The sequence below is a fragment of the Haemaphysalis longicornis genome, unplaced genomic scaffold, assembly GCF_048455015.1.
Source record: "Haemaphysalis longicornis isolate Haplotype H1 unplaced genomic scaffold, Haemaphysalis longicornis Haplotype H1 scaffold_7, whole genome shotgun sequence".
Taxonomy (NCBI): Eukaryota; Metazoa; Arthropoda; class Arachnida; order Ixodida; family Ixodidae; genus Haemaphysalis; species Haemaphysalis longicornis.
In genome coordinates, this window is record NW_027526422.1 from 60,220,071 (window position 1) to 60,364,249 (window position 144,179).

General features: G+C 47.7%; 3 protein-coding genes and 3 long non-coding RNA genes across 7 annotated transcripts; 3 read left to right on the plus strand and 3 right to left on the minus strand.

The window, feature by feature from the left end:
- The first annotated feature begins 2,219 nt into the window (after positions 1-2,219).
- LOC144145776 (uncharacterized) lies at positions 2,220-10,813 on the plus strand. Its single transcript, XM_077677503.1, has 2 exons — positions 2,220-2,461; positions 8,019-10,813. The coding sequence occupies exon 2, from the start codon at positions 8,022-8,024 to the stop codon at positions 8,505-8,507; it is 486 nt and encodes a 161-aa protein (XP_077533629.1). The 5' UTR covers positions 2,220-2,461; positions 8,019-8,021; the 3' UTR covers positions 8,508-10,813.
- A 696-nt stretch (positions 10,814-11,509) lies between these two features.
- On the minus strand, positions 11,510-36,578 carry LOC144145775 (contactin-6). Its single transcript, XM_077677502.1, has 6 exons — positions 36,382-36,578; positions 33,940-34,212; positions 31,473-31,681; positions 23,683-23,812; positions 20,123-20,260; positions 11,510-19,195 (listed from the first exon to the last, which is right to left on the minus strand). The coding sequence occupies exons 1-6, from the start codon at positions 36,449-36,451 to the stop codon at positions 19,011-19,013; spliced, it is 1,005 nt and encodes a 334-aa protein (XP_077533628.1). The 5' UTR covers positions 36,452-36,578; the 3' UTR covers positions 11,510-19,010.
- Positions 36,579-36,679: 101 nt separating this feature from the next.
- Positions 36,680-41,664, plus strand: LOC144145773 (REST corepressor 3-like). 2 transcript variants are annotated; one of them, XM_077677501.1, is made up of 2 exons: positions 36,680-36,865; positions 37,044-39,037. In XM_077677501.1, the coding sequence occupies exon 2, from the start codon at positions 37,073-37,075 to the stop codon at positions 38,348-38,350; it is 1,278 nt and encodes a 425-aa protein (XP_077533627.1). In that variant the 5' UTR covers positions 36,680-36,865; positions 37,044-37,072; the 3' UTR covers positions 38,351-39,037. The 2 variants fall into 2 exon arrangements, with proteins under 2 accessions (XP_077533627.1, XP_077533626.1); XM_077677500.1 differs by having other exon boundaries at positions 36,692-36,865; positions 38,983-41,664.
- A 25,359-nt stretch (positions 41,665-67,023) lies between these two features.
- LOC144145779 (uncharacterized) lies at positions 67,024-78,880 on the minus strand. Its single transcript, XR_013317590.1, has 2 exons — positions 78,745-78,880; positions 67,024-67,228 (listed from the first exon to the last, which is right to left on the minus strand). It is a non-coding gene; the product is annotated as an uncharacterized LOC144145779 (long non-coding RNA).
- On the plus strand, positions 74,465-90,589 carry LOC144145777 (uncharacterized). Its single transcript, XR_013317588.1, has 3 exons — positions 74,465-74,708; positions 85,598-85,740; positions 90,233-90,589. It is a non-coding gene; the product is annotated as an uncharacterized LOC144145777 (long non-coding RNA).
- LOC144145778 (uncharacterized) lies at positions 78,899-83,891 on the minus strand. Its single transcript, XR_013317589.1, has 3 exons — positions 83,790-83,891; positions 82,810-82,882; positions 78,899-79,050 (listed from the first exon to the last, which is right to left on the minus strand). It is a non-coding gene; the product is annotated as an uncharacterized LOC144145778 (long non-coding RNA).
- Positions 90,590-144,179: the final 53,590 nt, after the last annotated feature.

A 144,179-nucleotide genomic window follows, 5' to 3' on the forward strand; every position in this document is an offset into this window, starting at 1 on the left:
TGTATGTTTGCGCAATCGCTGCCATGGAAGGCTTCGTCGATGTTACTACGTAGGAGCTTCACGGCACAACGCGCATTGCCGTGAAGCTGCATTAAAAGAAAAACCCCACGTATTATCCGCACCCCTACTTTGCCACTGAAATTTTCGCATTTTTGGAGCGGGTTATACGCGTGAAAATACGGTAAATTCAGGCGGGAGGGGGGGGGGGGGGGGTTAACGCGTAGACTACACCTAGGCTGGGCATGTCGTAGTGAAGTGCTCCGGATTGATTTTCACCACCTGAGGATAGTTAACGTGCCGACATTAATTTATTTGCTCCATGCTGGTGAAGGGGGAAAGCAAGCTTTCTTTTCTCTTTGACGCTTATAACGTTTCATTTTTTAAGTCTGACTTCACCCATGTCTGTCCGCACGCCGCCCGCACGTTGTCGTGCTCTGATGAGCCGGATCTTCTGTCGCTCTGCTCGCAGAACGTGATCCAGTTACCAAAGTTTTCGTTACAACCCGTTAGGCGAAGAAATGTCATGATTTCACGCCTTCATTTGGCTTATAGCCGGACGCATAAATCGAACAAAGCCTGGTGGAAAAATTGCTGAACGGCCCTACGCCCATACGCGCTTCTGGTCAAGAGGTCCAACGAGTAAAAAAATTACAAAAACGCCCTACATGTAGGTATATAGGGCAAAAACCCTGTAGTTGGTTCGAAGTGCGGTGTGGAGAATAGTTTTTGGCCGCAGTTTTTTCTCGGCATGCGGACACAATCGTGGGGGTGGAGGTAAACAGTTCATCTGCAAAAAAATCGCCCATTTATGCTACAGAGTAAGATGAGAAGCAGAGGAAGCGCAACCACTCATCGTGGAAAGAGTGATATTACTTCTGCTGGGGACTGTGGCGCATGCGTGGAGTGTGCGCTAAGAAGATATTCTATGAACCTTAGTATGCACATAATCCGCGCTTTGGTGATACCAGCAACATCTCACCCACCCACAACTTCTCATTTTCGGCTACTTTTCAAGGGGTAAATCAATGACCAGCTTCATGCACAAGGTTTGGCGCGTAATAACCTAAAGGCAGCGATAAGCAGGTTTGTGTGAATTGATGCTGTTTCAAAGGCCAGCCTGGCATGCAGTGCACAACGGTTACCTAGTATTCTGCTGAAAGTCGATGCAGGCCATCTAAAAATACAGCCCATTCATTCCTTCCCAGCTAACGCGTAATAACCTCATTCCAATTCCATTCCTCAAAGCGCTGCCTCCATTACATTCCCATTCCATTCTCGACTCTGGAGTAGCGACAGAACCGAATGAATCCGGAGTCATTCCAACTCCCAAGTGGTCATGCCCCAACCGTGGAGTGAAACGGCACGTCAACTCTCGGAGGCTCCCACGGACCAATCAACAATGCGTGCGCATGGTGCTGCGTATGTGCACGCTGCGTATTGCCGCATGTTCGATTCTAGCCACACTTGCGTCGTGCTGTGCTACAGGCTACACCATGGTGTAGCACAGCACGACGAAGTCGTGCCTGCAGGAGGCAGCCCGCTAGTTTTGCTCCGGAAGAAAAAAAACGTATCAAGTGCTGCCCCTCCAATATGGCGACAAAGTATAGATGTGTCGAGCCCGGCTAGGCTATGCTTTCAGATGAGAGGTTATCCAAACCAAATTTAACTGAAAAATGCTCAAATCGCAGGAGGTGCTTTCGACGCTGGTGCTCTTGAATTGCCACAGACTGACAGACAACAGAGAGAGAGAGAGATAGCTTTGTGCACAGACAAAAGAAAAAAAGTGCGCCGAAGTACGAGTCTCCTCAGGACCGTTTTAGCCTGGAGGTGAGCGACGACACATTTGTTGATACAGCCACACGCTGCGTGAAGCGCTTCCGAGTACGGTGAATCACACGGCGCCGCGACTGAGTGGAACGGGAACTACATAAACCCGAAGTTCCGACGTTAGAGGCATCGCTCTTCCGTTGACCTATATGTAGATTGAAGATGACGAAGACCTGGCCGGCTATGGCCTAACAACGATCCCGTTCTAAGACAAACAGCGTGCAGCTGTACACGGCTTTCTTGCAGCTGCTGTTTTTTTTTTCCTCGGCTCCGCTGGTGGGGGGGCAAATCCGTAGGCGAAGTGTGCGCGCGTGTGGGCCATCTGGTGCCCTGCAACGAACGAGATCGAGCCCGTGCCGCGAGCGCGGACACCACCGCGGGCCCGAGCGCGTTTCCCAAAAGGGATCGCGGAGAGGCTTCTTTTTTTGGAACTGCTCCGAGTCGGTCGGCCACGCTCTCTCATCTGCCGCGGCCAGGCTCCGCTCGCGCCGCCGGCGGCAGCTGCAAGCGCCGAAAGGACCAGCCAGCTCCGACGTCGTCGACTTTGGGGCATGCCGTCACTTCCCGGAGTGCGCCGCCGAGCGCGCTAGGCCTCCCAGCCAACGACGCTTCTCTGACCATCGAACGGCTGCAGGTAAGACCCCGGCCGCCGGACAGTTTCACCCTTCAAAATGCGCAGTTTTTATTTGCTTGGGTGCGATACTAATGCGAGTTCTGCGTACCTCTGCAAAGCCTTCTGGATGGCGTTGGTCATGCGGGTGTCGGTGTACGCCTCGGTCACGCATAGTACTTCAGTATCTGCCAGTTGGGAACAAAAAAGCGACAAACGCCCATTGCTTTACTCTGTTTATTTCCGCGCCAGCTGAAGTTCAACCCCTTGTCGTCGCAGGACTGACTTCCAGACGACTGTTCTGCGTCCCCGAGCGCAAGCAAGGTCGCGTGTCCAGTGCGTTCCACGCCTCTCGAGAACTTTCCCACTATGGACGAAAAATATGGGCATTTACATCCGAGATGACGGCGGGGTTTCGTGCTCGTTTGGCCCCCGTGCTCATCAAGATATATCTGCTTTGATAAGGACACACTAATTCCAGCCTCAAAAGAAAATTCCGATAACGATTTAGGCAAAATTTCTCAAATTATAAGCAGGAAATTTAAAAACCGAAAAACGTGGTTTTGCGGATACTTCTCAGCACTGTAAAGGACGCCAATATGCAGCACACAATTTCCATTCCTAGAATACGTTTTTCCAGCTCAGATAGCTTTGTAATCACGACAAAGAAACTGGGGCGCGGTGGGGCCCTAACGACGCTCCCTTGTATGATATGTGCAGCACGTTAAAGTGGAGCTCTGGCCTTCACTAGGCGCAAATCTGCGAAAACCACAGCGTATACGGCGGCCATATTTGTTTTTCTCCAGGGAGAGAAACCATTTTAAAAGCGAAACTTCGTTTCACTACACGTAGCAAACGTTTAATCAGGGTGCTTTCCCCAAGTTTTCGAAGACGCATCACGAGTATACCACAGGACTCAATTTTGGGTCTTCTACTGTTCCAGTCTGCCATAGCAGCAGCGTACACGCTGACTATCCCGTACAGGGCTGGAGTATGAACTCGCCATCATTTCTGAAGCAACTCGAGGACTTACCTAAGTCGGGCTGCGTATGCTTATAACCGAAGTCACTTGAAACTCGCTGCCATGTGGTTCAGCAAGCAAAGCATGCGTGTACGCAGTCATAAAAATGTTCGTTGATAGGTGTCTCATTCTCGGGGCGACATTCATACCTTCTCCGGACTTCGGACCCCATGTCACAAGTGCCGTGACAAAGTCACGACTAACTTTAGGAGTTCGCAACTGGTATGTCGCTTTTGCCGTCCTAAGGACTTCAGCGTCCTTTGCAGTGCCCTCGTGTTGCCTAGCATGGAATATAGCGTGTCAACCTGGAAAAATTCGGAGTTAACACGGTAGTATACAGCATAGATCAAGCCAGACACTAGCACACGGACGACTGCCTTTACTGCCGCAGGGTTCTACTGCAGCGTCTACGCTGGCAGGTGTTCGAAAACTGCGTTGTCAGAATCCGATTCCTAGCTGGGCCACATTTTGGACAGTTTGACGGTCCGGAACGCAACACACGCATTGGTAAAACGGATGGATGTCTTCGGATACAATGGACCTTTTCCCAGTACCGGTCCTACTGGTAGTCGCCCTGGCGAACTAAACATGGCAGTAAGGCACGCCCCTCATAAAGTCAGGCTTTCGGAGAACTCGTGCACAAAATATCCTGGTACTACAGTATACCTCCCGTTCCCACCCGTCGCCCGTGCCTTTCACATGAATGTCACGGTGTAGGCGCACATTCCCGTGACTAATCTGCAGTGGTCGAAGCTCCCCTTTTTCTTTACTTTTTAACAGCGAAGCTGTTTAGCAAATCGTTATTTTTCGTGTGCGCAGTTAAAAATACCGAGCATACCCACTTGGAGAGAGCACCCCCATGTAGGGGGTATTACATAAGGGGTGGGTTACAGATAAATGTACACAGGTCGTCAAATGGAAATGTGCGTGGTGACCTTCTCTTTAAATGTTGATGAACACGTGATGGCCGGAACGTCACAGGGAAGGCCATTCCAGTCCACTGCTACACGGGGGAAAAAAAGAGGCAGAAAAAGTAGTAGTGCGAGCATGTGGACGGGCAATTTGATACGGGTGGGCAGTGCGGTGAGATATGCGCGTCGGTGCGACGATGTAGGGTGCTTGATTAAGAGGGCTGTAGAAAAACTTTTGTAGCAAACAAAGGCTTGTGATGCGGCGGCGCACTGAAAGATTTGAAAGAGCAGTTTCGCGTTTAAGGGATGATATGCTTGTGTCATATGAATATGAGGAATGAATGAACCTAGTGGCGCGGTTTTGCACCGATTCTAATTCACTGATCAAGTATACCTGGTGCGGACTCCATATGGGAGCCGCATATTCTAGTTTAGTTCGGATTAAAGATTTATAGGCGAGAAGTTTGACGTCCAGTGGAGCATGACGCAAATGGCGCTTTATAAAACCCAGAGATCGGTTCGCTGATGATATGACGTTCGTGATATGCGTGCGCCATGAAAGATCACTGGTTAAGGTAACGCCTATGTATTTATAGGATTGAACTTGTTCAAGAGTCGAGTTAGCTATTACGTAAGAAAAATACGAGGGATTACGCTGGCGTTGAAAAGAAACGAGTTTGAATTTAGTGGGATTAAGCTCCATTAACCACAGGTCGCACCATTGCTGTATACGGTTAAGGTCATTTTGAAGCGCACTTTGATCAGAAGGGCTAGCAATTTTGCGGTATAGAACACAATCGTCGGCAAACATGCGGATGTGAGAAGATACATGCATGGGTAGATCGGCCAAGAATGCCGCTATGACTAAGGGAGATTGACTAAGATTGGCCAAAAAACAAATCTAGCGTTCGCAGTAATCGTGGCAGCACTTTTACGGAACGAGAAAGGCACGTCATAGTGTACGCCCCTCTAAGATGATGTCCAATGATTATCACTTGAAAAAAAAAAAAAATGGAAGGCGCTCACATTTATAGCAACAGTGATGGAGTAAAAGTTGTTGCAGCAGCGAAGAAGCAAATCGGCTGCAATCGTGGACTTATACCGTCTTGATGGTCGTGAAGGTTGCGTACAGCTTCGCAACCTTACTCGTTCGTGTGAGCTTCATTTTTTTCATCATCTTCGTTACTCTCTCACTGGCAGATATATGTGTTCGCAGTGTGATCAGCCTCAAACGTCTTTGCCCCTTTCCAAAGAAAGCCTTTTTTTGTGTGTGCACCACGTTGGTGTGCACGTACAAACTCACCACGAGCTATCGAAAGAGAAAAAATAAAAACGTGCAGGGCTAGACAGCATAGGCGCTCCCCAAGCAGAAAGCTGAGGGGCGCCCTTTTGTTTATTTTGCCGGAGGCTCCCGCCAAGAATGGCGGACCAGCAGCCCGTGCACGTCCAGATCGCTACTGGAAAAAAAGGTCCATTGGACCATCGGACATCGGCGTTCTTATCTTCCCGCAGCCATCGAGCTGTTCACTGTGCCGGACATTCTCTCACCCGCCTATGACATTTCTTCACTCGAATCGTGTGTGCTGCTGCGCATCGTGAGGGGATAATATCGCGAGTACCTGTAGTCTACGATGCGTTAATTGGTAATAACTAATCTAACTCTTGTGTGCTGTTGCGGCGGGAGAGAATATGGGTGAGATCTGTGGCTGCGTGTAGTTCGTTACGGTGATTGCTAATCTCACCTAACCTTTTTTTTTTTTTTTTTGTGAGGATGACGAGAATAGAGGAGGGATGATGCTGTGCTAGTTTGTTACGGTGATTGCTAATCGCACCTAGGCTTTTTTTTTTTTTTTTTGAGGATGACGAGAACAGAGGAGCGATGATGCTGTGCAAGCGGGAAGGGTTCGGGGAGACGGCTCTAAAGGGAAATGGTGAGTCAGAGTGCGATTAAGGTGGGCATAATGAGTGGGAGGAGGAGAGAAAAGAAAATTGGCGGTGGTTACGGGACTGGAAGAGGAACAGGGAGACGGGAAGAGGGATGCAGCCGGACAGCTAGTGGGATGCAGCCGGACAGCTAGTGGGATGCAGAGGGGAGGGTGACGAAAGAAAGGAGGATGATACAAACGTTGGGAGTGCAAGGTGGGGGATATAGAATCGGGGCAGGGTAATGAGAAGTGTGTAATGGGAACGGGAGGGAATTCGGTCTCGAATAAGAACGAAGTGGAGAGAGCGGAGCGTGGTTGAGAAGGGGGATGGCAGAGGGCAGATTGGGGAGATGTGCAAGTGACAAAACGAGCAAGTTGGTAATATAAGGAAGGGAGCTGAAGGTGAAGTGAATGGGTAGTGGTGAAGAGGGTGAGGTGGGGGAGAGAGGGGAGAGGAAGGAGAAAAAAATTGGGCCCATCTCCCCACGAGGGGGGACTCGAGTAAATGCGTCGCGTAAGGGGTGGGTGTATTGCGTTAACGTTAGTGTTTGGGGGGTGGTAGTGAATGTGTTAACTATTATTGCTTATTACTATTAATTATTATTATTATTTCTTTCATATATTAATTATTACTTTCGTGATTTTGCGACTCGAGTCCCCCCCCCGTGAAGAGATGGGCCCAATTTTTCTTTTTTTTGTGACGCAAGAAGTAAAGGCAAGGAGTAGGTTGTTGTAAGTCGTTATTTATTTATTTGTTGCTGTTGTCGTTGTATTGGACGCTGAGAACGACGGCTTCGTGGTCGCTAAAGTGTACTGTTAAGGGGTCTTTAAGCAGTGGTCGTGCGTTGCAGCAACTGGTGAAGACGAGATCGATGCAACTGCTGCCGTGTATCAGCAGCTTCTTGACGTAGTTTGAATGAGTCAAGGATATAGCGCGTTCGTAGCCTTTGATTCTGTGTCGCTTTTGTGGCGCAGTGGGAAGAGCACCATGTACCTCGCGTTCCGCCCACAGGGTCGTGGGATCGAAACCAGGCGCCGATAACTATTATTTTTTTTTATATATAGAGTAGGGGGAGGGGTGCGGACGGACAACGCTGCACCTGTTGTTGAGAGCGAGGAGGGTACGGGGGAGAGACGCGCATGCGCAGTGAGCGTGTGGACGCCGCCGCCGACGGTCGAGGGACATCGTGCGACTAAGAAACGCTCCGCGTTTAAAATAAGAGGGTGAGGCGAATAGAAGGACGAGGAGTGGAGCATTTGCTCGCTTCACTACAAATGTCGACTTCATTTGCAGCAAAGTAAGCAGATGTGCGACCAACTTTTTGGATTTATTTAAATACGCTTAACAACTTGCATCAACTTAAACATGCGCTGGATGCCCAGTTGGTCACCACTGCAGGACACTGTGATTCGTAGTTACTGAGTAACCGTGGGCGAGACAATTAATGCCATAGGAACTTCTATTGACAGAGTGCATGAAACCCAGCACAAACTGTAAATTGTGTTTTACTGACACCATTCATATGATGTACGTGTTATGACAAGAAGGGCTGTGCAACCCTGTGACTGTCCCAGCCATGCTCATTAAACTGACCTCATGCAACCTGGTATAACCGCTCATATATATACGCACCTCTAGAGCACTGCTTATTCTTTCTACACCTAGAGTTCAATCCAAAGATTCCACAAAAGAATAAGCCCCACCCACACTTTCTCTCCCATAGACCATGGCAATCCGGCGCAAGAAGCCAAGTCAGCCGGTCCGCCTCTTGGACAGCTTAGCCCAGCAGTCCTTAAGGATGAACCGCATCTGCAAGAGCTACAATCAAAGCAGTAGCAGCACTTGCACAGCCACCAGCAGGCCTCGCCAACAGGACAAGACTGTGGGCTCAGAAGCAGCAACTGCCACAACCCCCTCCATGGCCACAGCCAAGAGTCCGGAACAACTGAGCATAAGCAGGGAGGCCATTGTGCATTCCAGCAATGAGAACTGCTCCAACCGTGTGGACTTCTCCGAGTGCCCCAAGGACAAGAACCAGGGCACCGATAGCAGCTGTGGGACAGATGGCGAGCTGGAGGACAGCGTCTGCAAGCTGCAGAACCGGCTGCGGAACAACTGGTCCAAGCTGGTCACGGACCGGATCACGGTGATGGCATTTGCACGCTCCCTCAAGGGTCACAAGTGCCCCACCTTCCTCTACTGTCAAAGTTGAGAGCACCCCTGCGATTACACCTGCTTTTTTCCTTGCCCTACCAGGAAGTTACGGGCTTGCTCATCCAGATGTGCTTTTCCTTCAGCACAATGTTGGTAGGAAAAAGTTGCACTCAGAGGTGAACTAAGCTACTACGACGTGCCAAGCGGCTTCGACAGGCTTGCTTTTAAAAAAGTTGATGTGGTACAGTGAAAGAAAGCTTAACCCTTATAGCATACTTATTAGTGTACCAACCACTCCTGGGATGTTAGACTGTTATAATACATACTGCAAGCAGTAAAAGAGCATTAAATAAGCTATGGAAAGATACTGATGACAGTAATATACGAATTACACTGCTTTTCGGATGGTTATAACACTGGCCTTATTGACCAAAGTATGGCCCAAAGCAGCCCTTTTTCAACTGTGCAGTGCGCAGTCTTTCCAAGAGCGCAGTCCCAGTTTGAGTTTTGCAGTGATGTAGAAAGTGGTATTGCTTGTGTCCTCGCGCAAGTGCTTCAATGAATGCTCCCTTCAGTATGCTGCATCTTATTGTGTGTGTGCGACTAATGCCAAAGCTTTGCATTCTATTGCAATGGTGCAGTTTACAGCCACAGCTCCTCTGTGTACCAAAAACATTAGAGGCTGAATTACGCATATTACTTCTATTCTCCGCTAGAACCTTTTGCATTTGATACAGCATTTTATCAGCAGTTTTATAAGCCTTAAAGGAGCCATGAAGACAAAATACAAGTTGGGTTTATTAGAAAGACTGCCTAGTCCCGATAACAATGATACCAATATCATCGCAATCTTCGAACAAATAACGGAGATATTAAAGAAAACGTTTTAAGCAGTCGCGACCCCCTAGCCAATTTCCCGCAACTTTTCTATGACGTCACGGAACCTTGTTTGTGCGATTGGCGGCCGTCTAACTGATCTGTCGCGACGACACATGACTGGACGTCTGTAATGGGGCCTCTAGTTCCATTTGACCGCATCACTTGAATGCTAACGTGCAGTTAACGCACTAAAAATTATGTTTTATTGTTGGCCCGTATGACGTCATTCTTGCTCATAACACGTCACTGTGGCGCGAAATTTGAAAGTTTTTAAATACTTCTTGCTTTTTTGTCGTTAAAAAAACATCTTTTGGGTCTGTAATGGAGCTGAGTGAGATACTGAATCCTAGTTCTTTCAAATTACACGAAGTTGTATTTTCTCTTCATGGCTCCTTTAAGCCTTGCTATTATTTCACAACACGAGTGTTCCAGTGTTGTACGTTGGCAGCAGCCTCCCTTTCCACAAATAAAAATTGTGTAAGCGTCGGCTGCCACACAGACAAATGACCTGCTTGCTCAAAGCAGAAGCGTTATTGCTGCAAGTTATGGAAAGGCCTGGCGTAGGCATCGAGCCGTGCTAGTATAGAAAATGTGCTCGTGCCTATGTGTATTCCCAAATGATACAGGGTACAGACGGCAAAAACAGACAAAACCTATACCTGTCATCACTGTGATGACCAGCCCTCCATAGCTGAATGACATCACATTTTGGCATTTTTCTATAGCTTCTCATAACAGTGTGTGGAAAATCAACAAAGATGACACCTACTGGACAAACAATGTTCTGTTCACCCCTAATTGGCTGCACACTGCAAAAATATCGCTTCTTGTTACTGTTGCATACGAAAGCGGCTTCCAACTGTGTTGATTTCTTCTGTGCACACATAGAAGCTGGCATTGTACTTTTCTTGGTTAATGAAAACCAAGATTTCGTAATAACCACGAAATTACGGAAGCCCTGGATCAACGTTTCGAGGTACGCAACAAAACTTTTGCTCTCCGAAACTGAGCTTAGTGAGGGGTCCATTACGCATGTTGATTATTACAGAAAATAGTTTTCTTTGCAGTAACTCCTTGTGTGTGAGATGTATGCTACCTTGTCACTGAGCAAATGTAGATGCAATCCACTCAACTGCAGGTATTGTTTTAGCGGTTTACACATTTCGTGCATAACCAGTGCAACATACTTTTATGCTGCTGGCCTAAGAAATTGACAGTATAAATGCTAGAAATGCAAAAAGAACTAACAATGTTGCCTTGCTGCCAAATAAGCGTGACCATTGCCACATTTACTAAACTTTTTGATGTTGTAACCGGTGTTTACTGCTGGCAGATGATGATGCCACATGAGGAATGCTAGTCAACGAAAACAATAACGTGTACTCTTTATTCTGTGGTCACGTGTGTGTGTGTGTATGTTCTTGCGTGCTGTACTTTTGGAGAAATCAAGCAGCGCCTAGTAAAAGGTGAAATATTTTATTACAATGTACTGAGTATGCGTCATTTCGGTTCCTGCGACAACCCGCGTTCACACCCACTTGTACATCACTACACTGAAACTAAGATGCACCCGATGTTGCAGAAAGACTCGGCTCTGACGTCACGTGTTTGAAGAAGCACGAGAGTCCGTTTGGGAAAAGAGGCAGAACAGCTACGTTGCCCTGGCAAATACTCTCTCGCATTTGTCTGCTATGAGTGCGTTAAAAAAATAGTGGCACGCGCAACTCATGGCGAAGTAATCGATATGAAAGCACCATTCTCACGAAACAAGACAATGACACCACCACCACCATGCCAGACACCTGTGAACACCATCAAAGGGAGGGGGGGGGGATGAGACCTTGTAATCGTCAATACACCTACAAGCATGAGGGCAATAAATGAATTGCGGTTATTGCACTTGACAGGTCATTACACGTGCCCTTTTTGAGACAGCATTACACACTTTGAACTGTGAACATTAACAAAGCAGGTGATGGAGCCTGGGCCAATCCTATCGTGTGAAAAGAAGGACCCTTTCAAGTGGACGAATATACCCTAAGTTAGTAGCCTCCAATGGCAGCACCACTGAGGTGGAATGTGACAAGGCAATTAATGCAACTGCTGAAGGCTCACTAAATGAGATTGACAGAGAGAACCCGATGGACACTAATGAAACATTTGTTCCTTCACATGCAAGGCGAGTTCCAATTACTGATTATTCCAAGGATACACCACTATATACACACTCCATGCATCAAAAATAATGTTTTGTGAAAATGCACAGTAACGTATAATGAAAAGTGTGTAACATGTTTTTTGCACGACAGAAGGTTACGCCCCATGAAAAACTACGTTTCTCTATTAAACAAGCGCGGAGCAGCAACAAACCAATAAGAAAGGACACCCACACTACCATGCTCCCATCAATAACTCGCCTTGCCACTTCGATGCAGGCTTTGTGTCTCGAATCAGTTAATAAGCACTGACAGTGAAAGCACTCGCAGTAAAAATGTTCCTCCATGTCTCAATCATACACAAGCTGCCACTTACCACTAACAATTTTCCCGAGTAGCTGCAATGGGACTTTACAATGGGGGTTGTGCAACCAACCTGTTAAAACTTTCAACATACCTGAGAAGCTACCTAAGTGAAAACATCATTGACATCCCTTTAACAGATGTCCCTGAGCTAGTGAGCATTTTAGTTACCTGCAAACAGTTTCTTCACAACAAAAACCACACATTCGCACAACGAAAACACGCACACTAGAAAAAAAAAAGGTGATAGAGACATAGAGGCCCAGCATCAGACAACACGAACACAAGAAACATGGATAAGCAATCTGTTCTATGCGCAACACATATTGTTACCCTGGCAAAAGTTACGACAAGTGGGCTGTTTGTCCAAATACAATAAATAATAGCAGCCACAAGAAAAAAAGTACAATGTACCGTTCCAAGTGAAAAAATAGCTATGGCATCACAAGGTTCAATCAAAGACTGTTCAATAATGACAACACTTTTGCTGTATTACAGCTGCTGCACTCCTGAATCCGGATAAACGGTAATGAAAATATGAAAGAGCTTATTTACTGAAGCTTTAAAGCAAAAATCTGACGATTTAGTGCCCTTCATTCTTGCGGAAGATATCTTGTGCACCACCTTAAACGTATCCCCTTGGTACAACTTTTTACAACAGAAATGCATTTACCTGATGAAGAGAGATCAGTACTTCAGCATTATGCTAACTTAGTAGCCTAAATAGCCATGGCGTCCAGGTTTTAGAGCTGCACTATAGTTTAAGCATGCAAATATTAATTGCAGTGTCACCGTATTGCCATAAAGAGCCAATTGGTGCATGTGAAGTAGTAGCCAATATTTCTGGATGACCTCTCTTCCAATGTGAAAGCAGTAAACAGCAGTGTCTAGTAGAAAATGAGCACATGAATAAATAGACGATCACCACGACTTCTCTAGAAACCTGCTCAAATGGAAATGCAACGCAAATACTAGAGGCAGCAGACATTTGAAACAAGTTCATTCATTAATGGCACAAACTTTTAAATGCACTGCAATTCTTGGTTTCAGACCCCTTAAATGAAAGTCGTAAAATAAAACCTCTACACAGCATACTGCACTCCTGTAACCACTCTTGGTCAGCAGTCGTTGACTGTGCTGACCCCTCGAATCGCCATTAAAACGTTAAACTGTGCAAAATTAACCGTACCTCACAGGGCCGTACCCAGAGGGGGGGTTTGGGGGTTCAGCACAGCACGTAAACAAAACAAGGCAGCACGTAAACAATACTTACTCTTGCTTTCAGCAAAACTACCCCCTTCCCAAAATTCATACCCCCCCCCAAAAAAAAAATTTCTGGGTACGGCCCTGGTACCTCATGTCGCTAGGTGATGAGCGGAAACATTTAGAAGAATATAAATGAAACAATTACAAAACATAAATAAATAAAAATACGAGGCTTTTGAATTGAAATAAAGCCATTGGAACGTTAAGGACATATCGCACAAAAACGGAGCCTGAATTTTAACATGACCAAAAGGCGGTCTGCAATGTAAAAGGTGGACAGCCTTCTACTTCTCATCTCCCAATTGCTCCTCCTATTATAAATGCACTAATATCTGTTTAAATGTCAAGTGGCAACATCAACTGGAGTGACCACGCCACACACAGGGCACACGACACAAAACATAAACTAGCAAAAAATCTAGCAAATGACAGTTTGTTCCCGCCTTTTAAAGAGGCCTAAATCCCTTTCCACTCCTTTGGTACAGCCGACCTCTTCAGCTGATCGGCCACAGAAATCAGCTGAAGCCTATTTGTAAGCCTGATTCACGTGAACACCATAAGATGCTTATCAACATGGATAGGAAACCACCACATTGGCTGCACTTACCCTTTTTTTTTTTGTTCTTATCCCCGTTGTCCTTATAGCGGCAGACTGCTGCAAGCACGGTGAGAAGGATAATCCCACCTGCCTTTGAACTGTGTGGGTCACCATTCGCTAAGTTGTGACCAGAAGCGTTCCAACTTTCTCTAGGCTGTTTTAACAAACAACCTGATTACTAGGAAACCCACACCGCAACAAAACTGCAACACCAACTTATTCCACACATCTCTCAAGCACGTACAGAGGTCTCCACATTGCTGACTGCGCAGACTGCACCGGCGCGCCTCAAATAAATAAAACCATCATAAACCGTCCATGGCACAGAATGTCACACAGCCCACCATCAGGGATCCAAGTACCAAAAAACGTTAAATGCTAGTGAAGTTTAGTTGTTAGTGCCTCCAGTGGAAGTTCAAACTTTGGGCCCCTGTATCAGACTGCCTTTCATTCATCAGATATTAGGAGGAAAAAAAAAAAAAAAAAGACCACTGGGGCACACATACAAATGCTTTGCAGGGCAGTGTCCCCACGTAACTTTTTCTCGTGTTCCAGTTTCCAGTAGTGCACAAGTCGCACAATTGGCACAAACAAAATGCCAGCTCTTACAGCTGAAAAAAACTTCACGAAGTGCTCCACTCTACAAGTGCTCTCGCGCCATATTTTGTGACACTGGACACACGGCTGCAAAAGGAGAAAAAACTGCTCTTTGCAGCGAAAACAAAAGTGCATACGCACTTTTCACAAAAAAGCTTATATCGTCTTCGCACGACGACAGAAACTGGGTATTAATGCAACACATAACCTGCTCTAAACGGCAGAGCATAGAAGGCTCTAAACTCGCACAAAAAAGCCCTATCACTCCGCATGTGACCTCACTGCCAATGTGAGGTGATGTACCACACAAGATGTTTGTTAGCAAGAGCAGAATGGCAAATGATGCACTGGTTAGCTAAACATCATCCTGCCGCACACAAAATTTGTGGCGGGAACTTAAAAACACCAGGAATGATATGAAAGTATGAAACATTCGATACAACAAAAACTTGTGTTTCGCTTCAAGGTTAAGCTCTAAATTATTCTCACGCATTAAACCAAAGCACTTTGTTGCTGCCTTGACTAGTAACAGGTATGCCATGCATTCCAGTACGGCCATGTCTGCAATAATCAGTGCCTCCCATCACCAGCATCAAAGGCACCTGTAGCAGATACACGAATTTAAATGTTTGTTATGGCTACGTCTACAACTTTGCCAAAGTGCTAAGTTCTCCACTTATGCAAACATCTGCACCTGACTGAAACCGGGAAATTTGCATTGTTGGTCATAGCTGTCGCAGCTAAACAACCCCCACATTTTGGCCACTAGTAACAGCACGAAAACAGGAAAGAAATCATGTCCTAAAATTGTAAATACTTCCGACTATGTTAACCTACCACTCAAAACAGACTCGCACGATTTCATTGATACAATGCACTCGCCAAATAAATTTTAACAGTCGCAGCGATTATGCACTGCTCTAAGCTCAATGCTGTCAGCGTCAGAGTTCCTCAATATACACCAGTTGCAAAACTCCCCTGCACTGGTGGCAAACAGGGGCAAGTGTGGGGAAAGTCTGTCAACAGAAAGTTGAAGTAGTACTCAAGTGCTAGTGGCTGCTGCCATAAGTCACAAAAGAAAAACTGCTAAAACCTAGGTACACATTACCTAATTTATTGCTTTCTAATTCGAAAAGCAAGCTCTATTTTACCATATTTGCCCGAATTATAATGCTCCTCTTGTTTTGCTAAAGGTAGCCTTCAAATTTGTGTAATCCAACTCAATCCAATCCAAAACAATACATCAACATTACGTGAGCAAATTTCGGTGCAACCCTTGTTCAAAGGACATACTACCTTAGCCAGCTGTTGCACATATTTCTGCTGCTGCAATTAGCCCCTTGTTTCAGTCGTTATGCCTCCCGAGAGGTTCCAAATGAAGCATCCATCAAACGCACGGCAATTTCAATTACAGTAAGAGCTTGTTAATTCAAACGCATGGGGATGCCATCTCAATTTGAATTAATGAAAGATGAATGGATTTGATTGGTTGATTGTAGGGTTTAACGCCCCGACGCAACGCAGGCGATGAAGTGCACCGTAGTGGAGGGCTCCGGATTAATTTCGACCACCTGGGGATCTTTAACGTGTGCCGAAATCTCGTACACACGGGTGTTTTTGCTTTTCGCCTCCATCAGAAAAGCGGCCACCGCGGCCAGGAATCGAACCCGCATCCTCGTGCTCAGCAGCACTACGCCGACTGAACTGATAAAAGTGAACAATAACCACAGTGCACATTTCAACACTTCGATGCTTGAAGGAGCCATGACTGCAACCTGCCCCTTATCCTTAAAGCAGCACTTTTTGCTCTAACAAACAAATGCAGCGGAAATCCTTCGCCTTCTTGAAAACTGAAGGGGACGGGTGGCATTTCATGTTGATGACTTGCGCTTCGTCCTTGTCCTTCTTGTTGTCATTATTAGCAACACGTTCTGCGATTCGTCCTTACCTGTCAGCGCACCACTGGACTAGTGTCCTCATCAATCGAGTTGGCAAAAAATGCACCTTCCAAAACGCCCTCCACGTGGGATTGGTTTGACCCTATTTTGCCTTCTCCATTTTATGCAGCCTCGTGTGTTGCCACAGGGTGTATTTGTGCGGCCGTGTCCCAGGCATGAAGACGCCGGTGTGGTGGCGCATAGTTTGAATTATCTGTGGCGCAACCAACTCGGGTTTGAATGAACCGATTCCTTATATAGACTTCTATGCAGACTTGGCCGTACCAAATCATACAGTTCAAATTGTTCATAAATTTGAATCATTGAAGCTCGAATTAACGAGCTTTCGCTTGCTAGTTGACAGCGAGGGGAACCGAGCAGCATCATGCACACTGGGCAGCCCGGAGGCATGAGTGTGCAGCTGATATAAACAAAGCAGAGCCATATATTTATGAATCCGGAGCCCCCCACTACGGCGAGCCTCATCGCCTACGTAGCGTCGACGCATTAATACCTCATAATCGATGAATCATATCTTTATGCAAGGTTTCACTCGCCCGGAGCTTGAATTAACTTGAGGACTCCCAGGTGGAATTCATAAATTAGCAGCAAATGAACCTACGGACCGCCACGTTTAAAACTATGAAGGTCTGGGCACTTGAAGTTGCACGCTCTTTCAATGTTCTCCGCTCCAGTTTTAATGCCAGCAGGAGCTGGATAAGCAAGCAAGTTTATGGAGCACAAGGGATTTTTGCTGGAACAGTTGTGTGTGTCAAATGTCATCTGCCAGGTACGTGGTGCCATGTCTGCAACACCTGCGCAGTAGAATTGGCGTCGAAATGTTTTTTCATATTGTCCTTGGAAAATTTACCTGCGTGTTACAATCGGGGACGCATTAGAATCGTGCATATACAGTATTTGGTTGGGTTATTAAGTTAATGTTCAGCAAAGTTCAGTTTCTGTCCCCTAGATGCTTTAACGAGACAGGGGTGCTCGCGCCGCCTGGGTTCTGAAGCGAAGTTTCGCAACTGGTGTATAATGAAGAACTTTGGTCGGCGTCCCCAGAACCTCCTCCATTGGCATGTTCCGGTGATCCGCCCAAACTACTTGCACACTCTCGAACTTGCATTCACTGTCCTCACCATAACGATATCTGCAACCAGGCACTGCTTTACGCTAAATGCCGTCAGTGCTCCAAACTAACCATTCTACAGCTTTGGCTACTTTATGCTTCTAGAGGCACAATTCTAGACCTGCACACATAATTCTCCTATTTAGAGGCACATATGCCTCGCCCTTTCCTCCCCAGCAACTTTTGTTCTCTTGTGCACTTACTTGCACTGCCCTGCAAGTGCTGGGGAGGCACAAGTACTTTCATTGTAATATATCCTCAGGTGTCCCAGCTTCTTCCTTTTTGCAATGTGTGCGCCTTACAAAAAAATTCGGATAAAAAACCAGCAAAACAAAGTACACCAGCATGGGAACTAGGCATTAATGCCTCTCACAATTAAAGTATGGCTTGGAATTCATGAAGCAGGTGTATCTGTATCAAGCAGCAAACTGGGCAGCCATGCGATGGCCATCAATGCCTCTGAGCTCCTCAGACATGCTCACATTACACTATCTTTGCTTAGCAATGGCGCAAACTATCTCAGCCAGTGGTGAAGACCTTTCCCGTGTTGAGATAACACAAGTCACCTTGTACTAACAATATAACAAAGTTACACTAAGTCACACATTATAACTAGGAAGTTCTCACTCTTCAGAGAAAGTAGCCGAGGAAATTGTTTCAAAGCCCTCCGTTGTACTGATGGCACCATGGCGGTATCATCATCAAAGGAGGTACCCTGGCCCCGAAAAAGAAGATGAAACTCTTGGCAACACTCAGCCTGCTTACCACTCAGCACTGTCCAGTAGAAGGTGTACCGCTCAGTGAGACACTCGTACAATACACTAAGAACTGAGGAAGCCTCCACAAATGGGAAAGAAGAAAAAACACTGGAAGGGCTTACCACACTGACGCTGTCTGCTGCCACAAGGTAAGAACGCCGTGTTGGGATGCTGGCCCCACAACCGACGTGGAATCATGTTGACTGGGTTGACAGTGAAAGGTGTCTCTTCCTGGAGTCCCACAAGGTTCATCTGTGGGCACTCACTGTTTCTCTTCGCACTTAGCACACCTAGAAACTTGCGGCTTCATGCCAGCTTGACAAGCGATGTCGGGTTTGCGCCGTCCTTCAGCCGAGATGCCGCAAAGCAATTGAAAACCTTCAGTACAGCAGCACGCTCAGCAGAGAAGAGTCCTATATAGCACTGGTCTTCAATGTGAACCACCACAATATACAAGCAGTAATAAACAAACAAACAAAAAGCATGACAAAGTCCTTTCAGAGGAGAGCGCAGCAGAAACCAGCATGCCTGCTAAACCTCCAAGTAGGCCCTGTACCAGGTGGGGGTGTGGAAGGGGAACTGCACTATACATTTCAGTTCATCGAAACAAAACAAGTGCTCGGCGCTGCGGAAAGTAGACTGGCCGTTCCACACAAGTCACTACGACACAATGTACTGAAAATGCGGCCAACCTATACGATGCACGGTGCTTGAAGCAAACGGGTCTGGTAAGTGCAAGCCGGTGCAAGCCAGTGCAAGCCAATGCAAGCCGCGCTGGCTGCTGACGTCAGGACGACGCTCGTACACCCCTGGACTAAGCTCTGGTGCTGAGCGGGGCATTCTTCCGTGCCTTTCTCGGCGTGCCCGCGGGGGAATCACACGTGCGACGGGCGCACCACCGAGTTGTTGTTGGTCCGGACTGCGCGCTCGTTGTTGTCGTTGCAGTCGGGGCGGTCGAGGAGAAAGCTCTCCTCCAGGTCCACTTCGAAGCCTGGGTTGGCGACGATGTGGGGCACCGCCGACGATTCTTCTTCCTCGTCCACTTCGTCCTGGAGTTCCTCTGTGGGGAACGACTCGCATTAGCTTCTCTAGTACCTGTATATATTTTTATATTTATCCTCTCCTGTCTATCCTCCCTTTCCTGTACAACTGTGTTCCCCATTCCCCACACCCCCCACACCAGCAGGCGTTCCGGTGTCCACCCTTAGGTGAGACAAACTACGCCTGCTGGTGGTCTTTCCTTTCCTTGTTTACAATAAATTAATTCATTCATTCTGATAACAATTGAAACCTGAACTCTCAGTCTGGTCATTGGTTAATCATGCAAGGGCTCAACTAGAACACTGATTGATTGATTGATTGATTGATTGTAGCGTTTAACGGGCCGGCTGCGGAGACCATGCCTCGCGACCCTGTCAAGCTGGGTGTCCTCCTGTTGGCAGTCGCTGCCCAACATGGTTGCACAAGCATTTAGGAAGTGCTCCATCAGCAACACGCTTGATGGCACTGAAGATGACACTCTGTGGGATGCTGACAGTGAGCAGCAGTCATCCTCGGACGACTGTGACAGCTCAGACGAGTGTCTTCGGCAGGCATAGTGAGTGGCAGTGATGGACGGGCGTCGAGAATAAATATAGACATTGTGTGCGTGCTTCTCTGCTGAGTTATTATTTTTGTCAACTTGTCCCACCTCAAGGTAGGGGGTCAACCTATATACTGGGTCGACCTATATTCCGGTTTATGCGGCAATTGACAATAAAAAGAGAGGAAAGAAAAGAAAAATGCACATAAAAACAACAGCCCGAATTCACACACTCCAGGGTAAAATAAAAAAGAAAGTTTTATGTTTAGCATGTTGGGGCGACACCTAGGTTATGAGGTGCCACAGCGTCTACCACACACACACACTCTTGATCCCCATTACAACCTTTGATCCCCATTACAACCTCCCAGCAAGGCTTTGAAAAGGCAGGAACAACCAACGCACCGTGGCGGCCCTCCTTGTAGATGAGCAGGCAGCTGAGGCAGGAAAGGATGAGGATGGTGCCCATCACCATGGACACGGCCACCATCCAGGCAGCCGTGCTGAAGTCATCCCCGCCGGCAAACATCTTCTGCACCACCTCTGCACACAGGACAGGGGTGGAACAACGCCCGGTGGTGACAACTTTTCATACCCCTTTGTGCCCATGTCAAGGTGGCCCCGGACATTTATTCACCAACTACTGCTCCTGCTGGTCCAGCTGCCCCGATAGAACAAACTCGGGCCAGTGCTCGGGGTATACAGCACACAGGAAGAAATGATTTAGAGAAAAGTTTATTGGGTACAACTATCTTGCCAAATTACACAAAGCTCCATAATACGCCTGTTACACAGCCTGTAAAGCAGAGGCACACGAAACAGCCTTCGCAACTATGATGTGATGGGCAATTGGAAAATGTCACAATTCTGGAGACGGTAAAAAAAAAAAAAAAAATCTGCCCGAAATGAAGACCCATGTCAGGCATTAAGAAAAACACTTCAGTGTAATTTGCAAGCGCTCTGCCTGCCAGAAGGAAAAAAAAAAAAAAAAAAAAAAAAAAAAGAGAGAGAGAGAGAGAGAGAGAGAGAGAGAGAGAGAGAGAGCAGAAACAGTGTGCTAATAAAGAGTGAGTGCGCCAACTAGCCCCTAAGGGGGACTCACCTGTTAACAATCCTACGGGACTTCCTAATTTATGACCCACCGACTTAAACACTATCATGCACCAATACCAAAAGCTTTACAAATACATACCAAGGTTCACAACGGCCCAGTTTACTTATTTTAGAGATACGTCGCTTCTGTACAGAAATAAAAAAATACAACTCTTGCTTGCTAGACGGGTAGCGCTAACTGGATAAACCAAAATGCGTCTTGTTTATTTTTTGTCTCAGTAAAGAAGTAATGTATGCCTGAACGAAGCAAATTAGGCCCTTAGGAACATTTCTGTGCATTTGTAAAATTTCTTATTGGTACACGATGTTTTTTAAGCGCGTGGGTCATGGATTACTAAGTCTCAAGGGATGCGATCAGGTGAGTACCCCTAAAGTGCTGGAAGCATGTGATTGCTATTAAAAGCAGTGCAGGTCACACCGCTTATTCCTTTGGTGGCCATGAGGAAAAGCCGGCGTTCCAAGCATAGCACAAGCGGCACAACAAGCCCACAAAAATGAGCTCCTTGACAAAGCAGCCCAGTGTTACATGAGCAAGTCAGTGTTGGTGTCAAAGCCTGCAACCGTGCCACAACTAGGCAAGCACGGTAATGATGCGGTTGCGCCATCTTCGCTATCTTCCACTGGTCGTCTGTTTATTAACGAGAAAATGCCTCGGCTGGCTAAGAACGGCCAGTGGCAAACAACTGTTTTAGCTGCCTTAAAGGGACACTGAAGTGATATGTAAACATTGCGGGATTACTAGCGCAAATTGTAGTCCGGAGTCCCCAGGCCATGTTTCGACCACTCTAGGCGCGTTTACGCGATTTTATTTAGTAGAAAAACTAATTCGAAAACGCTGTCCTCCTCTCTTTACGCTCGCCCATTTTCTGTGGTGTTTTCGTGTGACGTCAGGAGGGGATGAGCTGGCAATTGGCTGCGCCACGGCTGCGCTACTGCACGGCTCCCCGGCCGACAGAGCCAGTCGGCCCAGCGTTTCGTCCGCCGGCGGGTCGTTGCAATCAAGGAGGTTAAAAAAAATTGCTTGGTCGCAATTCGTTCGCTTTGTTGAAACGAAGCCAGGACACGTTTGTGAATGGAAGACTGTGCCTTTCTTTACTTGGTTTGTTTGTACACTGTATCTAGCTCCAAGTCAAGGTCGCTTCACACAAGCGCTGCACATGCGACGCTTCGCTGACTGGTACGCCAGTAGGAAAATATAAGGCCTCTTGAAGGCGGGAGAAGAGTCAGCGAAGTCAATATAGGTACTAGGCAAATAAAAGGCAGTTTTAGCATATCGTTACCGTGTTTACGTTACCGTTTACCGTATTTGCGGGAGTAGGCTTCGCAGCGCGAGAGTTACCGCGAACGGTAACTTACCGGCACAGGCTTCACCGTCGTCGGCGCTTCCGGTAACACGGTACACGGTAACGCAAACACGGTAACGATATGCTAAAACTGCCTAAAATCAACTGATATTTTTACCGTACAGCGTAAAACAAGGGTGCGGGAAGCGCGTTTTTGCGCTGGGCGAACAAGCACAGCGGTCAGCAGCACGACTACGCATCTGCGAACGCTTTTCCGTCTACGAAATGCAATTGCTAGACGTGAGCTACTGTGGAAACTCGGGCGACGCTTACTGCACGATCGCAGTACAACAAATAGTCACCTAGGCGGCTTGAAATGCCAAAACTAAATAAAAGTGTAAACCGGTTGTACAATATATACCCTATATTAGCAAGGCATTTGCGTCTCGCTCCGTGGCCTAGCGGTCTGAGGCTCTAGGAATTCGCGGCAAATGTTTTGCGAGTCACGAGTTCGAATCCCCGCGGGTACGTGCTTTTTTTTTTGTAAGTTAACTTTTTTGTTTTCCGCCGATGTTTTCTATATTGAGTTCACCTTTTTTGGGGCCGCAACGTTCATGGCTACACAAACTAGTTCACAAAACGCGCGCAGGCTGGCACTGGCGCGCTAGCGAGTTCTCGTTGGCGTGCTGTTGCCATAAGCACCGACTGCTTGCAGGCAGTGGGCACAGGCCAGAATGAACAGACCCTTGGCCTGGTGCGAACACGCTTTTTACGATACAGGCATGAGGGAGGCAAGCTCCAAATATGGGGGAAAAGCGAATGACATTTGGGCGTCTGCGGGTACGCGGAGGGCGTTCATGCACTGCGTAGGTCTCGGCTAGTGAATGCTACGACTACAAGCCGTCCTGGGAGGCTTATCTTGTGCATTTTACAGCCGACAACATGGCAGAAGCGCGGTACGATGATTACTGAGATATTGAGAATGCCCATCCAACAAAGCCATTGGTTATGTTTTACAGAACCGAAACCGAAACCGAAACTTGTGTGATTGCTAACCTTGGGCATCGTCCAATCACGGCGCCCCTCCTCTCAACGTCACAGCCTTAGTTGGTGCGGCCGCCGCAAACCGCGCATGATAGTTTTTCTTCTTTCGCGCTTTGTAAAATAATTACCGATTTGTCAACCGGATAAACGATAAAAAGTGTGCTAATTTGAGCCAGTCTACGCAGTGCAAGCAAAAACGGGAGCTTGACAAATTCACTTCAGTGTCCCTTTAAACTTCATGTCCACAAACATATCCGCATCTACATACCCCACACTTGCCTACTTTTACTCTGCATTACTCCTTGCACAAAATGGCTTGCCAGGGTGTACTACAATCAACTCAAATCTAATTTCACCAAGATGACAGGTAGCTGAAATACATTTTTTCCCCCATTTAAAAACACGTTAAGCTGAATGCCTCGTATAAGGAAATCCCTTTTTCTTTTACATTAAATCAGGCTCGAACCGCAGCCGTCCGTCACACAGACAGAGACAAGAAGAGGAGGGGAAGACAGCAGACACTACCTGCGGGGTCGAGTGGCTTGGAGGTGGAGGCGTACACGGTGGTTGCCTCCCCGGGACCCAGCCGGTTGGAGGCCCACATGCGGAACATGTACGGGGTGCCCGGCTCCAGGTGGTACACAAAGAACTGCCTCTGCGATGGCAGAAAATGAAAGCGTCGCTCAATGAAAGTTTCTCTCTACGTCAAGCTTGAAGGGACGCAATGTCCACTGCTTGACGGAAGGAGGAGAAACTCGGTAAGCAAGAACAAAGCCAATAGCAAAGCTGGAGCACTCAAAATGCACTAAGCGTCAGCATTAAATTAAACAGCAATGCAAAGCTACGCACACGGAGCCTAACGTTACTGCTCGCCGTAGACATTTACCAAGTCTTCTCGCAACACCTAATTAACAATGCTGAGTTACGCAATTAAACAGCCTTCACCAAACTAAAACGCAGAAGCCAGAGCAGAGGTGTCACTACATCTTCATCCTCAGACTGCAGCGGCCACTGTCCTTCAAAGAGAGCAACGGAATCGAAGCCTGTTGTGCGCACTAATGCAGCAGCCATAAGAAGCTAGCCCCCAATTTTTTTTTAGATCAGTTCCACGATGACATCTGAATTGGTCGGCATCTGTGTAGGTTGCACATTGCCAATATGCCCGGACAAACAGCAAAATCTGTGTAAACAGCAAAAGTGCGCTCCCAGAACAAATGTGATACCACAGTTCCACTGGCATTTCAAACGCCTTCAAACCAAATGCCATTCAACTGAACTGCCAATGTTATCCTGCTGTACGACATTTTTCAACCACATTCAGTTGAAATGCCATAAATATTAATAAATTAATAACTCAGCATAACTCTAGACTTCAAAAAGGGAAAACGATCCTTTTGCTTATTACAGCTCTCATTCACTTGCATCACTCCTCCAGAACAGCATGGAAAAAATAAAAAAAAATAAAAGGCAGCATCCCCATTCCGTGGATGATGGCGAGGGTGAGGAGTACAGGTACTCGAAATGACATCCAAGTTGCGCCCCGAGTGGCATCCGATTTGCGCCCCGACCATCGTTCGATTTGAGCCGTGAGTTGCACCTTGATTATTCCCTAAATGAAACTGAACTCACGGCTCAAATCGAATTTTGCTTGATTTTCGCTTGATGGTGGTGTGCGCACGGATGGACGCGGACGGAAATTGGGAGGTCCTAAGGTATTCCGCACCGTTACAGGCGAGGGAGTGAGCCGTTTGACTCTCGGGTACTAACTCACAGTCGTAGCCCAATGGGTAAGACGACTGACACTGACTCTGTCTGGTCTACCAGACACAGGCTCGAATCCTGCCGGTGCCTGTGTGATTTTTGCGACTATAAATGCTATGCGCACGGACGCGGGCGGACATTGTGCAGTGCTAAGGTACGTCGCACCTAAGAAGAAAAAAAGAGAAGAAGAGAGCCCAGCCCCACCAAAATACTGAAACTTGATAAACGTTTATGATCATTAACTCGCCGATAATGTTTTATTAAGTCAGCAAAAACAAATCTTACCAAAAGTGATGCCGCTGCAACGTAAGGTAGAAACAGTGAAGCTCTCAACTGGCATTAAAAATCGACACTGAGAGCAGCGGAAAACCACTCAGTGGGAATGTCATTTCAGGTCACTCATTTTGTTCAGCTTAGACGTCATTTTGATTTGTCAGTGGAGTACAGGTACATCTTGCTGGAATAGAATTTTTGAATTTTTGAAAATATCCTCTTATTTACATTCGACCCAAGGATGCAGGTTTGATTCCCAGCCGCAGCGGCCGCTTCTCTGATGGAGGCGAGAAGCAAAAACACCCGTGTGTTCAAGATTTCGGCCCACATTAAAGATCCCCAGGTGGGCAAATTTAATCTGGAGCCCTCCACTATGGTGCGCCTCATCGCCTGTGTAGCGTCGGTGCATTAAAACCTCATAACAAATCAATCAACTCATTTACATTTAATTTTCAGCATTCAGAGTGATTCGCTTAGATATGATCCAAAATCATAAGTGCACCTTCAACTCCGAATTAATTTTCATGGGTAAAAAAAGTACACTGGTTGCACAAGTAACACGGTACTATATAAAAATAATTACCTGATGGACGTGAAGTGTCACATAAATTCTAAATTCTCTATGAGTTTAGCTATTTTTGCACAATTTAACTAATGTGCATAAAAATCTGAACGCACAAGTTCAATTTGTACAGTCTGTCCTTTCCATGCACACTGCAGCAAAAGTGGCACTGCGCGCTGCCAGGAATCCGCCTCTTTCATTGCGGTGTGCTGCCACCTAGCGTGCCCAGTGGAAGTTGAAGCGGCAGGGTTCGCCGGCGTTTCCTCCGGCTGCGTTCTCGTTGTATGCACGGCAATCCCCCATTACGACGAGGAGCAGCCGAAGTTTTTCTTCTGTGTTGGTGTTATAACGCCTTAAGATGATAGCCCCTGGTCATCACATAATACCAGGCGCCTTCTTATCACTGAATGAGGGCTGGTAGAGAAATCTCGGACAGATCCGTGTGCCGTCCGAGCAGCAGAGCGAGCAGTACTTGGAGTCGTCTGGCATAAACTACGATCGCCAGCTCAACAAAGGCCGGCAGATCGCACACGGCCTTTAAGCGCTGGACGCATGTACGATTGATACACGCGATTCGCATGCGACTAATCGTTACGAATGTCGCCACGACTAGTCGTACGCGTGAATTGGAGACACATGGCCCGATGCGCGCATGAGATGCGTCGTCGGCGTCGCTCCGCCCACTGTTTTTGCTCCATGGTCAACTACGACGATCGCAGAGCTGAATTTGTAGATTCTGCGCGTTTGTTCGCAAGAAATGGATAAAGCAAGCAATCATGAAGCGTTTTCTGCCTTCGGAAACAGTCCGCGCACACGCCGGCCGCGCCTGCCAGCTCGGCTGCGCCTGCCAGCTCAGCGGCTCGAACCGGCGCAGACCACGGTAGCAACCGCGCTTGTCGCTGCTCTTCTGAATCAATCTCATCGCTAAAAAGAAGTTCCACATGCGAGAAAGTAGGTGTTAGTGTGGTGAAAAATTGTGCTAGGGATTGTTGTCAGGGATTATTTTAAAAGCGGCGATCAGATATCTGCCGCCGCAATGCAAGCCTACGCTGACCGGTCGCAGCTGCGCACGGTGCGCGGTGCGCCGAGCGGCCGAGAGATGGCGATACCTGCACGGAAGCATCGAATCGGGCTACGCAGATGTCTGGTCACCGATCGCTCAAACGGCAGTTATAGCTTAAATAAAGTTCCACATGCGAGAAAGGGGATGATAGTGTGGTGAAAAGTTGTGTTACGGATTGTTATTCACAGTTGCACAGATAGCGGCAATCAAATATCCGCCAGGATGCTAAGCCTAATGTTCCCATCACCCGAGCCGACCCGAGCAACGCAAGCCACCGTAGCCGATCGCGTGTGGCCGACGGGAAGCGATAGAAGCCGACACCGTTCCCTTTTCGGCACTCCGAGTTACAGCGGAACGCAGCACAAGTTGTGGGCATTGTTCCGCGCACAACGAGCACACACAAAAAATCAAACGATGTAAATACAACCACGACCCCTTCCCGCTTGTGCGGGAGCTGTGGGAAATGTCGTCTGCTGCCCCTGCCGGGCTGCTTAGAGACTTGGCCGCTAGGGGATTGCGCATGCGCAGTGGGGTTGTGAAAGAGGCGGATTTGAAGACTGTGAACAGGCTTTGCCACGCCTCTCGACATCCTAAATACAGTCAAGCACCTCTAAAATTCCTTTGCAGGCACTCACTTGGGCATAACTGCCGTGTGTGGTCTGCAAAATGCAAGCTCTTCTTTGTCATTTTGTAATGTTTTTTGAGGCAATGGCTGATAGTGGAAGGTTACCAAAGCAGCAATGCTAATCAAGGCCTGTAAAGGGTGCTTCACTGCATGCGTGCTTGCGTTGCAAGAATGTTATCTTCAAGGAAGGGGACATGACGGGCTGAAGGGCAACCAAGGGCATATTCATAACAACCCTTTAACACCGACAAATTCCTCGGTGTCGTTCGTAAAAACAGAACACTGAAAGTATGTACCACTGTATTTACTCGTGCAATGAATGTACTAGCTTTTTTTCGTAAAAGTGAAGCAAAGGTGGGGGTGCAATTATTATGCAAGGTAATGTTCAGAAAACTTTTTCAATATGATCAAAGAAGGCTGTAATGCAAAAAAGAAAAGTGTTAGGTAACCTATTTTTTGCAGTAAATATACACTCACACTCTTTACAAACAGAAAAAGTTCACTACACTCGTCTTCGTTTGAGTCGCTAGACCGTCATCCAGGCCACTGACCCCTTTTGAAATGTGCTCCCACAAGTGATCATCCTCGCTGCCGTCCAGTGTGTTTGAGATTCTGGTCTTCTTGAAGCTCCTGGAGATCAAATCGCTGGCATTCCAAGACTCAGGAGAACATGGGTTCGATGGTCGGCGCCAAGGCGTGCCTTTTGTGGGCCATCCAGTGTGTGTACAAGTGGTGCACGCTCTCTTGGAACGGCTCGTTCCCGCACATGTTTAGGGGCTGCAGTGCCAAGCAAGTCTACCCTGAATGCTGGCAATCTCGGTGCACAGCTCCTCTGGCTCCTGGCGTACGTTTTCTCCCCGGTGGCCGCACAAAATTCCCAGCATGAGGAGATACGGAAGAAACAGAAAGCCAGGTCACTGTCCCCACACAGTGCAGACCCAGACGGCCACTAGGTCGTACATGAATGCCAGCTGGAAAGTTCGCCTTCAGCAGAGTTTTCCTCTTGAAAATCACCACGTATGGGGGCAACTTCCTGCCGCCTGCCGTGATGGCTAGCATTACTGTGAAGAGCTGATTTTCGGCGCTCATTCTTCTGACCAGGCCCCTACAGGCTCCTCTTGGTCCACCGTTCTGTTCCCAGGTATGTCGAAGTTGTGAGCATCTAGTCGGTATTCCCGATTTGTGACAGAACGAACTCTTGGATCCACCACAGGCGTACCACGAACTTGTGAAACTCTTACACCTTTTCTTTGCAGCAAAGAGGCAGTCTCTGACAAAGTGATGTGCGCCTCCTTAAGCACAAGTCGTTGCGCTGCATGAACCCACCGACTGCGTGCTTTGAAAGAGGTGGAGGCGATGGGATGCGTCCCAACCATTTCCCACGAAATGACACAGCCTGCCTTTCGCAGGTCCCGCATATGTTACCCTGACGGCACGCTGCTCTCGATTTGCAGCACCCAGCTTGTCGTGCTCCACCCGCCATTACCGCACGCAGACTTCGTCAATACCAAAATGCCCACCGGCTGCACGATTCCCGTGCTCTACTGAGTACTCCACAGCCTTCAAGTTAAAGGGGCCCTGAAAGGCATTTTGAGCACACTAAATGAAGTAGCGCAATCGTTAGATTGGGTCGTCAAGGTCATCTGGGCCAAGTATTACTCTTTTACGCGCAGCGGAAAGCTCACACTTTTGTTGCAAAGTTTGTCGCTTTTTTCTCACCCTTTCCTTCGTGTTTTTTGACGCCGCCATCTTCACATGTCTACATCATCGATTCCCAGATGTTCATCATGAGTTAGACATCCTGCTATTGGGCGGCTTTTTCACGCACTTCCGGCAAAGAGATGAGTCGTCTGCTCAGCGTCGACTCGCCGGCTGATCTGCCAGCGTAGTGCCGGAGTGCTTGGACATTTTACGACAAACGAAACAAGTGTAAACAAACGCTTAACCGTTCGTATTGAATGCAACACGGCCATAACACGACATGGATATTCTCTTACGGGAGTACGTTCCATAAAGAAAGCGTTGAAGCCCCGTGGCACTTCTTTCGTGCAATCGCAGAGAACGCCCTGAGCCGAATGCCCGGGTTTGACGGATACATTTTTTTCCACTTCAAAACAATCCAGAGATGCGTTTCGAACGAACACAACGTCACAACATGCGTTGCAAGTCTGAACCGCGATTGACAGACGATGGGTTGCCTCCTCCTGCCCGTCCGTAAATTCGGCACTCACCTCGCGCGCGGTTTGCGGGGACGAACAGCAAGTCACTTAACTCTGGCGCGCAAGCCGAGATGGCTTTTAGCCACGCACACTGCACATACCCCATGCGAGGTTGAGTCGTACGTCGCTCGAGAAAGATAATCCAGACCATGGGAAGCACTATCCACCCGCAGAAGCACAACGTCGCATTTCATCGCTAAACAAAAGCGTCCACAACACACACACCATCGCCTCCTGTAATGCCAAACGCATCTCACATTTCCTAATGAGAGTGAGTGGTACGTCTGCAGTGCCCACATGTTGCGAGGTGGGGCCCCGAGCTGAACCGGGATCATGCAACCTTAACTGACCTCTGGGCCGTTTTTGCCTTGTTGCCAAGGCAACCGATGTTTGAGATCGTCAAAGAAAGGCGCTCGCTCCATTGCTAGAAAGCTCAGAGCCGCGCCGGAGCATGCTTTGCCAACGTTGCCGCTCTCCACCACGCGTCGCCCCAAGCTGATCTGGTCACATGATTGAAGCGTTTTGTGCACGGGTTCTGTATCGGTTTAAAATGTCTTTTTCACATGGCGCCGGCAGGAATTACCACCACCGCAAAATAAGACCCGGCACCAGCGGGGCCAAATCTGATACGGCGCTTTTTAGATAAACAGTGCGCGGTGCATGAAAGGGACCGAGCGCAAGATCCCCTCCAGCGGCTGCGAGTTCGCCGCCGATTAAAAGTCACGTGCTGCACTGCAGGAACACACACCGCGAAAGGGCGAAGCCAGGCCACCGCACACATGCGGCCAGATTTTTCGTTCGCTTATCCATCCTTGAGCGGAGTGCGGAATTCATGGTGTCAACAAAACTTGCCCGTAGCAGACGGCAGTCGGAGGAGCGTAATGCGGAAGTACGTCACCGCTGACTAGCGCAGCATCATGGGAGGGAGTGCTCGCGCGCCGTCAACAGTTGAAAAGAGGAGGAAACGCGGCGCGACGATAATGCGCGGTTTTTGATTTACGATTTATCAGCTAATACTCATCGCTTTAACAAAATTCTTGCGGGAGGATATTGCTAATACATTGTCTTATTTGGTTACATGTACATCCATGCATCGGCGGAAGGTATTTCAGGACCCCTTTAAAAGCAGCCATGTAACTGACATTTCGGCCCATCGCTGACTGTAAAGCACAAGGCAAGCAGAGAATCAAGCAAGTGACGATGCCGTCACTGAGTGGGAATGGCTGCCAGAAAAAAGTAGGGCTAGACAGCAGGCATCATTTTGATTGGCTGTCCCACAATGCCGTGCCGAAGTGTTCATTTTTACTGTGAGAGATAGCTGTAGGATTGCATGAAAAATCATATCAGAGGCAGCGAGTGAAGTGGGAAAGCTAGAGTAGGCTGGTTCGCGGGACTGCAGGGTATCAAAGTTGGGGGTGCGTTTATTACGCAGGGGTAAAAAAAAATTAATTCTGTCGACCAAAGTTTGGGTGCATTTATTACACGAGTGCGTTCATTATGCAAGTAAATACGGCATTATTGCAGGCTGGCCGCGAATGCGAAGGCAAACCAAAAGCTGTAAGAGTATTCTAACGCAAAGACGTGCCTCACCAGAAAAAACTGACAATCTATGAATTGGTGCATCAAAATGCCTCCAACATGAACTGCAGCAGCTGCAGTTTGCATTGAGTAAGAAGCGGCAATTGCTAGGGTGAGTTTGTTCGTTCGAGGCGGGCGTAATAGCCTGTCAACAGGGCTCCTTGTCGCATTGCGCACTCTTTTCTGTCGACAGAGAGGAGAGGTCATCCCGCCATTTCTGGTGGTGACACTCACCGCAGCAGGGCTGATGTGCACGGGCGAGTGGTGGTGGTGGTGGGTGGCGGCAGCAGCGGACAGCCCTTGGGCCGAGGAGGGCTGGGCGGCCTGGTAGGCCAAGGTGAAGTGCGAGATGGGGTAGCCCCCGTCACTGCTCACGCGCCACCGCACCGTGGCCACCACGCTCGACGGGTGCACCGTCAGGTTGGACAGCTGGCCAGGGGGAGCTGCACAACCAGGGCAGGAAGAGAGGCAAGAAGAAGTTCGAGAGTTGTTGGAGTAAGCTCTGTACAGTGGAAGGAAGCCGGTTCCAGCAAGTGAGAAAATTTGGTGTTTTATATTTATTACGACAATTCCTTTGCTTCAAGACCATTCAGCTTGGTTAGAGCGAAATTGCGGCTGTGATTGGTACTGCAGTGTGTGCCACTATACAACAAGGGGAAGTGCTATGCACTGTCCCCTTGAAGGCAAACTAAAGCTGCACACAGTACAATGCTAAACCTATTGCTGCTGTCTAGTGCAACTCAAGTCTTTATTGTTTTGTATCAGACGGGTAATGAACTAGCCCAGTAACGCATCACGCAGCTGTCACAAATCCAGCCCTTGTGCAGCGGCACACACTCGCCAGCCCCAGAAAGCTAAAAGTTAAGTTCTGTGATCTATTTTCCTGAGACTTCCCAACCTCATAATCTATTTGTGGCATACTGATCTGCAGATGCGGTACTTGAAGCACCCCACTTGCTTCTTATTCGGCTATTTGTGTCATGTGAAACATCACGAAACAACCCGGTGTAAAAAAAAAGCACCTGTTTAATTGGAAACTTTTAAAGGTGTTATGACACGAAAAGGTGTAGTGACATCTTAAAGGTGTAGTGACACGAAATTTCAAAGCTGATATAACTGCAAAATGCTTCCTTTTTATCTGGAGATATCTCCCAGCAAGTTTCAACAGGAGCCATTCAGTATAACATATTTTAAATCCATTTTAATCTCTGCGCTATCGACAAAGCCCAGAGTGGGCCGACATGACATTATCTGCTCCTTGCTCCAAACTGCCAACATCGGGGCTCCTGTGACGTAGCTGACGCACTGGCTGCGGTTGGCGCGCGCTGCTACGTCATGTGTACACGTCATGGTTTTGGGACTGACGTCATGCTGCCCGGCACGAGGGGATGGTGAAATCCTCAGCCGGTCTAGGCGCGTGCAGGCGCTCGCTCGTGCGCGCGTCCAGACTGGCAGCGGTGTGACAAGAATGGTGACGTCACGGGCAACCTCCTCTCATAGCGGTGGCTTGGCGTTTGTTTTGTCGAAACTGAAACTGACACGAATAAACGACGCCGTAAATGATTGTTTACGCTGCAATCGACTGTCTAATGTGCCATTCTATGATTAGTGAGCTGGTAGGCACTCATAGCAGTGAAAAAAACGTAACACGAAAATTTTGTGTCAGTACTCCTTTAAATTGCCACTAAAGGGCCACATGAGAGCCTAACTTTACACAACACTGCTTGTTGTCTTTAGCGCCTCCTTAAATTTTGAACACGTCTGTTCAAGCGTGGTTTTGAAACCACCAAGTCTCGTCATCTGCATTTAAAAAATTGCTTCCAAAGTGAAGCATCTGCTTATGGGCAAAAATGCAACAATGAAAATGCACTAAAATAGAAAAAGGTGAGGCCCCAAATGGAGTCAGTTCAAAACCACCCAGACCTCATACAGGCCACTCGCGTTTGCAACACGCAAAAGAAGAGAGGTCAGGCTACAAAGTAAGAGATCGCAAATGGCAAGTGTGAAAAAGCTATCTTCTTTACCTTCTCTCTGTTATGCCACCAGCACAAAGTGTTTTGCCTCCATTGCTCCGCAAAGAATTCTGCCCATCAAATGGTGTATCAGTTTTTCATCAACCTACAGCGTTTCTCATGAGAAGAACTAGGCTCTTCTTGCCCTGCTGCATACTAATGATGATAGTGAAGATGTACCATGATGTATGTACCGACAAATTACAAAGCGAAAACACTCTATGGCACCTCTCTGGGGTTTACGTGGACAGCAAACTTTACCAGTGCGCCCTTTACGGCACTTCACCTGCACCCACTGCCAGTGCGACACCAGAGTGGCCCTAGTGGTGCCTCAGCTGCGCCACCCAGTTGAAACAAAAGCTCTTGGTGCCACTGCTCGTGCCCCCTTGGCAAAACACTGCTGGCAGACAGCGAATGTTGGTCCAGACTCGTTAGTGCACACTGGGCACCATGCAGGGGCCTGACTTTTTGCTCTCGGTAGAGTGTAGAGGGAGGCAAAAAGACGGATGGAAAACTGTGTTCCTTCCTTTTCGCAGGGCGATGGTGATAACAGTTCACAAAAGGCGCAAAGTTTTGCAAGAGTAACTCCAACATCCCAGTCAAAATGCAACGTGAGCCAAGTCCTACAGTCAAAGACAATGCGATTCAGTCGTGCTCGGGTGCAACGAGGGAAAGCCAGCCACACTCACTGCGCACAAGTAGCCGGGCGGTGGAACGGGGGTGTGGGGTGTCCAGGAAGCAGGAGTAGTTGCCCGCGTCCGAAAGCAGCAGGCCCGAGGAGACTAGGTCGCCTCGGTACTCGTACACCGTCCAGCTCAGCTCCGGCCCCAGACCCTGGCCGTCCTTGAGCCACACGACGCGCTGCTGCCGCTGATGGCTTACGTTGCACTGAAGCGTCAGCCGCGAGCCCAGGTCCCCTTCAACCACGCTGGCCGGGCCGGACACCGAGTGATGATGCGACGCTGCAAGGGAGCAACAGAGACGCAAGGGATCTTCGGGTTATCTCCAGCCGTTCCAATTCAAGCACATTCTCTTTTTCTTTTGACAGTCCCGTGTGTGAGCAAACGTGCGATGGCATAGAAAATCTGCCGGTCTGCGATATGGCAGCAGAACAGCATGTGTGGTGACCACTGGCAGTAAAATTTGTAGACTAGAAGTAACCATCCTCAGAATTTCTGTTGACCCTCCCTCCCTGGCATTACTCTTCGATTTGAGAAATCTGTTGGGCCCCACATGCACGCTTCCACCCATAGAGTTACCCATAAGGAGTTAGAAAGAGAACACTTTGCTGCAAGTGCTTTGAACCTGTCCCTCCCAGGTGATGAAAGCATTCAAGAATGAAGCGAACTTACGCCTCTGTAAATGCCAGTTACACATCCCAACAAAAATAAAACTGCAGGCAGTGCCGATCATAAAGGCCCTCCAAGCTGAAAAATATTTTCAGAGTTGGGAGGCCTTGCTTGCCCTCTTGTATCCAACATAGCTATGCTGTAATTATTAGAATGCCTGCAAGAGAGTTTGTGCAAGGAGTCCCTTGGCCCACATGTAGTGCTGGGGTTATTTTAGAATCCCAAGATTCTTCAGCAACATAATGGGGCTCTTCGATTTACACTCTCGGACTCACCGCGGATAGTCCACGGGTAGTCCGAGGATTCCCCGAAGCCTTAGGGATACATGGGAAAATCGAATGCCGGACTGCTTCTCGGGGAGTCCGCGGTGAGTCCGAGACTGTAAATCGAAGAGCCCCAATGAATGACACCTGAACAGCAATTTTCGTACTGCGACTGTTCGACACACAGCCATTAATGCTGGGAATCTCACTGCATCATGCCGAGCCACAGAATGCAGCATTAGGCACTCACAACTGTTGTCGCAGGTTATGCCCTTGTGATAACACCATGAGGCTGCCACTTCAATGGTCACTAATCTGAGGACATAAAACTAAATGGCGATCAGGGCTTCCACACGGTTACGTTCAATGGTGATGGATTTCGATGGTTCTCAAGTTCAAAGATTTTGTGCAACACTGAAGCTGTCTAGCTGTACCTCACCATGCTTTTCAATGACGCTTTGAAAAGGCTGTGCAGGAGTAATGCATTGTCACTACATTCTATGGCTCTCAAAAATTTCCCTGGGCCCTCGCAACTAGACCAACTGGCGAATAAGCATTGGAGTACATTTTTCCTGTAGCAATTAGTGCTGTTCGGTTACTAACGAAAAAAATCAATGATGACAGGCTCACCATTTAACCGCGTGTGAGAGGAAACTGTAACACATTTTTTTAGGCATTAAGCCCATTATTTGGCGCTTACAGACTGCACAAAGCAACTTTTTTGTTGTCACATAATACAGCACGACCGACTGCTCACGTGCGCGAAATGTCTACAACGATTCTGTTACATTTTTACAGTAGCAGTAACAAGATTTCAGCGTATTCGGACGAAAGGTCGGCATACGTACGTCTTGCACAAAAACTGATTTGACGGCCCTCACTGGGAAAAATAAACTTTAACCTAAAACAAGGAAGGCATGTAGAGGCGTTTTATCTACGTTGCCACTCGATACAAACGACCGTTGAGGGCTAACACGGTATATTTGATACTTGAAGGCTAGATGAGGTTTAGTGACGGTTATGTAAGCACACTGGGCAAGCATATCACCGTGGAAAATTAGTCATTAGAGCCAATAACAAGTAGCGTGACAAGCCGGACGGCTTGCGCGTTAGTAAAAAATGCTCGGCCGCTCTGAATCGAGAGTACACAAACAGCATCTTCCCCTTCTTTAAAGCAAGTCTTTGTCCAAACACGGCACCAAATGCGGCTTCAACCTACCTCAGTAACAGCCTCGCGTCCTAAATGAGTTAAGCGACGCGGTGAATTTGTACGGCCGCTCCATCACCCGTCACTAGGTTCTCAATGGCTGTTGCCCAAAGCATCACGCCTAACCACCGGCTTTTCTGCCGATACACATGATCAGGCGCGTTTCATCAGAAAGCTTTCGGAAAGGCAGTAGAAGCGTTTGACAGCTAGCTCAGCTAGCTAATGAGGAACAGGTTTGACGTGCTTGTTTAGTTACTCTGAGCTTTAAAAAAGGTACGAAGAAAACAAAGAAACACAGCCGTTCCTACGCACCTTTCGAAAACACATCGCCCCAGGATAACACCAGCAAGAAGGAAAAATTTAATGTTTTCGCGAACATCATATGATGCTAGGAGTCCATATCGGCCATGTTGAACAACCGCGCACTAATCTCAAATTAGCGCAGAAACCTATTCGTATAAAGCTTAAAAAAGGCAGTAAAAATTAAATATTTAAGCTTAAGTTTTTAAACCGGCAAATATAAATACAAATAAGAAAATATAAATTGCTGTTTTAGTTCTTATTACGACGTTAACACTGAACTCTTTCTTGGCGCGTAGTTTTATTGCATCCTCTCGCGCATGCAAATCGATGTGGTATTTGCGTGGTTGGTTTGGTAACAGTTTATTATCGTGGTGAGTGCTCTTTACAGTTAAGATTAGCCTTTGCTGGGAAACGTGGTCCCCATATTCCACTCAAAGGTGTGATACGGCCGGCGTTTAACCATCAGTGATTAGCGTCCATCCCTGGCTAAAGGGTAAGTGGAGTTCGTGGCTTGAGCTTTGTAATCAGCGCGGCTCGGCGTGGTCCCGAAAGCGGGAAAAACGGTTTTTGGTGATTGGTTGTGCATGAGTGTAGCCGTTTGCAACGATAACGCGGTGAAAGCATTAGGTCGGTTACAATTTCTGACTGCGCCACCGCCTAATTTTCTCCAGACGTCGGAGCGGCGCTTCTGGCCGGAAACATGGTGCTTGCTGATGAAGAGCCTCGGGAAGACCGCCAATTTCAAGTCGCAGAAACTGAAACTTTAGACGCTCCTGCCGTCGTTGCCGACGAAAGCGTCGCTGCTACCGGTCGACCGCGGAGGAAGTACGCCATTCGAGTTGGCGATGAATACCAGGCGGAGGTGCCGGATACTCTGTCCGCAAACGACTGCGGTCCCGACAAAGCCATCCTGGTCTGGGCGCCGTGTAACGGCGTCCCGGACAGCACGTTGGAGGAATACACTGCGCTCGCGAACTACAAGTACGGCTTCAGTATGGAGCAAGCCCTCGGCTTGCTGTTCTTTCACGATTACGACGTGTCCAAGGCGACTTCCGACCTTGAAAACTTCGTGCCTACCGCGGACGAATACTCTCCATATGACTGGACGATGTTCGAGAACGCCTTTGACATCTACAACAAGAACTTTCGCCGGATACAACGCCTGCTTCCGCACAAGACCATTTCCAGCCTGGTGAACCACTACTACCTGTGGAAGCAGACCCGCATGCGCGCTAGCCTCCTAGACTGGCACGCGCACCGCCTGCCAGGAGCGACCAGTGGAAGCGACTCGGGGAAAGACTGCCTTGCGGCTGAGAAACCAGCATCGTCCAGCGGTACTTGCACCAACTGTTTGGCCACCATGAACCGTCTGCGCATTTCTAGCTGGGGCAACCTCTGCAGCTGCTGCCTTGAGCACATGACCCGTGTCAATGGCCACGAGAAGGCAGCTGCTGCGACTGAGTACAGCAAGCCCCGCAGTGCTAAATGCACAAAGGCTACCCGAGCAAGGAGACAGCGCATGCTGCCAATTCAGTTCAAGCCAGAAGACATTGAAACTCTGCGTGCAGCAGCGCTGGAAGAAGGGCAAGGTGGTACTGTCCTGGGTGCACTAGACCGTGACATTGTAGACCTTCGCAAACAGGTGCAGAAGAACAAGCAGCTAATCAGCCAGCTGCCGCATATCACTTGCACGAGCATCGACGCCTTCCGTCCCCCCAAGACCAACGTGCGGCCCAGTCCACGATGGACGCAGAACGAGCTCTTCATCACTGTGCAAGCGATTCGCAAGTATGGCCACGACTGCAGCGCAATAGCAGCGGTCATTGGCAACAAGACGGAGGCACACGTGCGCGAACTCCTCGCAGGTGACTGCGACCTGATCCGGCTGGTTGACATCGCTCAAGAGTTTGATGCTGCCTACGGCATCTCTGCTGTGCAGAAGGACGATGGCGAAGTGGAATGCGTGATACTGGATTAGTTTCTATGCATGACAGCAATATTGGTCAGCCTTAACTGTTCGAAAGAAATATTTTTGTATTTGTTGCGGACTGTATTGTGAAGTCCCTAGTCCATTACGCTCAGGGCTACCAGCTGTTCCGTTAACTGAACACTGGAATTGTGATAATCAGTGCAATTATTTTTGCGAATGTTCCAAGTTTATCGTGTCTTGGTGCTGTGAAAAGCTTTACAGGCATTTTTTATAAATATTTCTTTTGTACTTATCGTATGTACCATTGTTATTTTTTTGTGTGTTTTTTACATTGTGTCTGGCATTTTCCATGCTTAGGTCTTGCATGGTATAAGTATGTGCACAGAGTTGGGAGGTTTCAACTATTTAAATCATATTATTGAACTGGAAACTAGCTCTTGTGTTGTTTTTCATGAAGCAGTCTAGTTTTGTTTGAATGTTTTGTAGTTAAAGCACACTTCATCATGTTTATCTCTGGCATTTCTCTGGGACCAACTTTATTTCAGGAATGCCATAGAAAGAAAATATAGAAAAAAAATCAATCAAAAACAAAGAAAGGCACCAATCAGGAGAAAGTGGACTGTGGTAACCTTGCTTCCATTCCAAAAGCTAGTGTAACATCTTGTTTTCTTCCCTTTCAGAAATCTTGATCAACGGAAACGTGTCATCACCGGCTTTGTTAATTCTCGTGAGACTGCACTCGGCATGGAAGGCGGGTTGCCTAGTGTTGCCGGCGACTTTGTCGAAGACTATTTGGAGCATACATGGCGAAGGCGGGCTGCGCATTACAGGCGGCGGCTGAGGAATTTTTTCATGCCTTCTGGTATGAGGGGCACATTCCGCAACTTAAGCGCGCTAGCCGATGGGGAGCCTTCCCATCAGGAGGAGTCGGAAGACCAGGACAGCCGCTCCCGCTGTCGGAAGTGTCTGGACTTCATCGCTTCGCTACGGCTTGAAACGTTCTTTTTCCTGTACACGCTCGCGTACACCATGCAGTATGCCACGACAGCCAATCTGATCGAGTTGAAGGCCTGCTACCAAGTTCTGAATGAGACCAAGGACGTTTGTGAGAGCTTGGCCGCGCATACGAAAGAAAACACCAAGATCCGCAATGTCGCCACCCTGTACACTATATACCAGTCCCTTGTCGGGTTTCTACCCGGTGCACTGGTCACCCTTGTCGTAGCTAGCTGGTGCGACGAATCGGGAAGGTTTAAGATTCCGATCTGTGTTTCTGTATTCGGGAGCATGCTTAAGATTTCAGGAGAGCTAGTGACCGCAGTGTACGTTGGAGCCCCCATTTATTTAAATCTCATCTGCGCCATACCGGAGGGCATTTTCGGGGGCCTTCCGGCAGTCCTGATGTCGTCCTACACCATTACAGCTCTCTCGTCGTCTAGGAAGCAGAGGACCATGCGGTTCTTCACCCTGCAGATAGCGTTTGTACTTGCACTGCCGGTCGGCCAGCTGATCACTGCCCTTACGTTCGAGAAATCGGGGACGTACGTGCCCCTCATGGGGTCTTCGCTAGGCATCCTGGCTCTATCTTTGTTCTGGGTATTGCTTCTTGTGAGAGACACAGCACCATGTGCACCGGAAGCTCCCGGAACTGTCGAGGAACCCGCACCGCGGTCTTCCGGTCTGCCGTCTTCCAGCGCGAGGCCGTACAAGCTGGTCAAGCACCTCTTCAGCACGCGCCACCTTGTGGGCAGTGTTCGCACCGTCCTGGGCCGACATTACGATGTGGACCGGTTCAGGATCCCGCTGCTAGTCTTCTCTGTCTTCCTCCTGGTCCTGAACAGTCAGACGTCTTTCATGGGCTACTTTTATGCCAAGAAGCAGTTCAGCTGGACCTTCTCTCAATACATGGTGATCACAGCTGCCTTTTCGCTGGCCAGTGTGCTGGTTCTCATTCCTCTCCTGGTGCTGTTTCTACGTTGGCTGCCAAATCAGGAGTACGGCCTTGCCGTCGTTGGCATCGTGGGCGTTGGGGCCAAAAACATTCTCCATGCGTCGTCGGGAGCGGCTGGCAGTCCGCTGTTCTTTCTCGGCTACGGCTTTGGGATGCTCAGCAACATTGCACCCGCTTGCATTCGCTCGCATGTATCGAGGCTTCTGCCGGACGCCGAGTACGGCAGGCTCTTCTCGGTGATGGCTGCGTGCGAGGCCCTTGCTCCTCTTTTGGGGCGTGTGGTGTTCGAGCGGCTCTTCGGGTTGTCCAAGGGCTTCTTTGCGGGCCTGTCGTTTGTTGTGGGGCTGCTCTTTTTGATCCTCCCACTGGCTGTTGTCGTCTACTTCTGGCGCAAGCGTCAGAATGAGTATGTTGTCATGGCCGAAGACCCGGCAGCGGAAAATGAAAATCCCAGGGTTTAATTTTGCTCTCTCTATTTTTATTTTTTTTACCCTTTCTGTTTGTGCTACCTGTTTGCATTCACGGTGTCTTCATTGGCGTGTTTGCAGAAGTGCAATTTCACGTGCTGTAAATTGACCATGTGTTGGCATTATCTATGTTTGTATTTTTTTTTTCGCCTTTTTTTCTGGCGTTATTATCCACGAAGCATGTAGTTTTGTTATCTGTGCGTTTCGTGGAAGCATTTAAGGGTCCTGCTGACCAGTGGCTTTCTGAGGATTTCAGCCAATCACTGGACAGTGTGTCAAGTTCATGAAAATAGTTGGTCGGATAGTCATACCTTTTAGGCATGTGCCTTACTGATAAACGTTGTTGCTTTTGAATGCTGCATTTTAATCTCTAATGGAGGTTGTGCCATTTTTGTACTTTGCTAATACTCTCATTATAGTTCTTTTTCTTTTCTTTTTTTTTTTTTTTTTTCCGGTGTCTGGAAAATTGGACAATCCTGCACACTTCTGAAGCATTTGCCGAAAGCTGAGGAGGAGTTGTGAACCAATCGCCTGTGGTTGTTTCGTTGTTTTTATAAACCACATAGTCACGCTTTTCAGAGACAGAAAAGCTTTTAATTTTTACATCTGTCTTCAGTAGTCATGTTATTTATTTACATATCGGTGAGAATTGCCACTAACACTCCTTGCAAGTCACTTCCGGGGACAAAGATGTTGATGCCTCAGTTCTAGTTAGTGTTCTAAACTTCTACAAAGTGTACACAGTTGCCGAGCCTTGTAACTATGTGCGGAGAAGTGATGGGCAGAGTTTTCATATTGCGCCACATTGTTCTGATTTCGCTTTGTTTGTTAGCAACCGTTTTTCAAGCTGCCATCTCCAGCTCATTTTTGTTGTCCAACGCCCTGTTACACCTGTTGGGCATGCTTGTGACCTGTGATGCAGTAAAGATTATGCCAAAGCTGCCTACCTTTGTGTGTCCGTCTCCTGAAAGCGGAATGCTATCTAAGTGGTCCTCACAGGGACCTCTTTCCAATTGTGCGATATGCTCACTGTGTCTCGGATGCAGCGACTTCTAAATCCGTAGCATTCCGGATTTGAATCTGGTGTATGACTGCGTTTGCTGTAGAACAAGTTTCCAGGTACCCTGATAGTTGTTTGTCTGATATGAATTTGTGGCATGCATGTTATCAGACGTAGCAACACCGGTTACCTCGCCCCAAATCGTGTGCATTGTGAGCAAGATACAATTATGAAGCCATTCTTGTAGACTGTACCATATTTATTCAATTGTAAGGGAAGGGTGCAGTTTGTAAAGGGAAAAAAATCGCCATATAGGTATATACACTGAGCTTTAAATATAAACCGGGATATGACAGACTACAGATTTTGGAAAAAAAGCCTCGCCTTGATTAAATGCGGGATTTAAACCTGAAAGCTGCAATGTGTATAAATGAAGGAAAAGGTCTCGGCCTACACCTACCCTGCTTAGTTGTCTTTTTTGAAAATAACAGCACTTGTGTACAAACACACTGGTGTTTTTTGTCAAACCGTAACAACTAGGGCATATGGAGTTGGCACATAGGATGTGTGTGTGCCTTCATTAGCATGAATTAGCTACATTAGCTAGAAACTGCTGAGAAATGGTGAGAAGTGGAAGCTACATGACATTTAATATCATCATGCATAATGCGAGCTACATTAGTAGTTTAATAAAAAGTTGAGCTTGTGCAGAACGCAAGCTTTTGTGATGGTGGATTGCTTGTTCATACTTGAAAGAGGGCTGCATCTTAGCTATGTTCAGTGAATGATGTCCAAAATGAGAGCAGAAATCTGCATTTTTGCACCCTGCTGCATTTTAACTTTTATTGTTCACTCGCTATGTGTGATGGATTACGTAACACAACGTGATGTGAATTCTGAACAGGTCTGCATTTTTTCATGGCATTAGTGACTGTTTAACATTGTGGAAAAGTTCGAAGCTGCATGAATGCAGGACTTCCCATGGTGTTATGAATACTATTGCATTTAAATGATGATCTCTGCAGCAAACAAGTTCTACACCCTAATATTCAGGGTGGCAGAGGGTGTAGTATTATGTATGACATATATAAATTCAGATTTATGTTCACATACTTCCCATAATCTAAAATTGATTGATTGATTGCAGGGGTTAATGTGCTGACGTAACGCAGGCGATGAGGCGCGCCGTAGTGGAGGGCTCCGGATTAATTTTGACCACCTGGGGATCTTTAACGTGCGCCGAAATCTCGTACACATGGGCGTTTTTGCTTTTCGCCTCCACCAGAAAAGCGGCCGGGAATCGAGCATCGCAACGCCTTAGCCACTGAGCCACTGCGGCGGGTTAAAAAAAGGAATATCCTATGCTTGCAATTAGTGCAGGAGTATGATGTGTTCTTGCTTTTGATTGGTATGAATAAGGCATATTTTCTTTTTGTAGAGCTAAATAGGCCAATGTGTTGATAGAAATCTTATTGATTTTGCTGCGACTTTTGTGTGCGTGAGAATTGATCGCTGCTTACGAAGTCCACTTGCAGGTGTGATTGACAAAGAAGTAATTCTGGGCCCGACAGAATTATTTTACATGGCCCAACGTAGCAGTTAGTAATTGCTTTGAAATGGGAAAGCAGCCCCCTAGGCAAAATTTATGATGGCTATAAAAAAATTGTAAAAGCCTGATGGAAGAGATTTTCATTGTTCCCTTTTGCTGCAAGGTGGAAGCAAGTGGTTGCCAGTTCAGAACAACTGAAAATTTTTGTAGGTTGTGTACATTTTAATCCTGTCCGTTTGAATCCTGTGATGGATCTCAGCTGTTATTGAAGAATTACATTTTACAATTTTATCTGCAATTTTATTATTTTAATTACAATTTTATCTGCACCTATAGGGTTGTTTGTTTTCGGGTTTTATATTTTTAAAAATCAGGGCATAATAATCGGTTGGTATTCTTCAGACTGATAATGGGGAGAAATAAGGGTTTTTTGTATAAAGCCATCCCGAAATTCAGGCTTTTCCGGTTTAAATATTCAGATGCACCAAGTGATATCAGTTTATTTTATTAAGTATCACGAGCTTCTTAACTTTAGTGCGCTAAAATTGGTGTTTGTTAGAAGCCGGTAATCTGTGGGACATCAGGGTTTTAGTTCTAGTAACAACTCTGAAATTTAATGCAAATCAGTAATGATGACAATAAGAGCATTTATAACTGCTAAGACATCAAACATTTTATTCGCGAAAAGCTGGTCATCGATTTTTTCCACATCCTTGTTTACACACATAATCTGTTTACACAACATGTCGGTCTCCCTTCGAGACCTGTCCGACCATTGAATGTATCTCGGCTGGGAAAAAATCCTCTCGACATTACACCTCCCATTAGCTAGGCACAATAATGTCAATGCGGCATTTGCCAGCCTGGGGTAGCGAGCAGTAGTCACGCCATGGACTCAATGAGTTCGGAAGCTGTGTTCGTGGGGCTTGCTTCCCGCAAGTATTGGTTGAGAACGGCGTACCGTCCATCCACAATGGACCTTTTTCCAGTACCGATCCTCCTAGCGGCCGCCACGCCGAACTAAAATTGGCAGCAATGCACGCCCACAAAACGTCGAGCTTTCGTAGAACTCGTCCACAAAAAATATCCTGGTACTGTAGCCCCTTCCGCACCAACCGGTCACCCGTGCCTTTCACGTGAATGTCACCGTAGCAGGCGTCGTTCCCGTGACTAATTCGCAGTGGTTGGAGCGCCCCTTTTTCTTTACTTTTTTTCATTTTTGTTACTCCCCCACTGGCTTGTATGTGCTTCCAGTGTCAGCCTCAAATGTATTTGCCCCTTTCCCTAGAAAGCCCTTTTTGTGTGCACTTACGAACCCACTTCGAGCTGTTGAAAGAGAAAAAATAAAAACGCGCAGCTCTGGACAGCATAGCCTCTCCCCAAACAGAAAGCTGGGGGGGGGGGGCGCCCGTTTGTTTATTTCGCCGGAGGCTACTGCCAAGAATGGCGGACCAGCAGCCCGCGCATGCGCAGATCGCTACTGGAAAAAGGTCCATTGTGCAGATCACGACTTTGGAAATTTCCATTCGGGGAGAAATCGGGTTTAACTTGATTCTCCTAAACCGTGGTCTGGGTGTAAGAATCTGCTAAATTCGGGTCTTACCCGAAAGCAAACAACCCTACATATATATTGTGTACGCTTTGTATGTGCATCTGTATCTACACATGCAAACATGTATGAAATTTAAAAATGGCAGGTGGCCTTCCCCCAAGAAATTCACGTAGCGCATGGATTGGAAGAATCAACGTTCCAACTGATAAACAAGGGAGCAAATTAACTGGCCTTGCCAGTGCAAAAGACGCGTCTACGGCGCACCGCGCGCGCTGTCATACCCCCGCGCGGTACAAATCTCCCTGGCGGGTTGACTCGTCAAGATGAGGTCCTGCTCAGACGTCTTCGCCTGGGAGTCGCCCTCACGCCAGCTGTGACGAGGTCCTGGCCTCCTCAATACCATGCCCCGTTCAACTCCACCTGCCCCTTTTGCCCCGCTCCAGTTGACCAGGCTACAGCAGAGCAGCTGGTGTGGAGTTGTCCTGCTCTGCGAAGCCTACGCGCTGTGCACATCGCCACCTGCGGCCCGCGCCCCGGACGTCCGCCAGACTTCATGGCGTGGATACAAAGACCCCATCATGGCCCCCTGCTCCGATTCCTTCGGGGATCTGAGGTGTATCTATACATTTAGTTTCCCTTATGCTGAATAGCAAACTTCCGCAATAAAAAAATTAAAAAAAATCTGGCTGTATAGGAGGTGTATTCGTGGATACCACTTCGATGGAAGGAAACATTGGTAAGGTGCAGCTATACACGTGCTGGGAAATAAGGTTTGCCCTTAGCAGAATTTTACGTCAAAAAAATGCGCCAGCTGCCCAGCTTTGATTATAGTGGCCTCTGAAAACGCAGGCTATAGTAACAGCTGGATAACACTCGGGAATGGTTTGCGCCCAGACTTGTGACGATTTTTTCATTTGTTGTGATGTGTGTTACCTTTGTACCGCCAGGGAGATATATTAAGCAACCTTTTCTTCGAACATGACTGCAATTGCCAGTGCAGAAAATAGGACCTCCCTACAGGGGGGAAGGAAGGAAAGAGAGGGTAGTATGTAAAAAAATTTCAGTTACACTCCATGATGGCCATTTCAAACATCAGAGCATTAAGCTATGGACCATAATTAAGCTATAGGTTTTCAGGTACATGGAAAAAATTCAGGCGCGTAGTCAAGCCAAGGTTGACAAAAGTGCCTAATTTTATATTCAGAAAAATGAATGTTCGAGTATATGCTTGTTGCGTAAAATTATATCTCCAATCAGAACTTCTGTCTCCTTATGCACTGAAAACGAGCTTTTGCTCAGCAAGAAGATGGGATGTTGGGAATTAACCTTTGAAGCAGGATGCCTGGCAATGCTGGCGTGGCAAAGTGTTGGCACAGTGGAAACAATAGGAACAGATTGATTGATCGTAGGGCTTAACGCGCCGACGCAACGCAGGTGATGAGGCGCGCCGTAGCGAAGGGTACACACGGGATTTTTTGCTTTTCGCCTCCATCAGAAAAGCGGCCGCCGCGGCCGGGAATTGAACCCGCGACCTTGTGCTCAGCAGCACAACGCCTTAGCCACTGAGCCACCGCGGCAGGTCGATAGGAACAGAAATAAATCTAGGTTTATTTCTGTTGGAAAATTATTGGCAAAAGCGTGAAATACGACAAGTGATCAGTGCTTGTCTGGACAAAAAACACAAAGTGTTTTTTCTCTGGGGTACATTTTTTCTTTGAGGAAAAATATAAGCCATTTGAGATTTTGATTCTGAAAGTACACACACGTAATAGCGATGTATTGATTGATTGTCTTTATTGAGCATGAAGGATTGTATTTCAGAATAAAGGGATAATAAGGAAGCATATGCTAGGTGGTTGGCACGACCTCGTGCCTCCACTCATGGAGGCTGTCTTGTCGGGAGGTTTGTCGGGTTCTCGATCCTCAGGCTGTTTACAGAAACGGCGTACTAGCATGCAGCAACCACTTTCCAAAGCAAAGGTAATTCGCTAAAAACTAATTAAAGATATATATATATATATATATATATATATATATATATAGCGAATCAAAATAGGAAATGAGGGGCTCGTAGAAATAACACAGAAATAAGGTTTGGCAGTCAAGAAAACCTCGGACAGCAAAGGGGAGGTTGTGGTATATATAGGTCATTGAAACAGATAAAGAATTTGGAAAGAAAGAAAGAAAGCGGAGAAAAAATGCCACTACGGAGAAAAAAATAACCACTACGCTACTTGCCGCCGGTAGCGTAGTGGTTATCGCACCAGACCGGTATTCTGGAGGTCGTGGGTTCGGATCCCACCTGGCGGGAATTTTTTCTCCGCTTTCTTTCCAAATTCTTTATCTGTTTCAATGACCTACCACAACCTCCCCTTTGCTTTCCGAGGTTTTCTTGACTGCCAAACCTTATTTCTGCGTTATATATATATCAGGGTGTCGAACCGGAACCGAACCGGTATTTTTTCCGGAACTGAACCCGAACCGTTATTTTTTGAGCACGCTGAACCCGAACCGGAACTGAACCGGAAAAAGAAATAACGGTTACCGGTTCATGCCGAAACGGTTCGACCCTCTGTTGTTGATATTGCACAGTCAATGCAATTCATGTCTTTTTTTCTTTCACGTACCATCAACTTCGTACCCGCTCACGCCCTTTCCCCTCAAGACAATTGAACACTATCACGCTCTATGTAACAGGGGAAACGAATGAGCACCAATGTAGCATTGGTCTGTTGCTGCTGGAGGCGCGAGCGTAGTGCAAGCTGACCAAACGAAATGTCATCTTGCAGGGGATATAAAACGACTTTGCCCTTCTGCGACTTCATAGCAATCAGGCTGCACGAGTGCTCCACTGCGCAACAGCGAAAGTTCACACCCGATGTGTGCAAACTTTTTGCATTTTATAATTTGTTTAAAAGGTCCGACACCTGCAAATATTAATACTTGATAAGTGTGACAGCAGGAGCTGCTCAGTGGCTAAGCCGTTTGCCCAACTCGCTACATTGCTTCTACTGGTAATCGTTCTGGAGGGGAGTACTGCTGTGGACGAATTAAAGAGCGTCTACCCAAAAAGTCCCATCTCATGCTCCACGTGTCAAATTTCCCTTTCATTTTGTAACCGCATTATCTGTTATAAGATTCCGCAATGTAGCACACGGAACGATGGTAGGGGTTCAGGCGGTACGATGACATACTGATTGTAATGCACACTTTCGGTATCGCAAAAGGAATTGCAGTGGTCCGAGCAATAATGCAGTGACTGAGCGTTAACTAAAGCTTACTAGTGCGGCTAACACATTCGATAAGATGACAGCTAACAAATTATTCAGGGTGACCAAATATTGTAATTCATTGGTAGAATTTATGTGCCTGTTGTAGGATTTTTCTGTTTGGTTACAAATATAAAAAATGTGCACCATTGGTATTAAGCGCTGGTATTTGAACACGCCACTACGCCGGACTAAATTTAAGGCTTCAAGGTTAGCGTGATGGGCGATTGCATAGCGACAATTGCGATTTCAACAAAAAAGGAAGGGACAGAAAATATATCCTACCATCATATCTCTTGGCGTTGGCTTTATGAATACTTGCTAGGACAACATAAAGTCTGAGCGATAAAGAAGGTGGTAAATCATCGCCACTTCATGTGTTTTTCTAATATCTCCTAATTGTTTAAAGTTTCATTTCCAATTGCGCCACTGCCCTTGGGGAGTAGCAGCATTTTGAATGTTAGTTTGTGTTTTGATTTGACGGTCGTTTTAAACTAGTAAATGTGTTTTTTTCTAATTTCAGTGATAATTCAACTCATCGAACCGGTTCGCGAACCGGTTCGGTACGTGATTTTGTCGAACCGGAACTGAACCGGAACGAAATTATTTCACCCGAACCGTAACCGAACCGGTATTTTTTTTGGTTCGACACCCTGAATACACGTCAAAAAAATGCGCCAGCTGCCCAGCTTTGATTATAGTGGCCTCTGAAAACGCAGGCTATAGTAACAGCTGGATAACACTCGGGAATGGTTTGCGCCCAGACTTGTGACGATTTTTTCATTTGTTGTGATGTGTGTTACCTTTGTACCGCCAGGGAGATATATTAAGCAACCTTTTCTTCGAACATGACTGCAATTGCCAGTGCAGAAAATAGGACCTCCCTACAGGGGGGAAGGAAGGAAAGAGAGGGTAGTATGTAAAAAAATTTCAGTTACACTCCATGATGGCCATTTCAAACATCAGAGCATTAAGCTATGGACCATAATTAAGCTATAGGTTTTCAGGTACATGGAAAAAATTCAGGCGCGTAGTCAAGCCAAGGTTGACAAAAGTGCCTAATTTTATATTCAGAAAAATGAATGTTCGAGTATATGCTTGTTGCGTAAAATTATATCTCCAATCAGAACTTCTGTCTCCTTATGCACTGAAAACGAGCTTTTGCTCAGCAAGAAGATGGGATGTTGGGAATTAACCTTTGAAGCAGGATGCCTGGCAATGCTGGCGTGGCAAAGTGTTGGCACAGTGGAAACAATAGGAACAGATTGATTGATCGTAGGGCTTAACGCGCCGACGCAACGCAGGTGATGAGGCGCGCCGTAGCGAAGGGTACACACGGGATTTTTTGCTTTTCGCCTCCATCAGAAAAGCGGCCGCCGCGGCCGGGAATTGAACCCGCGACCTTGTGCTCAGCAGCACAACGCCTTAGCCACTGAGCCACCGCGGCAGGTCGATAGGAACAGAAATAAATCTAGGTTTATTTCTGTTGGAAAATTATTGGCAAAAGCGTGAAATACGACAAGTGATCAGTGCTTGTCTGGACAAAAAACACAAAGTGTTTTTTCTCTGGGGTACATTTTTTCTTTGAGGAAAAATATAAGCCATTTGAGATTTTGATTCTGAAAGTACACACACGTAATAGCGATGTATTGATTGATTGTCTTTATTGAGCATGAAGGATTGTATTTCAGAATAAAGGGATAATAAGGAAGCATATGCTAGGTGGTTGGCACGACCTCGTGCCTCCACTCATGGAGGCTGTCTTGTCGGGAGGTTTGTCGGGTTCTCGATCCTCAGGCTGTTTACAGAAACGGCGTACTAGCATGCAGCAACCACTTTCCAAAGCAAAGGTAATTCGCTAAAAACTAATTAAAGATATATATATATATATATATATATATATATATATATATATATATATATATATAGCGAATCAAAATAGGAAATGAGGGGCTCGTAGAAATAACACAGAAATAAGGTTTGGCAGTCAAGAAAACCTCGGACAGCAAAGGGGAGGTTGTGGTATATATAGGTCATTGAAACAGATAAAGAATTTGGAAAGAAAGAAAGAAAGCGGAGAAAAAATGCCACTACGGAGAAAAAAACCACTACGCTACTTGCCGCCGGTAGCGTAGTGGTTATCGCACCAGACCGGTATTCTGGAGGTCGTGGGTTCGGATCCCACCTGGCGGGAATTTTTTCTCCGCTTTCTTTCCAAATTCTTTATCTGTTTCAATGACCTACCACAACCTCCCCTTTGCTTTCCGAGGTTTTCTTGACTGCCAAACCTTATTTCTGCGTTATATATATATCAGGGTGTCGAACCGGAACCGAACCGGTATTTTTTCCGGAACTGAACCCGAACCGTTATTTTTTGAGCACGCTGAACCCGAACCGGAACTGAACCGGAAAAAGAAATAACGGTTACCGGTTCATGCCGAAACGGTTCGACCCTCTGTTGTTGATATTGCACAGTCAATGCAATTCATGTCTTTTTTTCTTTCACGTACCATCAACTTCGTACCCGCTCACGCCCTTTCCCCTCAAGACAATTGAACACTATCACGCTCTATGTAACAGGGGAAACGAATGAGCACCAATGTAGCATTGGTCTGTTGCTGCTGGAGGCGCGAGCGTAGTGCAAGCTGACCAAACGAAATGTCATCTTGCAGGGGATATAAAACGACTTTGCCCTTCTGCGACTTCATAGCAATCAGGCTGCACGAGTGCTCCACTGCGCAACAGCGAAAGTTCACACCCGATGTGTGCAAACTTTTTGCATTTTATAATTTGTTTAAAAGGTCCGACACCTGCAAATATTAATACTTGATAAGTGTGACAGCAGGAGCTGCTCAGTGGCTAAGCCGTTTGCCCAACTCGCTACATTGCTTCTACTGGTAATCGTTCTGGAGGGGAGTACTGCTGTGGACGAATTAAAGAGCGTCTACCCAAAAAGTCCCATCTCATGCTCCACGTGTCAAATTTCCCTTTCATTTTGTAACCGCATTATCTGTTATAAGATTCCGCAATGTAGCACACGGAACGATGGTAGGGGTTCAGGCGGTACGATGACATACTGATTGTAATGCACACTTTCGGTATCGCAAAAGGATTTGCAGTGGTCCGAGCAATAATGCAGTGACTGAGCGTTAACTAAAGCTTACTAGTGCGGCTAACACATTCGATAAGATGACAGCTAACAAATTATTCAGGGTGACCAAATATTGTAATTCATTGGTAGAATTTATGTGCCTGTTGTAGGATTTTTCTGTTTGGTTACAAATATAAAAAATGTGCACCATTGGTATTAAGCGCTGGTATTTGAACACGCCACTACGCCGGACTAAATTTAAGGCTTCAAGGTTAGCGTGATGGGCGATTGCATAGCGACAATTGCGATTTCAACAAAAAAGGAAGGGACAGAAAATATATCCTACCATCATATCTCTTGGCGTTGGCTTTATGAATACTTGCTAGGACAACATAAAGTCTGAGCGATAAAGAAGGTGGTAAATCATCGCCACTTCATGTGTTTTTCTAATATCTCCTAATTGTTTAAAGTTTCATTTCCAATTGCGCCACTGCCCTTGGGGAGTAGCAGCATTTTGAATGTTAGTTTGTGTTTTGATTTAACGGTCGTTTTAAACTAGTAAATGTGTTTTTTTCTAATTTCAGTGATAATTCAACTCATCGAACCGGTTCGCGAACCGGTTCGGTACGTGATTTTGTCGAACCGGAACTGAACCGGAACGAAATTATTTCACCCGAACCGTAACCGAACCGGTATTTTTTTTGGTTCGACACCCTGAATACACTGAGGTGCCACTCCACTGCTCCACTGGTGCAAGAGAGGTTTTTAGGCTTTGGTACAGTTGCTTCTTTATTTAAAAACTAATGTACCTAGCCTTGTGCTCTTTATCATAGAGTCAATGCCTAAAAACAGGCCTTGTAAGTTCGTACTCAATCAAAATAGGTTTGTAAAGCAGCCTCTGGTGTCATGGTCGTGCAAAAAGCTGTGTGCTGAAAACTAAACACAAAGTTTGGTTGAATTCTTCCGCAATGCTTACAAGAAGATTACTCAAGGGCATGAAAGAGGCTGTTGCTTTTGTGTGCACAATTTGGACATAATCTCTTCTCATAGATGAAATGTATAGAAATTGTGAAAGGACGCAAATAATTGCGGTTGGACAAGTTGATGCCTCAAGCAATGCACCCTACATAAGGTAGAGCTTTTTACTACATTGTGAAATACGGAGAAAGAATGGCGGCAGCACGTGGACGACGTATTCGTTACTTGCTGCCATCAAGGTATCTTCATGAAGGTGGTGTTATGAAAGTGGTGCGAGAGATGTACAGGTGGCACGGAATAAGAATATATAGGAGGCGAAAAGGTCAATTGCAGCCAGCGCAGGCGAGCGACCAGATAATGTCGCAGTGAAAACCAAAGCGGACTGCGGAGCTTCGCAGCTGCAACGGCGAAGGAGAGGGTAGCGGCATTTGATGGACGAAATGATAGCGGCCCCAATTCATTCCATGGCTGCACAGTGCAATGCCGATGGCCTCGCAGTTTCTTCACCGACGGCAAATGCCGCTAGCTTGACCTAAAGTCCCTTAGGCGCTTTCTAATGCGCTGATCGGCGCTTAGCTAAAGCAGATGAAGGAGTACTGACACGAAATTTCAAAGCTGAGATAACTATGTAAAACTCTTCCTTTTTATCAGGAGATATCTCCCAGCAAGTTTAAACAGCAACCGTTCAGCGAAACATATTTAAAATCCATTTTAATCTTTGCCCGCACGAGAAAGCCCAGAGCGGACCGACATGACATCATCGGGATCGGCTACTTGCTCCAAACTGCCGACGTCGGGGCTCCCGTGACGAAGCCGACGCGCTGGCTGTGGTTGGCGCGCGCTGCTCGGGCGTGTGTACACGTCATGGTTTTGGGACTGACGTCATGCTGCTCGGGCCTGTGGGGACGGCGAAGACCTCGGCCGGTCTGGGCACGCGCGTGCACTTGCTCGCGCGCGCTTCCAGAGCGGCAGCGATACGGCAAGAATGGTGACGTCACGTGATACCTCCTGTCATGGCGGCCGCTCAGCGTTCGTTTTGTCGAAACCGAAACTGACAAGAATAAACGATGCCGTAAATGAATTTTTACGCTGCGCTCGGCCGTCTAATCTGTCATTCTATGATTAGTGGGCTGGTAGGCACGCATAGCAGCGAAAAAAACGTAACACGAAAAATTCGTGTCAGTACTCCTTTAACCTCAGACGAGCGCTGGTGACATTATCTGGCCGCGTTAGGGGGCAGGTGGTAACAGCAGGTAGGGAGGCTTCTGAATAAAAAAGAATTACACCATCTTCCCGTGGGAAGCAGGATGCGAAGCATCATGGGGGTTCCGTGTAGGTTCCATTGTGCTGCCGTTATGCTGTTTCATTTATCGGAGCACGAATGGGAACGTAGTGTGAGCCCCCATGTAGAGACAGAGAAATGTAGAGACAGCGAAGAGACCGACACCCGCGTTACCTGAACGAACACCTCCTGGTTCTCGTCTTTTAAGTGCGAATGCACTTTATAAGCGACCCCAAACCATCCACCGCCGGCGGTGGCGGCGTCGGCGTCCGCAGTGCTCCTCTGTATTTAAAGAAGAAACAGCATCCGGCGCCAGGTTTCGATCCGAGGACTTTGCGGGCCGCAGCCCGACGCTCTACCGGCAGCTATGCTTTCGAGATAGGCGGCTGCAAACAGTGATGTCCGTCCGAAAGTCGCATCCTCCGTGTGAGCGAAGGAGCTAGCCGAGCGGAGGTCCGCCTGCGGTGACGTCACGACCTCCCTCGGATTTCTCCGCTGAAACGCTCCGTCGTGTGAATACCCCTTAAGCTACGGACGCGACGCTGATATCGGTGTCAGAACGCGCCTTATATCTTTAACGCACTCAAACTACGTCGTCAGCGGCGTGCGTTGGCGACTCAGCGGCGTTATAGCGGCTTGATAACTGCGTGGTGTACACGTGATACTACAAACCCGATGGAAGAGATGGAAGAGAAGGCGGCGAGGCGGTGGGCTGCGGGGGCCGAGCGCAAGCGCCGCAAGCGGGCCGACAACCGTGCATTCGCACTTTCACATTCTCCCCCTCGGGGAAATGCGGGGGAATTTTTTCATTGCGTGCTCACGCTCCTACCCCGCTGCCCGCCCTCTTCGTCCTCTTCTCTGGTTGAGCTGCAAGGCGCGTGGCGCTTCCTGCCACAGCTTTCCCGCAGGAAATTCAACATCCTCCTCTAAAGTTTTCAGTTCGTCGTTTCCGTTGACGTTCAGCTTCGCGTGCCTTCGTTGTATCACTAGCTTCTTTACGTAGTTTGAATGAGTGAAGGACATAAGGCGCGTTCGTAGTGTTACGGTTGGGACCGCCGTCGGGCTTTCTTTCAACACTCCTCGGCTGTGCGGCGAGGCCACTACGTGCGCCTTTCAGACAAGCCCCACCGTGTCGGTTACTCATACTTTCACGTCGAGACGCGCCCCAAGGACACGAGAGCCCCGCGTTCGCAGGGGAGTCCTCCTTTCTTTCCTTTCTCGGAGTCAGCGTGCACCGCTATTACCGACTGCTCACGAACTCTGGAAAGAGTGTTGTGTGTGTCTGTGACGTTCGTGGCGTGTGCACAATCTAGAGGGAATGCTGTTTTGACCGTTGCCGCTTTTTGGTATAAATACTAGCCGCCCAAACGCTGTAGTTTCATTCCTGTTTGAGCAAAGAATCAATGCTGTCACTCTGATTGAGTCCTGTACTATTACCTCTCCCGTCGGGGCAGTGTTCTTTGGCTTCGGCTCACCTCTCGCTATGAAGTAACCAGTTACGTTAGCCTACGGCTTCTGGACTTCTTCACGGCTGCAACAGCGGCTGGCCGCTCGCTTCACACCACGCTACCAAAACGTATGTCGGAGGCGACGGAGCTCGGCTCGGGTCGGCCTTCCCGTACGCAACTGTAGCATATGCTCCCGTCTCGGTTTGTAGCGCAGTGGGAAGAGCGCCACGTACCTCCCGTTGCGGCCAGAGAGTTGTGGGATCGAAACCGGGCGCCGCCTATTTCTTTTTATAGTGTACTGCGCTGACGTCAGCCCAAACGCTGACGGGGCTGAAGAGACGCGCATGCGCAGTAGAGTGAAGACGGCGGACAACAACAAGGGAGGGAGGGACAGAGCGCCGAGCATGAGATGCTTCACATCTAAAAAATGAACTATGATGCCAAGAAACCAGCTGCCTCTACAAAGAGAAGTTGCTTGTGATTTTTGAAGCTAATACTGTTCAATGCCAGACAACTACTTATCAGAGCTAGAAGAGCCACTGCCAACTGTAAAATCAAGCAGGGGCTGTTTCTAAAAGAGACGTGTGTGAGCACAGAACATATGCTGTTATCTTTTCCCACACCATGTCCTCCTACCATATTTATTGGGCGGCATGTTTAACTTTTTAGATGTGACCGCATCTCATTCACTCGCCTTGTCCCTGCATCCGGCGTCGTCGGCGTTGTCGTCGGCGTCCGCACCTCCCCCATTCTCCTCGCCGCGCGAGATGCGCTCCCCCCTCTCCTCTCCGATAGCGAACACTCTCTCGCGAGGGGCATTGGATTGGATTCGATTGGATTGGCTTGGCTTGGATTGGATTGGATTAAAGTGGATTGTGTTGGATTGTGTTGCGTCATAGCTGCGGCAGACGCACTGGCGCCGGCGCGTCCCCTCACCGTTATGCGCGCTATAAAACGCGGTGCCTGCGTCGCTCCGCTCCATCGTCTGCAACGTGAACCCCCATGCGTCGCATCTACACAGGGGTTCCCGCGAGGGGAGGTGGGAGTTTTTTATTTATTGGACCCTTGCTGGGCTTAAACCTGCCCTTGTTAGGGGGATCCTAACTGTATTCTATAGTATAAAAGAATAAAGTAAGAATAGAGAGAAAGCACTTTGAGCTTTGCGCGCTCAGAAGGCTGTTGTGGCTGCCGGTTTATGCCGGGCAGCGACGTCGGCGGCTCTGGTGACCAGGGAAATCTGGATCTCCTGGTATGAGCTCGCCAGTGCCTCCTCCCACTGCTCATTGAAGGAAATGGGGGAAAGATTCTTTGATGCATCCCCATATGATGTGGGGAAGGGTCGCGAGGGCTCCGCATGCCTTGCAGTTTGGTGAGGGGCAAAGGGAAGGGTGGATGAGGTTGAGCTTAGCTGGGTTCGGAAAGGTGTTCGTTTGGAGGAGTCTCCACGTGTGCTCTTGAGTGGGTGTGAGCAGCACGTGGGCTGAGGGGAGTTTTCTGCGGGAGTGGCGATAATGCGTGGTTATTTCTTGATGTGGGACCATTCTGTCTCTGGCGCAGGTCGTCTCGTGGAGGGTACATCAAAGCGTAAAATTAGACACAAGACATGTGAACATGGTCCCTAGCAGAGATTTTCAGAGTGACCATTGCTGTGGAATTGAATTTTGAAGCACCAGTGCAATTGAGATTAATGAGACAATGATCAGCAATGCACCACGCCAGCTTCCAGTCCGGGGGATCAGTCTGCGCTGCACCTATGGGATTTATCCGGAATTTTTATTAGATGCGAAGCATCTCATGCTCAGGGCTGTGTCCCTCCCTCCCTTGTTGTCGCTGTTGTCCGCCGTCCGCACTCTACTGCGCATGCGCGTCTCTTCAGCCCCGTCAGCGTTTGGGCTGACGTCAGCGCAGTCCACTATAAAAACAAACAGTTACGCGGCGCCCGGTTTCGATCCCGCGACTCTCTGGCCGCAACGGGAGGTACGTGGCGCTTTTCCCACTGCACTACAAACCGAGACGGGAGCATGTGCTACGAAAGCGCCTTATGTCCTTCACTCATTTTAAATATGCATATTGGCGAGAACTCTAAAGCACCAGCCGTACTTTTAACGCTCTCTACATGCACAAAAATGAGAATCTGGTTAAGAATGCTAACGTGTTAGAAGAAAATTCTCAAAATAGCTGTATGTTTTCGTTTATAATTAAACGGCGTCACCATGAACGGGAATGGGGCATGTCCTTGGACTCCGCCGAGGCTCAAGGGCTAGAGGCTGCCGTCTGACGAGGGGAGGCGTTTGTGGGATCACCATCGCCGTGCGTCCCTTTATGAGTTGGGAAGCAAACAAGGTTGTTCATCATCATCATCGTCGTCGTCGTCGTCATCGTCTTTATCATCATCATCATCATATTCTCGTGTCACCGCATCATCATCGCCAACACAACGCGCGCGCATGCACGCGAGCTCCAGAAGCGCGAGCAGACCGATAATCCGCCATTCTAAATAAAGAGACAAGAAGACACTGGTTCATACCAGGGTTCACATTACGAGTGACCCTGACTGTGAGACATGCCATGTACCAGAGACTATTTCACACGTTCTCTGCCACTGTCCACGCTATGCGCATCCTCGAGAACAATTAGCGAGAACATTGGCCCGTTTGGACTGTCGTGTGGTGTCGGAGGAAGTGCTGCTGGGACCTTCGCCAGACGTGAAGCGTTCTCACAAGACATTAAAAGCTGTGCTGACATTTCTGCGCAGCAGCGGCCTCTCAGAGATATTGTAGTTGAGGGCCGTCCGGCTTAACTTTAACACACGCACAGCATCGGTATAGGCATCTTCTATACATAGCCATTTATTTATTTCTCCGCCATCTTCATTTATCTCGTCCTCTATCTACGCTCTTTCCTCCCCTTTCCCTTCCCACACACAGAATAGCTGGCCAGATATACTACCATCAGGCCGACCTTTCTGTGTTTTTCATTTCAATAAAATTCCTCTCTCTCTCTCTCTCCCATTCGTGCTCCGATAAATGAAACAACATAACGGCAACACAATAGAACCTACACGGAACCCCCATGATGCTTCGCATCCTCCTCATGGTTCCCCACGAGAAGATGGTGCAAATTTTTTTTTTTTTTTTTTTTGGGGGGGGGGGGTTGTATTAGGGGGCAGTTATAACGGTTATAATCTCTGGTGGCACCTTGCTTCGTGTATGTTCTAATTTTGGACTTCGTTCTGAGGCCCCGGTCGAACAACCAGAGCCATACAAAAATTGACTTTCAAGGACCTTCTACCGTTGTCAGATGGTGGAGGGTTTGGCACATGAGTGCCGCACCCCAGGGCTACAGAACCCAGCCAACCATCATCATCCAACTACGCCACTCATGGTAAGCCCCCCCCCCCCCGAAGGGGAGTATTTTTTTGTTCTGAGTGGCGGCCCTTACCCCTGGGCATAGGGGGGCGATGGTCTGCCGTCTCTTCATTTCTGTGCGAAAGGGAAAAAACCGTTACTACCGTGATACTTATATGGGGTCAATCTGCAAAAAAGGAGAAGCATTAGAATGTGACAGAGATTTTTCCCCCAGCCTCCTCGAAAATTACTGCCGGTGAACACCAAGTGGAGATGAAGCCCTGGGCCCCAAGCCGCCGCTGCTCTCTTTGCAGGTGAAACCAGACCTCTTTCCGTACTTTTGCAAGTACTTCATGGAGGCCTGGTCGCTGCTCAGAGTGAGTGACAGCGCAGCGGGCCAGCCATACTTGGTATGAACATTCTACCAGGAGCAAGACGAACTGATTGATTGCTGCGCGCGGGAGTGGGTTTAGGAACCGCACTGTCTCGTATGGAATACCAGGCACATCAAATATTTGGGCTACTTTGCGTAAGAGCGCCTGTGGAATTGCGCACTCCAAAAAGATGTGCATCGTGGACTCGGCCGCCCCACAGAACAAACAAAGTGCCCTGCGGTGCGCCGGAACCAATCCCACAGGTGCACGAGTGCGTCTGGTGTAGAAAAGGAGGCTCCCGCGCGCCAAAAGCCATTGGAAAGATGCCCTTCGGGGTTCTAGAAAATCTGCCAGAATTAATTTCCATTTTGGATTCCAATTTATGAGCGTGTACTGCTTCAAGTGAGGCGGGAGGCTGGGGGATAGTATCTCTGCCAGGTCCTTCAGCGGCGACGCGAAAACGTTGATGTCGGGAACCGCTTGCTGTAGACGAAACAGGGCATTAGCTGCCCCGTTATAAAACAGCGATGGTGTGCCAGCACGAACGACGTTATTGCGGACGGAGCTCTGCATAAACAAACCAAGACGAGTACTAAGAAAATAGGACGCGAGACAACTGGTAAGTGGAATGTCACAGCCCAGTGCCACCTGCGTCCACTTCACGTGCAGCGCTGTCGCTAGAACTCCCACATCGGTGAGGCCGAGGCCTCCCTTGCTTCTGGGCAGTTGTACTATCTGCCTCTTGACCCTGTCCGGCTTGCCGCCCCAGAGGAAACGAAACACGATGCGCTCCGCCTCCAGTTTGGTTCGCGCGGGCACGGTCATGACTGAGGCGATGTAGCTCAACAGCGTAAACAGCAAAGTCCGCGCGATCGTGGCGCGAGCAGTCAATGGGCAGCGCAGGGTTTCGAAATTACGAGCCTTCATTTGCAGTTTAGTTAACGCGCCATGCCAATTGCTGGGGGAGGGACCAGAAGCGGAAAAACGATAGCCAAGGATCTTAACTTCCGAAGCCACCGGCAGCCCATGTTTTGGTTGCGGTGGTGCATCCCGAAGGTACATCACCGAACACTTGGCGGTGTTGAGCCGCGCGCCACTTGCCTGGCCATACCGATCGATCACGGCCAGCGCGGAGCAGAGAGAGCTCTCGTCTGGCACGACGATCGTCAGATCATCGGCGTAGGCAAAGATGGGAACACGCGGGGCACCCGGTGGCAGCGGAAAACTACCTATGCGTGGATCGGACGCGAGTCTTTGAAGAAGCGGTTCGATAGCCAAAACATACAGGACAGGGCTGAGAGGACAGCCCTGCCTTACCCCGCGATTAATCGAAAAACTATCCGAGACGCGGCCGTGGATGGAAAGCGCGGATGTTGGCCCATTATATAAAGTGCGAACCATTTTCTCCTTCACGGCGTTACTTAGCAAAAAGGCTGAGCATGTTGTAACTTATACACGTTATACACAACAGCCATCGGCAACGGTCGCCGTTCGCGACGAACGCCAACGTTCTCCAGTGGGCAGACGTACTTGTAACGTATTAAATTTGCACTGGCTTAACCGCCCGCCTTCTATTTGAATTGTATTGTTGGCCACGCGAAAGACGCACATTTTCATTATAAGAACAATTTAAACGTTACACATAAATGTGTGATTCGGATTGTATTAGCGCCGCCGCTCCTAAAATGGCGGTGTGTCGGCATTACCACAAGGGTGTAAACGTTGGGTGTTACACTGCAGTCATGCGTGGAGAGAGAGAGAGAGAGAGAGAGAGAGAGAGAGAGAGAGAGAGAGAGAGAGAGAGAGAGAGAGAGAGAGAGAGAGAGAGAGAGAGAGAGAGAACTCTTATTTGAGCCACGGTTACTGGGGGTTAGCCGCGACTTCGGTAGCTCTGCCTACCAGGGCCTCCTGAATTACCCGGCTAGAGCTACCCAACGCCTCTCTCCATAGCTCTCTCCTGGATATTTGAGGGAAGGGGTCGTAAGGGCAAGCCCACATGGAATGTTCCAGAGTGGCACGTTGGCCACATTGGGGACAGTTGGGAAACGGGAAGGATGAGGGGTGGATGTGGTGTAGACGAGCTCTGCATGGGAAGGAGTCTGTTTGCAAGAGTCGCCAATAGCGGGTTTGGTGTGGCGTGAGAGAGTAATGGGCGCGGGAGAAAGTACGACGAGAGAGTCGGTAGTGTTCCACGATGTCGTTGAACGGGATGAGACGTTCTTTGGAGGAGCGCGCGCCGTGACGGGGAACGATGCTCAGACCAGACCGGAGTGTGAGATCGCGGGCAATGGCCTGGCAAAGTTCGTTTCCCGGCAGGCCAGCTTTTGAGGCTGGTTACTCTGGATGATGCGGATGGCTTCAGAAGAGATGGGGGAAGGGGGGGGGGGGTTGGACGTTGTGTGAGGGCCAGCTCAATGGCCGCTACCTCCGCAGTCGTGGGGGAGGTAGTTAAGATGGTAAGCGTGCTGAGGGGGGTGAAAGCGGAGTTGCGCGTGACCACCATAGCGTAGGCGTTGTGATGGCGGTATTCCGTCGCATCGCAGTACACTGCTTCCGGTCATTTTGCCAGTTCCCGATCCAAGGCGCGTGTACGGGCTTGACGGCGCGCTGAGTTGTAGACGGGGTGCATGTGTCGGGGGAGGGGCCCTGTGAATATGTTTTTCCGAATTTCAAGGGGGATATCCATGCCACTTTTAGGTTGTTCGGACAGCGAAATGCCTTGTGCAGCGAGAATAGACTTGCCCGTTTCCGTTAGTTCTAAGCGCCTTCTCTGGGATGATAAATGGGCTTCAACTAATTCGGTGGCGGTGTTAAAAACTCCGAGCTGGAGCAGACCATCTGTGGATGCATTAGGGGGTATCTGCAGGGCGACGCGGTAGACCTTGCGGATGAGGCCATCGATCTTGTTCAGGTCGACCTTGGGCGCTTGTATATATGACAGGGTATAGAGGAGGCGGCTGATAAAAAAAGTGCACTAAATGAAGGCGGTCCCGTTCATCTAGTTCATGGTGTCGGTTGGTTACCCGACGAAGGAGTGCAATAATTTGGTCGACATGAGATCCGAGTTGTTGTATGAAGAAAGTATTGGATCGATTCTGGTGGATAAGTAGGCCGAGGATTCTGAGGCGGGAGACTTTAGGGACTGTATGGCCTCGTACCGTTATTTCAATTTGGGGATTTGCAGGAGTACGTGTACGAGGGGGGAGGATTAACAGCTCGTATTTGGAAGGGGAGCAGGTGAGTCCGGCCAAGGATGCCTGACAGCTGACAGCATCGGCGCCTGCTTGGAGAGTGCTTTCAATATGTCCATCATTACCTCCTAGTACCCAGAGTGTAATGTCATCCGCGTATATGCCAAAACGAAGGTGCGGGATCTGTTTGAGAGATTGGGCAACAGGCAGGAGGGCGAGATTGAAAATCATAGGGGAGAGGACGGCCCCTTGGGGAGCACCTCTGCTGGCCAGATGTTATGGGCCGCTAGTGTGTGGGCCCAGGCGTATATATGGCAACTGTGCGGTCACTCAGGAAAGCTCTGACATAGTTATACACCCTCAAACCGGGGGAAATGGCTGAGAGGGCGGCCATTATTGCCTCGTGAGTGACGATGTCGAAGGCTCTTTTAAGATCAAGCGCCAGGACGGCTGATTGTCCACTTTGCTGAGAGGTTAGATAATTTCATTATATACTTGTAGCAGTAGATCTTAAGCAGAGAGTTTAGGTCTGAATCCAACAGTTCGACCGGTTCGACTGTGTAGCCGGGGAAACGTGCACCGAAGTCTGGTTTCAGTTCCACCCCCCCCCCCCCAGAGCACTGGGAGAGATGGTTTATCCAGAATTTCGATATCGGGGGGAGGGGGATTTCTAATCCTCCTGGGGGGGGGGGGTGTATAAGCTCCTGGGCGGGGTTATGGTGCTCGTGGTTGTGGAATCTCTTGGAGGGGGGGGGGTGTAGTATAAATCCCTGGAGAGAGCACTGTCACGGCTGGTGGATAAAAGGCGCACCTTGCGTGCGCTCTCATCCAGCGGCCGTGGCACTGTCCAGCTCGGACCCTGACGACAAGCTTTGGCTAGCGAAGAGAGTCCACGAAGCCGGACGGACACTAGAATAGTGGTTGTGGTTTGCGGGAGAGGCAAAGGAAAGGAAAAGCACTGGGGATATTTTGAGCTCGGCAGGGAGCCCACGTGAATACAACCAGGAGCAGGGGAAGGGAAGTAGATGGGGAGTGACAGGATAAAGTGGAGAGAGAGACAGATAGAGAAAGGTGTAAATAGAGCTGTCAGTACTAGAAAGCTGCCAGTCCGGGCACACCAGTCAGTCACTGCACTCCGGGCTACAGCCGCTGCGTGAGGTCGGTCGCCTACAGGTAACGCAGCAGATGGGCGATCATGGTCTCTTCTCAGGGGTGAATGCTGCAATTCCTCCTCTTCGGTTGGTAACCGTTGATTCAAAACGACCAAGTTGCGACTCAGTACACTACAAGTGAATGTTTTTTTTTCTCCTAGTGGCGCAAGTAAGGAAATATTCAGGGAGAGAGACTGAAGCCAAAAAGCCGGAACTCCGCAAGGGGCGCTGCTGTCGAATGTTGGATAAGGCGCCTTGATTACGGTCCCTAAGACCGTACTAGAGTGAACTAGAATTTAGTTCACTCTACCAGTACTCTTGATGCCCGCTCGCTTCGCTGTAATACTGGAGAGAAAACAAGCTCTGTTTTCTCTCCAGTATTAGAGTGGAGCGAGAGGGCATCACGGTACGGGTAGAGTGAACTAGATTCTAGTTTAGATTCTAGATTCTAGTTAGTGAATAGACCCCTCTTGCCGCTCGACGTCCGTGGATTAGAATAGTGCTATGCTCCGTTCTTTTAAAGCGAAGCTTTTTACCTCTACCCCCCAAGGGTTCTCTCGCGACCGTTGGTGTTAACAGAAAAGTCCCACGAGCAACTGAAAGAAGTTACTGGCACCGCTAGGAATCGAACCTGGAACAACTGGAGAAACGGAGCGAAAGCCCTTTATCTTACCGATTGAGCTGCAGGCCCACGCGAAGACGGGAGAGACATACGGTGCATTAACCGACCACATCTGTGGGATTACCCCCTGTGTTCTCGCTGAATGACACGTGATAGCTTCACGCGACCTCTCACGCCGCTGTGCGCTCCGCCCACGGCACGTGTAGCGGCCGTGCGCGCGCTTTGAGCATGCGCTAGGAGTTGGTAAAAAAATAAAGGAAACGCACACCAATGCATGGCATCTCACTTCTCTGTCTCTGCCGCCGATCTCGTTGCCTCCGTCGGCGGCGGCAAAGACGGAGGAAAAGTCAAACGCAAGCACTAGCGCAATATAGGCATTAACCGTGGAAAGTCTCGCAAATCGCGCGAGTGTACTCGTGAGTGGTAAGCGCAGCTCAGCGCTTGCGACTGGTGAGTGCAATTGCACTCGGAAATGGTGAGAAGGGCTCACGGCGAGTGGGTCTCACACTCGCGAGCGGTATGTGCACCTCACCGCGACGCGAGTGGCAATCGCCTTCGAGGGTGGTGAGTGGTGCTCACGGCAAGCTCAGGGCTCGCAATCAGTTGCACTCGCACTACAACTCCAAAAAATGGAACCATGTGCAGGCATTAGGGAAACGCAGGAGTCCCACAGAAGGTGGCCCTATAAAATTTGAATCTCCCGCCCTGGGGCCGCTTCTACGAGTCTCGCGGAGAAGCATGCAGATGGCGCCACGCGGCCGCCTAGAGGCAGAAATGCTTCATCCCCTTCGCGAGGGGCACGATCAAATGCAGAGCATTTCCGGGGGCGCACGACGTTAAGTAGTTTGCGTTACGTTAATGTTGTTGCACTTGTGGCAACTGCTGACAAGAAAGCGCTCGTCAGCAGTAATTTGAATGAGTCAACGATATAAGGCACGTCCGTAGCGTCGCATTCTGTGTCGGCTTTGTGGCGCAGTCGGTAGAGTACCATGTACCTTGCGTTCCGCCCGCAGGGTCGAGGGATCGAAACCTGGCGCCGGATAGTATTTTTTTATATAGTAGGGAGGGGTGTGGTGCGGACTACGGACGCCAACGCGGGTGACATCGTGAGTTACTGAAATGCTCTGCAGATCGTTAAATGAGATCGTCAAACACCAAATTTGAGCTTCCTTTAAAGGAGCCATGAAGAGAAAATGCAAGTTGGTTTTATTCGAAAGATTTCGTGTTTTATAGTGCCCCCAGCGCTTGTCCGGATACAAACGGTGCTTTATTCACTGAGAAATTAAACAATTTAGGTTAAAATTTTGATTTTCCCGCTCAATCGTGCGTTTTCGTGGTCCCAAGTGACATCACTGAAACCGACCGCTCTGCAGCCTAGAGTACCTTCAATCACGCATCCGCCGTACAGGTTAGAGACCATGGAGGAAGAAAAAAGTTAGGAGACGGCATGACGTCACGCAGCTAGCCTTCGCAAGCCCAGCTCCGTTGAAGCCGCTCCCTCCGCCGTTTCCCTTTCTCAAGCCGCCGCAGTCGGCCCAGCACGTGACCTCCATGGTCGGGTGGGCCGGCGGCGGCGGCGGTCTCCGACTCCGGCGCATCTCTCGTGTTTCGTTGGCGGTAGCTTTTCCCCGTCCTTCCTGCATTTGTCTGCTCGGCGATCTCATGCCCGGTGCGGGCAGGAGTGCCGCGTACGTGCGGAACACAAAAGCCGTGGGAAAAAAACAAACATATAGCACGCTTCGCGACAACGGGCCGCAGAGCAGTTTCGAGCAGACGAAATTGAAGAGTGCGCGGCGGCCCATACGGCGGCGGCGCACTGGGGTCACGTGGTGCAATGACGCCTGGGCCGACTTCGATTTTACTTTTTATGTACGCAGTGTCTAGAGTTACGTCCGACGGAACCCAAAATTGAAAACTAGAGTTACGTCCGACGGAACTTTAAGCCAGTTTCTAGAGTTACGTCCGACGGAACCAAGAATTGAAAACTAGGGTTACGTCCGACGTAACTTTAAGCCAGTTTCTAGAGTTACGTCCGACGTAACCCAAAATTGAAAACTAAAGTTACGTCCGACGGAACTGTAAGCCAGTTTCTAGAGTTACGTCCGACGTAACCCAAAATTGAAAACTAAAGTTACGTCCGACGGAACTTTAATCCAGTTTATAGAGTTACGTCCAACGGAACTTTAGGCCAATGTTTTGAGTTACGTCCGGCGAACGTAAAGCATTAAAAAATTACAGCTAACGGCACCAAATACCATGACGCTCCATGGGTGTAGCCCGAAACAACCCATTCCCGTTTGAACCCGCCCCGCTTGAACCCATTCCCGAAACGCCCTTCCCGTTTGGCCCGTCCCGTGTACGCCCGTTCCCAAAATGCCCTTCCCGTTTGGCCGCTTTCTGTTTCAACCCGTTCGCAAAACACCCTTCCCGTTTCAACCCGCTCCCAAAACGCCCGCTTCGAATAGCTCAGATAAGTTTCTGAGCTCGCAGTTCACTTCCCAGTGAACGCAAGCACGTCTTGTAGAATTCTCAAACTTATCTTGTGTAGCTGTCCAAGACATCTTGATCTGCACATTAGGACAGCTACCACACTTCTATACGACATCTGGGCAAGACCTCCAAGATGTCTACGCAACACCTGAAGATTTTTATAGACATTGCCAAGACTGGAGATAGCCATCCTGTAGCTCGGCTAATGCGACGCTATGCCTGAGCTACAAGTCTTGCAAGATATTCTTGATGATATCTCAGAGACTGCTAAAAATTCCAACAAGACGTTTACAGGACGAATACTAAACACCTCATAGCTATCTGGATTGAAAGCAACAAAACGTTTATTCTCCGTTTTGACGACATTCTCAAAAATTTTGAATAGCAATCTACGAGAAGACTTCTAAGCATGCCAGATAGAGACATAATGTCTTGTGAAGATGTTTTCTAGTAATTGTGGAGACATAAAGGAAAACCTCTCACAGCAGTTTACGCCAGCGGCATTGTAGCCATCTTGCTATCATCTTATTAAGATGTCATCAAGACGACTCTTATAGCTCTCTTCCTGTTTTACACCCAGGGGTATATAGAAATGTGGTTATCAGAATAAGAGTGCACATATATAACTTATTTCATCTAAAACAACTTTGATATTGTATAGATGGGACAGCATAACCACATTTTACTGCATTTCGTGTGGTCTGACAAATCTGACTGAGCTAAAGCGTCTAGACACACCTTAAATGCAGCAATAAGCACACTGAGCAACTTTTGCAAGACTAGCAATTTTATTATTCAAAATACACATGACAAGTCAAAATAGAATAATAGGTGGCCAAAAGATGTGGGAGTAAAAAAAAACTTGATATGCATAAAAGGCAAAAATTAGAAACAACCCGTTCTATTTGGCTGCCATAGCAATTAAAACATGCTTATAAAAAATGACTAGATACTGAATGCCTTTCAGCCTTTCAATGTTATAGCAAAAAAAAGTCAACTGCAAGAACTAAAAAGAATGATCATAAAAAATAAGTTAGGGATCACCGAAAATATATCAAAACATGTGCATTACAGTGAAAACCTATTCAAAGTGGCCGAGTCTTGATGATGTTTGAAGTGCTGGAAATCCAGGTAGGCTGATCCAATGACGGAGGGTTAACCTTCCTGTGAGGAGGTAAACACACTAATCTGAGTATACACAGACACGCACCCAAATGAAACACCCGATGGACACATTTTTGTGTAAGGAGACTTTTTTAGACCACAAGGCAGGGCAAAGGTAAATGCATAAGGTAGCTACTATTTTACAGGTAACCAGTGCACTCTTGCTGAAAAAAATTTTAATGAACCATTGTTTTGATACATGGAAGGCCATGGGTAGGGGAAGTCAACAGCGACTGATGATAGGGGAAGGGGGCTAGTGGGTATACATTTAAGAGGCTTCAGAGTGCCACTTATGCAAGATGCCAATAATCATAGGCGTGCGCAGAGTTCTCGATTAGGGGGAGCAAAGTCTTACCGCTGCGCCCCCCCCCCCCCCCCCCTTCTTTACAGTAACTCCAGACCTCTTCCCACTGAAGGCCTAGCGGTCCGAACGCAGTGCAAAGAGGGATGGTTATAAAAATTTTATTTCAATGCGATGGAATTGCAACACATACAAAATATTTCTGAGCAGAAATTTTTACTTTAATGTGTTACATTGGCAAAATATGGGCCAATTTGGCGCCCCCCTTCCGATGATTAGGGGGGGCGGCCGCCCCCCCTGCCCCCCCTGTGCGCACGCCTATGCCAATAATATGCCCAATATGACAACGTCAGGTTAATAATCCAAATTAGTTGTAGGAAATAGTAAAACGTTGCTTGACAACTATTTTAGGCAATATAAAGCAGCATAAAATCATTTCATTAATTTCCACAATATTAAAGCAAATTTAGAAGAGGGGCAACACAAACACAGGGGGTGTGGAATATTGGCTGCATTCTCTTCCAGGCTACTACCCACAATAGAACATTTTTTTCTTGTGGTGGACATTTGGCAAAATTGTGCATCTTGCAATGACAAAATATTAGGCTTGTGCGAATAGTGTTATTTTAGTTCGAAGCGAATTCGAAGCAAATAGTCCTGGGTTCGAATATTTTCGAAGTGAATTCGAATAGTCGCGCAGAAAACCGGGCTAGTTGGTACAGATTCATCTTCGCAGCGCACAAATGACAGGACAAAGGGGAGGAAAGGCAGGATACATCTTCAGCGCTTGTCCAGTGTTTTCCTCCTCTTTGTCCTGTCATTTGTGCGCTGCGAAGATGAATTCGAATAGTTGTCAGGTGTCCGAAGAACAAAACAACAGTTGAAGTTGTTCTATGCAAAAGTTTTTATTTGTGAGGTTAGAACATACAAAGGCATCACAGAGAATCCTGTGATAACATGATAAAAAATCGCGCCAATCCACCCCGTGAATGTGGTTGGAAAGCAAAGCTGTAAACGGCACCCATAACGATTACCCATGCGACGTCACTTAAATTCACTCACATCGCTCTACAAATAGCAAAACCAGAGAGAAGTGAAATGCACTTAACCACACCATTTATTACTTCAAAGAGACATTCTTGTTAAGGTTAAATCAATGCATGAAGCATGAACGGTGTTTGGTTGAGTTGTATTGGTGTAGCACAAGAGTGGAAACTTTTTTTATAAAATTAAAGTAAGCTCCAACCAGGTGTTAGACGATCTGTCTTCTCCGTCTCTGCGCCGCGGACGGAGGCGACGAGATTTGCGGCAGAGAAGGAGCAGGGGGAAGAAATACTTCTGTTCAGATTTCTGAACGGCCCAGAGTGCAGCCCTGGGGAGTGATTCCTTCTTCCGTGGGGCCCATATGCAGTCCGCGCGCCTGTGTTCTGTCCACCCACTGAAGCTGGGTAGGTAAAGAGGGCCTGGAGAGCAGCATCTCCCATTGCTCTGGTTGGGTAGTTGACGGAAAGAGAGGAGGGTGCTCAAGGCTAAAGCCGCACACCCCGATTACGGGGCGGAGTGTTCCTAGTTCTGAGCAAAATTTACATTCAGCGTCGTAGCGATTCGGATGCGTTAAGTGAAGACGCGTTGGCTGTGGGAAGGAGCCCGGATTGTATAAGCCGTAGGGTAGTTTGTTGTTCTCTGGAAAGGTCAGGGTAAGGCGAAGGTACGGTCTGTCTCAGAATGCGATAATGCTGGGTTATCTCCCTGAACGTGACAAGCGGGTGACTGACCTTGTGCAGCTCCATAGCATGGGAGGTAAAAGCACAGGCTTGTTGGGTGGGCGTATTTGTTGTCCTCCATTGAAGTGTGAGGGGGGTGTCCAGATGAGCTGAATGAAACCGTTTGGGGAGTGGTTTTTTAGCACGCGCAGTGCAGGTCAGGACACCCAACCCTACTGGTAATTCCAGTAGGTTTGCTGGGAATCAATGACTACCCTCCGAACCCCTGGTTGAGCGAGAGCCAAGGTGATGGCTGCCTCTTCTGCTGGCGTCATTTCTTGGGTCCTCAGAGAGGTACACGCAAGGAGGTTGGTTCTGAAGGTAGCCACGATAATGGCGTATCGCTGCCCTCAATGTTTGGAGGCGTCTGTGTAGATAACTGCATGATTCCCATCGAGGGTGGTGTTTAGCGCTTGAGCCCGTGCTTTTCGGTGACCCTCGTCATGTGAGGGGTTCATATTTCTAAGCAAAGGGAGCATCTTTAGTTTTACTTGCCAAGAGTCTGGGAGTACGTCAAGCGGAGTGACATTCTGGGCTGCCCAGCCAATCTGGTGAAGCATGCGGTTACCCATCGCAGTTCTGAGTCGGACCTTATGGTTAGAAAGATGGCCTTATATCAGCTCTTCCACGGTGTTGTGGACGCACTCATAAGAAGACCAATGGCCTGCTCGACCGCCTTTCTAATCATTATATAAAGCGTCTCTATGTCTTCCTTGTCTAGAAGAAGACAGGGGGTTGACGTAAGTAACTCTCGAGAGGACAAAAGCTTCAATTAATCGAAAGGTACCGGATTCCTTTAGGAGGCTCGCTTCTTGGTGGCAACTCGCCTGATCATGTGTATGATTTGATTAATGCTGTTTTTGAGGCGCTGCAAGGAGACGTCACTCCTGATGTTAGCCTCGAGATGTAGGCCCAGCTAGGATCTTGATGCTGGGGCTTGGAGTGATGGCCTGGCCATCAAGGATTATTTGAGTGTATTCCTTGGTTTGGCGTAAGGGCGGATGACAAGGAGCTGTGATTGTTTACGTGAACACTGGATGCCACAGGCTTTAGCACATTGGCGTAGTAGAAGTGAGATGTCATGCATTGGTGTGAGCTTCCTTTAATTTTTGTAACTCTTAGCACATGAGTAAGGTGCGCACAGGGCCGCTAGATGGGCGTGACTGGTCGCGTGACGCTTTCACGTGGCATTCAGCGAGAACGCAGGGGGTAAACCCGTAGATGTGCTTGGTTAGTACACCACCTGTCTTCCCAGTCTTCGTGTGGGCTCGTAGCTAAATCGGTAAGACAACGGCCTCTCGCTTTGTTAGTCTATTAGTTCCAGGTTCGATTCCAGGCGTTGCCAGTAAATTCTTTTATTTGTTAGCTGGAGTTTTCTGGTGACACCAACGGTCGCGAAAAAACCCTTGGGGGTTAGAGGTAAACAGCTTTGCTTTAAAAAAACTTTGCTATAAAATGTGTCAACATTATACCAACGCTGCCTATTTGAAGATGAAACAAGCTAGGGTACATATAGACGTTCAGTTTGTTTTAAGGAATAAAGAGTTTTCCCGCCTGAAAGTGGACCAGCTTGAGAAAGCAGCTTGTCTCGATTAAAACGAACAGCGACTGCTTTCGTACGGGTACGCCGTTGCAGCGCAGCGCGTAAGGTGAAATATACTTTGCAAAATGTTTGTGTGGGCGTGTGTGTAGAGAAGGGGAAGCACTCTGCCCTACCTCTGCACCAGGCCAGAATTCTTACGCAATATGCATACGTGTCGAACAATTTCAGAGCTTGCCTATTGGCCACTATTGCAAAACGCATCTAACATGCTCAAAATAGGGCAAAATTATTTTATAGAGCACCGCCCAGGCCTAAGCGACGCGCAGGCGGAGATTTGGAAGAATAATTGTGCGGTAAGTCGGCAAGCTTTACGCCAATTCACTCCGTACGCGTGCGAGCGAGTACATGTGATAGCAATCACTTACCCCCTACCTACATGCAGAGCGCCGATATCGATTATAGGCTACTGTTTCGCGATTCCAGCGCTTTGGGGACGTAATGATTTGGAGTAGATGCACCTAGCACTGAAGGTATCAGCCAAAAGATTGCGTGCAAATGCCTCCTCCGTGCAAATCACCGAGATTCTAACTGCGCCAGCGCTGCGCTCCTCTCACGACAAAAGCAAACGTGCAGCGAACTTTCGCAAAGGCGTAGCGACGACTTGAGCAATACGTAGCGGTGCGCGTAGTTTGTCAAAGCACGCATCCTGGGATCCAAAGCAAGCGCAATGCCTGAGAGCCTGAGATGCCACAGCAGGACTGCTTTCAAATGGGCGCCGCCATTTTGGCTACAGCTTCAGTGGAAGTGACGTCGGTGACATCACGATGCTGGGGCGCTATTTAGGGGGGGGGGGGGTCGGCCTGGTCCCTTACGGGATATGGTTTGGGAATACGCTGCCGGGCGCTTACGGAAGGGGGTGTGGTTTGACCTCTAGCGCGCAAGGGCAAAACTGGTCACCCCGCGAATACTGCTCGAGGTAGCGTAGCGTAAAAACCAAAACCAAAATGCTTAGACGAGCCACGGCATGAGGGAATAAGCGCTTTGTACGACAGATAGTGTCGCCTTGTCGCTGAAACTGACCAAGATCAAGCAGCCGCAACCTTCACTCCCACATGTTCAGCCACACAAGCGTAGATGGCGTCTGTTATTTGTGTGTCAGGGCAATTTAAAACCATCTTGACTAACCTTCGGTAACTGGAAAGCAGAAATTGTAAACGCAGCAAGTCCCTTCTAAAACGCTCATTCGGCGTCAAAGTAACGCTATCGCGTCCAACATGTCACTGCAACTTTTTCTGATGCAAAAATAACTGTCGGACAGTCTTCTTCATCCTGATCGATAGCAACGTGGTGTTGGAATTGCGCCTAACTTCATTAGCTTGGGCAGACGTTAGTGGGACTTCTTCTGTTCAAATAACATTGGGACACGCGGCGTTATCACGCGCATTTGGAGGCTGCTGTGAGCGGCCTCTGATTCTGATGCGCATGCTTCCGTTCCATCACCTATGTGACGCCCGGCCGCCGGTAATGGCCGCGTTTTTCAGTTTAGGTTCCCAAAACACCAATCTTCACGAGCTGTTTGCGTCGCGCGCATTCACGCTTGAAACGCAGTATATTTGCATGTCGCACTCTTTTTATTGGCCCTGTTGGATGGCCTTATTTTTACGCCGTCGAAAATTTGAGTGCAGTTGGCCTTTAGGGAAAAGCTTCAGTATAACAAGCAGCGGGACTGCATGCTTTGTTAGGCAAGCGGATGTTGGATTAGCAGCAACGATGTTGTTTTAGCCCACTCCCTCCTCTGCTTCGTTTTAAGTGGATTGTCTTCGTCGTATGCAATCCCAGTAGGCTACTTCTTCACTAAACGTCCAACGGGTAGTCAGCTTCCCGAGCTAGTACTCTTTGTGATGAAAAAAGGAAAAAACCTGTGGTTGCCGCGTAGTGCAACTTGTCACCGACCACCACCGAGTCAAAATGAAGATGCTGGACCAGGGCACTCTGGCGTTTGAAGTAGAACCCCCGTGCGACTGTAACAAACCTGTACTCCTAAGTTTCGACTCCTGCGATGTGCTGAAGAATGAAGAACGCACGCTCATGACGTAGGACCTAAGGGGAAAATTTAGGTATCTTACCTAAAGTATGTGTATGACCTGCAAGAGAACCTGACGGTGAAACCGGTCCGTTATCTACACCGAAAGCCCGTCCATACGAATAATATCGAAAAGATGAACGTGAGAAGGACCATTCAAGTTCTGCCTCCGGCTGTGACCGCTGCCTTATAACACCTAAAAGAACAAGCCAGGCACACATGCAGCCCATTGTTCGCAACTGCAGGCCACACCATCACATTCATGAGGAACTTCTATCAGGAGTTCATACTTCTGGACATGAGCAATACAACCCGGCACCTGCGGCAAAAGTTCCCCGATGTCCGGCCCTACGGCGATGCTGACTATGACAGGCTTGAGTGGCTGGAGGTTACCATGCCTATGTACTTGGAAGATGTTAAAAGAAGTTGCAGCGATCCAAGCGAGTTCCTCACGAAGGAGACGTATGAGGAATTTTCTATCACCACCTACTCTAGTGTTTCCTGCATAAGGTACCTTCTGAAAACCGATAGCTTCCTGTTCGTGCATATACCGAATAGAGAAACGGAGCGAGAGCCCGTTGTCTTACCAATTGAGCTACGAGCACATGCAGATACAGGGGAGACAGACGGTGTATTCACCGAGCACAGCTGTGGGTTTACCCCCTGCGTTCTCGCTGAATGCCACGTGATAGCGTCAGGCGACCTCTCGCGCCTCTGTGCGCTCCGTCCACGGCACGTGTGGCGGCCGTGTGCACCAGTGGTTTCTCCAGGTAGACCTCGAAAAGTTTGGACTCGTGTGCAATACCGATATCCGACTACCATACGTGGAATGTGCTTTGAGTTAACTTTCACGAATAATATAACTGCGCTGAAAACGCAAAGTCTGAGTGCGTATCACACCGGTCATCAGTCCGTTCTGAACATTGTGCTGAAGTGAAATAATAAATAACGTGTTACAGGTACAGTGTAACGTGTGAATAACGCAACCAGGCCGTAGGCACCCGTGGTAGGTGGTGTATAAAGCGTCGCTTTCGAAACGCCCTCCACAGGGTGAATTGGCCCGCACTTTTTTGGAACGCAGTGCATAACGCAGAAAAGTCTTGCGAAAAGAAATATGCTCGGTTGTGGAATGCAGGCACAGAATTGTTTACAAAATCCCGCAGTCTTGTCAGGACGTTGCATTGACGATCGCCTGCGTGACTACGAGAACTTTCTCAAAGGGTCATGCTGGCAGTCAGCTTGCTGTGCATTGGAAAAAAAATAAGAAAGGGCACGCGTGACCCACGAGGCTTTCTGTATCGCACAATGCTGCGACGAGTGTATTCGTATGCCCAGTGTCTCGCGTGAACGGAAAAGGGATCGCATATCTTTCGAATTGATACGGGTTTCCTACCATCATTGTGTGCTTTAAGAATTCGTACAGCACCGTCGCCTTCTTCTATTTGTTATTTATTGTTGCGTAGATTTGACTCTTTCGTACAAAAGTTGCGCCATAATGCAATAAAAAAGATGTGGTTGATAGTCAGTGCACATGTTTGTCTCCTCCTTTCTCGTGTCCCGTCTTCGGGCTGTTGTAATCGCTTAGTTCGTTTTTTTTTATTTTGCCACCCTCTGATTGGCTAGGTAGCGCACAAAATAGGCGTCGCTGAAGGAACGACGGGCATTGTGTTGCTGGAACTACGTGCGTCGCCTCCCTTCTTGGGCAAGCCGGCGGTCGTCCAGGCAGCTGGTGGCAGCGGTGGCGACGGAAGGGAGCGTATACGTCGGCGTTGGTCTTGGCGTCGGATTTGGTGAGAGCACGGTTTTATTATTATTATTATTAGAGTACCCTCAGGGCCTTTACGGCGTTACAGAGGGGGTGGGTACAGTGCATGAAAACAGGTAACAGTGTAGAAGTACAGGCAGTATGTAAACACAAGCATATTTCCGGAAACCAGGTTACTGCATTACATGTACAGAAAGTGCATTCTTGAATGATGCCGGATCTTCAATGGACACAATGTGGTGGGGAAGCTGGTTCCATTCCTCAGACATTTTGGGGAGAAATAAATCTGAGAATGCGTTGGTGCAGCCAGATGGAACGTTGTTGCCTTGAACGGATGGTCGATGCGGGATGATATGTACGTGGGCCGTGAGAAAAGGTCGCGTCTTATAGATGGGTTATGGAAATAGATTTTGTGAAACGGAGAGAGTCGTGAAATTTTTCTGCGATGGTGCAAGCTTGGTAGAACCAGGTTATTTTTCATTAGTGAAACACTGGAGGTACGGCAGTAGTCGGAAAGTATAAATCGAGCTGAGCGGTTTTGTACAGATTCCAGAAGAGAAATTAGGTTTTGTTGTGCAGGGTCCCAGATTGCCGAGGCATACTCTAGTTTCAGGCGAATTAGTGTCCGATAAAGTGTTAACCTGAGGGGGGATGGATCATGAGAGAAATTACGGCGAATATATCCTAAGGAACGGTTTGCGCTGCTGCAGACATAATTAATGTCTGTGTGCCATGTTAAGTCATTGCTGATATGAACACCAAGATACTTGTAGGATGTAACGTATTCGAGAGTGGCTCCGGTAATTTTGTAATTAAAGGGCTGCTGGGGATAACGTTTGCGCGTAATGGTCGTGCTTTTGCATTTGTTTGTGTTAAGTATCATGTGCCATTTGCTGCACCATTTAGAGACAGTGTCGAGGTCGGCGTGTAAATTAAAGTTGTCCGTTCGGTCACAAATTTCGCGAAATTACGCAATCATCAGCGAATAATTTTATGGAGGAATTTATACCATTAGGAAGGTCGTTAATAAATATTAAAAATAGCAGAGGACCTAACTCCGAACCCTGTGGTACACCGGATTTAACATCAGTAGGGAGAGAATTGCATTCGTTAACAGTCACGAATTAGGTGCGATTGGTCAAAAAGCATTCTATCCACTTAACCACATTAGGGTCAATGTTTAGGGTACTGAGCTTAAGAAGTAATAATTGATGAGACACTTTGCCAAACGCTTTTTGAAAATCTACAAAGATGCAGTCTACAGATGAACCGCGATCCAGAGCTGATGCAACGTCGTGTGTGAATGTTAGAAGCTGAGTTTCGCATGAGTAATTTTTCCGAAAGCCATGTTGAAATGGGCTGAAAAAGGAGTTGGATTCCAGGAATGACAGAAGGTTAGAATAAATGACGTGCTCTAAAAGTTTACAGGAAATAGACGTTAACGATATTAGGCAGTTTTAGCATATCGTTACCGTGTTTGCGTTACCGTTTACCGTGTTGCCGGAAGCGCTGACGACGGTGAAGCCTGTGCCGGTAAGTTGCCGTTCGCGGCAACTCTCGCGCTGCGCAGTCTTCTCCCGCAAACACGGTAAACGGTAACGTAAGCACGTTAACGATATGCTAAAACTGCCTATTGGCCGGTAATTTAAAGGAGAGCTTTGGATACCGGATTTGAAAACAGGGACGACCTTCCCCACTTTCCAATCAATTGGCACAGCACAGCACTGAAGGGATTGAAAAAAGATGTGTGGCAGGATTAGTGACGAATAAACTTCGGTGTTTTTTAAGAGCTTGGGATTAATTTCGTCTACGCCACAACTGGAAGGTTTAAGGTCATGAATCAGCTTCATAATTCCAACAGGATCTACTACAATAGGATCCATTGGAAAAAAGTTGTAATCGCATAATTGCGGCACAACATCCGCAGGACAATTCGAAAACGACTTGGCGAATACTTGATTCAGAACGCGACAACATTCGTCACTGCGCATGACCTGGTTGTCAGCATATCTAAGAGATATAAGTTCTTTTTTATTAGGTCTAATTGTCTTCCAAAACATTTTTGGGTTACTTTGGATAAGCGAGGGGAGAGTGTTCGTAAAAAAGACGTCCTTTGCTTTTTTTATGGCTGCACGATAAGCGTCGGAAATATTTTTGTAAGCAAACCAGCGGGATGTCTCATTTTTGCGCTTGGCTACACGAAATGAGCGTTTCTTTAGGCTTTGCAGTCGTTTTAGATCAGATGTGAACCAAGGTGAGCGTTGCTTGCCAGAAATAACAACTAAAGGAATATATTTGTTAGTCAAAAATGTAACTTTTTCTTTAAACAAGTGCCAACTGTGTTCAACCGTGCGATCAAAAAAGCCTACCATGTAGGCATCGATAAAACATTCGAGTTCTGTATTAATTGAAGCGTAGTCTCCTTTGGCGTAATTTCTTATTGCTTTGCTGTGTGTTAGCCGGCGCGAAACCTCAGCTTCTAAGGTAAAATGAATGAAACAATGAGCGCTTAAACCAGGAAGGAAAATTAGAAGTCGCACAAGATCTGGAACATTTCTCAGGACCAGATCTAGTATGCTAGCGGACGTCGGACCCACTCTGGTTGGTTTGTCAACTAGCTGAGTCAAATTAAAGTCGAGACACATGTTAAAAAATGTAGTACTATCTCCTGATAGATTACTGTAAGCAGAGCAGGGCACTGACCAGTTTATTTTGGGGAAGTTAGTCCCCGAGCAAGAACAACGGCGCATGTGGAAATTTCAAGACCAGGTTGTTAAGAACGTCATGTATTTTGTCACAAAAGTCAGATGTAGCATTGGGCGGACGATAACAGGCGCAAAACAGGGCGTTTTGATTATTTAAGTGTATCGAAACACAGATAATTTCTAAGACTGAATTTGTTATCACCATACTGGAAGTGAGACAATCGGCTGCAGCGTTCAATACACCGCCACCAGGTTGATTACAACGATCAGCTCGGTATACAAAGTAATTTTTATCGCAACAAATCAATTCCGAGTTTGCCTACTATGTCTGCAGCGCAGTCATCAAAAAGGGAAAACAAGGCATCGCGCTTTTTAGTGACGCTGCGCACATTTGAAAATAAGACTGACAGGTTCTTGTCGTTATTTTTTGGGCGCGGGTCAGATGTTAGGATGACACGGTATCTGAACCCCCGGACGTACCATCGATCTGCCTTGGCTTGTTCGTTTCCAGTTCGCATATGCTATCGGTAGCAGGAGAGTAGACATAGCACTTTTTGTTCAGGTAAAGCTTGTTATAGCGAATGGTAAACTGCTGGCCGCTATCCTTTCCGTACTCGTACAACTTTTTTCTCATGCTCCTCGTTGCCCTGCAAAAATCTTCGTTCACGACCACGTCAGACTCTTTCAGCTTTTTTTTGGAATTCAAGATGCTGTTTCTTCATTTGGATGAGGAGAACTTTACAATATTGGCCGACATTTACCAGGAATGAACTTGTCTAACCTGTGGGCGCGAGATATTCGGTCGTCGCTAGTAGTCAAGTTTAAGTTCAATACGGAATTCAGAACTGCACAAACCTTTTCTTGTGGTTGTGCCCACGTCTCGGAAGAGCTGTCTGCAAGGCAATGAAATATTAAATTCTCCCTTCGTGAACGATCTTCAAAGTCATCTAGCCGTTGGTTCAGCGCCATTACTTGTGGTTGATAATTTTGCGTGGGCAGCCCTTCGGGGCAGCTGACATGTTTTTCAACTTCCGAAAGCCTATTATCGAGATCCGTAATCTGTTGCTCAAGGGATGATTGCGCCTCTTTCACTTCATTAATAGACTCCATCAGTTCATCGTGCTTTACGTCTATCTTGTTATGCAATGACTTAATAAGGGAAAGCAGCTCGTTGTAGTGTTTGTCAGGAACATCCTTTGGGGGGCCGGGTTTTGATTCAATATCGCAAGACATGATCAGCAGTTTTACAACATGAACACATTGGCTTGTCACAGCAATCATTACACAAGGGCATGGAAGCAGCAGCAAGCAAACATTGTTTGATCTTTTGCTATAAAGGGAAGGAGCAGAACCCACCCGCACAAGAAAAGCGAAAGGGTTGCTGTAGACTCGCATTGTTGCTGCACTTCCATGCCCACTGAAGGCGATCCTCGGGTCCCAGCTGTTTAAGTAGAGCTGCGGTGATGCGTCGGTTACTTTGGATGACGGCGGTGCGCAGAGGGCCGGGGAGTCGTTCCACAAAAACGGTTGCTGCGCTTGGCAGTCCGGAGTGTTTACTGCAGAATGCAACGCCTGGAAGCCTTGGCCGCCGAGTTGCGCAGTTGGCTGCAGTGTCTTAGCCGGGAGCGGAAGAATTTTCCACGAGGCAAGGAAGGTCAAAATCTGCACAACAAAAGCGAAAGGGTCGCTGTAGATGCGCATCGTTGCTGCACTTCCATGCCCACTGATATCGGCTTGTTTGACTTCATGTGAGCACTAACGCAATTTGCTTGGTAGTCGAGGATTTTTTACTTTTCTAGATATAAGCAGTACATCTAAGAGCAGAACTTTTGTTATCTGCAGTCATGATGTAGACGTCGCTAACAAAACCCAACCTAATGTTGCTCACCGAAGGGCTAGGTATCACACGGAGAGAGCCCACGCGGGAGACAGACGGTGCACTCACCGAGCACATCTGCGGGTTTACCCCCTGCGTTCTCGCTGAATGCCATGTGATAGCGTCACGCTACCTTTCGCGCCGCTGTGCGCTCCGCTCACGGCACGTGTGGCGGCCGTGTGCGCTCCTTGTGCATGCGCTAGGATGCGGTTATATAAATATAAAAGGAATCTCACAACAACGCATGGCATCGCACTTCTCTTTCGTCTCTGCCACCGATCCCGTCGTCTCTGTCGGAAGCGACGGAAACAGAAGTGAGATCATCTAACACCGGGTTTGAGTTTCCTTCATTTTGCAAAAAAAGTGTCCACTCATGTGCTACACCAATACAACTCAACCAACCACCGTTCATAAATCCTGCATTCATTTAACCTTAACAAAGAACATGCAAGAAAGGGTATGGTTAAGTGCATTTCACTTGTCTCTGGTTTCATCTTTTGTAGAGTCACGTGTGTGAATTCAAGTGACGTTGCATGGGTAATCACTGTGGGTGTCGTTTACAGCTTCGTTTTCAAACCACCTTCGTAGGGTGGATTGGCGGGCATTTTTTGCCCACAGGGATCGTTTTTGCTTACGTCGATAAAACCGTTTGGAGGGGGGGGGGGGGCAGAGGTATACAGCTTTGCTGTAAAAAATGCCTGCAGTATGTGTTGTATTCCACTCCATGCCCATGATTCCACTCCATAGAGCCAGTAATGCGCAACGGCTCCTGGCGTCCCTGGAGGTGGTACCTACATTTATTAATTGGTCCTTTCTACAGTGATGTTTTTGTAACTATAATAGTATATCACGGCTGTGATAGTATTGTTTCGCGTGCAGAGTATGTTATCCCAACTACAAATTCAGGCCGACCGATTACAAGCAACTTCTGAATAGAGTAGTTCCATATGACAAGTCTCAAGCTATGAAAGCTTTGAATATGGGCCGTTTGATTATCCTTGCTCCTGATTTGTTCGTATGCGTGCCAGCACGAATCGCTGCGTAGTTTATGTAACTTTTGCTGTGCTCATTCATACCTGACTTACAGAAGCAATAGGTGCATGCGTCCTCAATTATAGCGCGGCCTTGATAGTTTCCGCGCCACAATACGTTTTCCCATTACATTTAGCACGCGCCTTCTTACAAGTGCAACTCATGGTGCATTAAAGTGAGGCGTCTTAAAGGGACAGACAACCGATTATTGTCGAGTATATATTCTCTATCCCAAATGAAAGGGCATCACTTAAAGCACCTTGACGAGAAACGGTCTTGCTGATAACGCCCTAGAACTTTTTAAATCGAAATTTTTAGATCTGCGAATTTTGAAAATGTTTAGAAATACATATACAATTTAACATTGTACAAATACTTGTGTTGAAAGGTTTTCAATACGTACATAAACGTTTCAGCAGTTACAGTAGCTGCTAGGTTTGCAGGTCGGCTATTGAGTCGGCTTTCTAAGTAGAAAGCCACAACGCATTCACAAGGCCCACCTTCACCTGGAACCATAAAACACACTGGCAACGGGGATGCGTACTGGGATCGCATTTTAGTCGTGTGTATTATTCCCATCCAATCCCGAATTTTAATTTTAAAAAATGTGAGAGCTGACACTATAGCTGATTAGCGATCGCAGTGACATAGTTTGTCTCGGGTGTCTGCTAGTTTCTGCATAGTGTGTCTACTAGTTTCTACCTTTAATTTTATGCGTGGTGAATAAAACTTCATGTAAAGTTCATTTCAATAGCCAATACGCCCCTTCACCAAGTGTGTGATCATTTCCTTAGCCGGTGCAGTATTGCATTCTGGGTCAATTTTCCTGCTTGGAACTTCTGATTATGCTAGGTGGCAAGTTGAAGGTGAACTTGAGTGAGTTTGTGTTGTGGGTGCCCAAGAGTTTTTGTGAGGGTGTAAAGGTGGGCAGTCGAAGGGCCGTTTTGTAGGCTTTCCATTTAAGGAAACACTGGTTCCAGAAACATCTTTTTTTTTGCTTTACAACCAATTCTGAAAACTTCATAGGCTTGTTCAGTTTTTTTAGCTGATTTCAAATATCTAATTAGTTTTGATGTGAGGCAACTAGTTTCTGTGTTCATTTAAAAGAATTCGTTGGTTGTTTATGAGAACAGTAGAAAAAAAACTATTCAAGATTGCCAGCAAGACATGAATAGATACCAGAAGTTGTGGAGAATGAAACATGGGAAGCAGTTTTTTGTTTTGCAATTTTGTTTTGCATCCGTTGGACATCCGGTGTCGGACATTTGGACGTCCTTTAGACATCCGCAGAAAGCCAGCGGACGTTTCAGGGACGTCCGTGGGATGGTCCGATGCAAAGGAATTGCTCATCCTACGAACGTCCGACAGACGTCCTAGACGGATTTCCCGACATCCAGCGGATGTTCAAAATCGGACATTTCCAAACCGAGATGTACAGGGGACGTCCAGGGGATAACAAAATGCGGATATTGGATGTCCGCCGGACATCCGCTTCTAGTCCTAAATTTTTCGAATCAGGGAGAACCTGTACTCGCTGTAAACTTCAGTGCTTTGTTCATAAACATGCCTTGAAGCACTACTCCAGCTTTAAGAATACTCGGTACAAAAGCCTCTTCTGTAGCTTGTTTTGGCACAACCCTAATTATAAATGCTTGCCCCATGCACTCTGTGGACAGAACTCCACAGCCTATTCATATTTCTCTTGCCAAGAGCTCGAACAGTGATGTTACAGAAGCATAACACCGTGGAACGTTGCAAGCTTATCGTCACGACTTTTCAATAAGGACTATACTTACACTGCGGGCTGTTGTGTCAACATAAATATGAATAAGTTGTAGGCAGTTACCTCAGTGAACAGGATGCTTCAACATGGCAGCCCACAGTGTACACATGGTTCTGTATTGAAAAGGGGTTACAATAAGCTCGCAACTTTCCACTGTATTATGATACTGCAAGCATCACTGCTCCCACTCTTCTGAGGGCCCCACACCACATTACGATGCTGTCAATCCTCCTCCTCCTGCTCCCACTCTTGCCAAGAAAAATAGGACAGGGTGTGGAGCTGTCGGTCCACACAGCGTGTGGTACAAGCACTTATAATTATGGTTTTGCCAAAACAAGCTACAGAAGGGGCTTTTGTATTGATATTCTTAAAGCTGGAGTAGTACTTCAAGGCATGTTATCAATAAAGCACTGAAATTTACAGCAAGTACAGGTTCTCAAGTTTACTAGAAAACTGAAACCTACACTATTAAGCTTTATGAATCAATACCGAGTAAGTTTGGGATATTTTCATTAAATTGCTAAAGACAAAACTTCCATCAATGCACACTAAAGAACAAAGAGGTAGCTTGAAAAAGAAGTGTTGAACAGTTAAGTAGGCTGCTAAAACAAATATATTGAATGAAATAGATTACATGTTGCAAAGTACGGCATGCTAAACAGATGAGACAATGTCACAAAGCTTGAAAATTCTTTATTTAATGCTTTATAACTGCCAAAGTAAGTACAACCTTTCATGTGCCCATCACGCTTCATGCCAGGAACATCTTGGCTCAAACTTTTCCCCAACTCCTCGGTCAGCACCTGCAAAACCAAAAGCAACAATTACAGGTTTCTTTTTGGAGCCACACGACAGAAGTCAAATACATGTAAATTCAAACTTCATGGTTTATGTAGTCCTATATATGGCTACATTATTAGACACACAAAGAGAATTTTAGCCTGCTTTTGAACTATTTTGGTTGGCTAGAATCTACAGCTAATGTAGATCGCAGCAACAAGAAAGATATCAGCACCGCTTTTGTTGCTCCTGTCGCAAGAGTGAATGGGCCTTTATACACAATACATTCACACGGTGACTGGCAGTTGCGGAGGGACGTAACTATGCGCACCGAAAGCCTGATTGGCCAAGCTAAATGCCTCCCCCCATCCATCATATTTCAGTATTTTAACAAGTGGCCCAGCTCCAAGCTTGGCAGAGTCAGTGGGGTGCGTTTCGATACGATGCATGCTTTTCACCTACGCGCATTGACGGCGTCTATCAATTATCAAAACCTTAAACGCACCGTACGGCTTCTTACACGTTTCGTGACACCGTGCCACATTTCACCTCAAGGCCAACGCATAAAGCATCTCCGCAGCGTAAACCAGAGTGAACGTAAAAAAAAGTAGCCACTGCGCACACCACGTCGTAGGTAGCGCCGGGCTGAATGCGAACGCGGGCATGCTCAACGACTTTCTTTCAACAAGAGTACGCGCACGTACCGCTGATAGCTTTAAGAAAACGGTATAACTTATTTATCGCGCCTATGTTTGCGAGGAAAAGGTGATTCCCTGAGCGCATTTTTACACTGTCATTGAAAACGCGCTAAGCCAATTATGCCCAACTTCGGCACAGCGTACGGTTAGTACGGCGTTTGCAGTACACGGAAAGCTAAAGACGATTTCCCCGCCCCCTCCCCACTTATCGGCACTTATAAAAATGTCTTACCTTCCGTTGAGGACGGAAAAAGATGTCTAGAAGAAAGCAGCAGGGTTTCTTTCTCGAAGTTCGTTGGCGCTTCACAAATCGCACACAAACGCGAATGGCTATGGCTATAAGGCTTGACGTGTCTTGACCAGTGTTGGCTTTGCATCGCACAAAAGAAAAACGATGAAAAACTTTAGTCACACAAAAAAAACTTTTTAGCCTAATTAGCAGCAAATCAAACAATACAACATTGCATATCAAACCAACTGTTTTTATAAAACTTTACGAGATCTGCTGTCGTTTTTTTTTTAATTCGAACATAACTATGTAAAGTTGACTCGTTTGGGCTGCAACGATTTATTTGTGCGCGAAAGGCGCGAGGGTTACAGCTACTACAATTGTTTTCTGAGCTTACAAATTGATTGCCTCCCTAACATAATTAATGCGAGGCTAATTACGATGAGTTACAAACATGATCGAGGAATATTGCTTCAACCATTCAGACGTACGACGGGCGTCCAGCGGACGTTATTGGGACCATAGTAAACGTCCAAGCACAAACGTAGCAAGAACGTCCGTCGGACCAAATTGGACGGACGTTCACGTTTCCCAGACAAATATATCTGAAGTACATCCACGAGACGTCGAGCGCGGGACTTGGACGTTCGGCTGTAAAACGGATGTCCTACGGATATCTGTGGTCCAATGGGTTAGACTTCAATGGCCATTCTTCTACAGACATTTGCATATAAAGTGACCGTTAGCGACGTTCACATTAAAATGGATCGTACCACCATGGCTTGGCCCTTTCTCGCTTTCATAAAATAAGTTTTTTCTGTAGTTAGTTAAGATTTGGTAATAATATTTCGCGATATCTTTTTCCTGCAAATAAAACAGTATACCTGTACTACCCCTAATAAATTAATAGTTGCATTTGTTAAAACCCCAACTTCATTCTTGAGAAGAGCTGCGGGCGCTACAGACTGGCACTGCGACCGCGGAAAGGTTCTATTTTGTTAATTCTCGCTCTTTCTTTTTTTGTGTGCGTTGCATATAAGTGCATTCGTTTATGCAACCGTACGGACTGGCACCATCACCGCGGCCGCGGCGTACGCATGCGAGTAACACGTTCCAGACCGCGCTCGACCAACGCAGAAGCAGACGGAAGGTGTGCTGTACCGGGTCGGACGTAACGCAGCAACCTACGTGTTGTTTTTTAATTGGCGCCGCGTATCGTAAAACGGACCATTGCAAAAAGGTTGCAGGTTCATAGGGCGTCTTCATACTTTGGCTCCGCCAGCCGTAACGTTTTTTTACGGTGAAATACGTTTGACGTAACTTCAATTTAATTTTCAGGTTACGGCGGGCGCAAGTTTCTGACTTTCGGTTACGTCGAACGTAACTCAAAACATGAGGTTAAAATACAGTCGGACGCAACTTTAATTTTAAAAATCGCACGCCTCGGTTCGAGTCACCTGAGTCGAAACTGGGTGCGTTATTCCGGGAAGGGGCTAAATGGGAAAATACGAAACGGGAAGGGCGTTTTGTACCGGGTTGAAGCGGCAGGGAACAAACGAGAAGGTTCAAATGGGAACGGGTTCAAATGGGAACAGGGGAAATGGGAAAGGCGAAGAGCTCTGATTCTCATCGTTTTTTCGCGTTCGTTGTCATCTGCATGCAATTTTCTGCAGCCAGAGCACCGGACTGGAGCTCGCCGGAACATCAAGAGAGCTCGAATAAAAGGGCTCGTTTTGGGGACGCAGGGTGCGCTGACGCTTCGTCAGCTGTTACATCTCGCTATATCCCGCTTCCGTGTGCTGCCACAACAGAAACCCTGCCTGACGACGCCCCCGTGGACACGCTACCAGATGGATATTCGGGACAGCCTGGAGCGGTGATCCTTGAAGACAAGCATGATGGAGGTGTTTATGTTGACAGCAGATCGGCGTCAACCTTGTTGACTACAGAAAAAGTTAAGTGGAAGAGGAAGGAAAGCGACCTCATGAGTCAAATTGTGCGACTAAACCGCTGCAACAGCTGAGAGAGGATTCCTTCAGTGCGGACCTTTCGTACATACGGCAAAAGGCCGCTGAAAACGTGTCTTCCGCATTATTCTTGCTTGAACAAGTAAGGAATTTTAAGAAAGTAAGGCCGACATGGTCCGAGGAAACAACTTGTCGCTGTGTTGTTCTCAGCCCCATATATCTACAAAGGCATATGAACGTATACGACGTAAAGCACTTCTGAGGCTGCACTGCAGAAGTGCTCAGTCCGGGCTTATCTGCATCCAAAGTGGCGATATGCATGGGCTTCACAAAACTGGTTGCAGCTCGCCTTAAGACTGAGGCAGAAATCCTAAGCAAGCCACAATCAATGGGTGTAGCCCGAAAGAACCCATTCCCGTTTGACCCCTTCCCGTTTGAACCCATTCCCGAAACGCCCTTCCCGCTTGACCCGTCCCGTGTGCGCCAGTTCCCGAAACGACCTTCCCGTTCAGCTGGTTGGCTGCCTAATAGTCTTACTATGATGTCTTCTCGCGGAACGTCTGAAAGGCCCTTAGAGGTAGTATTCCCGCGACAATTTTAAGTTTCTCTAGTAAAGAAAATTTAGGCTAGAGACGACCCTGCGCTGCTTAAGTTTTTGAAGGTTTGCCCTACTATGCAAACTGAGTACACCAGAGTGACGGGAATAAAGAGAATCAATAAAACGCAAAGCTAAGTTTATATTTTTCGCCGCTTCTCATGACTGCGATTTTTTATAGCCAGATGTGGCATATGTATCCAGATACATAGGGTTACTTTATTTTTATACATCTTTTTGTCTTGTATAGTTTTCATCTGTTTCTTTTCGACATTGATGTACACTTGCGCTATTATAACGATTACATGTGTTAGTCCGCCAAATACGATTTCATTCAAAGTGAGGGTGTTTTTGCGATTTTTTATTTGTGCTTCCGCGGCGCTTTTCTGGGCTTTTTTATTTCATCATTTTTTGGTTTGTTACTTTAAAAGACTTGTTTGTTAATTTAAAAGATTTGTTTATTAATTTGTTAATTGTTACTTTGTTTGTTAGGCTTTGTTAATTTAAAAGATTTGTTAATTGGTATGACGAATTGTAACCAAATGTCGTCGTCTCTAGATTCAAAAAGTGAAGCCCACGTTTGAAAAGCAGTCAATTGAGGACTCTGGATGTACTGAGCATGCTATCGCAGCGGCTGTGAACAAACGGAAATAAATGAAAAACAATATGAAAATGTTTTTATAACGTTACATAAACTGGGTACGTTATTCCGGGAAGGGGCTAAACGGGAAAATGTGAAACGGGAAGGTTCTTTTGCCCCGGGTTGAAATGGGAAGGAACAAACGGGAAGGTTAAAATGGGAACGGGTTCAAACGGGAACGGGCCAAGTGGGAAAGGGCAAAACGGGAAGGTCGTTTTGCGCCGGGTTGAAACGGGACGGAACAAGCGGGAAGGGTGAAATGGGAATGGGTTCAAACAGGAACCTCCCCGCTCCATAGGTGTAATCTGTCACTTGTACGATACACGACGTATGATGTACAATGCAGTGCTGTGGGTTCGAATCCCAGCTGGGTTGATGGATTTTTCAATTAAATAATTCATTTTTTTTTATTTATTACAACTTACCCGCCGTTGTCGCTTGAGCTGCGCTTCACGTAGATAGCGCGCTGCACTCGCGCTCTGCTTCCAGAAAGACTCGTTTCCGCTCCGTCCAATGCGCCGTTCCCACTTATGGTCGGTAGAAGCGATAGTATAGCTACGTCATCTACAAACTCAGCCAATCTTTCTCCCCTTACTTCTAACTCCTCTCCAGCCTGTATTTCTTTTTTAGCGTATGGCATGCGGTTGCGCCGGCGGAGTTTTCTGCGTACACGGCAGCGCCGGATGTTCCTTTCGCGTGTCCATAAAAAGCTTCGCTTTAACATGTCGTGTATGACCAGCATTTTTTTCTTGCCTTTATTGTAGCAAATCGAGGGTTCAACACGTCAAGTATTCATCTTATTCCCCGTGCGTTTGTTTTTTACATCGAAACTGTATATCGCTAGGATACAGCAGGTCGTCCCCGTGGACGGAGACGAACCATTTTCAGCGGCGGATATATATACTGGGTGTTTCCGGGAAGACGAAGTAATTTTTAAAAATAGGCTTTCGGAGCTAAAATTGTTTTAATTGCGCCAAGTGAACAGGAACCGTGGCGGGAGCTATAAAACGGTTTCAAGTGCCATGGCATACTTAACTAGAAGTTATTAATTAACTTTCTATTTATTCTAGTTAGGTGCTTGGTTGTAATAGGGAAATTGTAAAGGATCATGAGTCCATCCGATATCGATAATTAGATTTTTGAAATTGTAATTGCGTGCAGAGCCACAGCGCTCAGAACCTCAGCTCTCCAGATGCGCACAGCGGGCTCCGTGCGGGAGCTGAGCGCCGCAAAGCCACGCCCACGCGCTCATGGCACTCAGAGCTGTACACGTCACGCGCACGCCGCGCTTTTTCTTCGGCACGAACAGAGGCAAGGGGAGTAGTTTTCATTGAACTTTCTCGCCCGCCCAAATGGGAGTTGGCATCATGCTTGCCGAGTGTGGCCGAGAACTGCCGCCATTTGCGTGCGGCGGTCACGATTCATCCGCAGATAATATATAAGGAAATACAAGTAAAAGAAACTGAGAACATTGTAATCCGGAAATCCGGCTATTAGATGCTTTTCGCCTGTTCAGATGCCCCTTGCCTCTGTTCGTGCCGAAGACAAAGCGCGGCGTGAGAAAAAAATGTGAGTGACGAACGAGCTGATAAGCGTCGCGTCCGCGTCATGCGCCGTGATGATGACGTACTTACCTCATACGGAATGTGTCTGAACAAGTGTATGAGCATATTGATCTGATATGTACTACTACATAATTATTTTTGGTCATTTTTTTCTAAAAAAACCATACAACAAAATAATCCATGCATAATCGAATTAATCGATGCCAATTAATCGAGTTGAAATATTAACTGACACCCAACCCTATTAATTACTCTTGAACCATGTAAATTGGTTCAAAAGTCTTCAAGAGCTGTAAATTTTTTGTGCTTTGTGTTATGCCGGACGTAACTCAAAACATTGGCCTAAAGTTCCGTTGGACGTAACTTTATATAGTTTTCAATTTGGGGTTCCGTCAGACGTAACTCTAGAAACCAGCTTAAAGTTCCGTCGGACGTAACTCTAGAAACTGGCTTAAAGTTACGTCGGACGTAGCTCTAGTTTTCAATTTTGGGTTCCGTCGGACGTAACTCTAGAAACTGGCTTATAGTTCCGTCGGACGTAACTTTAGTTTTCAATTTTGGGTTACGTCAGACGTAACTCTAGAAACTGGCTTAAAGTTACGTCGGACGTAACCCTAGTTTTCAATTCTGGGTTCCGTCGGACCTAACTCTAGAAACTGGCTTAAAGTTCCGTCGGACGTAACTCTAGTTTTCGATTTTGGGTTCCGTCGGACGTAACTCTAGACACTGCGTTTTACGTATAGGCTTCACGTTTCTCCGGCGGCGCTGTCTCCTAACTTTTTCTTCCTCCATGGTAGAGACACGTATACGCTGGCGCCGCCATTTTTGGTTGCTCGCTCGCCGCCGAAGCAAGTCATTGTGTCAAAACCGCGCTAAAATTATCGCCGCAACGCGGTTTACTGAAGAAGTTTGAATCATATTGTCTATTTCGCGTTGCTAGGTCTCGTGGGAAACGAAAAGAATAACGCGCTGAGCCCATTGGCCCAATTGCGGCGGCACGGGACCGTTCGAAGGTTGTCTCCACCCTGCACAGCGGTGTTGGTTTGTTCCCGCGTTTCTTTACGTTCCGTAACCTAGATGGCGCCACCATACCGTGGCAAGCGCTTGGTTTGTTTTTGCCCGCATTTAAACCTGGCTTCTTTTGTTCTGGGAGAAAATATTCGTTCCCTGAAACAGTGCTCGCTCGACAAATGGGGTCACGTAAGACACCGTTGCTTGCGTCAATCGGCCAGTGTCGTCTGAGACAACCCCAAGCCCCGTAGTGCTGTGCAGCGAAACCAAGCATGCTGTGCGCAGTACGAACAGCAGAACGCATCAGTACTTCTATGTTTACATGTGATTTCGTAACTTCCACTGTTTGGCCCATCATTCTTATTGCTTTGTAAAGAATGTGCCCTAAATTTAAGCGCAAATCGCTCGTTCGTCTAGTTTGTAAGTTCTACCTAATTTGCGTCTGCTTCTGCCAGCCTCCGCCAATCGCAGAGCTTAGCCCATGTGACGACATAGGTTCTGTTGCGGGAAATGAGCTGGTGGGTCGCATGACCATTCCCGTTTTTCCTAATTATGTAGCTTATTTGTGCGAAGTTTACGTTAAAAGTGGTGTCAGTATGATTCTAACGAGACAACCTTTTGAATGAACCAAACTTGTGTTTTCTCTTCATGGCTCCTTTAATTTGTAGCAGCTCAGCCGCGGCAGCCGAGCTCGCGCCGCCAGAGCAGTGCACCGCGTGACCTCAGGTCCTGTCCCGAGACGGGAGCCACGAGGCACGAGGCGGCAGTTGGAATCTAGACACCGGGCCGACAACACCGGCGCCATGGTTCGCCCGTCTCAGCCGCTGTTCGCCTTCTACTCTTCGCTCGGTCCTCCTCAATAAATGAAGGCGGAACGTCTCCTCACGTCCCCTTCAAATTTTATGAAAAAAAGGAGTTCCCACCCATGTGCTTCACCAATACAACTTAACCAACCACCATTCGTGGATCATGCAATGATTTAACCTTAGCAAAGAATATCTCTTTGAAGTAATAAAGGGTGTGGTTGAGTGCATTTCACTTGTCTCTGGTTTCACACTCTTTGTAGAGCCACATGAGTGAATTCAAGTAACGCCGCATGTGTGATTTGTCATTTTGCGTGTCGTTTACAGCTTCCAACCGCCTTCACAGGGTGGATTGGCCGGCATTTTTAGGTGCGAAGCACCTCAGGACTTCGCAATGTCCGTCCGTTGGCGTCCGCGCGCACATCAGTATGAACCGAATATGTGTATGTCAAACCGCCTAAAAGGTTGCAAAACGCAGCAAAGAAACAAAAACCATAAGTATCAACGCTAATTCACGGAAAAAAAGGTTTGACAGAGAGGGAGAGAGAGAGAGAGAGAGAGAGAGAGAGAGAGAGAGAGAGAGAGATGCACAGCACCGTCTAAATCGATACATCTGTGAACAAAAGGTGAACAAGAACAAAATAAAAGGTTCAGAAGGTTAGGGAGAGAGAGAGAGAGAGAGAGGAGGGGAGGGGGGGAGGGGGGAGAGAGAGACTCACAGCACCGAGTAAATCGAAACATCTGTGAACAACAGGTTCACGAAAGGTTAACAAGAACAAAATAAAAAGTTTACAAAAGGTTAGAGAGGGAGAGAAAGAGAGAGGTTGAGCAGTTTCGCGTGGCTCCTGGAGAGCCGTGCTGCGCATGCGCGAGGAGCAATGGATTGAATTGAAATAGATTGGATTGGATTGAAATGCATTGGATTGGATTGGAATTGTATATACTGTACACACGCATTGTCACTCATTTACATGCGCGAGTTGGCAATGCCACGGGTGATTTACGGTAAGAACGATCCCCAGTGCTTGGCGCACTCGTCATGATTCACTTCGTGGTGATGCGTGAATTTTTTTAAAGCGAAGCTTTTTATGCCTCACTGATGGCGACGGTTCCCTCACCAGAACGCACTGTAGGAAAGCCAACTTTACACAATGGGTTTCACGGAGCGATGATGATGACAAACAAAGGCACATCAAGGACCTAAAAATGGCTGCGGCTCTTAGCTCCGCTAGGCTCGGTTATGCAAGCGAGAAAAAAAAAAAAAAAGCTTGCATATACACTTCGGCACAGATGGACCAGCGTTCTAGCTCCCTCCTTCCATTGCGCAATGGCTGCACAACGGCACTGGCCCGGCTAGCGAGAAACTGAGAGGTGGCAGTGCAGTGTATTCTAGGCACTGTCGCGACAGAGAGAGCGGCGTCGTCTCCTTTCCAAACGACCGGTGAGTTAGTCACGTGGTTAGCACGTGTACACAGGCGGCGGCGGCTGCAGCTGGGGTGAGTCACGTGATATCACTTTTTCACTTAAATACTTTCCTCTATGCTTAAATACCACTTTTTCTTAAAGGGGCCCTGAAAGGCATTTTGAGCACACTAAATGAACTAGCGCAATCGTTAGATTGGGTCGTCAACGTCAGCTGTGCCAAGTATTACTCTTTTACGCGCAGCGGAAAGCTCACACTTTTGTTGCAAAGTTTGTCGCTTTTTTCTCACCCTTTCCTTTGTGTTTTTGGACGCCGCCATCTTCACATGTCTACATCATCGATTCCCGTATGTTCGTCATGAGCTAGACATCCTGCTATTGGGCGGCTTTTTCACGCACTTCCGGCAAAAAGATGAGTCGTCTGCTCAGCGTCGGCTCGCCGGCTGATCTGCCAGCGGAGTGGAGTGCTTGGACATTTTACGACAAACGAAACAAGTGTAAACAAACGCTTAACCGTTCGTATTGAATGCAACACGGCCATAACACGACATGGATATTCTCTTACCTGAGTACCTTCCCTAAAGAAAGCGTTGAAGCCCCGTGGCACTTCTTTCGTGCAATCGCAGAGAACGCCCTGAGCCGAATGCCCGGGTTTGACGGATACATTTTATTCAACTTCAAAACAAACCAGAGATGCGTTTCGAACGAACACAACGTCACAACATGCGTTGCAAGTCTGAACCGCGATTGACAGACGATCGGTTGCTTCCTCCTGCCCGTCGTAAATTCGGCACTCACCTCGCGCCTTGTTTGCGGGGACGAACAGCAAGTCACTGAACTCTGGCACGCAAGCGAGAAGGCTTTTAGCCAGGCACACTACACATACCCCATGCGAGGTTGAGTCGTTTGTCGTTCGAGAAAGATAATCCAGACCATGGGAAGCACTATCCACCCGCAGAAGTACAACGTCGCATTTCATCGCGAAACGAACGCTACACATAGGAGGCGATGCACACACACACACACAGCTTCGGTCGCTGCATTGGCTTAGCTGCAAGCTTCGTTCGGACAGTCAGCGATGATTCGACGATACAGAACTGCGTGAGGGCGACGTGCTAACCACTTCACGTATTTAAAAACACAGGGGCAAAGAACTTGGTTCATCGGAAGCAAAAGATCTTTCCTCCATTATTGTGCCTGAAATATACTGGCTAGTGTTGCTAGTGTGCAGAGGGCGGGCCCCAGGCGGGCCAACGTTACTAGATAGGTTCAGTTGTCAAACTCCGCCGCGTTTCGCGGGACTGCCACCTCACGCGGGAGCCAGTGGCGCTGCAGTCGCAAGCGGATCCGTCGCGGCAGCCGAGGCGCCGAGGCCTGGCTACCGTCCGGTCGGTCCGGTCGCATCAACGTTGGGTCGCATCGTCTGGTTTCGGTGTCGGCAGTATCGTCTCGTCGAAAGTGCGGTGTGGTTCGTGAGCGATTGCTGTTTGGTGGTGTCGGGTGGTGCAGTTTATTATGGGAAAGTGCGTGCCATAACCATCTTTGTGACAAACATGCCGACGTGCTGCGTGCCCGGCTGCACGAGTGGCTATCGAAATGACGCAAACCGCTCACAGCGGCATTTCTTTTGTGCACCGAGTGACGAAGGACTGCGCTCCACGTGGGATAGAGCAATTCCACGGGCGGACAAAAGCCTAACCAGTAAGTCAAGAATATGCGATTTGCATTTTCATGACCAAGACATCGAGAAGATGTACATTCACGTGATTGAGGGTAAAAGTGTAGAAATCCCTCGTGGAAAGTGGAGCTTGAGAAAAAATGCTGTGCCGAAGGTATTTCCAAATCTCCCCATTTATTTCTCGAAGCCACCGGAGAAGAGACGGAGGGAGAGAAGCGGAAACAACGATGCAGCCGCCCAAGCCCGGGACGAACGTCGGGTCGGCCACTGCGATGACGACTCTGAAGATTTGCATACGACTCCTGACGTGTCAATTGTAACAGCTAATGACATGAAATCCATGCAAGTGCCTGACCGTTGGCGTGTGATCCCGCTTGATAGCAGAGACGGTGAGATCGTTGCATTCTTTACTTTGAATTCAGAAGAGGAGGCTCCACAGATTGAAAAATGTGTAGTTTGCAACGGAAAGTCGGCTACCGCAAGTGCCTACGGTCGTCCCGCGAAAGCCTTCACAAATGTCAGCATATCCACGCTGGAGAGTTTGACAGCTTTCTTGCAAACTGTTGACGATATGCAGGCTTGTAAAGGAGTTCGGGTTCAATGTGACAAGTGCATTTCTCATAAATGCCAAGTGCTGTCATCCCAGCCAACGTGTTCGTCCTGCCGAGTTCATGAAAAGAAACTTGTCAGGAAAGCCACCCTGAAGCAAAATAGATTTGCACGTAGGCACAAGAAAGAGAAGAACTTAAAGAAGAAGGTCAGGAGAGCAGCTGCTAAGAAGGCTTCTTTTAAGAAGAACATCAAAGATTTGAAAGCCCAGCTGGCAACTCAGAAATCTGACTCCGTCAATGAGGCATTGAGCTCTCTTCCAGCCATTCAGCAGGTGGCATTTCAGACATCGCTGAAGCAGTCGCAAGCCAAAGGCCCTAAAGGTGTGCGGTACACGCGAATGTGGTTGATGAACTGCTTGCTTCTCCGCATAGCAAGCCCAAAGGCCTACAACCTTATGCGAAACATGAAGTTGCTGCCCCTGCCCACATGCAGCCGACTGAGCCAGATTATTTCTGGAGTGCCATGCGAGTATGGCTATAACGAAGTTGCCCTCAAGACGATCGAATCGTTTTTTCAGGATAAGCCTGATGTGGAAAAACTTGGCACACTGGTTCTTGATGAAATTAAGCTGCGTGCATCAGTTGATTTTAACAAGTCAACATACAAATTTGACGGATTTGTTGATTTTGAAACGCCATCAGGGCAACACAGCTCTGCTGTACCAGCTGACCATGCGCTCGTCATCATGTTTATTCCCCTCTTTCAAAAGTGGGTGCAGCCAGTGGCCAGTTTTGCGACTAGAGGGGCTGCCCCTGGCCTTGTTTTGGCCAAGCTTGTCCTAGAGTCAGTGCTTCAACTGGAGCAGCACGGTGCCTCAGTTATTGCTGTTGTGAGTGATGGCGCCGGTAATAACCGGTCAATGTGGACGCATGTCGGAGTTTCAGGAAAAATCAGTCAACCTGTGAACAAAATTCCCCACCCATCACTTGAAGATGGACGTTTCCTGTATTTCCTCTGTGATGTCCCTCACATCGTCAAGTGTGTAAGAAACAACCTTTTGACGCACACGTATGCAAAGGTGAGCATAGTCCACCTATTTATACCGATGTTAACCGATTCTAGTGTAATTCCTTAACTGGCATACTTGTGGCAGTGCTTTCTCACACAGCCGCGACACTTTGCTTTATTTTCTCAGGCTGGCTCAGACTTGATCAACTTCGATCATTACCGGCAGTTACACAACACGGAAAAGCCAATGCAACTGAAGACTGTTCCCAAGCTCACAGCATCCCACGTAAATCCGGGGAAACTGGAAAAAATGAATGTCCGGCTAGCAACGCAGGTAAGGTGTCCTAGCCATTTTGCCTTGTTCATTACAGTGCGGAAATATTATATATGTTAAAAACATATTCTTCGTGTATACTTTCAGCTTTTCAGTAGAAGTGTCGCCATTGGGATCAGATTCTACAGAGAGAACCAGCAGCTTGGATTTGAAGGCACAGAAGGCACCGAGAATTTCACCCTGCGAATGAATGACTTGTTCGATGCATTAAATGCAAAGTGTCCTTCGGAAGGCATTTACAAGAATTCTCCGAAAATCAAGGTGAGGTAACTTTGCTTTCCTTGACCTAATTGCACCTCTTACATGCATGTTTTGCTGCATTACAGGTCATTGAGGACTTTCTTGAAATGGTCAACACCACTGAAAGAAGCAGTGCAGCGGAGAAGACGCGGATGTTCGCCTCCCAAATGACCATTGAGTCTCTTAGAGTAACTCTGATGTCAGTCTTGGACATTATTGCTCTCCTACATGCTCGGAATGTTCTGTATGTGCTCACCGCAAAGCTCAATCAGGACCCATTAGAGGTATGACCTTTCCCAAAGCACCTTGCTTATGTTTTCCTGATGTTTTCTAATTTTTTTGTGTGAAGCACTGTGTAAAGAAGATTCTATTTCTTAAGTTCTTGTTTTGTGGGATGACATATTTTTTGCTATCTTTTTTGCATATTAGCGCTTCTTTGGAGTGGTCAGAGGCTTCGGTGGGGACGAGGATCACCCCACGATAACTCATTTCGGCCAGATATTCCGACTCCTGTGCCTCTACACCCCACTGAAGATGGCAACAAAGGGAAATTGTTCAGGCGAAGCAGACTCGGTCCTTGTTGCAGTTGACGAGAGCCTCAGCAAGACAAAGTTGGATGCACTTTCTAAGAAGGAAGCCCGTGAGGACAAGCTGGGAAAGTGTATTTCCCAGATTGAGTTTCAGGAGCCAGTAGCTGAAGACAATCTGCAACACAGTTATAGCCGCTCCACTGCAAGACAGAATGCTCTGCATTACCTTGCAGGGTACGTTGCCAAGAAGGCTCGCAAGTCCACTACCTGTGCGGACTGCCTTGCGGCACTTGTGTCAACAGATAACGTCCCCCCAGCAGCCAAGCTGACTGAAATGAGGTCATTTGTGCCGGGTGCCCTACAACATCCATCAGATGCACTGACAAGTCTGGTCGATGGCATCGAACGCGTCATTGAGAAGAAGACAGAAAAAAAGGAAGCTTTCGGTGACCTCTTTTGGGATATCCTGGAGGAGCTATCCCAGAACACTCTAGTCCGGGTTGGATGCAGTGTCCACTTTGAAGAGTTGAGTGCCCGCGTCTTGAAGTTTTACCTAGTGACACGGATGCACTTTTACACAAAGTTCCTGCACCAGCAAGAGAATGCCAGCATTCAAGTGAAGGCGGCAAGAAAGCGTGCAAAGTTGATTTAGAGACTGACGTCAACTGAGTGAAGTGCTAAAAGTATTGTGTTGTAAATGTCGAACAAGCCTTTGGGCAATACTATCATTTCATGTTGCAAGTGCATGGAATAAACTATGACAACTGCACATGAATTATTTGCTTTATTCTTCTTGAATTGTTTGACCTACTCATATACGTAAAATGATATGCACAAGTTATTTACTTTATCCAATAATACTGCTTGGTGTAGTTAATATCCAATAGCACCGATGTCACGGAGAAATTGTGGGCTGGAAGGTTATGAAAAATAGCAATTATGTTCTCTCGCAGTCCCTTTCGTGAAATATTTTCCTTTTTTTTTTCGTGCAGTCGTAATAACTTGAAATTTGTACGAAAGTGACAAGGCTCTCTTTTTTTAGGGGTTATTTTCAGATGCTATTGAGTTCTGAAACTTGATTAGAAAAAAAAACGCTAAATTATGGATTGGCATTCACTGATGTACACACCTGCTTCATAAGAAAGCACTTCGATCTTAGCCAAAAGGCCGAGAAGCGATAAGACATTTACCTGCAATCAAATGGCGGTACAATAAATTGTTAAGTCTGAGACATCATCCTGCTCCTCATTAACGTCATTCTATCCTCGCGTCTTGGCGAGAGGTCTCGCAAACCCTCCACGCAATGATATACCTGGCACCAGCTTCTCGCAAACGTCTCGGCGAAAGCTTGGCGGCAAAAAAAATGTTCGGATTGATAAAGCACTTGTGTGTTATGTACGAAACTGGCCGCAATTATTGCTAGATTACCGGTGAATATGTACAGCTGAATCAAAAATGTGACTGCCGCGGGTATTGCATGCGTCAGTCCCTAGAAATTGCGGTTTTGGTCGTGGCCGAGCAAAGAAAGGGCAAAAAACTGTGTTCTGTGTGTTTTGCCGTCTGATATGGGCTGTCTACTGGCACATAAGGCAAAAAATCGGTCATATTATAGTAAAAAAGCCTCTACACGAAGTTTTAGTGTCCATAAACGCGCGAACAAGCGCCTATGCTTAGCAGACGACGTGGAGCAAAGTGGAGCCGGGTGGAACGCTACCGCCACCTGGTGACACGTTCAAGAAACGGTGCCATTTTCAATGCATGGGACGTATGGGGAGTTTGACAACTGAACCTATCTAGTAACGTTGAGGCGGGCTTTGGGAGCAATGTACGCGGCTGGCTGCCGCTTGGGGCGCTGCCGTGCGGGAGTGTGCGCGTTCATCCGGCCCGAGCAGATCGCGCGGTTGCCTCCGCGCTGCGTAGCAGACGGCAGGGGCAGAACTTTCCAATCCCGCTTGCGACGAAAACGAGCGAAAGCGACGGGAATTCTGTCGCGCGAAGAAAATTTCTCCCGACAGTTCGACAAACACGATCGTCGCGCGACAAAGCGACGAAATTCCCATCGCTTTCGCTCGCTTTCGTCGCAAGTGCGAACGGGCCTTTATGCGCAATCTCCGTCCCACATAAAATAAGCTCTTGCTTGTCGCCTGAGCATACGGTTGATATGTGACTACGTTACACTGTGCTTGCGAGTGTATTTAAACGATGTCACTAGGTTTGAAACGTAAGCGCTCGGCGTGCAGCTTTGTAAACGCAAGCAGCCTCACGTACGCACGCTATTTTGCTGCTAATAGATAGTTTTAGTACAGCATTTGTGCCTTTGCATACGCTAAACGCTAAATTTTTGCGTCCCGCTACGTAAACATCGCGAGGGGAGTTTTAGTAGAACGTCTCATCAGTTTTGCGTTGCGACATGCTAATGCATACGGCGCCATCTGTTAAATGTTTTCCGAAATGACTCGGCGGCTGTTCTGCTAGCGGAGTGCCGGAGTGCCTGAACATTTTACGACTATCAGAACACGGATGCGCTCGAGTGCGGCGTTGGTTTGCTCTGCGCCTTCCCGTTCATCGCCACTGATAAAGCAATCCGATCCGGCGCGTTTTGTGCACGGGTTCTGTGTCGGTTTAAAATGTCTTTTTTTCACATGCCGCCGGTAGTAGGAATTACAACCGCCGCAAAATAAGACCCGGCACCAGCGGGCCCACATCTGAGACCGCGCTTTTTGGATAAACAGTGCGCGGTGCACCAAAGGGAACGAGCGCACGATTCTCCCTGCGCTGCTGCGAGTTCGCCGCGAAAGGGCAAGGCCAGGCCGCACACATGCGGCCAGGTCTTTCGTTCGCTTTTCCAGCCTTTAGAGGAGTGTCCATGGTGTCAACAAAGATGAAAAAGCCGAAAGAGCTGGCCCGTAGCAGACGGCAGTCTGTGGGAGCGCAATAGCGGAAGTACGTCACCGCTGAGGAGCGAAGCATCATGGGAGGGGAGGCCAACAGAGAAGAAACAGTTGAAAGGAGGAGGAAATACGGCGCGACGATAATGCGCGGTTTTCGATTTACGATTTCTCAGCTAATACTCATCGCTTTAACAAAATTCTTGCAGGAGGAGATTGCTAATACATTGCTTTATTTGGTTACATGTACATCCATGCATCGGCGGAAGGCATTTCAGGACCCCTTTAAAGGGCCCCAGAGATGAATTTCAAAGTGGTTTTGTTTGTGTCAGAAATCTACTCTCTAGTCCTTATACAGGCACGTCCAAAAATGTTAAACTTATTCGCTCACGCTAACAAAAGTTATTACTCCGACAAGGCCGAACTGTTTGTTGGCTCGGCGACTTGCGATGACGTAGCTGTCCGACCTCGTTCGAGGCGAAGCACGCATTTCGTGATTGGCCTCCTGAATGCATGTCCGCGATTTTTGACGGTAATGCTCCGGCTCCAACCCACATTTGTTTGAGGCGCCGTCGTTGCCATGGTTACTTCAGCAAGTGTCACTAGAGGTGATGGTGTCACACATAGGACGACGACGCTTTTTTTTTTTTTTGCTATTTTTCCAGTCCTCACGGACTTCGAGCAGGAGAGATTGCGGGAGTCGACTGTGCATGCGCGACAGTTACTTTGAGCGACAACGGCGCCCGTGCTACACAAGCGTTTCGAAGGCCTTCGAGTCGAATGTCATTTGACTCAAATGACACCTTTGAGCTGCTACACGACATTTTTCCAAGGCATTTCGTTAAAATGGCATTTGAGTCAAAGGAGCACGACAACTGACCTTTGAGAGTCTCAGGGGTCTTTGAAACACGAACGGTCGCACCCTCGGCCCCAGTTTCTGCAAGCCGTAATAACAAAAACAAGTATGAACAAGTACAACTTTGTTGTGTTTTAAGTGCAAGATCTTCATAAATTTTCACTTGTTCACTTGTTTTCGTTCTCTGTAACTCGCTCTACGATTACGAGGTAACTTGGTACTCTGAACACCGGCGGTGCAAAAAAAAGACAAAAAGAATTACTGGCTGCCTAGTGCATGTTTTGTGCGCGCTTGTAGATAGTTATCAATTTGATCTCTAATAATTGCTTTTTTGCCCATTTTAACTCTAAAATTACATTTCTGACAAGAACGAAACATGGCAGCAGTGGCGACACCAAAAATGGCGGGCGAACGCGGAAACTTTCGACTGCCTTTGAGATCGTGTAGATCGACAGAACTCCTTCCCGTTCGAATGACATTTGAAGTTTCGAAGGTCATTCGACTGAAATGTCCTTCCAAACGCTCGTGTAGCATAGTTAGTTTTTTAGATGCAAAGCATCTCTTAGTCGACCCTCCGTCGTCCGGCGTCCGCACCTCTCCTCCTCTCCACACCACCTGTGATAACACCATTCTCTCCCCTCCTCCTCTCCACACCACCTGTGCGCTACGCACTCCTCCTCTCCCCTCTCCACACCAGCTGTCCAATCACGCGAATGCGCATTGCTCCTCCCCTCCCCACTCCCTCTGCTCTGCAAATAAACCCGGTCCGCGCTCCGCTCAGTTGCTTCTTCGGTACTGCGCCGTCCGATGACTGGAAATGGACGCCAACGATTCCGTCAGCGAACTGGCTGGCACACCTTAAAGGGGCACTGACACAAAATTTTGAAGGCGAGATAACTTCGGAGATAGATTGGTGGGAACACATATATATCATCTGCAAAATATCAGCGGCGAATACAGCCTAGGGCATATTTAAAATCAATTTTAAAGTGTGCGAAACGCAACCGAGCAGCCAGCCGAGGACCACGCGCAATCGACATCCCGAGGATATTGTGTAAATAAACAACGTCGAAACACGTCACGAGTTTGTGTTTGCCGCTTCCGCACTGCCGGCGTTTCCCGCCGGCTCGCCCGGCTCGCCGCTCCAATCGGAGGCCCGGAGGGCGGAGCTTCTGCTCTCGAGAACGAACGACCCGATCGCTGGCGGCGGAGGCGCCGTGATTTCGTCAGCTCATCGGGCAGCTGGCCGCGACCAAAGTTCTACAGCGATTCTAGGCACTCTGTTTCTATTACTGTTTATTACCATTGGATGCGAAAACGCGCCGGAGGCACGAAAAGCCCACTGAGCTAGCCGCACGGTCGCTGTGCAGGCGGCGGCCACGGCCGCGAAGTGGCCCAGGCCGGCGCAGGTAGCTCGAGTGATAGCTTGTTACCGCTGCACGAAATTATCCCCAAGTCCCGACCATGGTGGCTTACATGAGAAAGGAGTTAATGATGCGATGACGGGTTGCATTAAAAATTGTCATCTGCACCGCTTACGAGAGCGGCACTCGAATATCCGCCGCAGTGCTAAGCCGAACACATCTGTAGGCGGACCTGTAGGCAGACCGGCCGGCTGCTCCCAGCGCGCGTCTTGCCACCCACCGTCTCGAGCGTCGCGCGTCGATCGTTCTTTAGCCGCGGTAGCATTTGCACTCGCAGCGCCTGCGTCACATCCACGGTCGCTTTTTAATTAAGCGCCTCACGAGATCAGTACGTGGGGGCATTCGCAGAAACTGCCGTCGATGCGGATTCGACAGTGCTACGGCGGCTCTGCTCTGTGATATCCCTCCGACGGTCACGTGGTCAGCTTTGTTCACACAAAATCCACAAAATCCATCGTTTCGCGGCACTCGCTGAAACCGAAACTGCGACTGGCCGCATTGAAAATGCCTCTAATTAAACAACCGTCGCACGCTGAAGCAAATGAGGTTTCTACAGGTTATAAGTAGGTCACTAGCTACTTATCGCAACAAAAAAAAAAACGAGATGCAAAATTTTTGTGTCAGTGCCCCTTTAAACTAGCGCCAGCCAGCACACTGTCAGAACCGCGAGCACCTCCGAAGACAAGGCTGCACAGAGGAGAGCTCGAGACGCCGAACGTAAACGGCAGCGTCGAGCAACGGATTCCTCGTTTCGAGAACGAGAAGCCTCTTTGAAACGCCAGCGGCGAGTAGCTGATCCAGATTGCACGGCTTTGCATCCCCTCAGGGTTCCCACGTGTGAAGATGGTGTAATTTTTTTCGCTTGTCCCTGCCACGCACACTACCTGTCTGCTGCCCCCATTGAGTTACGTTTTTCGCGTCGCCTGTCGCCGTCGCTGCATGTGGTTACCCTCCCGTTTTGATTACAGCAAATGCAATCCGCTCGGCGCTGCATGCTTGATACAGACTACGGAAGTAATCTTAGTTGATATTGTTTATAACGTTATTATTGCTAATGGATGCTCAGGAGTACGACAAATGGCTTTTTTTTTTTCAGATGGGCCAGTAAAACCTCCACACCTACTCGTGCTTAGCCTCGCCCGTCTCAAACGGTTCAGATGCGTTTATGAACTCTCAAAGCTCTCTTACGCCTTTAAAATTGTGCTGGGCAAGGTAATATTGGTTACTGAGTAATTATTTCAACTTAATTGACTCATTTTATGCCTAAATATTTAGCGGAGGCGTGAACTCTGGTTAACGCGTTATTTGGTGATTGTTCCCACTATATATGGCGGCATCGACATCATGTTTGCTTTCTTTAAATTCTGCGGGACATACCTACGACTATTTTAAAAGAGTGTTATTGTATTGTGAGAGTATATTCTAAAACGTCCAAGATTCAAGATATTTCAAGCGTGAGCGAACATTTCTGGGCAACAAACTTTTGTGTCATTTGTTTTGAGACCAAATCGCCAGATGTCGCTACTTGCATCACAGCAGCCGGTAAGCCGGAATACGGAAACAGCAAGGTGCTAAAACATGTCCTTTCGTTTTCAGCGGCAAACGGAAACCCTTGTTTTCGGGAGCACGACAAACGGTAAAGTGGAAGAGGACACTAGGCAACACGGTTCGCTCAGAAGGCCGAGCACATCCAACCTCATTTTCCTACGATCATGACATTGTCACTTCGGCTAACCTACATCAAGACTTCCAGAATCCTTCATATGCATCGCAAGGCCAATCAAGCTTCCTTGACCTAGTCTTTATCCGCAATATCGGCCGGGTCACCTCATGTCAGGTCCTTCCCGGTCTCACAGCTAGGGAGTGATCATTCTGCAACAGTTTATGCAATATTCCACGCAAAGGCCACTTTGCTCGCACGTTGTGGAATTTTGGCAGGATAGACCTAGACCACATGGCTCGTATGGCTCATCTTGCTCCTTGGTGCCTGACCACCGGGAGTGACTGTTCCGAGAACTACGATCTGTGGTGCGAATTTGACCAAGCTATCCAAGCAGATTGCGTGCCGCGATCCACCAGTAAGGCTCGTCGACAGAGACCTCCCTGGATTTCTCTTGACATCATTAAGCTGGCCACACGCAAACGAGCCTTATTTAGACGAGCTGTTCGCTTAAGTGCCCAGTTGGACTTCAGAAAGCGAAAGAACTTCAGCGTTCAATGAAGGCTACCATCCAGATGGCTCATGGTGACTACGCGCAGAATATCGCTCTCAAGGCAAAGGAGAATCCCAAGCTCTTTTGGTCATATATCAACCGCCTACAGGCCACTTCTAACAAATCCTGCTTTATGGACAACGCCTTCCCTGTAACTGAACCCTCGTCAATAGCTTTTTGCCTCCATTTTTTCATCCACATATAGCTCTACTACATCTTTTGACCCCAACCTCCTCGCCCAAGAGGCCTAAGCCAGAGCCGCCACTCCTACAGCCTCTATCAGTGCTCTACACTTCTCCCTCGACGACCTGGATGAGGTTGTGCGTCTCATTAGGCCATCCCGAAATCCAGGTCTAGATTATGTCGCTCCTTCCTTTTTCAAACTCCTCTACCCTCACATATCCAACCCTTTCCTATTCGTGCTTCAGTCTTTCCTGGACAATGCCTTTGTTCCTTAGAAGTGGAAGGATTCCTTTGCCACCCCGATTCATAAAGGCCATGGGAAACCAACTTGCGAGTTGTCCAGCTATCGACCCGTATATCTAACACCTCCATCGTTTGTAGGACATTTGAGCGTCTCGTCAATCGTGCCATTTTGGCCTTGCTCGAGCAGAACCACGTTTTTGCTCCCTCTCAGCACGGATTGCGTCCAAATCGCAACTGTGAGACAGCCTTGGCCAGTGTCGCACACTATGTCATTTCCAACATGGACAGCGGCTCGTCGACTGACCTGATCCAGTTAGATCTGAGTAACGCATTTGATACACTTGATCATGCCCGTCTGGTGTCAGAAGTGGCTCAGGCTGGACTTCGAGGCACATTGCTCCTCTGGTTAACGCGCTTTTTGGTGGGACGTTCACTGCGGGTCCTTTACCGTGGCTCGTGCTCTAGGAGCTTGTTAAGTTCGGGCCCCTCACTTATTAATTAAAACGGGCCGGCAACTAGATATCTTTCGCTGGGGTTAGCTTGTTTGCCTGTATGACGTTTGTTTTCACGCCGGTCGACCTGACTTGGGTGTGAGAGGCGCAAGGAGAAAACGCGAAGGCTTCTTGTTATTCGCCGCGCTTTTGTGTTCACCCGACTAGCGGGCCCGGGGACGGCGCATACAAACGCGTCAGCCACCCCATAATAGTTGAAGCGATGTCAGCTTTCGAAGGAGGATTTCCTTGCGTTCGTTTGGGAAACCGGTGGAGGGGGACCGTTGACATTTTAACGACCGCGATTACCGCCATGAGAAAGCCCGAACCGGACAGGAGCTGGAGGTCAGTCAAGGGGTCAAACATAGAAAGAGGGCACCAGCCGTTCTGTCTACGACAGATGCACGGCTCAAAGATACTGGGCGAAGTTCCCGTTCGACACTCGTCTGAACCTGGCGACTCGGCGGCGACCAGGCTTTGTTAGGCGCTCCACGGTTTTACAAAGGAAGAATTTTGGCGGCGCGGGGCACAATCATAGGCGGCATAATCTTTGGGACAAGCCGCCCAACAACCGTTGGCCGGCGAAATGTTTGCTTTTAATTGTTTGGTTTTCATTTGGGTTATATATATTTGTGTTTTGCTGAATACCTCTGGGTTTCTGTATGAGAGTGAGAAAGGCGGTGGGTCAGATGAATATTTTGAACCAACCTAGCTTTGTCACGGTGGCCAATAAGTGGCCTAGGGTGGGTCAATCAATCAGCCATCCCCACTCAAGTTGTGACGTCCCGTTTGTGGGCGGGGTTTTAGTGGTAAAACCGAGGAGTTTGATGTTTTTGATGTTTTGAGAGGAGATCGCGGCGAGCCCCGCTCGACGCGGGCCTTGCCCGACTTCTGGTATGCGATCATGAGCTTTGAATGATGTAAATACCTAGTGTAAATAAAGTCTACATATTGTACATTTTACGTTTGCTTGGAGCAGACCGTCGTCGGCTACGTGCCGTCGGCCAACGAGCCAGTCATCGTTTCATCGAATCATCTCTTCAATCATCGTCCGACCGATCCACCATATTTTAACTGAGCTACTCCTACTTCTCTGGGGTCCCCTAGGGTTCTGTTGTGGGACCTACTCTCTTTAAACCTTTATGTTAATGATATGCCGCAGTCGAAAGATGTTATACTTGTGCAGTACGCGGATGACACATCCATTTCGGCCCATGACCCATCATCCGTTCACTCTTGTGCCCTCATGCAAGAACACCTCACCCGTGTTTCTCGCTGGGCAACACTCAATCATTTCTCCATCGCGACACAAGAGAGAGAGAGAGAGAGAGAGAGAGAGAGAGAGAGAGAGAGAGAGAGAGAGAGAGAGAGAGAGAGAGAGAGAAATAACTTTATTCTGGAACCGTTGGTGTGCTTCCCCGTTACCACAACGGTAAGCGGGCTACCTCGCCCATCTATACACTGGGTGACTGTCCTTCGCGCTGTTCGTCTGCTTCAAACTGCCCTCCTGTTGCCAGGACTTGAATATTGCTCCTCCGTGTGGAACCCCTATCAGCTTCACCTGACAAACAAGCTAGAGAGCGTCCAGCGCCGGGCCACACGAACGCTGTTCGCTCGTCTAGGCTGCAGCCATGACGCCCTTCCACAATATGAGGCTCGGCTGCACCACCTTGGATGGCAAACGCTCTAGCACCGGCGTTCTGTGGCCCGTGTGGGCTTTCTCTGCCGCTGATCGGACAGCTCCCTAAGAGTCGCCTACATCTCCTCCGCAATTCGTGTTAGCAAGCGAACCAGTCAACCTGAAGCCAAGCGTGCGAGGACTGTTCACCACCAGAACTCTTTCATTCCAGCAGCAGAGCGGGACTCTCTCTGTGCTCCTCTAAGTGTGCGATCACCCCTCCCTACGGACCGTGAGGCGTCTAGGGCGCTATGCAGAGCCATTGCAAGATGCCTGTTATGCCTATAGCTAATCGCTCTTTCTTTGCCCCTCCCTCCGCCTCTCCCCCCCCCCCCCCCCTTCCTGGTTGGATGGCTGGCAGGCGCTCTGCGTACGGGTTTTCACCTATCTGCCACGCCTAGCACGCTACCCAGGACGGTCTTCTTTCTCTTACGTAATTACCCCTTCCACTCACCTTCTTTGCAATAAAGATTATTATTATTATGATGACTTGATGGGAAGCAGTGAAATGAAACTCCTTGGCAGGAGTTGCAGCGGCCACAACCACGGGCTGCGCATGCTGTTTACTCATAACAGAAATGACTGAGGCTACGCTTGAAACAGTGTATCACAAATGAGAGTGCAAAGGATAGTTTCGGGTACAGCAGCCAAGAAAACAGAGATAAAATCGATGAAACTCTTGTGCCAGACGCGGAGTGCTGATCGCTCGCGCCACGCACGTCGTTTCTTCAGCGCTCACTGTATCCTTCCGCCAAGAACAGGTGAGTGTCGAGCCGGGTCTGTAATTGCTTTGCACTCCGGTATAATACAAACACCTGCCATTGTATAAACGCAGTCACACACTAGAGACGTTTCTTGTAGCTTTCTGGTGTTTTTACGCTAGTAAAACAATGCTCAAATCAAGGTCGGTCTAGTACGCTACGGTCTAGTAGACTAGTTCAATAAATAGCCGTTGTGGTGCGATACTTTCAACCCCCCCCCCCCCCCAAAAAAAAAAAAAAAAAAACCATCTCAGGGGCCCTTTGGATATAAAGTTTGGATATAAAGGGGAGCTTTCTTGGTGCCACTGCATGATGGCGGCCGTCCCATCACCAAGACTCTGTGAACCCCTACAACCCCAACGACAGCGAACGAATCCCTCACGAGAATGCAGAGCGTTTCTTCTTCAAGAAATCGATTGACGTAAGTTCAAATTATTGCAGTATGCCGGACGCCGAGTGTTTTCAGACTTGTTTTGATAGAAACAACCTTGGCGTAGAACGTGGTATAGGCTTTGCTCATAGGAGCTGCTAGTGGTGGCGGAGGCAAGGTATGCTCACAGGAGTCACCTCTGTTACGAATCAGCGCGCCGCTATGCTGCAAGCTTCCTGCAGCGCTTTTGTGCTTTGTGGCGGAGCCTCCACTGCATGCGCCATTCGAGTGGGCGCCTCTGTGTCGGTGACTCAGACTTGCAGAGAAAGCCAACGGATCCCGACAAGCCGCTACATGCCCGGTAAAAGTCTGATCGCGGGCGCCTCTCTGTCTGCATGCATGATTCAAACTTCAGCGGCGGCAGAGGCGGCACGCCGAAACTTGTCCGAAGGACGCGGACGCCGTTGCGGAGACCTCCTCTTACACCTCTCTAGGGCTCAGCGTGCACCACTACTACCGACCCCTCACGAACTCTGGAAAGAGCGTTGTGTGTCTACCACGTCGCACCGTGTGCAAAACCAGAGGGAACGCTTATTCGACCGTTAGCGCTTTGGGTATAAATATATGCCCCAAGCGCTGAAGTTCATTCCTGTTGCAGCAGTGAATCAATGCTGTCACTCTGCTAGAATCCTGTACTGCAGGGATTTATCCACACACCCCTAACACCCCCTACACCCCCCAGAAGGATTCCGACATTCCCCAAAAAGATTCCACAACCACGAGCGCCGTGCGCAGGAATTTATGCACCACTCCCCCAACATCCCCCCCCCCCCCCCCGAGGAGGACTTCGACACCCCCAATATCGAAATTCTGGATAAACACCTGCTGTACTGTAACCTCGCCCGGAAGGGCATGGTTCTTATCTTGCCTCTACTCATTTCTCGCCATGCAGTAAACCAGTTTAAGGTTGCTTTTGGCTTCTTGTCGTCGTCACCAAGGCAGCGACATTTGCTGGCCGCTCTCTTCACCACGCTACCACACGCACAACGGAGGCGACAGAGCCCGGCTCGGGGACGCCTTCCCGAATGCAACACGTACCTCCTTTCTCTCCCCACTGCTGGCCAGCAAAGTCGACTTGTAAGAAGCTCGAAATACAGAAAACTAGAATATTTTAATTTTAGTTCACTACCCGACCAGAATCTGTCGGTTGTTGTTCCCGAAGAACCATCTCACCTGAAAAGTTTTCACACGCACTCCAAGCAGCTATTCAGGTCACCCAAGAATACCTGAAAGCCTTGGGACTCGAGTGTGCCCCCGAAAAATCTGCCCTTCTAACCCTATGCAAAAGAACATATATAAGAAGCGTCCAGATCCCATACCAGACCCAGAACTTACCATTAACAAGCAACCAGTCCCCAATGTCCCACACCTACGCATATTAGGCCAAACCATGCCGAAAGATGGTTCAGGCGCCGACTATCCTTCCCTTGCAACGGAACCTAAATCAGCTCATTCACCTCATCCGCAGGATCTCCCATCAGCGATTTGGGCCACAAGAAGCTGAAACCCTGCGCATCATTTACGCCCTCCTCATTAGCCGGGTTACGTACAGGACACCGTATTTGACCCTGAAGCCCGCAGAGAAAGAAAAGCTAAACATCGCCATACGCCAAGCCTACAAGGCCACCCTTGGACTGCCTTCAAAACAGCAACAAGAAAACTTCTACAGCTCGGCGTCCATAATACATGGGAGGAACTGGAAGACGCTCATCGCACCTCCCAATTCGCTCACGCCAACCAGCACGGCTACACTTACCCGGCTCGGCTACAGGCCTCCCCCAAAATGCGAACAGAGGCAACGCATCCCTCTCACCATCCGGCAGTACATTAAAGTCGCACCCATTTCTAGGAATATTCACCCCATCATAACAAGGCACGCCGAGAAGCCTGGATACGAGCCCTTAGAAAAACTCTTCCCCAACTCTCCCTGTACTCGTTACACGGATGCCTCTCCATACCACCAACAACCAACCCATGCCGTGAGTGTCACCGACACCGACGGTGCGGAACTGACGGCCGCTACAGTTCCCACGACATCTATTGAGGCAGCAAAATAACTTGCCTTCGCGCTAGCCGCCACCACTGGAAAAGATATATAATGACACACTCACAAGCCGCCTGCCGCAACTTCCTGCTAGGTCGCATAACACCCACGGCCTTAAAAATTCTGTGAAGTGTGCGCCAGCTCCCGGAAATGCACATCATCTGGACCCCCGGACACGAGTCCTTCGAGGGGAACGAGGCGGCACACGCCGCTGCCCGCGTTCATACACACCGGGCCGTTTCTCAAGAAGCCGAAGTCACGCAGCCTCTTCGCTCTCCCAAGACTGCTACTCCTAATTCATACGCGGACATCCTCGCCCATTACCGCCATGAATGACGACGCTTCCCGCCACCACATCCCCATTTATCCAGAGCAGAGGCGACTGCCTTTCGCCGACTTCAGACAAATTTATATCCTCACCTCACTATCCTCCATGCCATGTACCCCACCCCCCACTACTCTAGCTGTAATTTTTGTCCCCAACCCGGCACCCTATACCACATGGTATGGGAGTGTCAGAAAACTCCATCCCTTACCCCAAATCCTCAGCCAACGTACGCGCAGTGGGCGGGCCAGCTGGCCAGCTCCGACCTCTCAGTCCAGCGTAACCCGGTGGAGAGGGCTAGGGCAGCCAGCGCGGACCAGGGCTTCTCGGACTAGAGGAGGCCACCACCGGGCGGGCGCCCAACCATCAGCGCCTGAAGCTCCTCTACATAAAGTTTATTCACTCACTCACTCACTCACTCACTCACTCACTCCGGACTGCTTACATTTTACTTTGGTTCCTAACGTTCCCGCTTTTTCGCTTCTAGGTGACATCGGGACACCCACACCTTTTAGCGGCAAAGGTGGTGCTGCGCATACAAGTCCTCAGGCCAGTAAACTCTTCTACGATATCGCTGTGACGCCCTCGATAGGGGGATAACGTCACGCTACCCAGCAGACAGCGCAAATAACCGAGTAACATCCTGGACGTTCGTCATCGCTTGCTCACATTCCTAATAATCACAATGCATGCTATCCTGCTGAGTCCATGACCATTACGGGGTATTTAAAGGGGCCATGCACACAAAATACAAGTTTGTTTTATTCGGTAGATTTCGTGTTTTATAGCGCCCCCAGCGCTTGTGCGGCAGCAAACGATGCTTTATTTACTGAGAAATGATTATAATCGATTTGAGTTAAAATATTGATTCTCCCACCAAATCGTATGTTTCATGACGTCTGCGATGACGTAACTTAACAGGTCTTCAAGCGAACCTTAGTGCGCTGTTAGGCTCTGCAGCGAACTGCGGGGCCCTGTTTACCATCTGTCCTCCTAGGTGGCGCCACCATATTGCGCCGAATAGGGTGCCTGGATGTTCCTCCTCGCCCGCCCCTCCAGGAGGAACATTCAGGCACCCTAGCGCCGAACAGCTGTCCCCCTTTGCTTTGTTTTTGACCGTATTTGCACCCGTCTTGTTTTTGTTACGGTAGAAAGTAATTGTTTCGTGAAACACGGGGTATGCTCGACAAACAGGATCTCGTAAGACAACGAAGCTTACGCCAATCGGCCAGTGTCGTGTGAGACAACAAGAGATAACCCCACAGCCTGGGACTTGCTGTGCAGCTATGACAGGCATAGTGCGCGCTGTACCAACAGTAGTACGCACTGATACTTCAATGTACTTTCGCAACTTTCATTGTTTACCCCACCATCCTGCCTGCGATAAAATGAATACGCATTATATACATAGAAGCGGAAATAGCTCGCTCTGCGCCGCCTAACCTGCGTTTGCTTTTGCCGGCCTCAGACAATCGCACGTTTGTGCGTATCACGTCATATGTTTTTGTGCGGTAAATGAGCTAGTGAGTCGCAGAGCCATTCACTTTTTTCATAATTATAAAGCTCATTTGAACGATGTTTACGTTAAAATTGGTGTCAGTATGATTCTAACGAGGCAATCTTTCGTAAGAACCAAACTTGTTTCTTATATGCATGGCCTCTTTAAAGTGGTCAACACAGTCGGAACCTGGTTATTTTGAATTCAGATATTTAAAATTATTGCGCGCATAGAACAGTCTGAATATCCCTCCTAAATTTACATGCTGCTTGTCTTTCATATGAAATTGTCAATTATAACGAAATATTTTTGTTCCCTTTAGAATTCGATCCACCCGTGTTCGTCTATTCTTGTTTTTTTTTTTTTTTTTTTCTCTTGACAGATAAAACTGAAGTAGCGGCCGCTGTCGGTTAGGGCAGAACTGGTCATAAAAAAACGGCGTATTACCCTGTCACGACTGGGGACGGGCTTTTTTTATTGGGTTACGGCGAGTCTCCTGAATCGATTTATCTTGAGCAATGATTACGCAGGGGATTTTAATTAAAGAGACCTTGAAGTCCGAAAACACGTTGGCGTGTATCGAAAGATCAACGTGCATAGTTTGCAAGTACTACATCATATTCGCGGCGAAGATCTTTAATGTACTAAGAAAGGACGTACACGTAAAGACAGGCGTCGCCGTCAGACAGTTTTGTCACCGCCCCAAAAGAGGTCCCGAAATCACTAGAGCATTCACGCCACAGAGACATTAAATGAAATCCCGGCAGGTAATTCTGCCGCCCAAGATTGTGCACCTTATATACAAAACAAAAGGAATCTAGAAGGACTCAACGAGTCGGCAAGGGTCCGAAATTAAGTCGTGTAGGCGCGTAATTGCGGGAAGAGTTCGGTCGTTACTCGTTACAACTTCTTCGTTTCTGCCGCAACGCAGCCGTGCCGAGTGGGGCGGCTCCCCGCAAGGAGAACGCGACGCATTCACGGGCTGGCGAGGGAGCCGCACACGTCGATGGTCGGCGCCGCAGTGCCGTTTTAATATGGAGGGGCGTCGAAGCTCATTAGAAACCATCTCGCTAGAGTTAATTACCACAGCGTGCTCGATATGCGGCAGGAACCGGGCGTGTGCTCCCGTCGCCGAGGCTGTGGGGAGAGTGGCTTGGCTTGGCTTGGTTCTTTTCTTCTGAACTAAGCAGTTTTGTCTCGGTCTTCACGTGAATACTGGTGATCCGAGCCTTGAAGGATTCCGGCCACAATCAATCAATCAATCAATCAATCAATCAATCAATCAATCAATCAATCAATCAATCAATCAATCAATCAATCAAACACTCAATCAGGTGGGCTCGTGGTGACCCAGCTTCTCTGAGGAAAGAAATGTGCAGAGTTCTGCTTATTTTTTGGCGGTAATGCAGGTTTTAATTAAGGCAGCTGTGGTCTTCATAGTGTACCGAATTCGTAGCATATCGTTGCTGTAAACACTGGGCTGGCTAATTACAAAATGAAGCCAACAAGTAGTCGAAATAATAAGGCTCTTTGCGCGCACCAGTTGCGTTAATTACTTCCTGCCACTTACCAAAGGTAGCCCTTTTACGAGTAAACTAATGCGCTTTAAACACGTTTACATTCTATGACGGCCGTACCATTCCATTTCCCTTCTTCCCTCTTCCCCACTAGGCTACCAAGCCCCCCAAATCGTCAATAAAGTTTCATTCATTCATCGAAAATTCGGGAGCTGCAAAGGTCTTTCCAATTAAGTTTTACCCGTTAAAAATTTCGGGAAGCTTCGCACTAGTGGCGTGAAGGCTGAGCAAACAGCGAAGCTGGCGGTTCCACCTAGCTTATTCTTGGTTTGGCTAAGTTTATGCGCACCGGTATGCTTGGACGTTGTGCTACTGAGCTCAAGGACGTGGGTTCGATCCCGGCCGCGGTGGTTGCTTTTCGGATGAAGGCGGAAAGCAATACACTAGGCCTCTTTTTGAGCGCACGGCCGCCCACCGCTACCTCTCTTCTTGCGCCAGTCGACCTCCCTTTATACCGCGCGTTCCCCGAGTAGAGTTGAGCCCGGCTACGGGGCAAGCTCTAGACGCTGCTGAAAGCTGGGCCCGACTAGAGTTGAGCCCTGCTGGGAGGCTAGGCCGGGAGGCTAGCGCGTGCCCTCCGCTCTCCCTCCTCGCCAGGAGGCAGGTCGTGCGTCTTTATTTTAAGTGCGAATGCACTTTATAAGCGACCCCAAACCATCCACCGCCGCCGGCGGCGGCGGCGGCGGCGTCGGCGTCCGCAGTGCTCCTCTATATTTAAAAAAGAAACAGCATCCGGCGCCAGGTTTCGATCCGAGGACTTTGCGGCCGCAGCGCGACGCGCTACCGACTAAGCCACGGACGCCACTTTTTTTTTTTGTTTGTAACAGTAACTTTATTTACAAATATACAAACAGGGCCAGATGAAGTGGTTACTGAGGTTTCAGAGAACAGTGTAACATGCTATGCTCACACAGACAAATGATCGCGTTCGGGAACGTACAAGCCAAGACAAAATTCAGCGTGTTTCGACAGGGAAGTCAAAACCATTAGTAGGCAGTGCCAGCAAAGCCACGTAGTGCCGGCGTGGTTCCTGTTAGAAACACTAACAAATGGGCGATGGTGTCATTTGTTTACAGTATACGGTAATGAAGTAGGGGCAAGTGGTTTGGCGTAGAAGTTATGGAGAAAAGTCGTTAGTGAGCAGAAGTGGCCCATGGTGCTGTCGCGCTACCGGCCCTCAGATCAAGTCCCATCTCCTTTGCTGATCTACCTTAAACTCCATGAGTGCTCGTGAGCCCCGCGCCAGTGAGTCGCGAAGCTCAGTGTCTGAATCGGGCCCGTCAAGGGCGGCCACTGCCCACTGCGCCTTCTGTACAAAGTGCCTCCACGCCGGCCGCGGGCTTTCGGCACATTCAACCACGTCGACTCTCGCCCTCCATAGCGAGTGGAGACCTATGACGTGGACGCAGTCACGGAGAAGCGGGTGCTCCGAGGCCGCCTCCAAGAACCTCAAGTTCATCCAGGTGAGCTGCCAGTACGTGTCGAAAGAGCACTGCAGCTCGTCCCAGAAATACGACGCCGTGTTGCACTCCACAAAGACGTGCTCTGCCGTCTCCCTCCTTCCACACAACAAGCAGTTGGTCCCTCCAGGAAGAAAGAAGCCCCTCTCCCCCTGTCTTGCCTTAGTGGGTAGAACCCCTGTGTGAAAGCGGAAGAAGAAATTCTTCGAACCAGTAGGAATGGGGAGCTTCCGCACTCGCCGGAGGACGTCACTTTTCATGCGCCCTAGAGGTGGTGAGCGATACATGGGGGGTGGAAGGATCTGTTCCACCAGGTCCCAGTACAACTTCTTCGGGGCCACTGCGCCCAGGTACTCCCAAGAGAACAGTCCCTGCAAGAGGGCCACCGCTGCCGCCACTTCTTTGTAAAAGCCCGTTGCCCGGTTAGTATGCGTAAACTCCGCTGTTGCTGGCAACCAAGGGGCCAAATGTGAGGAGCCTACGTTTTGCAGAGCAGCCCGAAGGAAACCGTCACGACGATCCCGGAAGAACAAAAAACGTTGCACTGTCAGCTTGAGCTCCACGTTAACAAGCCCGAGGCCATCCGCTTCCGGACTCCAGAAAATGTTAGTGCGACGCATAGGCTCGTAGGTGGATCGCCAGATGAATACTGCGAACAGCCGGTGTAGCTTGGCCACTGAGCCTGCGTCGATGGTCGATACTCTGGCCACGTACAGGACGGCCGGGTATAACACGGCATTGCAAACATGTGCCCTTGAGAAAAAGGCGATGTGTCGTGCTCGCCAGGGCTCCAACTTCCCACCCGCGGCTGCCAGCTTTGACTGCCAGCGGGGGGCAATGGCTCGGCCGCAGTCCAGGTTGACTCCAAGGTAGCGGGTGATGGCCTCCCTCCATCGGACTCCGTAGAGCTGTGGTGGTTTGGTGGGCCATTCACCTAGCCATGCTCCCTCGCACTTAGAAAGATTCAGCTGAGCACCCGAAAACCGACAGAATTATTGCGCGAGCGCGACGATCTCCCTCACCTGTTCTTTCGACGAACATACGAACGCGACATCATCCGCGTAAGCTAGGACTCTTAGTTCTTCGTCGCCGAGAACCAAACCTTTGACTGACTTCGATGCCATTGCCATTCTGCAAAGTGGCTCTATATATAATGCAAACAGAATCGGGGACATGGGGCAGCCCTGCCGGACCGACCTTCTCACGGCGATGGGGCTCCCCACCTCCCCGTTCATAATGATGCTGGTGGTGATTTCAGTATAGCAGATCTTGATCCACTCCACCATTTCGTCCCCTATCCCGCACCGATGGAGGAGCATCAACAGAAAGGCATGATCTACTTGGTCGAAGGCCTTTCTGAGGTCGAGTTGCAAGACAGCAAGGGGAAAAAACCCTGACTCCGCCACCTCACAGACAGTCCTCATGCGGTGTAGATTGGTGTTGATAGAGCGGCCTCTGAATCCGCATGTCTGATGTGGTCCCACCACACTACTGAGGGCCTTCTCGAGCCGTCTGGACAGTACTCGGGACGCCACGCAGATATCAGTGTGAGTAACGCGCCTTATATCTTTAACGCATTCAAACTACGTCGTCAGCGGCGTGCGTTGGCGACTCAGCGGCGTTATAGCGGCTTGATAACTGCGTGGTGTACACGTGATACTACAAACCCGATGGAAGAGATTGAAGAGAAGGCGGCGAGGCGGTGGGCTGCGGGGGCCGAGCGCAAGCGCCGCAAGCGGGCCGACAACCGTGCATTCGCACTTTCACATTCTCCCCCTCGGGGAAATGCGGGGGAATTTTTTTTCTTGGTATTTTTTTTTTTGTGGACAGCGCCGGACCAAGCTCAAGCCTAAACAGCTCCGCTGTTAAAAGCATATATCACCGAGAATGTACCGCCAAATAAAGGATGCAACAAAATATTGTGTGCAGAGGCGGTCGTATTTGGAAAGGCTACACCTGCTCGTTTTAAAGCATCCTGTTACGTCTTACCCCACCCCCCGTGCTTCGCCCGGGCTCAAAAGTGCTGCTTTGTGGCATGACGCAGTTGCCAAAGGTGAAGTGTCATTTACAGAGCGAGATAGAGAGAACCTTTATTAGGAAAGGATGACCGCTGGTCACGATGGACGAAAGGAAAGGAGAGAGAGAGAGAGAGAGAGAGAGAGAGAGAGAGAGAGAGAGAGAGAGAGAGAGAGAGAGAGAGAGAGAGAGAGGAGAGAGAGAGAGAGAGTAAATTTATGTCTGACGAGGCTCAGTCCTAGCGAGTGTCCCTCAGGTGAGGGAGGCGCGCCAGGTAATCCTGAGCCCTAGTGGTGGTCAGGAGCTGTAGCTCGGGCGAGGAGCTCCCGGTCACCTCCAGCCAGGTAGGGAGGGAGGGTAAGGGAAAATAAACAAAGGGCTGATCGTTATCAGCAGAGTGAATAACTGGACCAATTCTCGGCGTCTGCAGTTAATGGGCCGGTTCGTGGTAAGCGCAATAGAGTCAGGAGTTCGCACAGGTTTGCCAGTTCGTTCGGGGGCAGACCCACTCAAACAATCCGTGCTAGACCGCTTTTAATTAAATAAACTGCAATTTAATATACTAGTTATGCATCAATTTGTTGTGGGTCTGGATGTGGTTGGGGGGACTTAAATTTACGGTGGTTGGAAAAGGCTGGCCACCACCAAACTAGGTGCGTCAGGTCTGAAAGAGTGGTGGCATGGCAGTCAGGACATCGGGAAGGGGTGGGTGGGGTGGGTGGGGGGGAATTAAATTACTTGCGAAGTGTTTCTGGTGTGTATGCTGCATTTGCTATAAACCTGTTAGTAATGATTTCGCCTGAGCAGGGAAGAGGGAGTAGGCGGCTGAGGTAGCCAGCCGCAGTTTGTTCTTTTAGACGGGCGCGTCGATCCTTCTTGCGCTGGTGGATGCGCGTCGCTGCGGAGGGCGAAGGGCACCGCGACGGTCTTACCCCAGGCACCAGTGGAGGTTGAGAGGAAGAACTCTCCTGAGCGGCCTCATGGGCTGCCTGGTTGCCCGAAGAAAACGGTTCGTGACCAGGTACCCAGTCGATGCGGATGTTGGCATTGTTCCGGTGCAGGAGCTGAATTTGATACAGAATTTCATGGACGACAGAGTGGGTGCAATTATGCTATCTTAAAGCTGTAAGGGCCTCGTAAGAATCTGTGGGAATGGAAGTGCAGGTACTGGTAGTTATTTTCTTGCCGTTGGTCCTGACTGCCCTTGCGGCAGAGGGGGGGGGGGGTCCAGAGCTGCGACAATATTGTACTATGCATTTTGAACTGTAACAGAGAGAAAAATTCAATTCAATTCCGTTCTGTTGCAATACTATACTATGATGACTATACTATACTATGACCATAGGAATGACGTCACGTAAGCACGTCACGTAGGGACGTAAGGAGGGGATATTGTTTTCAGCCAGCCTGACACGCCTCAAATTCCACGATTAAAAAAAACACCTCAGGTGTCTGTAAAAAGCAAACAGATTAAGGCTGGCGAGACGCTATTGACTGTTTGTGTATAGTTTTCGCCCTTGTACGTATGGCGGGCATCAGGGTAGGTAGGTAGGTTGAGCCATGGAAGTCCTCTGTTGTCTTCGTAGTTTCAGTGGCCGAGCTTATACGCGCTCACTGTTGTTTTCACCGAGAAGAGCAGTTTGGGCAGGCAGCTGAGGTGTGACGGTGCCCTGTTTTTGATCTTCAAAAGAGTAAAACTCAAATTACTGTTGTTGTTGTTTTTTTCGGTTGCTAGATTCCAGCCAGAACGGGTGCTGGGTGGGCAGAAAATTGAGACAGCGTTTTCATGGTCGTTGAGGGCTCTTGCACGAGACGATCTTGAATTACACCTATTTTTGCAACATTGTTTGCGTGTTTCTGCGGTCTGTCAGTGGTATTTTATAGCACCCTGGTTAAGCGTCTTCGTAAACGTTTTTATAAGCGACCTAGTTTTCCTACCTTGCCTCCGATTGCCATGGCTAGTTTTCTAAATTTAATAACTGCACTTTAACTAACGCACAAACATGATGATTCATATGCACTGAGAGATTTAAAATAAAAAGCCAAAAAACAAGGGTTGAGGGTGGGGCAAAGGCGCGAGGCACGGAATTCTCTTGCTTTTTTTGTGCGTGAGCGACTGAGCCAGGAAATTGCCTATGACAAGGGCGCTGGCCCGGACCACATAGGGAACGCCTTCTTCCCGTAAAAGCCTTCCCCTGAAAAAGATGTCCGGAAGTCGAGCGACGCACGGCAGCGTCGCCTTGTTCTCTAGAACTCGAACCAAGAGCCTGCCCTGCATCTCCACAATTATTATAAAGCCGCCGGCACACTTTATGCTCCGCTGCTGCGTCTGGGGACATCTGACTGTGCGTCTGGCTTTTATCCCCTTTCCTTTCTTTCTCCCATCTTTGCCTTCCTCATATCGTAGAGCGAACTGATTGCACAGGCGACGACAATTTCCCCTGTCGCGTCTGCGAGGGCGCAGTTCTACGTCCTGTGCGGGGAGTTTTTCCGGAAGCCGAAACGAAATGTCAAAGGTCGTACGAGAGACTGGCTGGCCGGCCAGGGATTTTTCTTCCCCGCGCGTCCCCAACTTCCCCAGCGTTGTCCCTATGTTCCCGTCGGCGTTCTCCCACCCTCTTCCCTTTTTTTCATCTCCATCGTATTACTACAGTACAGCATTATACCGCTTTCTTTCGGCCCATCCAGACAGAAAGAATTCCTACGTTTCTTTCTTTTATTTCTTATGCACAGAGTTCTGCATTCTTTATCCTTCGTTCCTATGATCCCGCCTTTCAGCTCGAAAAATTCTTCGGTCATTGCCAACATTGCGATATATATACGTTTTCTTTTCGCGTCACGCAGCTTCCAGCCTCGCCTACAACCTTCCTGAGTGCAGCCGACAGCGTTGAGCAACTAAAGCGTCTCCCTTTTTTGAAATCTTTCTATTTTTTCCCTTCTAACGCTGTCCGCTCTCCCTATTATTACCTGCCTTCCCTGCAGCTCTATTCCTTCTATATTTGTGAATGGGGCACAGCAGGTTTCTTTATACGTTTACACGCATCATTTCCCCATTTTTCCTCTTTCTTTATCGCAAGCTCGCTCCAATTCTTCCCTATTTATCCCCGTCATTCTTTCATTCCCAGCTGGGAGCAGCGACTTGCCATTTAGACGGCTTGTTTTTCCTTTCGCACTGTACCGAGGCGTTAGTTCGCGTCGATTGCCTGGCGCCTTTCCCCTCTCCCTTGCTTCCTCTCTCACTAAGAGAGTCATCTGTTCGTCCTTTTTTTTCTCGTTTGGCTGGGCGCGAGTTTCCCTATTTTTGTTCTTCGACCTTTTGTTTTTGCGCAGTCTCGGGGATTATGTTTCGTCGAAGCGCTTCTTTGGCTGTGCCCTGGGTATTGACTTTCCCTCGCAGGTTGATTGTTATTCGCTGCATTCGTCGGTACCTGAAAAGGGTGAATAAACGAGGTCCCGGTGAGACCGGGTGCATCTAACTAGTGAATCGAATCGCGTACACTGATCAAGCCTTATTTATAATCGCGGTGATGGAGCATTTGTGTGATTACCCGTAAAATTTTCGCGCAGGAATGTTGCCCCGGAGTTTCTTTCTTCATAGAAGAGATAGATCTGGCTAGAGCTTGAACTTGAGCTAGTTCATTGCTTGAAAAAGACAATGGTTGTACTGCCTTTTTCTTTTTCTTTTTTTCGTCACGTTCCCTGCGCTGTTTTTTTCCCGTTATGTTACTTCATAGAAGGCTGGTTGGATTTACGTCAAGCCTTCTTTCTCTTCCCCCAATTTTATAAATGCAGAATTCTTTGAGAAAACTTGGTGTAGCTTCTGATTTTTGGTGCGCGTTCCTTCTTTTTTTTTTAAGTAGTTTAGAAGCCTAATGTAATATTGTTGTTCCACTGAGCTCATTGTAACCGGTGTATTCGATGATACCATAATATACGATATGCTTCCCTCTCAATATTGAACTGCGCTTCTCATCAGAGCACATTTTATTTATTTATTCATAGAAACCTTACAGGCCCCATTGGAGGGCATAGAGTAAGGGGAGCATTTGAAACCGTAATAATAGAAAAAGCACGAATTTAAGACACGAACATCGTAACAACAAAATATAAACGCATTATACATATTTCAAAGTACAAAGTGTACAAAGTACATTGCTTTTTTTATTCCTGATATAACCCTGGTCTTTTCCTTGCTTCCCACTTTTTTTATTATTGGGTACTCCATGTTACTGTTGAGCTTCGGCCGGGCATGTAAAAGAGCACCGCGACTGGAGTGTCAGACGAGCGTTGAATGAGACTACCAAGTCATCCCCCACCTCTCTTACGCTGCACACACATTTTTTCCCCATTTCCTTAAATTTCTTGCAGTGATTTAAGAAACCGTCTTGCGACAGCGGTTGTTCGTGCTTTAAGTGATAAGGTCAAAGAGCGAGCGTCTTGTACAGCAGCTTAATACGAAAGGGAAAAAACTAATAACTCTAAGGAGCCAGTCAAAAAAGCAAATGAAATTTTTTAGCCAACGGGGAACATCCGGGAGATGATTTGACGCGCTGCAAACAGAAGCTGAAATGCTGGTTTATTTTGGCCGTATTTCAAGCACGACACGCGCTAAGCTCCGTCTCTTCCGGGGACAGCAGGACTTTGGCGTGGTTGCATAATCACTCCCACTTTTTCCCTAGCCAGTTTCCACCAGCCGCCGAGAGAGGGCAGCACCCGTCGCAAACCGGCGCGCGTTGTAAAGACAAAGCGCCGCTGCCGCACGAGATGAAGTGGTCGATTGTGACCTTACGTCTCGTTTGGCGTCATCGGTGACGTCACGCCGGGCTCTGGCGAATGGGGACAGCCGGGGGAACCTTTAGAATCGGAGCACCGCGCTTCAGGGGAGCCGTGGATCGTATCGGGCTTTCTGCGGGGCCCCTTCTCCGGCCGCGTCGAGTAATTGCGGCGTCGGACGAGAGCGCGGAACTTGACCGCACGCTAATAGATACGCATGCCGCTCGCTGCTTCTTCGGTGGCGGCTGTTACGGCAGCGTCGCTTGCTAGCGCGCTTGCGTTGCAAGTTTCTTGCGTTTCACGAGCCGTTTGTACGGTGCAGCGGCGAACCCAAAGATGGGCATACATAATTCAACCCTGTAATGGTGGATTAAAGCACTTCGGAACGGGTGGTCATTACGTGTATTGGTGATTTGAAGAAACATATTTGGAATGACGCTGGATTGCAGTTTGCGCACCTAGGCTCGCGCATTTGAAGAGTATTTTTTCTTTGAGTCAGCACGTAATGCCCCACATATCGTTAGCTTGAGCGCGAAACGTACTTCGGTTACAACAAATTGCTGTCATTGCGTAAAGCGACGCCAGCCTATGGTGACTTTTGAAGAATGTTCCGACGCGCTGCGCATGGCCCTGCGATAAAATGGCAATGAAAAGCGCGTAGTCGCCACCTTCTCGTGACGCGTATGAAGGCGGGAGGTGAGAAGATGCGCGCATTCGCCATGTGGAATTTCGATTCGCCCGCGTAGTAGACGTATTCGTAATCACTATAGCGGTGCGTACCCGGGTGACAAGACAGTGCTAGCTGTTTCGTGTGCCTTTGTTATCCCTTTTCTCGTGCTAATTCACGTCGAGAGGATTTGGAAACACGAGCGCAACAATCGTAGTTACGCGACGTGCATGCAGCGATACCTCCTGCTTAGTTGCTGTTTGCCATCGTGTTCGCATTTTTAAGTTTCAATTATAACGAATTTCCAGGGAACAAAACCCGACTTCGTTTTAAGCGATCGTCGTTCAAAGGAGGGATGGCGTGCTCTGTGGTTCGGACCGAGAAAAAATCTTCTAAGTAAGTAATATTTGAATGATGCGATTTCGATACTATACAAACGCAACGATTGCTCTATACAAACGCAACGAGAAAAGTCGGCTGACTCTCTGTAACGCTCTGTAACTTTCACCGCGTACCAAAATACTATTAGTAGAAGGTCATTGGGGTCATTGATACTGCATTATCAGGCGCCCTATATTGCGCCAAGTAACGAACTTGTGTAGAGCACTGAAGGTGGTCTTAAAGGGGCTTGGTGTATACCGCTTTATAAGTAGGGTTGTTCGTTTTTGAGTTTCCCGCCGCGGTGGCTGCTGAGCACGAGGACGCGGGTTTGATCCCCGGCCACGGCGGCCGCTTTTCTGATGGAGGTGAAAAGCAAAAATGCCCGCGTGTACGAGATGTGGGCGCACGTTAAAGATCCCCAGGTGGCCGAAATTAATCCGGAGCCCTCCTCTACGGTGCGCCTCATCGCCTGCGTTGCGTCGACGCATTATTAAAACATACAATCAATCAATCGTTTTCTGGTTTTATATATTTTTGACATCGTAGGGTAAAAATAGGGTGCTGTTTTTTAAACTTATAAATGAGGAAAAATCGGAGATTTTTTTTTTGTAAAAGCATTTCGAAATTCGGGTTTTTTTCGGGTTAAATCGAAATATTCGTTATGTAATACACTCAGTTTGTTTTATCAAAAGGTGTAAAGTAACGAGCTTCGTAACTTTAACGCGTTAAAATTGGTGTTTGTTTGAAGCTGGTTATCGGGAGGACACCAGGGTTTTCTAGCAAATACTTTCGGAAATTACGTGTTCCTTTGGAAATGAATCAGTAATGATGACAGTAAATAGCATTTATAACTTCTAACAAAGGCAACATTTTATTCGCAAAAAGCTGGTCATCGATTTTTTACTCATGCTTGTTTACACACATGTTCATCTGCATGCGCAAAATGCCGGTCTTCATGCGAGACCTGTGTGAACGTTGAACGTATCCCAACTGGTAGAAAGTTATCTGGGCAACACAGCTTCCATTAGCTAGGCACAACAATGTCAGTGGAGCATTTGCCAATCTGAGGTTCCGAGCCTTAGAGTTATGGCAATACTCAATGAGTTCAGAAGCTGTGTTTATGTAGCTTGCTGCCAGCAAGCACTGGTTGAGAACGACGGACCGTCAGTGTACGATTGTGCGGATAGATACTTTGCAAAGGTCCATTCGGGGAGAATTCGGGTTTAACTCGATTTTCTTGAAACATGTTCGGGGTGTAAAAATCGGGTAAAATCGGATCACAATGAACAACCCTATTTATAAGGCTGCACGGGGTAATTTAGATGTATTTAATAAAGGCCCTGCCCTACTACCATACTTTTGATGTCAGACTTCTTATATTTCTCCCTAAAAATGCCATACCAGCAGTGCACTTGTGTATAGTAATGAAGCCGGTTCAAAGGGGATCTGTGGATAGCGTTCATAGCAGGTATACGGGAGGTTCTATGGGGAAAAAATCCCGCGCTATCTCCTCTAACGTGAAACCTGTGGAGGGGCGAAGCATGGAGTGTGTAAAGGTATTCAGAAATTGTAAGTCTATCTCTTGCCACACGGTGCGCGCTGATTGGGCGCCGGAGAAGCTCCGGTGCCCTCTCTTGGGTTGAACCGGGTTTCCCTCTCTCTCTCAACCGGGTGTCTCTCATTTAAGCAATTAAATGAGAGACAGACTGGCCGTAAGTTACCTTCGTGTCACACGCCGCAGCATGCGTCCTCGCACGAGACGTTGGAAAACGAGTGTACCGGTGTGTTCTTTTAGTACGCGTTTTTGCCCATGGAGATGAAACATTTTAGCGAGAGGCGTTGGAAAACAAGTGTCCCGGTATTTTAGTACCCTGACTACATGAGACGACAGGAGACGCCGACAGCCCGAGCCCCTAAAGTGCTTCGCCTCTAAAAAAGAAACTGGCGAAGCTTGCACTGAGTCGCGCAAGGCTTGAAGCTGCAGGATTTCTTTCTATGTGAGCACTGAAGGACACATAACCACGCATTTGTACAAGTTTGAAATTGTTTATTTACATGTTCCGTCGTCGCTTTGCACTGTGCTAGTAGTAGTCATCGTCATATGCATCGATATCGGCGGGTTCCTCATGCCAAGCATTACATCAGCGGTATAGCGCTCGACGACAGCTGGGGCGCAGCGGCGGCACGACGCATGCGCGGCGTTCCTGGAGTCGCGTCGAGGTCCCGTGGAGCAGGTGTTGCGCCAGCTGTGGCGTTGTTGGTTGCTAGGCAACACGAGGGGCTCCTCAGAGTTGTCGCCATTTTTTTTTAATTCGCTGCGCGTCCCGGGGACGCCGGGCGGTCTTGGCGAGGCATACGCTCACGAACGCTCGGCATTTTCTTGGTATTTTTAACGCGTCACGCGCCACACATTACGGCCAGCTACAACAACTCCGCTATTATAATCATACTAAGGACCCGGGGGCTTTATATTTTCGTATAAAACATCTAGTACTGCGCCTAGGTCTGCTTTCCCAGCAATGCATTAGTGTATATTATTGAAGCCGACTGAGAAGGGTATTGTCTTGTAGCGCTTTCTAAAGATACATGGGGTTCCATGGAGGTATTTGGTAAAAAAAGGCCCTAGGGACCGGCTTATATGGCACTTGAAAAAATGTTGGCCTAGCAATGAGTGTTGGTGTAGTCGTAAAGCCGAATTTACTGGCGCCGTGTGTAGCACAGCGGCTCAAACATTTATTTCACAACTTCCAGTAGGGCGTTATTGCAATTTTTTTTTCAACTTCGTTACACCAAGTTTTGCGAGCTGGGCCATTGTTCTTGCTTCTTCAAATCGCAGAAGGCGCAGGCCTGCAGCTCGCCGCGTCATAGCCGGTTTGAGGGACGAAACCGGCGCGCGTAGGGCGTGCCTTGAGTGTTGCTCATACGACAGAGAGCACGGAACAAGGGCTCCGCATGCACGTCTTTTAAGGCCACGTGTATTTGATTTTGTCTAGCGCATTTTATTAGGAGGTAAATTCCCACTACCTTCTCGTTCTTACTTCGTCGTTCTCCTGCCCCTTTTCTTCCTTTTGTAAAGTTTCTGGTTCTTTTTTGTTGTCTTCCTTTTCTTTTTTTCCGCTTCTCATTTCATTTCCTGTGTTGTACTTTCCTTTCAACTCCGCGCGCATTGCGCAACCACGGGCTTTGTTCCGTCTTCCGAACACCCAACAATGAACGCATCTATTCGGGTCCGGGGACGGGTTCTCTCAGAATGCGTTCATAGTTCAGTTTTCTCAAGCGCGAGTTTTGCGCTGGGCGCGTCAAGGGATCGATGCCATCTGATGGCACGTGCTGTATTTTGTTGTTGTTATTGTTGCTGTTGTCATTGCTGTTCTGGTTTTTTTGCCGGGGGTCGAACTCCCCCGCACATTGCGCACGTCTTGCGCATTCGTGAATGCTCGGAGCCGAGGCTGGAAACGAAGCCCGCGCTAAAATTAGCTAAAAAAAATGACACTTCAATGGCCATTCAGGGTTGACGGCAACTAACACGCGAAGGCAAAGTAAATGTCAGGGACAAGAACGGCGTTATTTTCTATTTAACCATATATATCACTCACTTGGCAACAGTAAAGCGTTCTCAATCAATCAATCAATCAATCAATCAATCAATCAATCAATCAATCAATCAATCAATCAATCAATCAATCAATCAATTTACGCGCACTCTGGTCATTGTCAATAAAGGCGACCATTCTTGGTCAACGTCACCCGAAATTTTCGCACCAATTTCTACTCATCATGTTTTCCCATGGTCCCTGAGCTCATCAATTTCCTTCCTATGTACAATGCTCGAAGCATAACTTGAAATTTCCTCACTAGCTTAGTTCGTACAGTATCAATCTCGCCGCCCGATTTGAGCCGTGCTATTTAGGTGGTACAACAGCAAAATTTAAAAGCGCAAAAGAGGCAAGAACAATTTCCAGGTTCCTGATATTTTCCCGCTACGATCGCTCTCCCACGCTTCTATGCGCAATAAAACCCGCCTTCTAGCATTGTAGGTCAGCCCCCGTGCCCGCTTGCCGTCTCTTTCGTGTTAAGTTCTCCCAGGGATGCCCCAAAATCTTCATTTTCGCTGAGACACGCTATGTTGCTGCACTAAGATCAGCCAAAGAAACCTTTTTGCGTACCGTATTACCCACTATGCTAGTTACTGACACTAAAAAGTTTTGGCCTACCATGAATCCTTGTGATAACTATATCATTCACCTAACCGACAGCGATGGTGCTGCTATTACTCCGGAGGCATGCGCTAACGCTTTCAATGAAACTTTTTTGCGTAATTTTCTTTGTCCGAAAATGTTTGGTTTCCACCTTCTGAAATTTTTCAACTGCCACGATATGTTTTCAATATTTATAGAACCCAGTGGAGTAGCCAAGGTAATTAAATCACTCAAACTTTCTTCTGCTCCTGGTTGTGACGATATCAGCCCTAAATTCTTGCAGAGCACTTGTACCTATTCAACCATCATTTTAACAAAGATTTTTCAGCAGTCACTTGACAACGGTTGTTTGCCTGCCGACTGGACGGTGGGGAAGGTGATTCCGCTTCATACATCAGGAGACAAGAACTCACCGCTTAATTACCGACCCATTTCACTTACTAGCATCCCTTGTAAAATACTATATCATGTACTTTTTTCCCACCTTCGTTAATTTCTTAGAATCAAATTCATTTGTTACGCGATCACAGCATGGTTTTTGCAAAAGTTACTCATGTGAAACACAGTTGGTATCTTTCACACATAAGCTTCATGCCATACTTGATCGATCATCATCTGCTGATTGCATATATCTAGAATTTTCGAAAGCATTTGACAAGGTGTGCCATAAACTACTACTATACAAGTTACGTCGGCTTAAGATTGAAACGAAACTTCTTCCATGGCTTAACATGTTCCTAACTAATCGCTCGCAGTTTGCTTCGATTAACAACCAAAATTCTAATAACACCGCTGTCCAGTCAGGTGTACCACAAGGTTCTGTTCTCGGCCCTCTGCTTTTTCTAATATACATTACGATTTGACGTCGTGCGTTTCATCTAACATGAATTTGGCGACGATTGCGTAGTGTTCCGGGAAGTTACTTGTGATGATGACCAAACCAACCTGCAAACTGACCTAAATGCTATTTCGGCTTGGTGGTTAATAGTGTAAATTCATGCGCGTATCCAGAAGAAATAACATTACCTGTTTGCTATCTTGACGGCATCGCCCTATAACTGTTTATTCTTATAAGTATCTCGGTGTTAACATGACTAACCATTTCACCTGGTCCGTTCACATAGAATATATTATTAACAATGCAAATCGCATGCTCGGTTACCTCAGACGTAATTTTCCAAAGGCACAATCATCCCTTAAATTACTGTTGTACAAAACGCTTATCCGGTCTAAATTAGAATACGCCTGTTCAGTTTGGGATCCTTCCTCTTGCAATCTCATTAACACACTGGAAATGATTCAAAATAATTCTGCACGTTTCATTTTGTCTAACTTTAACCGAACCGCTAGTGTAACTGCAATGAAATCTACCCTTAACCTTGCAGTTCGACGTAAAATTAGCCGACTTTCTTTGTTCCACAAAATATTTCATCATCAACACCTGCACGATGAACTCATTGTGCCTCCATTGTACGTTTCTTCTCGCATTGACCATGCTCACAAGGTCGGCATAGCATCGAGCATTTTCCCAGTCGTTTATTCCCCGGACATCATTAAAATTGAATCGCCTTCCCTCACCAATAGCAACAATTGTTAATCATACGCTTTTCAAAAATGCCATAGTCAACATTGTGTAAACCATTCCTTGTTGGTGTGCAATTATGTTTGCTTGCTGCGTTTTTTTCTTCTGCCTAATTTTTGTGTAAACATGCATTTTTCGTGTATTACCTTTGCTGCCTTTTTGTTGTTGTACTCATGATTGTAACCACTCCCCTCTAAATTCCTTTGGCTCTGAGGGCATTATTATTAAATAAATAAATAAATAAATAAATAAATAAATAAATAAATAAAAGTGGGAAATGACATGAAAACGTAGCTGAATTTGAGTGCTATGAATTTTTAGTTTGAAATAACTGCGTTTACGGGAAGCTGTGAACGCGGTGCCACCCTATCGAAATTATGGGCCATCTGTTTTCTCATCGCTCAGGTCTTTGTCCAGTTATAGCCAAATATAAGCCTGCGCTTAACGTCCATCGTCTGAAGCAGTGACGAAACCTATGGCCATGCCATTACACACTACAGTATACTACACTACACTACACTACACTACACTACACTACACTACACTACACTACACTACACTACACTACACTACACTACACTACACTACACTACGCTACACTAAACTACACTACACTACACTACACTACACTACACTACACTACACTCTACAACCCAAGCTCAACGGCGATGGACCGATTTTCACTTCCTACTGGACTGCGTTCATTTATACTATGTAGTCAGAATACTGTCTGCTCGTTTTGTATGCTCCCCCAAGTGCGTCACGAAAACTTTTAGTACGTCATAAGGTGTCGCGAAACGCCTCTACAATTGTAGCTATACCTAACTGCAATAGTCAGGTATAAACTTCCCAATATTTCGAATAAAATAAAGTTGCACGTTATCTTTATGGTAACTTTTAAATAACCGAATAATCATAGGTCGCGCTGGCGCTCATGTGAGGAACCCCCGACGTCATTCACTCAGCAGATCTAAACTTGTAGCCTTAACTGAAGTGCACTGATGTCCATCTGAGGACGACTGACCTCACCAGGTAACCATCCTACCGAGTACGTGCGCAGGGGTGCGACGTCTAGCAAAAGTGGGTGATGCGCCTCTAAAGGGTGCACTACCACGCAGTAACTAGTGATGCGGTGAAGCTTGACACAATTGCAGTTATATGAACACGAATTAGCAAGCTTGTGAGCGAACCCCCTGAGGTTTTGCGTCGTCCCGTCGGTTGGTCCTAGGTTCGTCTGCAACCGCACAAGATATTCTCTGCTAACTCGCCATGGCTGTGTGAATATAATGGCTGCGCATGCGCTGATGAAGCACCAAACGGAATGTCTTGTGGGCGGAAGAAACACCAACTTGAGCGGACGAACTTCCTTCAAGATTTCCAGCGGCTAAGAGTGCCGCGTGCTGCAACTGAGGACACTATATGTGTTGGGACACACTGAATCAGTGCTGCGGAATTGGCAGGCCCATTCCATTCCAATTCCATGTAGAGGCATTAAAACTTTCCATGAATCCATACCTTTCAATTCCGTGGATGGCCAAAAATTTTGCCGATCTCTACTCCTGGAATGGCCTGAAAGTTTAATTCCATTCCTTCGATTCCAAAACGTAAAAATTACTTATTGGTGGCCGTATCGAGTTACCTACCATCTTGTTTGATAGAGAAAAGTGTCACCCGTTTGCCACTCACTAGGCTGTTTTTGTTTGATAGAGAATGTCTCTGATGTGGTGGTATGTAACGTAACATAACGCTGACGTTATCAGACACGTTAAGAACTGCAAAAATGTGCATGCGCGTCGCCAAACTCGAGGAATGGCAGTATCGTGGTGGCATCTCGTGCAGAGAAAGGTATATGCAAATAAACTATCGGGTCACCTACGATTTATTTTGTGGTGTGATAATGCGTGAGCGTCCTAGCTCTTTAGTTATGTCACCAAGTTATGTCGCTAACTTTGGTGTGGCTAAGTTTTGAGCCGCCGAGTTTAGCGTTGCTAAGTGTATGATGTCGCAAAGCATGCAACAGCAGTAAAAGACCATATTTCTACTTTTTTCATCATTACCATTTTTTGCGTTTTTTAAATTCTATCCCTTTTTATGTCCAAGCGCCTTCGCAAATCGCTCTTGTTAGTGCTGTACATCAAGCTGCGGAGAAGAAGAAGAAATGGGCGTGGGCAGGGCATGTAATGCGAAGGCAAGATAACCGTTGGTCATTAAGGGTAACAGAGTGGATTCCTAGAGAAGGCAAGCGGGGTGGCGGCAGAAAGTTAGATGGGCAGACGAGATCAAGAAGTTTGCGGGGATGATTTGGTCGCAGTTAGGACAGGAATGGGATATTAATTGGAGATCTATGGGAGAGGCTTTTGCTCTGCAGTGAGCGTAGATATGCTTCTGCTGATGATGATGATGACTGTGGTGAGGTGCCTAAAATCAAAAGGAAAAGGACCAGTGCAAGGTGTCACCGCTGGTCATCATCATTGTGGATTGCGAAGCAGCGACCGGAACAAAGAAGACGAAGAGGAGGAGGAAGAAGTGGGCTCGCATGATGGACTGGCTGGAGGGCTCGCTGGTTCCTTAAGCCTGTCGTCAGGGCGGCAAGGACCCAGGTGTGGTGTTTGTAGACCGTTGGTAAAGAACGTCGAGACACCACGTCGTCACTGGCAACGCCGTGCCGTGGCCCTGTCTCCAGTCCGTCTGCTCGTCTACTAACGGAGCCACCGCATCTTCTCTTCCTGGTTCTCTCACTTAGTGAGCAGCTGCAGCCTTGATCCGGGCTGTTACTTCTGCAGACGCCTGCGTCGCTCGCGCCGTGAAGCCCCTCAACGACCTCCCCGTGCATCGACCACGTGAGACTGTTTTTTGACGCGACAACCTTGAACCATTTTCGTGTGAGGGACTATTAGTCACTCTTCAGGCTGGTTTGGTCCCGTTGAACTCTCACTTGTACTTTTTAAGGGTGCTTTTTCTGGTTCCTGCATAAATGTTGGTTATCCTCGTCTGCCAAACCCGTGTCGCAATATCTTGCTCTTGTCTTGAACTACCGAGTCATGAGTTCTCCCTAACCTCAACATCATCACAATGACGACGACGACGACGACGATGATGATGATGATCAAGCTGCGGATACCGGTTGACGACGTTAGACCCCAAAGCATGGCGAGGACGGACGTCAGGCCTTGGCATACTCGCGTCCACCCCTCCCTCGCCGGGGTTACATTTCGATATTTTCGCATCTTTTCTTGGGCCACCGGCTACTCATTACCCAATAAATAATCATAATGCATCATAAATCATTTTTGTGCGGCCACATCTCGCGTTCGCAGCCAATAGAGACGTCAGACCGACGCAGCCCATAGGCCGACACAGCCGCTTTTGGAGCCAATGCATAGCCACGTTCGCAACTAACAGAAATTTTACGTCCACGCTTCTGGCATCATGCAGACACGGGGACAGCGCGTTTTTTAGCCACCTGAGCCATGTAATGCTTGAGCGTAGCGTGATTCTCCCTAAAAAGGCTCCCATGCGTGCCACCCTTCCCACTTCACCGCCTGCCAAGTGTGCGCGTCGCACACCTCATAGCGTACGTCCTGTGCACGAAGTAAAACTTGTAAGCGTTAAATTAAAGGTAAACTGCTATACTGCAATGCTTGAGCGTGAAGGGGTGACACACGCCATCGCGGCACAGTTGTGTCAACGTTTCGATATAATGTGGCCGCACACGAATTTGACAGTGTGACCCTGTCATAATCGCTCCCAGTTCGTTGAAATGTACTTTATTTCGGCACATTACGTTTTGTTTTATCTGAGGCTGACAACTGGCATTTAAAAATTTGCGCAGTTATGCTACCCAGTAAGATAAGATCCAGGGCAGCAAAGGTTGGAATATCCATGGCGGGGAGGGGTGGCCGCGCTTGCTGCTCTGGGTTTTAGACGATTGCGCGGCCGCGGAATACGATGGTAGCCGCGCGCATCTTGGGTGCCAGAAACATTTTGCCTGTCTAGAGCTTCTTTTTTTTTTTTTAGCGGATTCACCGGAGTCACAACTTTCATCCACGAGTTCACAGCAGCCGCCTAAAAACTAGCGACAGCGATTGGTTGCTTATGTTGGAGTGATTATGGTTCCAGAGCCTGCGTGGCTGTAGGTCGGAGCTTAATATCGACACAGCTAGTCTAAAGTGTCAGCCCATTACATTCCCATTCCATTCCTGGGTCGCGAAAAGTGGAATGAATCCGGAGTCATTCCAATTCCAGAGTGATAGCTCCGCAACACTGCAAACCAGTACAAACCAGTGGTGACTTTCCGTGTCTTTGATACGATATGGTGTTGCTTAGGCTGAGCGATTGCCGGCAGCTTCATGCAAGGCTAAGCTCGCCTCAGCGGACCACACTTGCTGCTACTAGTACTACTAATTTAGCATAGCCAATGGTAACTTCACATAACCGCACACAACTGGTTATATTATTAGTTAGGTTCAAAGTGATTCCACGTGTCGATATAGGAAACCAAACGAAAATTGTTTCTGGGGAGCCGACAACTACTAATCGTATGTAGTCTTTACTATGAGCAGAAATCCAGCCTTTCCACAGCGAAAGCAGCATGGCTGTTAAACGGCACTCGTGGTTGGCATGCTGGCTTGCCGGCGTGCCTGAGAACGGGGGCTTATAAGGCTGCTTACGTACTGCAGATGCTCACATAGTATTGAGAAAAACTGCACGACAACTGTAGTCGTGCTTGGACACCCCAACACGTTGCTGTAATTATCCGCATATCCTTTATTTATTTTTTTATCTCCAACGATAAATCATGACATTGGGGACCTACAGCCGCAACGCAGAAAACCGTTTTGTTTTTCACTGTCCCACTCGCGTTCCATTTCGTTGCGTCATTGCTTGCTGTGCGTGGGCGTTGCCCTGTGCGTGATGGAAAGTCAGCGCATGAAGGTGTGGCGCCCCTCCAGAGATTTGTCAGCCCCACAACAATCGGTACGCCGGGCAAACATCACACGAAACACACGTTATACGAGTACGTGACGCAGGATAACGCGTGAAGTGAAGCCCCTGTAAAGCGTGCTCCATTGCAAGATGGGTACTACTGCGGTAAAGCAAACTTTTATCTAGTGGAAGGAGTAGTAGGTAGTAGTATTAAACGTTTATTGAGCTAAAATGAAAAAGAGTAAGAAGCCACGCTTTTCTTTTTTTCATGAGCCAATTTTGTTGTTTACGTCGCCTTTTTTCCCCAAATCGTATTCAATTGATTGCGTGCTGACGTGACAGGATGCTCTTCGTAGTGCTGTCTGCGCCCTCCTTTCTCCTGCTTCGATTTGAAGTGCAGTGATGACCTTGCCTGACATACTCTCCGAAGCGGTGTTCGAAAAGTTCCCCTCCTCTCCTCATAAATCCATCTAAATTCACGGTCGTGCTGACGTGCGGCGGCACTGACTTTGCTGTCGTCGGAAGATAAAATTACCACTAATTTCGTGAAATTTAAATTTGTTCACGAGCTACTTCCCAGAAATACGAATCACAAATGACAAGCGAAAGTTAGAAAATAAAGTTTGTCAAAGGAAGAAAAAAAATACCATTTTGCGTAAAAACCTAACCGTACATCGTTGTAGTTTATTTTCGCCATTTTTGAAAGGTTTCTCAGCTATATATCCATAAACCAAACACCAAACTCCGCCATCGCTGGAAAAGTTGCGTTTGAGCAACAGCGAATAAAAAAGGAGAGGAAGAGGTGGCGTGAAGAGCGAGGAACCAAACGTTCGCAAAATGCAACAACGCACCAAGCGTGAAAGTGTCTTCACGCATTCTGCGTTGCGCTTGTGCTCTCGATTCGAGATCGCCGTTTCCTCTTTTTTTCCCCTGTTTCGCTTAACTTCGTAAATTTCACGCGTGCAAAAGCGATAAAAAGATTGCGACGTAGATTCCAGCTCTGCGAAGAACCCGGCGATTTGAGGAGAAAAAAATGAACGGAAAGTGTTGTTATTGTTTGTTTGAAAGGCAACATGAACGTTTCAGGGCTTCGTATGGGGGCATCGTGCGTCGAGGTACGGTGGCGAAGGAAGAGACGCCTTACTTCCCAATCGATGGCCAGCTTGCCCGGTCAAATTCCGACCGCGCTCGTTCTCTTTGGTTTTCATTTTTTTCTCCTTCTCCATGCCTTTTTATGAATTCCGTTTTCTCCCAGACAGGGTTTGAGAAAGGCCGGGAATGGATCCAGTGGCTGGTGAGAGCAGTCATGCAGTGGCGTGAAGCGTCGCTGCCAGAGTACCGGTTTAAGGGAGAGTTCGGATCCTCCGCCGGTAAGAACGATAAGTGGCCGAGCTTTTCGAAGCGCGTGACGTACAGCACAATCCGGTGACGTCACGCCGGCGGCTTCTCTCTCCGTGACGCGCGCGCGCTCTGCCGCGTCGATGTCCCCGGGCCAAACGCGCTCGTGCGAGCGCCGACACACACTTCTTGACCTTCTGGTCGGGTCGGCGCCAAAAATAGGGTTTTTTAAAAATGGTTATCGCCCCAAGCGACCCGTGCACACCTGAAGTGCAGTGCGTTCATTCTACTATGTGCATGGCGACTTGGTCTGCCGGTCGCGAAGAAATCACCGGTAGCCACTTAACTTCTCGACATTCCTTAGAGAAATGGCAGAAATAATTAGGGGAAATCCCTAAGGTAGCGTAAGTTTCTGCAAAGAAAAAAATTTACAGCCGCCTGAAATGCAGCCGTATGGGTACAAGGACGTTGAAGAAAAATTCGCAGAAATTTAAAGTTGGACAAAGATTCTCAGAAAGCTACGCAGTTGAAGAAAAATTAGTCCTGGTCTACGACCATTTTTTTTTTCAACTGCGAAGTTTCCGAGAAAGTTATTAAGGTTTTCTTTTGGGCCGTACTGCTGCATCTGCGTTTTAGGTAGATTTCGAAGCTTCTCTTTGCAGTTACAAAGTACCTATGAAATCCATTGCTATATAGGTTATGGTTGAATTACAGCCTATATTTTGTGTAGAATGCTTTGTAGACCAACCCTACGTTACTTTTTTTTGCTTTATGTGCAAAAAAAAACTGTTTAACATTTTGTAGTCGACATAACACGAGGTCATCGGACTGTACCCATCCGCCCATTGCTATATAGGTTATGGTGTAATTACAGCCTATATTTTGTGTAGAATGCTTTGTAGACCAACCCTACGTTACTTTTTTTTGCTTTATGTGCCAAAAAAAAAACTGTTTAACATTTTGTAGTCGACATAACACGAGGTCATCGGACTGTACCCATCCGCCTTTTCCAACTTTCTACATGTTTGCGTTTGGGAATGAGAACTCTGGGGCCCAAGTAAAATGTGGAGGGCAGGATTACAAGTTAATATCTCATCCTAGTTACTTTACGTAAGGCAAAAACACCAGATATTTTTTTTTATAGAACTTCGAAATGAGGCCACCAGCTCCGGGGCAATACATGATTTTGCTGTGCCGAAATGGGAATTTTCCCTTCTTTAAGAGTGATTACTCAGCAAGAGTCCACCTATCATCTCTGGGTTTAGGGAAGGGCTGGAGAAACAAGCTAAAAGCGTTTCTCCTGGTTGCCAATAAAAGTGTACTATAATGAGCACAAAATTCACCAAGCATAATGCATTGAGATGAGGCCACTCACCGGGCATTTCCCCCATGGTCAGAACCCTCGCCCCGGTCTTTGTTATCTCCCGCGGTTCTACCACGCTACCATCGCACCCTCCACCCCTATCGTTATCATCGCCTTAGCTTCCCTCAACCCCTCCCTCGACTAAGCAGGGAATCATTTTGCGTCACTTACAAACAAACACTTGCTACAACGCACCCGTCTTCCACTCTATCACCCAACCCCCTCAGCTGTCACTTGTGCCTGCCCCCTAATACCCCATGTGTCGGATTTACCAACACATCCCGTCCCTCACCCTCAATTTTAGCCCTTCTTCCGATCAGAAGGAGGGCCTGCTGGCCAGCTCTCACCACGGTGACCACACTTCTCTGCTCAGTAGTGCCAAATAAGGCTGCAGCCAAAGACCAGGAGGACCAGAAGTGAGGCCAACACACCCCACCGAGGGACGGCACCACCATAACCGTGCGCTCCGTTTAATTTTGATCTCCCCTTTTCTGGTGGTCATTGCCTTCAACGAGTGATGATAATATGCTAAAGTCGCAGATTTTGCATTGAAGCTTCGTGTCCCGTTGCAAGGCCCAAAAGGCGGAACAAAAGAAATCATCGTGGCTTGTACACTTTGCCGCAACTCGAAAATGTAGCATCGAACGTACGTGCATGCCTTCGATGCTCCCGACCCATGTCCACACACGCTTCATACATTTTTTTAACGCGGTATTTATAGAAAATGGCAAGGTCTAAAGCTGACTAGTAACCTGAAGGGCCACCAACTATAGGCACACGCCTACAAATACACATTCGGGATTTTTAAGACGACAATTTTCAAATGCAAAAAGTGACCGCGTCGTGGTCAGCGTTAAGAATGATAAAAAGGTCCCGTGACCTCAGCGTCGGGTATGAGGCAACCCATGCGCGCCTTACTGGTGTTTCAAGGTGGTAGCGATGATAATTATTAGCTCTTTATTAGGGGTAATGTCAACTGATGAATGTGTGTCAGGGCTCAAACGCGCTACCTTCCAAGTTTGTTTAGGAGAAGACAGCGCGGTTTACACATGGACACAAGGAAGATTACTTGACACACACGAGCGCTCGTGTGTGTCAAGTAATCTTCCTTTTGTCCGTGTGTAAACCGCGCTGTCTTCTACTAATCCTGTTAAACCAAAACGCCCAGATAGCCACGTTAGTGCATTCCAAGTATGTGTCGCGACTCGAAGATGCACTGAGGTTGGTTAACAGTGTATCAGGATAAATTCAGGTGGACTTGATATTGCACTGAGATGGTAAAATAGCCAGACTAAAATAGCGTAGCTGCTGTGCCCACGGGTGGACGTGAATATAAAAGATACCCGTCAGAATAGTACAGCCGGTACTGGAACCGCCCCGTCGACGGTGAACATGACTAAGTATCGCCACGCTTTCTCCTTCAAAGCACTTAGGAAGACTTACGTGCCGCGAAAAAATTTTTGCTCAGTATTTAGAGCGACTTTAGGCGCAGCGCATGAAACGTTGTCCTTGGAAAGTCATCCTAATCGATATCCGCATGTCAACAGCCGTCGGTGTATGTCGTGTTAGCATCAGGTGATTGATCGCCTGATACTTTTTTTTTATTGGTAGGCGTGCCGAGTAAACACGCAGTTACAAGACACGCCCGTGAACTTGACCCATTTCCTAGAAACATACGTATTCAGTTGAATAAACGCGCCGTGTATACTACTGTGCAATGTGTACGAAGCGAAGCGATATTTTGGGGGTTCATTTTTGTGGATATCGACTTAAGTTCCGGTATCAGTCATTTGCCCAAATGTATATTCATTTGACATTATATTTACGTGCTATCTGCGTTTCAGAAATTTTTCGTCGATTTTCTGGTTCGGTGAGTGAGTAACACATGAATAGATGTATAGCATAACGTTTACATTCTACTAGTTACCAAAAATATGAGCATAGAAGACAAGGGACGAAGCTTCATTCCAGTTTACTCATTTGAATGTGTTGGCAGCACATGCAGAATTTATAAGACACCCTCCTATTCACGAATACAGCAACAGCCTGCTATGATTCGTAACTTTAGCCACTACAAACAACGACACTGGTATATCGAGCGAAATGAAAAAAACTCAGAGCACACATAGGCCTTTTTTTCAAATTACGAATGCAAAAGAATCGATGCCTTATTTAAGCCTCTGAATGCTCCTTCGAGATTCCTACTATGAGTAATGGTCTGGGATCTTCTGCAGGCTGTCTGCCACCTATCGGGGTTCAAATCGGGTGGCTGTTGGTTCAGAATTTCAACCTCGAATTAAAACCATGTCGTTCACACTGATGCTTCGCCTTCAAAGCCGCCGACCATGGTAATTTAGCCAAGTAAAAATATTGTGTAATAGTATTGTTTTGTTAACAGGAGTTTTTTTTTCAGGAGTTTTTTTATAACCGCTTTGAAAGCTGGCACGTATCAAACGTGCACTCTAATGCAACTCCATTCAAAAGAGCGGATAATTTGGTTCAGTTCCACGAAGATCCATTTCAGAATTCGGCACTGATTCAATATGCTGTCGAAAAAATGGGAACACAAAGACAGGCAGCACGATAAAAAAAGCGGACGAGAATAGACGGGACGAAGTTTTATATTGTTCATCCTGTTTTCTTACGCTTTTTTTTTCTTTCAAGCAGGATTACACCCCCAATGGGCCTTTTGTAGAAAAAAAAAAAAAAAAAACAGGTCCCAGTATGAAGGATTCATTATTCCGGTTTTGTAGTTGTTATTTGGGTAAGACGCAGACATATTATTTTCGGACTTAATAATTAGAGTTTGCGGCCTCCACTTACTAATTTTCATTCAATCTTAACAGCGGCGTTTTTAAGCTACTTCGAAAACACCGCAGCTATAAACGGCGTCTGTGACTGATATTCAAGGGACACAATTTGCCTCCACCAACTTTGTTCACGTTGATTATTTCGTCCACCTCGCAAGAACCTCTTTAATGTATGTACCTGCTAACGTTTCAACCAGGCGTTTTCCAAACATATCCTCCGTGCAAGTAGTCATAACGAATGCTGGCTTGTGAGAAAGTGAATGCCATGGTGAAGCAGCTGTTCAAAACATCCCGAAACATTTTGCTCGGACTTCGATGGCATGCGCGAACGGAGAAAGCGTGGCAGACTAGAATTACATTAACATAACAAAAAACCAACACCCCTCCGGTTAACAACAACGATGATTGGAACGCTAAGCTTTATCGTGAAGGATTCCTTCACCGTCGTTGGAATAAAAGTTCCGCGGAGAGTCACGGAGAGAGCTATGACGAATTTCGGATCTCGAACACAACGCCTTCTCTCCATGTTCAACAAATTCTGAGAGCGTGCGAGAGAACAAGCAAGCGATATATATATATATATATATATATATATATATATATATATATATATATATATATATATATATATATATATATATATATATATATATATATATATATATATATATATATATATATATATATATATATATATATATATATATATAGAAATAAGGGTTGGCAGTCGAGAAAACCTCGGAAAGCAAAGGGGAGGATGTGGTAGATGATTGAAACAAATTAAGAATTTGGAAAGAAAGAAAGAAAGTGAAGAAAAAATGCCCGCCAGGTGGGATCCGAACCCACGACCTCCAGAATACCGGTCTGGTGCGATAACCACTACGCTACCGGCGGGGCGATTTTCCCATTCACTTTCTGGGGTATTTATGTTAGGTATGTTTGTTTCCTGTGCTTGGGGGTGGTAGCCAGCGCCATTCGGACTAATCGGGGTGAAGGGGACCTTCTTTTTAACCCCCGGGTCGTGACTCGAGTGTCTACGACATGTCCAGAGTGGTCGACCAGCTTTGAACCCTCTTAAGCTCCCTTTGGCAACAAGACTGCCAGAACAGAGGCCCTCGCTATGCATGTAGCGAATCAGAATAGGAAATGAGGGGCTCGTTGAAAATAACACAGAAATAAGGGTTGGCAGTCGAGAAAACCTCGGAAAGCAAAGGGGAGGATGCAGTAGAATACTGAAACAGATTAAGAATTTGGAAAGAAAGAAAGAAAGTGAAGAAAAAATGCCCGCCAGGTGGGATCCGAACCTGGCGGGCGCTCGATGTGCCTTCGCTTATCATTATCATCGTTTTGTAAACCCCAGTGTGTAAAGTTAGCTTTCCTGCGGTGCGTTTTCGTGATGGTACGGTCGCCATCAGTGAGGCACAGAAAGTTTCGCTTTAAAAATGACAGACGGTTTGACGGCGCAGCTGGCGGACCGGGGCACTCACTCGGCTGAGCCTGCGGTGGGTCCCCGCCCACATCGGGCTGGTCCCGCTCCTCAACTTAGATTTGACGTTTGCATGCATGTGGAGCAGTCACTCTGCTCGCAAATGTGGTGTAAAACGTTTCTGACGCGATCGTAGTGTGGTAAATTCGGTCTGCATGAGCGCCAGGTGTGTCACAGACCAGCGTCGCAAAGCCGGCGTATGCATGGAGCTGATTGTAATTCAATTGCCCTGAAATTTACGAACAGTGTCTGCGTAAACATTGTTTCCTCAGATGGTCACGCTACGGCTATACACAACGATGTAAATAGGTTTTGCGCACTTACATATCTAGCGGAGCACTCACACCAGTTATGGTTGCCAATATTATGCCTCGGGTATTGATTACTACCCTGTACAGGCAATGTGGCATAAATTTCACGCACATTGTACTAAAGAAGTACAGTGGATAATAAAAAAAACTGGCGAAGCTTGCATTAAGTCGGGCAAGGCTTGAACCGTAGCGAAGCTGCAAGGTTTCTTTCTACGTGAGCAGTAAAGGACACATCATCACGCATTTTTACATTCATCATCTGAACTTCACCCTCGCAACGTTCAAATCACGCACCCTGTCTAGCGAGAAAAACTTAGCTGTACTGCTAGAGGAGCCATATATCGGTCATTAAGTGGGATATTATAGGGTTAAGTGAAGATGGAAGGACAGGAGAAGGCTTCATGGAGCTCACTGACGGGCATATTCTGTCCTACAGCTGGCCCCAAGAGAAGAGAGAACACGGGGTGAGATTTTTAATCCACAGAAAAATAGCAGGAAGCGTGGAGTTTTTCAGCATTAGCGAGAGAGTCGCGGCTGTTGTGATCAAGCTAAACAAGCGATACAGGTTAAAGATAGTACAGGCTATGCGGCAATATATATGATGATGAAGCCGTACACAGCTTCTACGAGAACGTCGAATCAGCAATGAAGAAGGCAACAACACAGTTCACGATCGTTACAGGGGACTTTAATGCAAAGGTCGGTAAGAAACAAATGGGGGAAAGGTCAGTGGGAAGCTTCGGTATAGACAATAGCATCAGTCGAGGAGATACACTGGTTACATTTGCAGACCGAAATAACCCGAGGTTGATGAACACCTTCTTTTACAAACGAAAGAATAGGAAATTGGCACGGAAAAGTCTCAATGGTACAACAAAAAACAAAATTGACTTCATTTTAAGTGACAACCCATGCAGGCATTGTGCAAGACGTAGAGGCGCTAAGTGAGATTCGGAGCAGCGATCATAGGCTGGTTAAGTGCAAAATAAGGCTGAGTCTCAGAAGAAAAAGAGCGGAACTCGCAAAAACTAAGAAACCCCGCATGGAATCAGCCAGAGCCAGATCGCAGGAGTTTAAAATGGCCCTTCAAAACGAATTCGCGCGCCTAGACGAGCAGAACGAGGTCAGTGTAGACAGGCTAAATGAGAACTTAACATCGGCAATCGGTGAATTAGCAGCAGCTGTGGGAGAAGTAATATGTAGGGAACAAACTGAAAAACTAACTAAAAAAACGAATGAGCTAATTGCCACACGTAACAACATAAAAGTGTCAAGTACGGCAGATCAGATTGAATTAGCCAAGCTGTCGAAGCTGATTAACAGAAGTAAAACGAACGACATTCGTGCATAAAACATGGCAGTCATCGAGGAAACACTGCTAATAGGGGCAAGCCTTCAGGCAACTAAGAGAAAACTATTCATAGGCAAAGACAGGATGTACGCACTCAGAGACGAGCTGGGTAACATCACACAGAACTTCGACGAAATAATAAAGGTAGCAGGATGATCCTACCCCAGGTTGTATGCCAGCGACGTTAGACCAGTAGAAACTACTGAGAGTACAAGCTCAACTTGCGATGTCCCACAAGTAACTAAAGAGGAGGTATGAAAGGCTCTCAAGGACATGAAAAGAGGAAAAGCTGCAGGGGACGATGGCATAATCGTGGATCTTTTGAAGGAGGGAGGAGATATTGTACTGAAAAAGCCTGCTATACTATTTCCGGAATGCTTGAAGAATGAAAAAGTGCCCTTAGCCTGGCAAATGTACGCCAACATTATTCTCATTCATAAGAAAGGAAATCCCAAAGACTTTAAGAATTAGAGGCCCCTCAGCCTACAAGCTGTTTACAAGCTGTTTACCAAAGTTATAGTTAGCCGCAAAGGTGACATCCTGGATTCCCAACAACCCAGTGAGCAGGCTGGGTTTAGGAAAGGGTATACTTGACCATATCACATTCATGTTGTCAATCAAGTGATAGAAATTCCGCAGAACACACTAAATCTCCTTACATGACATTTATAGGCCATGAGAAAACGTTTGATTCCGTACTCACTGCAGCCGTGATAGAAGCACTAAAAGACCAGGGAATAGAGGAGACCTACATAAGACTTCTAGAAGACATATATAATGGATGCATGGACAGGATAACCCTCCGCAAGCAAAACGATAAATTTCCGACCCCAAAGGGAGTAAGACAGGGAGATAACATCGCGCCAAACTATTCACATGTCTGGATGGGGTATTTAGGAAGCTTGAGTAAAGCATACGATTAAGGATAAACAGGAAATACTTGAGCAATTTGCGGTTTGCAGACTACAAGGCTTTGCTGAGTGAGACTGCAGAACACCTTCAAACTATGCTTGAAGAACTACAATCAGAAAGCAGGGCCTTGGGGCTAAAAATAAATATGAATAAATCTAAAGCAATGAGGAATAAGCATGCCAAAAACGTCCTCTTCAGCTTAGGAAACTAAACTATAGAAGAAGTGAAAGAATATAACTACCTTGTACAGATGGTTAGTGCTGACCCGAACCACGAGAGAGAAATCCGGTGTAGAATAGGTATGGGTTGGGAAGCGCTCGGCAAGCACTCCAAAATAATGAAAAGTAAGCTAGCTCTGCCACTCAAAATAAAAATCTACAACTGCCGGTTATGACATACGCTGCTAAAACTTGGCACCGTACTAAACAACTAGAAAGCAAACTTAGGTTGGCTCAACGGGCCATGGAACGAATAATGTTAGGAATAACACTCAGGGACAAGAAACGAGCTACCTGGATAAGAGAACGAACTAGGGTAGGGTAGAAGATATCATAGTCCAAATGGAGAGAGAGAGAGAGAGAGAGAGAGAGAGAGAGAGAGAGAGAGAGAGAGAGAGAGAGAGAGAGAGAGAGAGAGAGAGAGAGAGAGAGAGAGAGAGAGAGAGAGAGAGAGAGAGAGAGAGAGAGAGAGAGACTTTATTGCAGCTCGAAGACGCTAGGTCAAGTGGGGGAAGCGGGAGTAGAAGGTTGGGTGTTTGTAGCTTAGGACATCTTGAAAACGAAGAGTTCAAACCGAAGCTGGTTGGCTCCTTGAGAAGGCGGAAAAGGGCGTGTGGGGAGAGGAGAGCAGGTTTGCGGCTCTAAACTGCTCGCGCTAGACCTCTTTCTAGAGAGTAGTGCGCAGTTAAAGTCAGCGTGGAAGGTTCCAAAGAAAAAGAAATGGACTTGGGCTGGGCATGTAGTGAGACGAACCCACAATTGGTGGACAATTAGGGTAACAGAGTGAATACCAAGAAATGGGTCTAGAAGAAGGGGAAGGCCAATAATCCGATGGAGGGATGAAATAAAAAAAAAATCGGGGATAAACTGGGGACTCGAGCAGAGCAGGACAGGGGTGGTTGGAGGTCATTGCGAGAGGCCTTCGTACTGCACTGTACCTGAGTAGACTGATGATGGTGATGATGATGATGGTGGTGATGATGATATATCCTCCGCGAGCAGCGTGGTGACGGGCTTATACAGTAAACCGCGTCCGCGACTGAACGCTTCTTCGGAAAAGCAGCATATGACACAGGGAGCCCACAGAAACTAGCAAAAACTAAAATCAGATGGCCTTACCAGATACCACACTCTTTCAACAACACCTTCTATCGTTTCTATCGTTTATGATCTGCCTACCCTGAACTTCAAAAAATATGTCCGCCGAGGGATCAGCTGTTAGTTGAAATCGAAAAACGAAATGAATGTGAACGCGAAGCTTGTGCGTGTGTGTGGGATTACTAAAACATTCATTCCTTGATTTTGTTCCGTATTCGGACACAACGCTAGTTAAGCGTCCCCCTTCCTTTTTCCCCCAAGTCCTTCAAACTAGCATGGCATTTTGCGTCCATAGTTGGGTCTGGTGAGTCGATCGTAATTCAGCATTTCCGAAGCTGCACCGGGTTTTTACCTTTCCCGTCCGAGCTATTCTGTTTCTTCCCGAAATGCAGACCGTTTATTATTCCGTGGTTTTATTAACCTTCCTTGGTTCCTCGTTAACCCGTGAGTGTGTACATATTTAACGACGCAGATCCTTGCACTATGCTTAATATTTTCGCGCGGCTCATATTCCCTTAACGGGCAGAAGTAGCTTTCAGGTATTGC

Excerpts from the sequence above, each read along its gene's own strand:
- LOC144145773 (XM_077677500.1), top strand. The coding sequence starts at position 39,047 with ATGGAAGGCGGGTTGCCTAGTGTTGCCGGCGACTTTGTCGAAGACTAT.
- LOC144145776 (XM_077677503.1), top strand. The coding sequence starts at position 8,022 with ATGGCAATCCGGCGCAAGAAGCCAAGTCAGCCGGTCCGCCTCTTGGAC.
- LOC144145775 (XM_077677502.1), bottom strand. The coding sequence starts at position 36,451 with ATGATGTTCGCGAAAACATTAAATTTTTCCTTCTTGCTGGTGTTATCC. Across the intron at positions 23,813-31,472 it reads TGCACATCAGCCCTGCTGCG|AGGCAGTTCTTTGTGTACCA; the intron begins GTGAGTGTCACC and ends CTGCCATCGCAG. Across the intron at positions 20,261-23,682 it reads CAAGCCACTCGACCCCGCAG|AGGTGGTGCAGAAGATGTTT; the intron begins GTAGTGTCTGCT and ends TCCTGTGTGCAG.